At 41.1% G+C, this 129,008-nt stretch overlaps 3 protein-coding genes and 2 long non-coding RNA genes across 7 annotated transcripts; 2 read left to right on the top strand and 3 right to left on the bottom strand.

Moving 5' to 3' along the window:
- Positions 1-5,799: 5,799 nt before the first annotated feature.
- LOC135497243 (uncharacterized) lies at positions 5,800-8,833 on the bottom strand. Its single transcript, XR_010448785.1, has 3 exons — positions 6,961-8,833; positions 6,330-6,574; positions 5,800-6,027 (listed from the first exon to the last, which is right to left on the bottom strand). It is a non-coding gene; the product is annotated as an uncharacterized LOC135497243 (long non-coding RNA).
- A 10,744-nt stretch (positions 8,834-19,577) lies between these two features.
- Positions 19,578-75,709, bottom strand: LOC135496709 (peroxisomal targeting signal 1 receptor-like). Of its 3 annotated transcripts, none has more exons than XM_064786180.1 (14): positions 75,553-75,709; positions 73,730-73,858; positions 67,291-67,450; positions 65,778-65,958; positions 63,809-63,953; positions 59,360-59,479; positions 45,372-45,481; positions 39,900-39,966; positions 38,693-38,836; positions 34,499-34,569; positions 33,402-33,584; positions 29,743-29,908; positions 21,830-21,987; positions 19,578-20,486 (listed from the first exon to the last, which is right to left on the bottom strand). In XM_064786180.1, the coding sequence occupies exons 2-14, from the start codon at positions 73,856-73,858 to the stop codon at positions 20,285-20,287; spliced, it is 1,836 nt and encodes a 611-aa protein (XP_064642250.1). In that variant the 5' UTR covers positions 75,553-75,709; the 3' UTR covers positions 19,578-20,284. The 3 variants fall into 3 exon arrangements, with proteins under 3 accessions (XP_064642250.1, XP_064642251.1, XP_064642252.1); XM_064786181.1 differs by having other exon boundaries at positions 75,561-75,709; XM_064786182.1 differs by lacking the exon at positions 59,360-59,479 and having other exon boundaries at positions 19,579-20,486.
- LOC135496710 (uncharacterized) lies at positions 51,254-52,437 on the bottom strand. Its single transcript, XR_010448711.1, has 2 exons — positions 52,084-52,437; positions 51,254-51,485 (listed from the first exon to the last, which is right to left on the bottom strand). It is a non-coding gene; the product is annotated as an uncharacterized LOC135496710 (long non-coding RNA).
- A 5,733-nt stretch (positions 75,710-81,442) lies between the features above and the next one.
- LOC135496454 (retinal rod rhodopsin-sensitive cGMP 3',5'-cyclic phosphodiesterase subunit delta-like) lies at positions 81,443-127,215 on the top strand. Its single transcript, XM_064785767.1, has 6 exons — positions 81,443-81,592; positions 112,876-112,938; positions 113,573-113,598; positions 117,504-117,629; positions 120,717-120,822; positions 121,227-127,215. Exons 1-6 carry the CDS (start codon positions 81,555-81,557, stop codon positions 121,306-121,308), a joined length of 441 nt encoding a protein of 146 aa, XP_064641837.1. The 5' UTR covers positions 81,443-81,554; the 3' UTR covers positions 121,309-127,215.
- LOC135497170 (uncharacterized) lies at positions 89,237-90,157 on the top strand. Its single transcript, XM_064786915.1, is given in 1 exon segment — positions 89,237-90,157. A coding segment is annotated over 1 exon segment (921 nt).
- Positions 127,216-129,008: the final 1,793 nt, after the last annotated feature.

Raw genomic sequence — 129,008 nt, 5'->3', positions numbered from 1 at the left:
TTGAGCAAGGACAAACTCATCCTTGGTGGTGTCACCATTCCCCTGGAGCAAGTGGGGATTCCGCACCGGGCAAGAAGATTGTTCACTGCGGATCACTATGTTGTTCCAGGGTTCAGTGAAGTCATCATTGATGCTTTTGTTGAGACGGGCTCAAGTGAGAATGACAATTGTAGTCTTTTGGTGGAGGCATGTCCACTCTTCTCTGAGAGGACTGGACTTGTTGCTGCCAAATGCCTTGTTAATGATGTAAATAATAACGTTACTGTTAAAGTGAGAATCATTAACCCTCTTGGCTCTGACCAATCCATTAAACAAGACATGACCGTAGGTGTTGTGGAAGAGGTAAATGAGACTGTACGTACAATTGTAAAAGAAGAAAACCCTGAACTAAGAGATAGTTTTGATTATGCTCAGAGACTGGTGGTGCAGGAAAAGCCTTTGCCACAAATAGCGGTAAAAACTTGTAATGTAAGAGGCACGAATACTAGTTCGCACGAGGAGCTTAAGAAAGTACCTCCTCATTTAGTAGCCTTATATTTGAAGATGCGGTGAACGGGCGCACCCGTAAAGAAAGGGCAAAAGTAGCCAAGTTGTTGCATGATTAGCAAGATATATTTTCTAAAGATGATGATGACCTAGGCTTAACTAATCTCGTAGAACATACCATAGATACTGGTAATGCTAGGCCCAAGAAACAACCTCCTCGTAAGACACCGTTGGCCTATGAAACAGATGAGAAGAAAAGTGGTGAAAAAATGTTGCGTCAAAGGGTAGCTAGGCCTTTGACCTCTCCATGGGCTAGTCCACTTGTTTTAGTGAAGAAGAAGGATGGTTCCCTGAGAACTTGTATTGATTTAAGGCAACGTTAACTCTGTCACTGTTAAGGATTCATTTCCATTACCACTGGCACAGAGCTGTTTTGATTCGCTCTCGGGAGCAAAAGTCTTTGCAACTATTGATGTCATTTCTGCGTACCAACAGGTACCTGTTAGGTCTAGTGATATACCGAAAACTGCATTCTGTACCAAATATGGCTTATTTGAGTGCACAACAATGCCTTTTGGTCTTTTCAATGCACCGGCTACCTTCCAGAGACTGATGGAGTGCATTTTAGGTGGCCTTCAGTGGACCACGTGTGTAATATATCTCGATGATATTATAGTACATGCTCCTGACTTTGATACTCTCTTGGAGCGTTTAGAGGAAGTGTTTCAGCGGATCAGACTGTCAGGCCTAAAGCTAAAACCTAGAAAGTGTTTTCTGTTCAAAACAGAGGTAGTATTTTTGGGTCATATAATCAGTGATAAGGGAATGTTACCGAATCCGGACAATGTGGCAAAGTTGGTAAACTGGCCAACCCCAACAAATGCAAAACAGGTGAAGGGACTAGTAGCTCTTGGGAGCTACTACCGTAGATTTATTAAAGGGTACTCGGAGATTGTGCAACCTCTAGTTGCCTTAACTAGGGACGGTATTTCTTTCCGCTGGACGGAAGAATGCACCGAAGCTTTTGAGAAATTGAAGGCCGTTCTGACCAGTCCTCATGTCATGGCGTACCCACGGCACGAGGGTCTGTTCATTCTAGACACTGATGCAAGTGATTCCACCATAGGGGCTGTTCTCTCTCAGGAGCAAGACGGCAATGAGAAGGTCATAGCATACGGTAGTAAATCATTGAACAAGGCAGAAAGGAATTACTGCGTTACACATAGGGAATTGCTAGCTATAAAAAACTTTGTTGAACACTACCGAATATATCTGTTGGGGTGACGCTTCTTGGTGAGAAGTGATCATCAAGCGCTTTCCTGGCTTTTCAGCATGAAGGAGCCAAAAGGAATGATTGCCAGATGGATTGAAATCTTGTCTCAGTATGACTTTGCGATTGAGTATCGAAAGGGAAGCAAACATCAGAATGCTGATAGTTTGAGTAGGTGTCCCAATCCTAGAGACTGCCAATGCCCAGATGTAGATAACACACTAAGCTGTGGACCATGTAAGAAATGTGAGAAAAGATCAATCGACATGCAGAGTTCTTGGTACAAACCTCCAGAGACCTCCAGGCGTGCCACCACTAGACAGGACAGTTTGTACGCCCTGCCTACCTGGACAGTGTCTTATGACTACACCAAGCTACGTAACTTGCAGAAGAGAGATCCAGACATAGGACCAATTTTGACTTGGGTCGAGAAAGGCAACCGCCCTTTTGGAAGCATGGTTTGTTCCTGCAGTCATGCCACCAGGCATTACTGGAATTATTGTTGTTCAAAACGGTGTGCTGTTCCGGAAGTTTACCAAACGAGACGATTCAGGAGAATACCTTCAACTTATTGTCCCGAGAACACTTAAGTCGGAGGTTCTTCACCATTGCCATGATGGGCTCCTCTCAGGCCATCTAGGTAGAAGGAAAACCTGTGAGAAGTTACTGAGAAATTTCTACTGGTTTGGAATCCGTGAGGACGTTAACCTATGGGTTATTAAGTGTGATACATGTTCCAGGGTAAAACCTTCAGGCAAAAAACCCAGGGCTCCTCTAGGGTCTATGCCAGTAGGTGGTCCCCTCGATCGTCTATCAACAGACATACTAGGCCCACTACCAGAGACAGAACGGGGTAACTGCTTCGTTCTAGTGGTTAATGACCATTTTACAAAATGGGTAGAGATTTTCGCAGTTCCTGATCAGACAGCAAAGACATGTGCAGATAGAATTTTGAACGAAGTGATTGCCAGGTTCGGTTGTCCTCTAGATATACATAGCGATCAAGGTAGAAACTATGAAAGCAATCTTTTTGCAGAGTTATGCAAATTGTTGGAAATTCGGAAAACCAGGACCTCGCCGGGTCATCCAATCTATAATGGGCAAACCGAGAGGTTTAACTCCACTCTGATTAGAATGATAAAAGCATACCTAAAAGGCCAACAGAGAAATTGGGACTTAAATCTGGGATGTCTGGCTGCAGCTTACCGGGCCACCCCTCATGAGTCAACTGGCATGAGTCCCAACCTGCTAATGTTAGGCAGAGAGGTTCGCTTGCCTGCTGAGCTCATGTTTGGTACTGGTAAGGTGCACCCAGAGGAAGAGATCAATAGTTATGGAGAATATGTTTCCCTTATTCAGGAGCGTTTCCTGAAGGCCCATGATCTTGCAAGGGAACATTTACAAAAGATGGCAAAAAGACAAGAGGAAGTTTATGATGCAAAGTCCACTCTTGTCAAATACAAAAAAGGGGATATGGTTTGGGTGTTGTCGGATCTGACACAATTACATATCACCCCAAAACTGAGATGCCCATACGAGGGTCCCTACCTAGTGGTAGAGAAATTAAATGATTTAGATTATAGTATACAATTAAATGCTGAGGGCAAGAGAAAAGTGCTTCACCATAATCGGTTGAAACCCTATCAAGGCAGGCAGATCCTGTCATGGGCCAAGGTGGCTCTTAAGCATTAACTTAATGAAGTGGCATTCATAATTCTTTGTTGATGCATATGTACCGAGGAGGGGCAGAACGTCATTTACGACGGATTCATGCTGTAGACATAGAAAACGTTTCTAAGATGGGAGGGACACATCTAGTTATGACAAACGCCGACTTTGAGTCCAGAATACTCAAAGTGGACCGGGCACAGGTTTCGTCCCCTGTCCGCTCCACTTTGACCAAAGAAGAGTTCAATGAAATAGGGATTCTCGACCAGAGGGATCCACTAGGGTTAGATATTGGCACGTCGGAGGATCTCCCCGACGACGTTGAGGTATCTGTTGGGGACCCCGAAACACAAGAACCCGAAAAGAAGAGACTTAAGATAGAAATCGAGAATACCAGTACTTTAGAAGATGACGTGACGTTGGGTTATGATGCTCCCGCTGACTCAATAGCAACTGCTGGTCCAATGATAGAAAAACTTCTTCTCCCTCCTCCGCCTACTGAAAAGAACTATGCCGACAGCACTCCTAGAATATCCAAGAACGAACGAACCATACTAATAGAGCTGGGACCTTATTCACAAAGGTTGCGTAAATTGAGTGATTTGCGCATACTTAAGTCATGCGTAACCTAACTTTCCGCAAGAGTTACGTATCAGTTACGCTTTATTCACGAAACCCGCTGTGTGTAATGCGTAACTAAGTCACACGTAAATGTTCAATACTTTATTGGCCTTTATGCGGATATTCGCCCATTGCGAGCCGTGAGATGATGTAACTCGTCAACTCAACTTCATTTCTGGCACATATGTTTCATTTCCGAATTGGCAGCCACAATGTCTGCAGGGAAGAGAGCCCGCGGAGCAAACTTCACCAGCAAGGAAGTTGGGAAGTTGGTAGATTTGGTAGAGTTGAATTATATGGTTATTTCAAGCAAACTAAATGACACTGTGTCGTGTGAAAAAAGAAAGAAAGTGTGGAATGAAATCACTCGTGGAGTAAATGCCATTTCTGATGTAGTTAGGAAAACCGATACTTTTCGTAAAAAATGGGACGATCTAAAACTAAAAGCCAAACGGAAGGCAAACAGGCTCCGAGGGAACAGGAACGAGACGGGAAACTTGCCGCTGTCAGGAGATGAAGACCAAGGATCTGAAGCATTAACTGAAATGGAGGAACGGATCATTGGCCTGTCAGGCGATGACCTTGTTTAAGGAATTGAAAGTGGAATCAACACTGACAAACGTTTGTCTGATCCCCGACCTTCAAAGATTTTCACAGCATTTAATTGTTTGCATTTTCTATTCTACATTTAGCTTATCGTTATCGGTAGGCCTACCTTTTGAAGTCATCTACATATATCAGTGAAATTCTACAGGGCCTAAATGGCTTTAGGTTGTGGCATTCCCTTGCTGTTAGATAATATCAATGGATCCTCTTTGACAAGATACAAAGTAGCAGGTTTAGCGGGCGCGCAAATGCCGCCAGCTGATGAAAAACGTGTTTCATTGAACGAAAAATAAATTCGCAAAAGTGGTACCTACCCACTCCCACCCCGGACTTTTTGCTACCCACTCCCATTGAGTAGCCAAATTAAAAGAATAGGCCTACTGAATTTTGCATGGGAAAAATATCGATCATACATCTGAAAGTGTCCGGTTTTTCAGGTTGCCTATGGAATTTGGCCGCATTCGCCAAGGTTTTTCGAGAGTGATGTTCCTGAAAGTGCATCCCCAGATCCGACCCCACCATCTTCTCCGACTTTCCTCCGAGACGAAGAGGTTTGCTTTGGGAACCGGAAAGGATCGCCACCACTTTCGTCGAAAGGCAGAAGAAAGACATCAACTGCGACTTACAGCCCAAGATCGCCGATCCCGCCAACATCACCGACTATAACCTTTAACTTCAAGACCAATCAGGCTCGAACTCCTGCAACTGCCAAAAAGTCACTTTTCCAAGGCAGAGGAACCGAGATGTCAGCAAGGTCGCGTCCGTCACCGCCAAAACCACCCAAGTCATCAACTTGCTGCCAACTGACCGGAAACATGGTGATCAGCAGAAAGACACGTTCTCCTTCGACTACACTACTCCGAGATTCTTCGTCAGGTAGGCATTATTCTTGAGATATGACCAAATCTCATTGCTAAAAAACTCATCAACTCTCATAGATTAATTACATGTAATATATTTATCATTGTCACCCTAAATCCGATAAGACCGTCGTGGAAAAAAAACACTCCGTTTCATCGGTGATTGAGAATTCAGTTGAAAATTTTTCGCTGCCTCTTATAATTTTGATTTCTTATTGAACGTAGAAACTTTTTTGTCAAGTGTGGCATTTGGCATAGGCGGCTCTCATTGGATCTCAGGTAATGGAGTAGAACAAAATGAACAACCATGTCACTAAGAAGACCTTGATTATTGCCATTAGAAGAAAGCAACATACAACAATTTGTCTATTAAAGAGATATATATTTTCCAGCCCCTCGAAGACTCGCAAAAGTGCACCGGCTGCAACTAAATCCACGCCGACTCCTAACCGTCAGCAGACCCCGTTAAAGAAATCTTCATGCGGAAATGATTTGCTGGATGTGGAAAAAGAACGCCTGGAAATAGAACGAGAACGTCTTCAGCTAGAAATTAGAAGGACAGCAGCAACTGAAAGGATTGCACGACTGCTAGAACGGTTTACACTGCAAGATGACTCCAAATCGAAGAAAGGTTCAGCATTATCGAGCGTGGAAAAACAGAGTCTCTTTGAAACTTTCGGTTTAAAGTAATATAACACAAGTGTATTGCTGACCATGTTTTCATAGCAATTGAAATACGAGTATACATGTAATTGATTATTTGATAAAAATTACTGGTAGGCCTGTTGTAAAAAATGGTAAATGCTTGTCAAGCTAACCTCATATTTTTCTTCTCTCTTTGATTTAGTTTAGAACTGTTCACAGATAAGTGCGGCCCTCCTTCTTTGACCGTCTCGGTCTTCATCGCCAAATGGTTCATCATCGTCTAGGTTTTGCGCATCTTCATCATTCACCGGTTCGTCAGGAGGAACAGGGACGCCATGCTCCTCACATATGTTGTGTAACACGGGTGTCGCAACAATAACTTTGCAGCACTTGTCGGGTTTTAGAGTAAGTGCCCCACCTGAAACATAGGATATTTGTCTGTTAGAAAAACGTAATAAATACCGGATAGTCGGATGAATTGTAAACTTTGTACTATTGAAACTATTGTGAGGACAAGTCAGTCTTGATTTAGAGGGTGGAAAATAAACGAAGTGAAGGAAGTAAGTGCCTCTCCGCGTCCAGTTTATGCTGCTGACAGTACCGTTAGGGTAGATCGCAATGAAATTTTGAATTAGATAAATGTTCATGGTGTCCATGGGCATCTGAAGTGTTTTGAGCCCAAATCATTTTCCTTGACAGTTTTCAGAGATCAGGCGTAGCCTGAGCTGAAGTGGTGGTTGAAGTTTAACGTTGTGGACATTGTGGGTAAGGATTAATGTAGATGGGTGAACTTATCATCCTTACTCAAGCAAAGCCATCTTGTCTTCCACCTGCCAAACGTTGCTTCAATCCTCTGTCGTGCTCTTTGATGGTGCCGGTTGTAATTAAGTTCGGAGTTGGTCTCTGGTCTACGAATAGGAGTTAACAGCCAAGGGCGCAATGGATAAGCTTTGTCACCATGTAAGAAACCGTCGTTTACAGCTCCTCGTTGTAGCTTCCGATTTAATTCACAGTTCGACAAGATGAATGCATCGTGCGTACTGCCAGGCCAAGACGAAACGATGCTAGTGAACTTCAAGTCGTTGGTACAGATCCCTTGAATGTTGATTGCGTGAAAGCCCTTACGACAAACATATGACGGCTCGTTGATAGATGGACTTTTGATTTAAACTAAGCTGCCGTCTACCACGCCTACAACATTTGGTATCCTGTGCCGGTCTGTGTAGAATCCCTCCTTTATCCTATCTAGCGAGGCCTCATCGAATGGAAACTTTATGAAAATACTTGCTTTGTGAGCTAGCGCGTCAGTAACACGCGTTACAATTCTAGACAAAGTTGGCTGGCTCAGATGCACGGTATCACCGTCAACTGAAAGCTGCCCGTTGCATAATACCGAATAGCACTAAGAACTTGCAATGAGGCGGGGACAGCGTGTGAACGGTTCGTGGGGTGTGCGACATCGTCATACAATAGGTCAACACCTTGCATCAGCACGGGTCATGGCATCCTATATCGCTTAAGCAAGTCCACATCGTCATATTTGTCAAATGGATGGATTCGGTCACGAAAGATCCGTTCTCGACGTAGTGCCGGACGATTCTCTTCTTCGAGTGCGAAAAACGCGGCCACCATAGCATCACATGTCTTGTACAGCAAGCTCAGCTATCAGATGACTATTGAAGACATCCGCACGACTTACGCATGCTGTCGAGCTCACGTAGTTAAGTAAGACTTTACACATGTTGCGTAAAGTTACGCAGGCTTTGCGAATAGTGCGATAAATATTATGGTCGACCGTAGAGAGACATAAGTGACACTTAACCGCTAAGAGCCTTTTGTGAATAAGGTCCCCGACCAATAACATAAATAAGAACACTGAGCAATGTAAGGATCAGACGAGAGCAATAGATCGACTATCGAGGGCCTTAGAGAAGAGAACCAGGGAATGTAGAAAGTGGCGGAAGGCGAAACTGGAATTGAGAGATGACATGGAGATCGGAAGTGCTGAAATAGCGTCCTTACTCAAACCAGTTAATGAACACTAAATGTTTACTTTGAGAGTTGTACCTGTATTATTGGATGGCTGCATCAAGAGCTACTTTCAAACTTTTGAAATTTGTATATATAATATTGGATGGCTACATCAAGAGCTATTTGGAAATTTTCTTAAATTTGTACAACTCTATCGGAATATACTAATACTAATAATATTATAACATATAACATTGCAACTTATGGATGGCTATATCAAAAGCTTACTGTGATTATTTAGAGTGCTTGGAGTTTTCCATCTATTTATTCCTTAAAGCTGACCAGTTAGAATTTTTTAAGCTGGACTTAAATGTTAAAGCTGAACTGTTGAAAGTTTTCGCTTGTTTGGTTAATGTTATGATTATATGGATATTGTTGACGAGGTCGTCAAATTTTATCAAGGGGGGAGTAATGTAATGAAACCAGTATTGACACGTGTAGATTGTACACTGTTTTCCATGTGTATTGGGGCATGGTATCTTGCCGGGATTTCCATGCTCTCACTTCGGCCGCTGTTTCCTATAGTTTTATATGTTGACAACCAACCTGGTAAATGTTATTATGTAGCATTTCATTAGCTCACCTCTTAGCAGAGGTGAGCTTATCCCATACCGTGGCGTCCGTCGTCCGTCGTCGTCGTCGTTGTCCGTCGTCCGTTAGCAGGGCACGTTTCGTAACTGTTAGAGCTATTGAGTTATAACTTGGTACACATGTACCCTTATGTAATGACACCTTGGAGACCAAGTTTCGGTCCGATTCGTTCCATGGTTTGGCCACCAGGGGGCCAAACGTTAAAAGTAAAAATATGCAATATCTCCCTTAATAGTAGTCGGGAAATTTTGAAAAAAATATGGTAGGTACTTCTAGCAAAGGTGCATCATATATCCTCCGAGTTTTTGATTTGACCTCCTTTTCAAGGTCACAGATGTCAAATGGTGTAAATTGGCCATTAGGATGTAACGATGGCACGTTTCTAAACTGCAATGACTATTGATACCAAATTTGGTACACATTTACCCCTTAGTCAGGTGATCTCAGGGACCGAAGTTTGGTCCAATATGATTCACCGCTTGACCACCAGGGGGCAAAATTCAAAAACCTTAAAAATGTGATTATTCCTTAACTTCTTGCCCGATTGCCACCAATTTGATATCATGGGTACATCTAACCACCATACAGTATATGTCACACAGGTTTTTAATTTGACCTTCTTGTCAAGGTCACAGATGTCAAATGGCATAAATTCGCCGTCAGGCCGTAAGACTGGCACGTTTCTTAACTGCAATGACTATTGATCACAAATTAAGTACACATGTACCCCTTGGTCAGGTGATCTCAGGTACCGAAGTTTGGTGCGATCTGATTTGCCGTTTGGCCTCCAGGGAGGGGGCCAAATCCTAAATTCTTCAAAATGCCATTATTCCTAGTAATGACTTGCCCGATTGGCACCAATTTTATATCATAGGTACATCTAATTCTAACAACCATTCAATGTGTCACCCGGGTCTTCTTTGATTTGACCTACTTTTCAAGGTCACAGAGGTCGAATGTACTGTAAATTGGCCATTTTGGGGAAATTGTAATTGCTTGGACCTACATCAAACCTGACACTACATGACACAATACCATGCTCTTTATCCATCTTTCCTCCACATGAGGTGAGCACAATGGCCCAGGCCATTTCATTTTTATATTCCATCCGCGTCTATGTTTTAGTTATCCTTGGTTCCGATTCCTTGTAAGACTCACTTTGATGCGTGATTCAGCTTCGCATCTTTTATCATTCCGGCCAAGTTGCCGGCAGGTCACGTGACTTCGTTTTCTTTCGCGTCATTGGGCGGCGCACGTGCCTGTTGTGTTTACGTTACGTCCTGTGTTAAAAAGAGCGGCGTCTTTGAACTGGCAGACGGTCGGGAACTTCATAACGATTCCGCACGTCACTTTTATGCCAGGGGCCGTCTCATTCTTTAGTTCCTTTAAAACACATTTAGTACCTTAGATAACTCGATCCAGACCTTAGCCTATATCCCAAGGTAATGCAGATTCACTTTGCCATTAATTATCATTATCATTTCCTTGTTGCGTTTAAGTTAGAATAAGATCAGCACCAGCCTGGCTGCACTCCATTACGTCTGGACTGCACCCGCTGCGTTGCTGCTGACTCTTCCCCAAATCACCCCCCAGAACAGTATATAATAATTGTTGACATCTAATAAAGAAGTAAAGTTGATTGTTTATTCGCCTTCTGGGTTCAGTTGAGTTGGTTATTCGTAACAGAATAGACAACATTGTGGGTGCATTGGGAATTTATATACATGTACATGTTATTTGGGGGGGACGAGCCAGTATTTGGCGAGGGAATCAAGACAATAGCCTGAACGAGTTTGAAAAACGAATTCAAAACAGACTGTTAGGTCAAGGTCGTGTAAGTGGGCAGTTGTTTTTCCTCAGTTTTTTGTTGAAGTAGTTTTTGACCCTTGTATCTTTGTTTGATTGGAGTAGAAATCTCGCACGGGAAATGTAAATATGTAAATAGTAAACCTTTGAGAGCAATATCACGGACATATTATTTTATAATGGTATAATTGTTGGCAACTTCAAATAAGCTCGGTACACAAACAGGACTGAACCACCTACCGCAACTGTGTCGACCAGGAGTGGTGAATATACCCCTCGAAAAGCTAAGATGAAAAAGCGGCTTCAGTATCTAGCAGATTCAAGCACAAAGATGAAAAGAAGATTGCAAGGAGATATCAAGGACTTGAAAAAGAATTTGAAAACACCAAATAGGGTTATCAATCAGGCTATTCAAAGGAAGTGTGATACAATTGAAAAAAAAGGACAAAACAATTAGTGATCTTAAGGGGAAGTTGAGAGGTAATGTTTTAGCACAAGAGCTTGCAAGAACTAAGTTTGAATTGGAAAAGTTGAAACATGCACATAACAAAGTTCTCAAATGTAAAAAGGATAAGGCTAAAAAGATGAAAACTGCTCATTTAGCTAGGCACAAAAAACTAAAACGGCAACTTAAAGAAAATATGACGTGATCAAGGACTTGGAGCATCAGAAATTGTTGTTGGAGGAGTCTATTGAGTAGTTAACGTCTAGTGAATCCATTGACGCCAAAGCTGATGGCAAAACTTACTCATCTTCAACTCCTCTGAAGGTGTTTGACTGCATTGTAAACAAAGTGCCAACTGCCAACATTCCTGTGCTTGTGAGGCAATTGGAAAAACACGGTCTGGCAACGAACTCCAGAGTGTCCCTCAAAGGTCTACTGTTGAGTTGATGGCTCGAGAACTGGGAGCTATTGCTGAACTGCAAGCAGCGGAAACGCTCTTAGAAACCAAGGACGCTACAATAGGATTTGTTGCCACCACACAGGAGGGGACGCACATCAACAGCATCCATTTCACGACCTCAAAAGAATGTGTCGCTGCAGCAATTGACGAACTGCCAGGCGGAACAGCAGATGACTACGCTGGTCATATATGCAAATCCGTAGACAGCATGGCTGAGACAGACATTTACTTTCACGAAGGAAAGAACTTCCCAGACACACGGACTAAGCTCATCAGTAACATCACTAACTCCATGACAGACAGGTGTGCTGCTAATCATGCTGCTCTCAGAATTGTGGGCAGTGTATGGAAAAAGAAATTTGATGAATCAAACTGCCACTTGCATCCCCTGGATTCTATCGCTACAGCATGTCGTTCAACTCTCAAAAAACATGAGGAATCTAAAGGAAAATTATTTGGCAATGATTCCATAGCTGGTAATATTGTTTACCAAATGAATAGACTGCGTTATAAAGATGGCAAAGGAGATCCAAGAGGTTTTGTTACATTCTTGGGAAAGAATAATCTGCCAAAAGGACTTCTTCCACGATATCGTGGCAATCGGTTACATGTACTCTTTCACATTACTGGTGTTTTAATTGAACACCATTCTGCCTTAACTGAGCTATTAAGAAGTGGTACATCATTAGGTGTATACCGGTATATACCAAGACTTTACCAATGAGGTAGCAAAGCATGAGCTGCAAGTGTTGGGCCTCCTCGGTAAGCACCTAACAGGACAATGGATGAGGAAATTCTATACCTCGGCTGAAAAGGAAATAAATAATATTGATGGGATCAGGGTAGTCCAAGACGTGTTGGTTTCACTGCGGGAGATGTTGCAGGACCCAGCAAAAATTCTCAGAGCAACAACAGATTTCTTTGGTGTGGAGATTGTGGTGGATGGCACTTTGTTGAATCTGAGGTCTCTGCCACAACATCCTGAATCTTCTGCCATGATGAAGAGCTGCCTTCAGGCTGTAATTGATGTTCTTGAGCATCAATACATCAAATACTTCGCCCTGAACGTTACCGACAAACTGAAGGAACAGACTGCATCGGCGCGCTCACACAACATTGACGCTGAAGAGATTATGGGCATGTTTAGCGCCACCCAGCAAAAATCGCCGAATGCCACACTGTGCTTTCTGTCTTCCAGGATGCGTGCCTGTAAAAACAAGACTGCTGCATATCTTGACGGTTTAACTGAGGAAAGGCGAGAAGAAGTCTTGAGGAAGGCTGTGAAGTATGGTAGACTGCAAAGAGATAGGAGGAGGAAATCCCAGAAGGAGCTCAGAATAGGGTTGATTAAAAGACAAAAGCAGAAAGAACAGATGCGCAATGAAACACAGAGAAAAAAACTGGAAAAGGTTCTAAAGTCTGGGTTGGATGCCACTCAGAAAGAATTCCCAGATCTGGACTGCTCAAAACAAGGACTCACTGACTTGTTAGATGGAAAGGCTGTTGGCAAGAGGATTTGCCATGTGTGGTTTGGGGACAATGGTCTTGTAGTGTCTAATGGATTAATTCGCAAACTCTATGCAAATAAGAACTACAATGTAGCCTACTGGTCAAAGTCTGAAGTCTTGGATGATGCCACCGACTATAATATGTCCATGTATGCATTGGCAGCAGACTTCCTGCATAGCGACCTTGAAATTGCAGACTGAACATTGCTCCAAGATTTCGTGAATTGGGATACTTTCAGTGTACTCAGGTACGTCAAAAAAGGTAATCGGAGGTCCATTATTAATTAATTGAATATTAATTAATTAATTAGTTAATTTAAGAATCATAATAATAATGTCCAGTGTAAAATTACACATTGTAGTTTTCCTCTGCTTAACTTTCTGAGGGTACAGGTACGGTCAGGAAAGCCTTTTAAGGTAACCATGATAACTAATTAATTAATTTTAATTAATTAATTAATTAATTAATTAATCATAAGATTTATGTTCCGAGTACTGCAATGGCCTCACCATGCCATATCCTATTCACATTCCAAATTTCATGTGATTATCTTGAGAAATAAGGAAGATATGGTAATTTGTTTCTTAACCGAGCTCAGGAGCGATCACAGTTTTTTGTCTCCCTTATGCTTAAACAATACAAATGAAAGGGCGTTTATAAAAATACTAAACAAGAGGCCCAAGGGCCTGGCACTCAGCTGAAATGGATAGGTGAAGGCAAGGGTCAAGTGTGTGTCGGTACCGTTATTATGAGGCAACGAAGAAGATAAAGAGTTGGTTAACAAAATGAACTTTATTGGTGCGGCAGATATTTGATGCCTTTCGGCAGATATTGAAGCACCTTGCGGCAGATATTTGTTGCCTTGCGGCAGATATTTGATAACGCTCTCCAGGAATGGAAAGAAGTAAAACGAGTAAGCACACCTTACTCTGAATGTGGGAACAGCAAGTGCTTTCCTGGACTTGAAATGTGCCAACGACTCCTCTTGCAATAACCAACAACAGTTAATCTGTAAAAAAAGAGAAGAGAAATTAACACTGACTGAATAAAAAAGGGTGACATAGACGGGGAAATGTACACCACCGGATACAGTCTGTGCTTGATCAGGCATCGGTCAGATGATATCCTGAACAAGGCATCTATGGAAGCAAATCCAGAAAGAGACTTAACCTTCGAAGGGCACACTTATCACTCAGTGAAAATTCAGTCCTGGGGGTTGTTTTCCAATTCAAAATAAAAGTGCAACCTCTTTAAATTAGTCTCACAGACTGAACCATAACACTCAACAGCCAACCGTGCCCACATGATGTGAGCCGTGAGCGAGTGGTTTACTACATTTTGAAAATTGTCTATCGTCTACGACATGTGACAGAACAGGATCTAGTGGACTTAATGATGAGGTACTATCAAATAAGGTGTCCATCAAATGAATCATGAGGGCCTGTTGAGTTATACTCTAAGCCTGCACAGCGCAGTGTACAGACAGTACAGGATTGCCAACCAAAAACATGAGCATTGCTGCGTAAGGAAACTGCAGTGGAATTCATACTACGATGTCATAGGCCTAATGTGACTTTCAAAATAATTGTAAACAAACGTAAATGGCGAGATTTGTTGACCGTCCCAAAATGGCCGACGGCGAATTCTCCGGTCGCTAGCGCAGTCCATAAACAAGCATCAATTTTACCAACTTTGGGTGCAAGCTTGGTCATAAAAGTTACAGAACTGTTAGAAATACATCTAAACAACATATATATACAGTTAAAAGTGCATAAAAATCCCCGTTTCAACCTCCGGGCGCTACCTTTTTTTCTCCGCCACACGCCGGGCCCTACCGGTCGTTATTTAGTGCGACCGCCACCAGAGTGTTTATCACGATCTTTCGCCGTTTTAATTGCGCGTTTTAGGTAGATTAATCAATTATTACAGGCATGCATTATATATCACCGAAATGATAATTGCGTAGGCTATTTGAAACTAAGTTCAGGATGTCATTTTCGATCTTTGAATTGAATTTAGGCGAGTGATTTTTGACACCCGGTCGACATATCAGGACTTGCAAAATTCACGCGAGATCGCTTGCATCATCGGCACGTTTGAAAACCGAATTTCACAAATTCCACAAATATTTATCACATACCATATGTATCACCACAAAGGTAACTCTCTAGACTATTTGAAACCAAGTTCAGATACTTATTTTCACAAAAATTCGAAGCTATGCAAGCGATTTTCGCACCTACTAATGACCGACAAGTAACATAATTGACCGTCAAGGACCGACAAGTGTCATGAAATGACTGACAAGTAGGATCAAATTTAATTTTAATGCTTGCAATGTGATTAAGACACAATTAACTACCAAACTTGTAAATATCTAACTAATTGGTCTTTTGATAGCTAAGAAATGGAAGGATTTGTAAGATGCATTTGCCGACAAGTGAATCCATGGTCGCCATTTTGGATACCAGAGCTTGGTTGGATATAAAAACTGGATTCAATGGTGTATGATTGGCACCTTAACAGCACATGTCCCACTTCTTTCGTTTTGGAAAAATTATATACATTAATTGATTTTGTCATAACTAGTAGAATAAGTATAGGAATATCAAAATAAAGTAAACATTCTCGGTAAATCTTGGACTTTATTGTGACACTTTGTGGTGATGTTTTAATTTCTTGTCATGACATGGTATATCATTAATTGATGAAAAAAAATATTTTTAAGTCAAGTCAGTCTATTAAATGGACCTGTCAGGGGTGTGATGACATTAATTGATGAACATCTTTGATTTTCTAGTCATGTCCCTTTAATTTGACTTGTGTCAGAGGTGTGATGACACTAATTGATGAACATCTTTGATTTTCTAGTCATGTCCCTTTAATTTGACTTGTGTCAGAGGTGTGATGACACTAATTGATGAACATCTTTGATTTTCTAGTCATGTCCCTTTAATTTGACTTGTGTCAGAGGTGTGATGACACTAATTGATGAACATCTTTGATTTTCTAGTCATGTCCCTTTAATTTGACTTGTGTCAGAGGTGTGATGACACTAATTGATGAACATCTTTGATTTTCTAGTCTTGTCCCTTTAATTTGACTTGTGTCAGAGGTGTGATGACACTAATTGATGAGCATCTTTGATTTTCTAGTCATGTCCATCCTTTAATTTGACTTGTGTCAGAGGTGACACTAATTGACTTGAATGAATCGTATCACTGAGATGTTTGTTTGTCTCCTTGTTATTAAAAAAAGTAATGGGAATAAACTTTATAAAATTTGAAATATTTTTATTATTTAAGGCGCAATCTACCTTTATTCCCATGGTCTATTATTTCGTTTCACAAAAAAAACGACACCACTTATTGACGGGACAACAGCCCAATACGCACGGCCGCAATCAAAATCACTACGGCTAATTAAGTAAATATCTCCAAACTGGTCAAAAGAAAATAGACATATTATACATAATGAGAAAGGTTATTTTATGTAGGTTCCATCCAATGCCGAATTATCAAAATAAATCAACATGTGTTGGAGCAATGGACCAAAAATAAGCACCATCTTATGTGAAGTCGGCAAATCAAGTCGGACAACAGGAAGGTTATATAAATATAAAGATTGTCAATATGGGTTTTTTTGAAACAATATTTATGATTTTAAATGTTTTTGTTTTGTACTGAAAATAAAGATTTTGAAATGATAATAATAATAAAAATACTTTAAAGTTGTATCTTATCTTTTTTTATGATAGTCAATACATGCATAAGAAAATATACAGTTGAAAAATACATTGTATTCAATTATTCAATTATGCAGTCATCGGTCTAATTGATGACGACAATTAAAATACCATTGTTAGGCCTTAGCTCCTCATGCACTAATTAGACACTTAAGTCACCAACTGACACTAATTAGATAAACTGATCATCGGACTAATTGATGTCAATTAAATGAACAAATCATCATTTTAATTGTTTACTTCTATTGTAACTTTGTCCTATAAAAGGGGACCTTAAACTAAGGATATTCAGTTTCACCTTTGGTGCGAACCTGAGCGTATAATACAGATTTTCCGACTTCAACCAAGAACCAGCTTTACAGAGAGGACCACGATTCTAGACCTCATCACCACGATTCAAGAGACAGACAAGATGCCAGCAAAAAGGAAGAACTCCAGAGCAGCTCGAGTACCATGGCCATGCGGGGATTGCCGGACAACGACAAGTGATACGTGTTGCGTTTACTGCGAAAGCTGCCGGCAGTGGTTTCACCAGAACTGTCAGTCGATCGAGAAGAAAGATTTCGATTATCTGCAGAATACAGATCTAGGATACTGGTGCAAGGGTTGCATGTGTAGAGATGGCAGCTTCAACTACAATGCAGGACTAGGGCGGCTTCAGATGGCGACAGAGAATGGTGAAGACTTGAAGGCGAATCTCATCGATGCGGCCAAACGAGAGATGCTGTTTCTAAGCATATGTGACGTCCCCGATGTTGATCATGGTACTTCTGTGAGATATGGTGCGAGTGATTGGAATCTGATTGGAATCTGCAACAAGACGACAGTGCCCGAGCCATAATACAGATGATTGGTGGAAAGTGTGAGAGCAAGATTCCAGTAGATGTGAAAGGAAATGGAGATTGCCTTTTCAACTCCATCGCAACAGCAATGACGGGGACTGACGGCATGGCAGAGGAACTTCGCTACAGGTGTAGTATTGAATTGATATTTGGGGAAAGTAAGTATCTCGAACGACACGAAGACCACACGGAGTGGTTTGCCCTTAGCCCATCATACGAGGAGGCGATTATGGACTGCATCCATGGGAAATACTCATCATCTTGGACAATAGAGGCTGCGGCGACCGTTATAAAGAGACCAATAATTTCTGTCTACCCCGCCATGAATGGACCACTTGATCCAGCTGGTGTTTATTGAGAAGAAGAAAGGAATCTACATCATTAGGAAAACCCCTCTGGACCCACAGCCACAAGTTGACGACATCATCACATTGAGGATGCCACCTATCACACATACAGTCGATTCCTCAAGTCAGCACTTCAAGTAATCAAAATATAAACACTCTGAAGAGCAGTCACTCACAGCCCACTTTAAGTGTAACAGCAAACACACTGGTTTTAAGAGTGTATGGAAACCAGCTCAAGAAAAGACAAGATAATTGTTGTGTAAAAATACTTTTTTAATATTGATTACAGTACAAATTGGTGTTGCTTACTAGTGATCTTTACTCAAATGAGGTTGCAAAGTTATTTCCTGGAAGTTGGGGACTGAAAACTCCTGGAAAAAAAATCTTCCCTTGAGTGCACCCTGTCAGAGTGGGTGACTTTACCATTATGATTATGCCATGTGTCACAGGACATTTAAACGACGCTGAGCTCTTATACCTGGAATTGATAGATGCAAAAATATGATGAGAGAGATTACAGTACAAATTGGTGTTGCTTACTAGTGATCTTTACTCAAATGAGGTTGCAAAGTTATTTCCTGGAAGTTGGGGACTGAAAACTCCTGGAAAAAAAATCTTCCCTTGAGTGCACCCTGTCAGAGTGGGTGACTTTACCATTATGATTATGCCATGTGTCACAGGACATTTAAACGACGCTGAGCTCTTATACCTGGAATTGATAGATGCAAAAATATGATGAGAGAGATGTAAAACCAGTAGAACTATGAAAAACTGACTTCAAACTTATCTAGAGCAACTATGTCGAACTAGTGAAAAACTCTTCAGTGACACACCCTAACTCGAGATGCCAAAACCATGTTGAACTGTCGAATCCACGTTTTAGACACTACCAGGTGCATGACAGCCAACGACAAAATGGCCGACATCGTCGGATAATTTTACTTGTCGGCGTATAAATCTTTCCATATCTCAGCTATCAAAAGACCAATTAGTTAGATATTTACAAGTTTGGTAGTTAATTGTTTCTTAATCACATTGCAAGCATTAAAATTAAATTTGATCCTACTTGTCGGTCATTTTATGACACTTGTCGGTCCTTGACGGTCAATTATGTTACTTGTCGGTCATTAGTACGATCCGCGATTTTTCAGTGGTAGAGATCGACGGAAACAAATTTCTCGCTCTAAAATGACATGAGACGAGCACCAACTTCCGCTGATTTGTGCACAAAATTTCCGGAATATTATAAAAAACTATTGATAAATCTGAATTATATAGACTCTTTTCAGTACCTAAACAAATTTCAGGTACATGGTCATGTTGATTAAAAGAGTATCAACCGATTGAACATGAGAAAGTTCACTCACCTTCATTGAAGCAGCGACTACCGCCATTTTTAAATGGTGGCATCTCTTCTATCGATCGGCCAATCAGCGGCACTGCTTGCAAAAAAGTTAAGCCACCGCCAAATTTGAAATCGCCAAAATTCAGGCAATGTGCCTGCAGCGCCAACTGGCGGTGAAAACTATATTAATTCCATTAAAAGTAAAAAATGAAAAAATATTTAAAAATATTCAGCCACATTCGAAAACAATATTTGCTCTGTCTGATCTTCCCGGTCAGAAATGTCCAATTTTGTCCACAGATGGGTCCCTAGATGGATGGATTGCAGGACGGACACCATTTGAACAGCTATACTACTAGCTCCGCTGACTTTGTCAGCTGAGCTAAAAAATCATATCTCCCTTATTTCTCAACCAATTTGAACAATCTAAGTGTCTATTTTTATGTTTTTAAAAGCTCTATCAGATGGAATAGGTTGTGTATGGTTTAAGATACTTTGATTGTTTTTTTCACATACCTAGCCTATGTCAAATTTCATTAAATGGCATTGATGCCTATGTCATTTCAGGCCTTATGTACACCATCTTTAGCAAAATCATTTAGTGCATCATTATTGTAAAGTTCTTAAATACTTTTGTAAGGAGATTTGAAAATAAAGACAGGTTTTTGAGAATATGAATATGTTTTTTTTGATTTATTCATAAGTGGAAAAAATGACTTATGTTATTAGTGTGACGACATGCCATGAGCAAGTACTATGGTCAATTGTCAAACGTGACCTTTTGATGAAACATGTACTTCGTATCCCATTCAATCTTGCCAGCATTTGAAAACCTGCCATGGACAAGGGTTAGACCTCACAAAGTCTTGATCCTTGCAATTGCACATGAAGAAACAAATTCCATCAAATCAGTTTTCAAAAATCAATTAGAGTACTCCTAGCAAAGGTGTCCTCCGATTATCAAGATGATGGTTAAAAAGGTTTTCCTTGAAACGAGAACTGTTCGGTCAACTTTCAACATTGAATTCCCGCTTAAGTTTATCTAAGTCCTTGTTATCACACGCTTTATAAAGATCAGGCCGCCCAAGCATCGAGATGGCCATCCGCATCGTTGACCATATGTTGTCAGACATCACCTGATGTTCATCCTTTGGTCCCTTGCCTTCACGCTGTAGATTGAGGGCTGTCAAGAAATGTTCGACCGCTTCCCTGAAACCAGAATTAACATCAAATTTAACAGAAACGTTAAATTGGTTTGAATATGAAAAACACACATACAGATTTAGAGTCAGTTAACAGAGGCTTGTGGAATCTGCTCTATGCCACAAAAAACATTAAGAAATAGAATTATTATTGTTGGTTGATGCCATTCCACATTCTGACTTCTGACCTTGAAAAATAGGTCAAATAAAAAACTCATACGACATGTGATATACCCTTGCTTGGAGTACCTTCAATAAGAATATTATCGAAAACAAGTCACTAATAAGTGAGTTGTTGCACTAAATACCTTTTCAGTTTTGGCCACCTGGTGGCCAAGTCGAGAATCATATCGAACCGAAATTCCTCGTAAAAAGGTTATTTGACGTAGGGGACCATGTGTACCAAATTTCAATTTCATAGCTTGAGTGGTTAAGATATGTGCCATAGTTAAATTGCCAATTTACATCACTTGACCTCAGTAACCTTGGAAAATAGTTTAAAACAAAAACCCGCACGCTATGTGGTGTATCCTTGTTAGGAGTACCTACCACAAAAGTTTATCGAAAACGAGTCACTCAAGGGAGATATCATCCCCTGGTCACCAAGTGAAGAATCAGATCGGACCGAAATTTAGTGTCGGAGGTCATCTGACCTGTGTACAAAGTTTTAAGTTAATAGGCCTAGAGGTTAAGAAACATGCTACTGTTTTTGAAACAGGATAGTGATACAGATGTCACCGGACGATCAACGACAGACGCCGGACGCTGGACACTGCAGTATTGTATGGACTCCACCAAGGTGAGCCCAAAAATTTACCAATGATCAAGCCACCTGGTGGCCAAATCAGGAATCGAACCAGACTGAAATTAAGTCTACAAGGTTTCATAACATATGTAATGTACCAAGTTTCAAGTCAATAGCTCCAGTAAAATACGAAACATGCCACCATCGACCAATTTAAGCTATTTGATTTCTGTGACCTTGAAAAGTAGGTCAAATCAAAAACCTGTGTGACATGTCATGTATCGTCGTTAGTTGTGCCAAGATCAAGATTTGGTGATGATTGAGCCCATAGTTAGGGACATATAGCCCTTTTTGTCTTTCCAGTTTAAGCCATCTAGTGCCAAACCAGGAGTCGAATCGGACTGAAATTTGGTCTCCCAGGTGTCATTTTATAGGGGAACATAATGTACCAAGTTTCAAGTTGATAGCTCCAGTAGTTACAAAACAGATGCTGGAGGTGAGCCAAAAATTGAAGTTTGCTGTGTAAACACCTCTTGTCAGCCACCATACACTTTTTTGAAAAGGTGTGTAGACCGTTTTATGCGTAGACCGTCTTATAACCTTACCTGTGTACTCCGAGATTAATACAGGCAATACCGAGGTTGTATCTTGATCTGATAAAGCCAGGCGAGAGCTGAAGGGCTGTATCATACGCACTGATCGCCTCTTCACTTCGATTCCCATTTGCCAATGTAGCACCAAGTTTATTCCACAGTAACGCATCCTGCAGATATAAAATAGGGGCAAATGAGCTCAACAAGGTCAACTGACTCAATAATGCACAATTACATAAGCACTTCCCAATGAACCTTGGTTAGAATAGTGAACAGCACCCACTGATATGCTACACATTTACCACATATGTATAAAAAAATCCTGAAACTGTTGATATATTATGTGAAGGGACATGTAGTCTCCAGTAATAGCCTTATAGACAAGTGACACATCATTAACTTTTTAACTTTGATCTCTGTGACCTTTAAAAATAGGTCAAACCAAAAACTTGTGTGATTTATGATGACAGTTTGGTTTTTGTTGGAAATTGCACCGGCGGTCTGAAGCGGTGTCTGCTAATAAGCTAACATAAAGTGCTGCCGCCTCTAATTTTGTGTAAAAGCTGGCTTCGGGCCTCGGTTATATTCACATATTTCTCCCTGAAATGGGGCTTTGAGCCCTAAGACAATTACTCCTGCATGTCTAGTAAAGGAAAGTTAGTTGTTGATTTATGTTAGTACCATGGGAATAGTTTTCGAAGTTTACAGATTTTAAGGTATCACTTATGAGTGACATGATCGAACCTTGAATTCACAGTACAAAATTTCCACACGATAACGGACAATATAATACATCTTCTGTATCTAAAAAAGTTAGTAGGATTTTCCACAACATTTCATAATTGAGTCTTGTCACGTACACGTGCAGTAAATATTCGAAATATATACCGGTATTCAAAATTAGTTACGAGTTCCGTACTCAAAGTGCACTATGAATGAAATGGCCAGGGCCATTGTGCTCACCTGTCGATATGAAAGGGAGAGTGTGAGGAAGAACTTGTCATTGTTAGGGGTTGATCATGCAATAGTTGTGGGATGGTGTGGTTTGTCTTGAAAAATCATACCATTGCCAAGAAAAGGTTCTTTAGATTACACACTTAGCATTAGCAATAGCACTACCAGCAGCCTCTGGAGAAATGACCGAATTCTCCACCAAAGTTGGGTTCTCATTCTTGTAGTGGTACCATGTTTTGACATCATTTTGTATGATGCACTGTCATGACTGTCAAGTGTCACTCAAAACATCACAACTAAGTTAGGTCTACCTCTGGGAAATATCAGCCTCGGCTTATCATGAGCTGCAAAAGGTAAAGTGCAAAACACAAATTGCCAACCTACAATATATATTCTATGAGTAAGAGGGATTAAGGATTAAGTATAGGTCAGGACACCATGACATCATCGAGACGTTATGACAATATTGGGTCCAACACTTACAGCTGTCATTAGTGTCAAGACACTCCCTGAATGTTTTTTTTTCATTCAGCAGGCACAATGGACACACCAATTCGCCACGTCAACAATAAAGCCTGCCCTGCCCAAGGCTTGGGTAGTAAATATAAGACTAGTATAACTATAAGAAGAGAAAGATCATCAATTTAGTCAACTCATACTCCTGGTCCTATTAGCAGATAGCGAAAATGTGCATGTATGTAGGCCGCTGTAATGGCATACATGGCATGAATGTGCATAGGCCTACTCCATGTACTCGAAGTGAAAATTGGGTTGTGGGGCCTAATCTATTACAAAAGATTTGCTAACAATCACGAGTTTACGTATGAATATTACATTCAAATAGCTTGGATCACCGTTAGCAATCATATTATCATATTACCAGTTGACATCGTGTGTTAACTTATTTACTTTTGGACTTTGGATTCACGTACTACACACTTAGTCATGTCAGTGGATGTGTCTCCCGCATGCATTTGCTACAACGTTAGTTCTGTACATTTATACAGCGGGTGAACAAAGCATGGAAATCACTGAGAAAAATGGTTGTTTGAGCACTCGCGACACATTTACAAAAGTTAAAGCAACTATTTTTAGTGAATGTTTACCCGATGAGTAGTGTCTATGTCATTATAACCCATCAAAATGAGTTTAAAAGCGCATAGTGTAACGAAAGGTTCTGGCTTGACTCTAATCTCAATCCAATGACGGCATCCGCCATTTTGCCATAATGTCGAAACTTCGGGATCGTCAAATAGAATGGACATCTTATAATTTCTGACACACACTGCTACTGTTTTCTTCATCCATGGAGGTATTATAAAGACATCTTAGGCAAAATTAAGATAAGCATTTCATTGACAAAGAGTGATCACGAGAATCGACTGGAGCTCTGATGTTGGATGGTAGATGCAAGGTTTTTGTTCGATTCTGAATTGAGTGTAGCTCAGCCCTTCTCCCCAGGTGATCTCTGATTGTCATGTGGTCAGATAATGTTGAAATCCAGCAGTCAGCCATCATGTCCCGACCATGCATGCATGCCATCACTGTTATACTGATATAGAGTAGGCTATAGTATAACATATGAAAAAACATAGTTACAAGACAGCTCTATGGTCGGATTCATAAGTAAATGTCACTGCCCTTTTGGGCCGCTGCGCAAAAACTACTGGGCCGATTTCTTCAAAGTTAGGTTTTTCTTGAATCTAATTTCGGGACCCAAGAGGATTTTTATATTTCAGTAACCATGGTTACGAAATAATTTTTTTGTATGTATTGGTGTACATTGACATAGTGTATTGATTTTGACATTTTCTCCTCTGTACTGCTTATTTCTGGATGCATTTTGCTGAAATGTTCAGGTTAATTTTTTTTCGTGTGTATCTTTAAAGCTGCCAAGTTTCATTTAGAACTATCCATCAAAAAAATCGGGCCCTCCAGATTCCCCCAAAATGGCCAACCCAAAGGGCTCCAAAGTTGACAATTTTTTTCTTTATAATTTGCAAATCTCTAACCTGGAAATTGTGTTGGGTCCCGGAATTAGATTCAAGAAAAACCAAACTTTGAAGAAATCGGCCCAATAGTTTTTGCACAGCGACCCAGAAGGGCAGTGTCAGTGACATTTACTTATGAATCCGACTATAGGCCTAACTATGACAGCTGTGCTACACTTTGATCATTATCATCATCTACTTTAGTCTACCAGCTCAGATGACCTTTCTTGGGGTAGTGATCGGTAACGGTGAACTCCTTCCGACCCAACAGGCAAATGTTTACATTCGTGTCTCCGTGTATCATGGATTCATGTGTATACTAACACCGTTGTTGTGTTGACACACTGACTGACTCTGTGTACATTTCAACAGCGACGAAAAACGATCACAAAAATGGTTCTTTTTAAGCACTCGTGACATGTTTACAAAAATTAAAGCAAGTGTTTTTAGTAGAGGTTTACCTAATGAGTAGCGTCTGGGTGATTATAAACCATTAACTTGTGTTTAAAAGCCCACACTGTAACGAAAGGTTCCGGCTTGACGCTAATCTCCAATGACGGCAGCAGCCATTTTGCCATACTCTCGAAACTTTGGGATCGTCAAATGCAATGGAAATCACATATATTTCTGACACACACTGCTACAATTCATCATTTTATTGTTCTTTCACAGTATTATTACGCCACCCCGATTCGCAAGGCAGCTTGTACCAACTGGCTCTGCATTGACTATCCCCATTCCAAGCTGAAGAACAGTGTGACAAGTTTCTCATTTTACCTTCCAATCACAGTCAAAAGTTTCTAAAACAACCGACAATGAGGACAAACTAATAATCTCAAACCAATCACAAGAATGTAATCAACACATACGACCTCATCCGAAGAGCGGATGATTAAGTTTTAGCATTGATTCAAGGTGATTTAATTCCTTCTTCCTCTCACTTCAAATTCATAAAATGGCTGTCTTCCATACTTGTAGTATGCAGATCTAGTGGCGCAGTACAACACTGCGCATCTGGGATACCCGACGGATTGCCTCGAACCACGAAATTCGAAACTGCTGGCAATGTGCCAACTGACATTTTTGCACAATACCGCCACCTAGTGATACGAAACGAAATTAATCTATTTAATATCGAAACCTCTATATCAGGCCGACCTCTAAAACTTCATTTCAAACTTCAATCTGCTGGAATAAAGAAAATGGGCTTTTTTAACCTTGACCTACTTATACAGTACAACCTCTCTATTGCGGACACCCATGGGACTGGGCCAAGGTGTCCGCAATAGAGAGGTGTCCGCAATAGAGAGGTTATGCCAAATCGTCCCATAGGTGAATTTGAAGTTCCCGCCTTGCAGGTCTTGGTTTTCTCTGTGTCGACATCTAGCGTAGAAACTTTAAACCTGTTGGCTGATCAGTATTTGCTTGTGATGTTGCGTTGAATGACGTGAGCTACTTTGGAACTCAGAGCGTGAATAATCTCTCTAGTAAAAGGTGCCCCTTGTATTGCAAAATCTCCCCGACATGTCATAATGTGTGAAAAAACACCATAATTTCTGTCCATCAGCCACCTTTGATTAATAATTAATTTTTTCTAATTTCTCTACTAACGCATATTCGCCGCAACACTGACAAAACCGCGTGGATTTATGAGTGTCCGTTGACACAATACATGCAATAGGCCTATGTGATTAGTTGAAAAGATGAGTAAACAAATGCCACGGCTTAATTAGGATACAAAAACACAATGCCATGGGGTAATTACGTTGATTAATTACGCAAATATCACACCTGTCGGGCCTACTCGACTCTCCAAGCGCACGCGGGAAGCCATTGTTTTTGCCTACTGTCCGTAATTGGGAGGGAATTGGACCAAAAATTGGCTATCGCCCTGTCCGCAATTCGGAATAGAGAGGTGTCCGCCGTACAGAGGTTTTTGTTATTGGAAATGACTTAGAAAAAATCGGGACTGGCCGGACGTGTCCGTAATGTAGAGGTGTCCGCCTGGCAGAGGTGTCCGCTGAGGGAGGTTCTACTGTACCTGAATAGTAGGTCACACTGACCTAAATCTGTGTCAACATGTAGAGATGCCCAATAGGTGTCTACATATCAAATTTAGAGAGTCTATGACCAATAGCAAAAAAACGTGCCATGATCAAAGAAATTTTAGAGTTCGACCTCTGTGACCTTGAAATGAAGGTCAAATCAAAAACCCGTGTGATATGTGATGTACCTTTATTAGATACACCCACCATAAAATTTTTATCGCTCTAGCTTTAACCATAAGCTTCAAAATGACAAAAATAGGTTTTCAAAGAGTGCCCCCTATATGGCAGACCAGCAGTCAAATTGCACTGATTTTCATTCTGAAGGAAGGTCTTGCCTAGGGGTACCCACACACCAAGTATGAACTTTCTGGGTCAAGCGGTTAAGAAACGTGCCACGATTTTTTCAAAAGTTAACGACGGACGACGACGACGGACGCCAGACGCCGTGGTATCGTATAAGCTCACCTGACAGGTGAGCTAAAAAGGTAGAGGAGAAATGCCGTACGAATAAAACTTGCCACGATGGTTAGAGATGCGGGCATTGTGAGCGTATGAGCAAAACTCCCGCACCTTCAGCATTTTGACCTAGAGATAAGAGTCCTGTCCCTCTAGCAAGGGCCAATATTGAAATGGTTGTCTGCTGTCACTTGGAAATTGGCTTTGAGGTCTTCAGAATCTGAACCATCAAGTTCACCTGGCACCACCACACCAGAAGGTAATGAAAGCTATCATCCATAGGCCGCTAGACACTTCCAAAAGATTCCAGTGTTGTGGCAGGTGAACTTGACAGGACAAAGAAAGACCCACACTCCACTTTTAAGCAAACGACCTTCAATCACCAGCGATGTTTTAACCAGAAAAAGAGAAATTTGGGGATTTTTAAGGAAAATGCCTAAAAATAGATCAATTTTAGGGTATTTTAGGGAGAAAAAAAATTCTGGGATTTTTAGTAATTTTAGGGCCGGTAGCATGCCTGTTATATCCCGGCTGGTGGGCCATGGCTAGGTACACAAGTTATTTAGTTGGACAACATCACTGTGTAGTGGTGTGAGAGACTAGGTAGCTCAGGTCCATCGGAAAAAAATCAATGAAATGGCCAGGGCCATTGTGCTCACCTCATGTGGAGGAAAGATGGATGAAGAGCATGGTATTGTGTCATGTAGTGTTAGGTTTGAAGTAGGTTCAAGCAATTACAATTTCCCCAAAATGGCCAATTTACAGTACATTTGACCTCTGTGACCTTGAAAAGTAGGTCAAATAAAAAAGACCCGTGTGACACGGGTGGTTGTTAGAATTAGATGTACCTATGATATAAAATTGGTGCCAATCGGGCAAGTAATTAAGGAATAATAGCATTTTGAAGAATTTTGGATTTGGCCCCCTCCCTGGAGGCCAAACGGTATATCAGATCGCACCAAACTTCGGTACCTGAGATCACCTGACCAAGGGGTACATGTGTACTTAATTTGTGATCAATAGTCATTCCGGTTAGGAAACGTGCCATAGTTACGGCCTGACGGCCAATTTACGCCATTTGACCTCTGTGACCTTGAAAAGTAGGTCAAATTAAAAAACTGTGTGCCATATACTGTAATGGTGGTTAGATGTACCCATGATATCAAATTGGTGGCAATCGGGAAGAAGTTAAGGAATAATCACATTTTTAAGGTTTTTGGATTTTGCCCCCTGGTGGTCAAGCGGTGAATCATGTAGGACCGAACTTCGGTCCCTGAGATCACCTGACTAAGGGGTACATGTGTACCAAATTTGGGATGAATTGTCATTGCAGTTTAGAAACGTGCCATAGTTACATCCTAACGGCCAATTTACGCCATTTGACCTCTGTGACCTTCAAAAGTAGGTCAAATCAAAAACCCGTTCGATATGTGATGTATCCTTGCTAGGGGTACCCACCATAACATTTTTAGCAAAAACAAATCAGTAATCAACGAGTTATCGCATTTTTTAAGTTTTTGGTTTTAGCCCCCTGGTGGCCAGGTGAAGAATCAGACCGGACCGAAATTGGCTGTCAGAGGTCATGTGACCTAGGTCATAATGTGTACAAAGTTTCAAGTTCATAGCACAAGCGGTTAAGAAATGTGCCACACAGGATATGGACGACGACGGTGAGCCAATAAGTGGAAACACCAGGATGAATGAACTCTATTCTTCCTCCAGAAAGCCAGATAGCCTTTATAGTCAAAGCTGTCTCGCATGCTGAATGTACGTCAAATCGCGCTGATTTTTTGTTTTTGTTGAGAAAAAATATTCCCCAAAATTAGACATCAAGTTGAGATCTCCAGGTTTTACGGTTACAAAACGTTGGGCATTAAGCCAAAAAGTTGAACGGATAGACGGCCTGGCTGACTGACTGACATAAGCATACTTTTGAATCGCTCCGCTGACCTTTTGTCAGCTGAGCTAATAGGACAAGTCTTTATCGATTCTTGGTAGTGTTCTATTCAGTCTTTATTAATTCTTGATGTAAGCAAACAGATAATTAAAAGGAATTTGCTTTTTCGCCAAACCACTACATTTTCATTGCCTGAGGAATTATTTCATGTAGCATAGAAGAATGGCCCAGGCTGAACCGGTGATAAGGGAGCCTGCTATTCAGAGCAGATTAATAAATGACCTGGGACCCTTTCATTCAGCCTCCCTTGATACTGACTGAGGCCAGGGGAAAATTAAGGGGTGTTGTATTGAGTGAGCAAAATTCTTCCAAAATCAGCTGTTAGATGGCAATGATCAAGGGAGGGGAGCAAAAGCCTATGTTTTTGCAGACTCTGAGGTTGTAGTGCCGTTGGGTACATTGCATGTAACTTGCCACGCAATGCTAACAGGGGAGGAATTAATTCATCATGTGAAATAGGCCTGACCACTTCCATGACCATGCTGATAGGCTTGCTAAATTCATGGATGTTTTGCTCACCTGCGGTCGTTTTCCCACAGCTGCCTGAAAGCAGTCAACAGCCTTGTCATACTCTCCGGACAGGTTAAAAAGAACCCCAAGACCACATTGGACATCAGCGTCGAGGTCTGCAGAATATAATCGGGCAGCAGCTATGAAGAGGTCTCGGACTTCGCCGTGTTGTTCACTGAAATGTAATCAGCATTGATAAGCCAAGCACAATCTGATCAAGATGTATCTGATCCTGTTTTCTTGAAAACACACTTTGCAGCTCAAAGTTCCGAGTCTGTGAAAAACTTTTCACACTTGCTGCACACAGTTGTTCAACCAGTACCTTGCAAAACATGATTTGGCATCACATGTGCTGAAAATCGATCTTAGTAGTTCTTGAGCATTTATGTCTCATTGTCAGTCATGACGAGGTTCCTCATAGCATTTTGTAAGAGGTCCGGAAAAGATACGGTCCACCAATTGTTGGAACTTTTTCTGTGTTTCAACAAGATTACTGACTTCCAAGTCCACCCGAAGACTTGAAGTTCCAGCTAATCCGACATTGTTCTCTTGAAAAAAATTCCTCTGCTCTGACACCATTGATTTGGACGTTCCATGTACACCCGTATGGCACATAGGTAATTCTAAAATACAGTTACAGTAAAAATTCTCAGATGGCAGCACTGAGACAACTTTTGTGTTGATGTCTAAAGACGTGTGCAAGACTCTGTATTTCAGATTGTGTCACATGATCACTGGCGCCAAATAGTAGTAATAGTAATAGTAACAGTATAAAGACAAAAAAAAACCTAAATTTCCTGAAAAAGCCTCGGCACAGTGTTTACATAATAGCTGGCATCCAAAGGGTTAAGATAATAACCTAAATTCTATTGACTCTTGAGAACATCCCCAGTCTGCAGACGATATCAGCGTGCATTTTCTGCCTACTGCATTTGTGTGTACATTTACCAGTCATACACTTCTGATGCTATACAGTACGGGGACACTTCTACAGGGGTGATTGAGTGAGATGAAAACGATCTTTAAAATGGTTGAGTGCAGCACTTAGGACATGTTTACAGAGGTTTCAGCAATTATTTTCTGTGCAGGTACAGTCCCACCAGGAAGTAAATGTCCGCAGGTTTTTTTATATCACAGAGATAGAATAAGATAATTGAATGCGTTTTTCAGTAGAGAATGGTATATCTAGTTGGTCATGTATCTGTTGTATTTTGACCCAGCTAATCCTGTCTCTTTATTATGTATCAGGCCATTTTTAAAATGGCCAAAAAGTCACTTTTTTATTTTATTTCATTTTTGTTCTTTTTCACTGTACGGGTGAACTATGATGCAACAAAGGTTTTTTTTGCTTTCATTACTAGAAAATTCTTGCTTAATTCTTTCATTTAAAAAATTAGTTTTTTAGCTCGCTACAGGTGATTGTTTTTTTCAGACAGCTGGTGACCTTTGAGAACAACCCACAAAGTCAGCAATGCAGTCAGTCAGGATCTTCATGGCCAACTCAGATCATACATCAAGGATTGCGGGTCTTTATCAAAGGTTATGGAAGAGATTAAAAAATAAAATGAAAATTCTAAGCAAAAATGTGCATTTGTCACGACTATCAAACACACTCTATGGAATTGCACCTGCCAAAAAATGATGGTCATAAAGCACAGTTCATGGGCTCATGAGAAATTTTGAAAAGGCACATGAAATAAAATAAGCGATTTTTGGACCTTTTTTGAAATGTATGTTACATAATGAAGGGATGGAATTAGGTGCATCCAAATGCAACAGATATATGACCAACTAAATATGCCATACTCTGCTGAAAAACCGCATTCAAATATCTTATTATCTCTGCGATACTTTTAAAAAACAGTGGAAATTTACTTTCTTGTAGGACTGTACATCCCATGAGCAGAGCCTGGGTGATTTTGAGTCATTCATAGGTAGGTCTCTTGCACGCAAATTGTGATGAAAAGTTCTGGCCAGAATTCGGTATTCTGTTGAATGGCAATCCGCCATTGCCGATTTCTCGGAACTTTCGGATCATCATATGGGATGGATATCGCCTAAATTCTAACAAACTCTGCTAATTTCTGTCACTATTATGTTGTTCAACTATAATTAACCCCAACCAGAGATTCGTTGGGTGGTTTTGACACAACCACACTTTCCACCGACGAACATTCAGAGTCAAGGATTCTCCAAATTCGAAACACAAAACCTGCGACACCGCAACAAGTTTGCTTCAAAAGACTTCAAACTGATACCGCTTATATATTCTAATCACCATTTTCTTGGCCTCTGATGAGTTAATTTTTTCTGATGCAGGGTTTTAACCCGATTTTGAGGGCGATTACTATCACGAAAATGCACACTCGCCGGTGTTTGTAGAAAACTGGCCTGACAGTCTTCTTCGAACATGTCGAATAAATACACTATATCAATTTAATATTTTTATTTTGCAGACTTACATCAAAATTACTGACAGAATCATGGCAAAGAAGTATCATAAAACACGCAGCCCATTTACAATCGTAATGTGAAATCAAAAATTGTAAATATTACTGAATTAACTGAGCACTATTTTACCCACTCATGTCAACGTCAGTCAATATGAGTGAACGAAGAAACGACAGTATACGATAAGCTTCGCTGGCAATTAAAAAAATTTCCAGCAAAGCCAAAAAACGATGCGCTTTGCTCAGTCCATCTAATTGTACATTTACCCGCACGATATTGGACCATACTTAGTACATGACGTGTTATGCAAGCCACCCGCAGCGAAATGGTTAAAGTTTCAACTGTGAACAAACATAATATCCATTGTCAACTGAAGATTATTACAAAAATGCCAGGGATGAAAACAATGCTAATAAATACTTTATGAATAGCAAACAGCAATTCAAGTCATGCACACGTGCATCCTATATAGTTATTACAGTACAACCTCCCTTAGCAGACACCCCTCTTTTAAGGATAACCTCTAATTGAATGGAAACAACCAATTTAGGACCAAAGGACACTAGTTTTAGTCCTAAATTGGTTGTTTCCATTCAATTTGACCTCTCTAATCAGGACACCTCTCTACTAAGGACAGCATTTGTTAGTTCCAATGGTGTCCTATATAGAGAGGTTCTACTGTACTTTATAGTATGATAACAACAGAACTCAGTGGCCTTCATCATAGAGCTGGTTCAACATTTTCATGAGCGGGTAAACTGTGCTTTAGGAGGGAGGGGACTAATTTCCGGCGTATGCTTTTCAGAAAATTAAATTTTTCAGAAAATTAACAATGTCGATTGTGGATCTATTATTGATAAGGGCCTTTGGTATCAGTTCTGCCAAGCTCCCAACCTTGCCGTAAAGTTCAACTTCGCAACCTCAAACCACAAATCACTACCACATGTCCGCTACACATCAATCACACTGTTGTACACCTGAACCTGAGAGTAGCGTCAACTTTGCGAATAAAGAATCAATAACTATTAATTTAAAGAGGCAGCGTTTCGACCAATATCATGTAGATGCAGGTGATAAACCATGGAGTTTGTACCATTGTTCATCATGGTAATTGTCCACTCAAAACAAAATTATAGATGTCTTCCTTTTTTTAATCTCCTTAAATTTGTTCCCAAGAGCACATTTTAAGGACACGCAATCAAGATATGGATACTTACGTAGACATAAATGATGTAGGTTTTGACTTTTTGGCATCCTTGAGGACTAGAGATGAATATTTTGGATTTACACTCAACCAGGACCTGAGGGTCTCACAAGCTTGGGTCTGGAGGGATTCATTTGTGTAGCTGACAGCCAGAGCCATTAATGCTGTTAAATTACTGGGACTAAGTTCAAGACATCTGAAAGAAAAGGAGAATTCAAACCAGATGGTATCAAGTTTAAAACATGATGAGAGTAACTAACTTCGACTGATTTTCAGATTTATACAAACAAGGGAAATTCAAAGCTAATTTGAGTGGCCTTATGCTACATTTCCACTTGCTATTAGTATTACTGCATTCCTACATGCTAATACCTTTCCACTTGCTACTAATTCATATCCACCAGCTACTTCCCTATTTCCACTTTCTATTAACCCTTTCGCTGCGTATCCGTTGGATTACCACGGGTAAAACTGACTTTGAAATTGGCACACCCGTTGGATAATAACGGGTCGAATTTTCTTGTAATATTGCAAAAAACGCTTTTGCCATCTATTATTCAATAGCAGAACTAGAATCTTGAAATTATTTTGCATCTGTAGAGCTCTGAATGAGTCCATGCAAGAATGGTAGATGGAGCTTCAGAGGTTTGAATATTGAGCAGACATCAAATGGGGGGCAAGCAAAATCTTCTCTCGGTTGAAGATATTGTCAACTCGTTTACAGCCGACTGTTAGAGTGAGGATGACAACAATCTTGCCAAAATCTGATAGCACATCAAGTTTCCAACATAACCATGCGTGTTGACCCTCGCTATTTCCACTAGTTTTGCCACAGTTTGCTTTTCCCCAAAAGCTTATAAAAGTCCAAATTTGAGCCAGCACTCTGGTGACAAATAGAGTCAGCATTGAAAGGGTTAACACATTTCCACCTGCTGTTACTGCATTTCTATACTGCAGAACCTTGAGATAAATACCAGCTCATGTGCAAATTGTAGGCATTTATATGAGTGACAGTTGTCATGAAGTGCTTAAAAGACTAACCTGGGTCAGTACAAGCACTAAATTCAAGAGGCAATTTTTGTTATGATGAATTTCAATTTGTGTTCATACCTCTTGAGGGCAGCAATGGCAGCAGGTTCTTGTTCATTTTCCGCTTGCGTTGTGCCAAGATACTGCCAGGCCTGGAAATGAGAGTTTTAAACTGTCAAAAAATTAGGAGCGATAAACCAATCCGATATAGCTAAATTGCATTTTCCTCTATCAAAGCCTTCATTCAATCCTTTATACCAAGCCCTGCAATTCTTTTCTTTCATCAAGGCTACTAGGAAATTTAGCATCATGCGGGCAGGGCGAACAGGGTTAGGGGCCTTGTCCAAATTATTTGCCGAAATTCACCGGCGAATTTCTGGCGAATTTTTACAAGTTCGCCAAAATTCGCCAAAACCTCCTCAAAAATCGTCAAAAATTCGCCGGAAAGTTCGACAGAAATCGCCTAGAATTCGCCATAAAATCGCCATAAATTCGCCATAAAATCGCCACAAATTCGCCGGAAAATCCCACTATTTCGCCGGAAATTCGCCAAAATTTCGCCGAGAAATCGCCGCTGGTATTTCAATGAACTTCGCCGAAATTCGCCGATCGAAATATATCTGGCTCAAATTCGCCACAAATCGCTACAATCTGGCGAAAATCACCTCCTCGCCGGTTCCTCATTGCAATGTCGTAAAAATAGAAGATCTGGAGCTACCTTGTGTTGGATTATAAAAAATATTGGCCAAAAATAGTACATCCACTGTCAATGTAGAACTGACTGTTCAATGCACGTCTACAGAGCAAAAACATTATAATTATTACTATAGTCCAGGTAACCTCGACCGCCGGGGCTGCGTCGATTCACTAGGAATAAAGCCCAATGTACAGCCAATGTACAGAGCACTGAGAAATATTGAACGCTCCGGTATTCAGTAGGCACGAGGATACCTGGGAATCCCCAGCCCAATACCATTAGTCCCCACGGTGGCGCTGAAGTCGCTGCCTTGGGATCTCACTTATGTTCATTTATCTGGTCGCGCTGTGTATCGTAGGATAGGAATCACCATTACAGAAATCTCTCTGTTCTCCATTGGACGTACAATGAGGAGGATGACGATACAAAGAACAGGGTGAGCTGCGACTGCTTTCTGGTAAAAAAATGCGCCCAAAAATACGGAAATTCGCCAGATTTCGGCGATTTTCACTTCGCCTCTTCTCGTCGAAATTTGCCTGGTATAAATTTCGCCAACGTTCAATGATAAAAACTCGTCGAAAAATCGTCGGGAATTCGCCGAAAGTTCGCCTGAAATTCGCCATAAAATCGCCGCTAATTCGCCAAAAATTCGCCGAAATTCGCCTTTAAAATCGCCCGAACTTCGCCAAAATTCGCCGGAGACTTTCGGCGAATTTGTGGCGTTTTTGGGGCGAATTACGGCAAATTTCGGCGAATAATTTGGACAAGGCCCCTTATTTGTTGAAGTACACAGGCTAATTCCATTAAATAACAATGAAAATTCAATGCATTAGTAATCTACTGTCCTATCGACAGGTTAGAGGAGACGTGCTGATCAAAGACTCATGTGTAATGGTGAAGTATCCTTGGCAATATCATCCCAGTAACTTGCATTGCTCCCTCCAAGAAGTAGGAAAGAGCTACAGAGCAGAAACTAAGCCAAATAAAGTCACTTCAGACAGGTGAGGTGCAGACAGGATTAAACATTTGCGATGCATCCCCCATCATTACTCACAACATCAATGTAAGATAGATCAAACAATGAAATGGCCAGGGGCCATGTGTTCACCTCTGGTCAATAACAAGAATATGGTTACTGTTATGGTTGAAGAGAATCTGACTTCAGTGACCTTGGAAACTAGGTCAAGATCAAAATATTTATTTATCTAACTATGTTAACCTGATCTGATTAATAAATGAAATTTATTCAAAGATCACACAGTGAATGTTTTTGATACGAACCACATGGGATTTTATAACATTGACCTATTCACACCAAAAAGTAGGTTATACTGACCTAAATTCATGTCAACATGTAGAGATGCCAACGAGCTGTTGACATAACAAAATTGAAAAGTCTAGAAGAAATAATGACAAAACGCGCCACTATAATGAAGGAATTTAAGAATTTAATCTCTGCGACTTTGAAAGTTAGGTCAAGGTCAAATTTGTTTAGCGCAAAGTTTGCCTCTTCTGATTAATCGTTGGCATTCATTTGAAGATCACATAGTGAAAGTTTCTTGATTAGACCCCCCCCCCTCCCCCCACTAAGGATTTTATGACATTTTACCAACTCAAACCTGAAAAGTAGGTCACACCGACCTAAATTTTAGTCAACGTAGAGATGCCTGATAAGGGTCGAAGCCAAATTTGAAGAGACCATGTCAAATGGTACAGAAATGTGCCACCTTTTGTTGAAATTTTAGTGTTTGACCTCTTTGACCAAGAAGAGTAGGTCAAATCAAAAAGCAGTGTGATTTGTGATGTATCCTTATTGCATACACCACCATAAATATTTCGTCGCTGTAGCTACAACCATTAACTACAAAATGGCAAAAAGCGGATTTTAAAGATCCCACAGGCACATGTGAGCAGAAAAATTAAGAATTTGTTCCCCAAGAAACCAATCTTGAAGCAGCTTCAAACAAATGAAACAACATTTTATTTACAGGAACAATGTAGCACAAATATTCAATATTTACATAAAATGCAGGTTAAACAAGGCATCATTGGAAGCTATGTCTCCCGTGGAGGGAGCTGTTTTGTTGGAGGAGGGGGGTGCTGTGAAAGGTTGCTGAATGGTTATAATGGCAAAGAAGAATCGGTGGGTATTTTTGCTGTAATGAAGTGTTTACCTGTTGCAGTGTTCTACAATAAGGTACAGGTGAGGTGGTGATCACTGTTACTAGGGTACAATGTAAACTGTACAGCGAAATGTACAGTAATACACAGAAGGAAGACCACAAATTCGTCTGATAAAATTCTGAGCTTCAGCCAGTTCAGGCTGCTGAGAAATTTTTCGAAGTGATAAGATGAATAAAATTCCATCAGTGACAATTGGAGACAGGTTTCTTATTATTGGCTATGAAGTTTTATTAATAAATTTTAAGATTTCGGTACTTTCCAAGCGAGTACAGGCCAGTGTGTGTCATGCGTGACTGCCCATTGTGTGCTCTCACTTCAATCAGGCCTGCTCTGATTTCGTTTTAAAATAGAAATCAACATCATCAAATCCTAATTGATTCCCTTAACATGAACCAGACCAGAATACTATTAAAAATGCATGAATATGATTGTGAAGCCCACAAAAACTCTCTTTCCGCATTAAGGTCAGTTCATTTTCAGGCAAGAATACCCTTACAAAAACAGATTCACATTGCATTGCTCAAACCTTTGGGTGACTGGTTGATTATTATTCATTGCTGGGTTGCATTGCATTGCTGAGAAATAATTGGAGGTTTTTGCCACTGACCTTACACAAATGAATGAAGAGTTGACATGAGACTGTGCAGCAGGCCCATTATGCACTCAGAAATGCTCTTGAACAATAAAGGTCAATTTACACTATTTCACCTCTGTGACCTTGAAAAGTAGGTCAAATCAAAAACCTGGGAAATTTTGTGATGTAGTCTCATGAGAAGTGTCCACAGTAAATAGTACATGATTTTAGCTGGCAGTGTTCATGAGATATAGCCAAAAGTAATTTTTTTACATGATGTGCCTGCTGGGAGCGGGCGTATCGATAATCATTGAAACTGCCAAAAGGCACAACAGTACTATAAGACCTTCATACCAACCAAAGATGAACATCCTCATAGCATCAATAGTTATGGAGACATGCTCCGGAAACCAATAACAGCAATTTACACTATTTCACCTCTGTGACCTTGAAAAGTAGGTCAAATCAAAACCCCGGGTATTATGTGATGTAGTATCATGAGAAGAGTCCACAGTAAATATTTCATAATCTTTTAGCTAGCAGCATTCATGAGATATAGCCAAAGGTAACTTTTCACATGATGTGCCTGATGGGGCCCGAGAGTAGATCGAAAATCATCGAAACTGCCAAAAGGCACAATGGCACTATCAGACCTTCATACCACCAAGAGATAAAATGTCCATTATTTATGGATAAAAAGATATGCTACGGAAACGAGTTCAACAGACAGAAAGTGCCCACCTCGACAATACCCCTGTAGTCTTTATGGACCTAGGGGTACAAACTTGATTTCCAGTAAACTGGAATAACTTCCTCTTACCTCCATGTGTTCAGGATTCTGTTGGACAGCAGCTTCAAATAGCAGGACGGCATTGGGAATATCTCCCTTTTTTAATCTCTTAACACCTTCAGTGAATGGATTCTGGTGATCTTTTAATGGATTGTCCGATTCAAATCTGTAGTCCTGAAAATTTGCAAGAAGAACTTGACAAATTCATTCTTTTAAGGAACTTAAAGGAATGTCAATACACAATGTTTACTTCAATAGACCTATTTTTGAAAGAAACTCCTATGAAAGACTGTTACTGACAGTGACATACTAGGAGTTTATGACTCCATATTATTCCTAACAAAGATGAAAGCCCCGAACATCAGTAACAGTCACTTTAAGCTATTTGAATTCTGTGACCATGAAAAGAAGGCCTAAACAAAAACTCAAAAATAATGTGATGTTGTCTCATAAGAAGTGTCCACATCAAAAAATATGATTTTGATCAGCTGCATTCATGAGATATAGCCAAAAGGTATTTTCCACATATAGAGGTCCCAATGGGCTGAGCATAAGTCGAAAAACATTGAAAATACCAAAAGGCACAATGACACCAAAGACCTTTATACTGAAAACTCTTGCATCAATGGTAATGAAGATATGCTCTGGAAACTAATAACCGTCAATTTACGCAATGTGACCCCAGTGATGATGAAAAGTATGTCAAATTTAAAACCCTGGCATTATGTGAGGTGGCCTCATCAGCAGAGTCCATTGCAAAAATTTCATGATTTTAGCTGGCAGTGTTATTGAGATACAGCAAATAGCATCGAAAAGTGAGCATCAGTTTACAAGGACTAATTCAAGGAAATATTCTTTTTTTCGATAAAAGTGGCTTCTGCTAATTCTTCGGAAAATTTCAGGACACAAAAATTAGCAAAATTGAAGAGACTCAGAAAAATATACAAATTCGTGGATATCTATAATCTACATATCACTATAACGTGGGGATCAAGACCTTTCTAATGGTACCAAGCAGGTAGTGATAGGGGGAGTAGTTTTGGTAAAATAAAATCCTGAAATCTTGCATTTTCCTGAAAATCGGCTAGGACCTGGGAACTGTCACGTCAAAATCAGCTAGGGCTGAAAGAGTTAAGATTGGTCATGACAGACACATACATGTCATAGTGTAAAGATGGAATAGCATAAAGATGGAATGAAATCAACGCTAAAATTTTAGAACTAATCATGATATTACCTTATAAATATCTGTTTGTGATGAGTCGTACTCAGTCAACCAAGGAAACACACCATTCGTGTCCTCACTGAAGAAAACAGTCGGAAAATAATTACAAAGTTAGACAAACCCTTTTGAAAACCTATCAAGGGGAAGGTTTATAAAAATACTGTAAGACTGGGAAAATTTTTGCCTATTTTACTATGCCATTTCAAAAAATCGCAACTTTGTAAACCTTTAATTTTTATTGATAAAAGTTCTTTTATCACAAGTAGAAGTATTTACTTTGTAAATATTTCGTTCTTACACTAAGGACTTCTTCAGTACACTGACTGACAGAGGTAGCTCTGCTGACATCATCTGACCCCGGGGTTCTCGGATTTGAGGATCTGATCGTATGTGTAGGACAGTTGGAGGCCCACGTCTCTGTTCATGGCTGGTAGATTTTTCCGGACGGCGATGGCTTCCCTCCATTTTCGGCCCCAGAAGGTGGTATCGCTGCCGATGATCTTGAAATTGTCTATATCCACCTGGTGCCCCTTGTTCATAGCATGTTCGGAGATGGCTGACATGAGGGATTTCTCAGCCGACATCAGCAGAGCTACCTCTGTCAGTCAGTGTACTGAAGAAGTCCTCAGTGTAAGGACGAAATATTTACAAGCTAAATACACGGTTTTTGAAAGGAACCTCCTCTTGATGACTCTCAATAAACCAAGGAAAATTGGGGTCAATCGCCCAAGGCATCTGTCTGTTATCAAGGAGAAACAAAATTAAAGATGGCTGACGGGGCAGTCATGTTTGAGAAGTAACTACGGTACGCCAATTTCAAAAGGAATCTTTCCCTATTGACTCCCAGGGTATTGAGAAAAAATTCAGATCAATTGCTAAAGGCGTCGATCAGTTATGGAGCGGAAACGAAATTCAAGATGGCTGCCGTGGTGGCCATGTTTGAGAAGTGACGATGTCAATTTCGTTAGGAACCTTCCCTTTCAATCAATTAATCAATATAATACCTATAGGGTGCATTTCCGTGGTAACACCACGCTCAAAGCACCAAGAGGAATTGTGTATAGTAATGAAATGGCCAGGGCCATTGTGCTCACCTCATGTGGAGGAAAGATGGATAAAGATCATGGTATTGTGTAATGTAGTGTTAGGTTTGATGTAGGTCCAAGCAATTACAATTTCCCCAAAATGGCCAATTTACAGTACATTCGACCTCTGTGACCTTGAAAAGTAGGTCAAATCAAAGAAGACCCGGGTAACACATTGAATGGTTGTTAGAATTAGATGTACCTATGATATAAAATTGGTGCCAATCGGGCAAGTAATTACTAAGAATAATGGCATTTTGAAGAATTTAGGATTTGGCTCCCTCCCTGGAGGCCAAACGGCAAATCAGATCGCACCAAACTTCAGTACCTGAGATCACCTGACCAAGGGGTACATGTGTACTTAATTTGTGATCAATAGTCATTGCAGTTAAGAAACGTGCCATAGTTACGGCCTGACGGCCAATTTACGCCATTTGACCTCTGTGACCTTGACAAGAAGGTCAAATTAAAAACCTGTGTGACATATACTGTATTGCGGTTAGAATGTACCCATGATATCAAATTGGTGGCAATCGGGCAAGAAGTTAAGGAATAATCATATTTTAAAGGTTTTTGGATTTTGCCCCCTGGTGGTCAAGTGGTGAATCATATTGGACCAAACTTCGGTCCCTGAGATCACCTGACTAAGGGGTAAATGTGTACCAAATTTGGGATCAATAGTCATTGCAGTTTAGAAACGTGCCATCGTTACATCCTAACGGCCAATTTACACCATTTGACCTCTGTGACCTTGAAAGGTAGGTCAAATCAAAAACCCGTATGATATGTGATGTATCCTTGCTAGGAGTACCTACCATAAAAATGTTATGAAAATCAGACCACTATTAAACGAGCAATCAAACTTTTTAACTTTGGACATTAAATTTGGCCCCCGGGTGGCCAAACTAAGAATTTTTCAAGATGCCCGCCTGGCATCCATATTGGCTATCACATTTGATAAAAAATCAAGGATTTAGTAGAGAGTACATAGATATACATCCAGATCAAATTTGGTTGCAATCCGATCATTAGTTTCGGATTCTAAAATACCTTGGTACCGTAAAGTCAACTTTTAAATGGAAAATGCATAAGCCTCGTTCTGAGAGTGGAGTGTTTTGGACACGCAACCAAGATGCTCTACCAAAGTTCCCTCGGGTTGCACTAAAATGTGGAACCATGCACACAGCTCACTTCAGAAGTTTGAGGCTCTCAAAACACTGCTTCAAACACAAATCAGCCAAGGAAGCATCAACCACCCTAAGTTTTTTAATGAGCACTACACATATTTGCTGAGAAAAACGCTCCAAATAGCCCATTTGCGCGGATTTTAGCGTCACTTGAGCGAGCCGATCCGGACTTCCTATACGGGCTGCCGTAACATAATGTAAACAACGGCGCTACCGGCGCTCCGGGCAGGCGATGGATGGAATTTGCCAAATTCGCACATATTCAAGTTATTTCGTGGCCTATCTTTTTAAGTTTGAGGTATTTTAGAATAGAAATTGAACCCTCGGCTTCGGACCTTGGTTGAGTTACCAAGACACTCTCGGGTGGAGCTAAAATTTCGTCCAAACCCTCGCCTGTCGGCTCGGGTTTGGACTGTATTTTAGCTCCACCCTCGAGTGTCTTGGTAACTCAACCAAGGTCCTCCGCCTCGGGTTCAATTCCTTAAGTAATAGTACTGTGTTTATTTTTCAAGATGGCTGCCTGGCGGCCATATTTGATGTCCGAACGGCCGAAATTTTAGGGGTGGAATAGAGAATCCCCAGATACATGTCCACACTGGTTTAAAACCTTCTAGCTAAAATAGATAGGAAACATGCTACTGTTCAGTGAATCAGCAAACTTTGACCTCTGTGACCTTGAAAAGGAGGTCAAATCAAAAACCCGGAGGATATATGATGCACCTTTGCTAGAAGTACCTACCATATTTTTTTCAAAATTTCCCGACTACTATTAAGGGAGATATTGCATATTTTCACTTTTAACGTTTGGCCCCCTGGTGGCCAAACCATGAAACGAATCGGACCGAAACTTGGTCTCCAAGGTGTCATTACATAAGGGTACATGTGTACCAAGTTTCAACTCAATAGCTCTAACAGTTACGAAACGTGCCCTGCTAACGGACGACGACGGACGACGACGACGACGACGGACGACGGACGCCACGGTATGGGATAAGCTCACCTCTGCTGAGAGGTGAGCTAAAAAGGTCTGGGCTGAGGATCGATTCCCCTATGACTTCCAATGAATCACAGGAAAGTTGGGTCAATTGCTCAAGGCAGTTTTTGTCTGGGGCAAAAAAGATTTACCAATGATCAAGCCCTTAGTTTTTCGATTTTAGCCACCAAACCAGGAATTGAATCAAACTGAAATTTAGTCTGTAAGACAAGGGCCATATATGCACTGAGTTGTAGGTCAATAGCTCCAATAAAATGTGACTAGGCGCATGTCGCAAAGAAGATGAGCCTAAATGACACCAGGAGATAATGGAAGAAATTGATGTGCTCATATTTCACAAAAGGCAGACAATAGAGAAATGAACAAACAGTCCGTCTCAACCTGCCAAGCTCAGAGCGATATGCGCCTGGTTTTGCTGTGACGGGTCTACGAAACATGCAACTTTCGACCAATTCACGCTATTTGACTTCTGTGACCTTGAAAAGTAGGTCAAATCAAAAATCTGGGTGAACTGTCATATATCGATATAACAGGTACCTATGATAAAAATTTGGTGATCATCAAGTTAGGGAGATATTGCACTTTTTGTGTTTTCGGTTTTAGCCACCTAGTAATAGTAGCAAAATAAGGAATCGAACCAGAATGAAATTTGGTCTCCCAGGTGTCATTTCATAGGGGAACATATGTACCAAGTTGATAGCTTAAGCAGTTCAAACGTCCCTTGCAATGAGGGACAACGGACGCTGCGCCATAAGATAAGCTCACCTCTCTGGAGGTGTGCTAAATGAAATGGCCAGGGCCATTGTGCTCACCTCATGTGGTGGAAAGATGGATAAAGAGCATGGTATTGTGTCATGTAGTGTTAGGTTTGATGTAGGTCCAAGCAATTACAATTTCCCCAAAATGGCCAATTTACAGTACATTCGACCTCTGTGACCTTGAAAAGTAGGTCAAATCAAAGAAGACCCGGGTGACTCATTGAATGGTTGTTAGAATTAGATGTACCTATGATATAAAATTGGTGCCAATCGGGCAAGTCATTACTAGGAATATTAATGGCATTTTGAAGAATTTAGGATTTGGCCCCCTCCCTGGAGGCCAAACGGCAAATCAGATCGCACCAAACTTCGGTACCTAAGATCACCTGACCAAGGGGTACATGTGTACTTAATTTGTGATCAATAGTCATTGCAGTTAAGAAACGTGCCATAGTTACGGCCTGACGGCGAATTTACGCCATTTGACCTCTGTGACCTTGACAAGAAGGTCAAATTAAAAACCTGTGTGACATATACTGTATGGTGGTTAGATGTACCCATGATATCAATTTGGTGGCAATCGGGAAAGAAGTTAAGGAATAATCACATTTTTAAGGTTTTTGGATTTTGCCCCCTGGTGGTCAAGTGGTGAATCATATTGGACCGAACTTCGGTCCCTGAGATCACCTGACTAAGGGGTAAATGTGTACCAAATTTGGTATCAATAGTCATTGCAGTTTAGAAACGTGCCATCGTTACATCCTAACGGCCAATTTACACCATTTGACCTCTGTGACCTTGAAAAGGAGGTCAAATCAAAAACCCGGAGGATATATGATGCACCTTTGCTAGAAGTACCTACCATATTTTTTTCAAAATTTCCCGACTATTATTAAGGGACATATTGCATGTTTTCACTTTTAACGTTTGGCCCCCTGGTGGCCAAACCATGAAACGAATCGGACCGAAACTTGGTCTCCAAGGTGTCATTACATAAGGGTACATGTGTACCAAGTTTCAACTCAATAGCTCTAACAGTTACGAAACGTGCCCTGCTAACGGACGACAACGGACGACAACGGACGACGACGACGACGACGACGGACGACAGACGCCACGGTATGGGATAAGCTCACCTCTGCTAAGAGGTGAGCTAAAAAGGTGTGCTTACATTTATGGGTTTCCAGTTTATGATATTAATAGTAATGCACATTCCTACAATCTATAGTTAATAATATAAGGATATGACATGCTGAGTATTTCACCACCTTGACCTTGAACTCAACAATTAAACATTTGAATAAAGATGTTGACAGACAAATCACCCCCAATTGCACAAAATGGGGTACACCACGGGCAAAATTTAGGGGCAAATAAATGTTATTGCTCATCACCATTTTGGCCACCACAAGTTGGGTGTATTTTGAATGATGATTGGTTTAGAGTACTTCGTTTCTCACCTGGCCATATCATCCCACTGTTTCTGTAATTTGTCCCAGTAGTCCTCTTTCGGCCCAGTTTCCTGGTTGAACTCCTGTGCCCAACGGTCGACAAGTGACTTGTTATCACCCTAGTAAATAAAAACCATTGCATTTGTTAAAATGAAACCATATCATTTCATAATCATATCAGGTGGGGAAAGAGAAAACTATGATTATGAAATAGTTTATGGAACATGGTTTACAAACAGTGATTACTGAAGAGAGGAATAAGATAGTATCAGAAGGTTTATACGTTTGTTCAAGTTGGTCAGAACGAGTATTTCATGCTGAATTCCCTGCTTGCAGCACGATTTAAACCATATCACGGCGTCAGGTTCACAATGGGATTTGTTAGACCACAGGCCACTGAAACTTAGGTAATATCGAGGGCAAAAGCCCAAGGGAGGTCAAAAGGACCACACAACAGAGCAACTCCCTTCTTACACCCAAATGTCATGTCATTAAGTTGTAGGAAAATGTGGGTTTTTTTGGTGTACTTACTTCGTTTATGGTTAGAGTAAGTAGATTAGAGCCACAGTGTTGTATATAAATGTTGTAGTTTATGATGTAAACTTCAAAACTAAACTTGTTAAAAAATGTGCTGTGCAACATTCTGATCATCACTGTCATATTCACTACTCAAATCCATAAGATGGGCACCAGGACCTGGGGGTTACCCTCTCCCTCACTTTCAGACTCAAAATCTTGTGTACTTCACCCTGTATAGTGTAGCCTATATCAGGATGTATTATTTTTGACGTGGCAATGCGGTGAGATGCGACCAGCTTAATTGGCTTGTGTGACCGTTGTGAAGGCTCAAAAGTCTTCGCTTGATCTCTTAAACCGTGTGAGGTGTTGGAACTGACGTCAAGACGCAGTGGTTGACGTGATGCTGGGCCCCTTTATGACGTCATGGCTTTGAGACGGACATGACGTCATGCTCCTAGGGAGCATGGCGGCAAAGTTGCGCGGAATGGCGGGGAGGCGCGCCATGTGGGTTATGCCAGGGGTGGTGTGAACGGTTTCGCAGGAGTTGCTCATCAGACACTTATAAAGGCGATATTGATCAAGATGGGTTGGCCCTGCAGAGGCGGGCCGTGGACTGTTGATAGAAAAATGTTCCTATCCTAGATGTGCGGCGGTGGGGAGTAAAAGGCCGCATATCCAGTTGACCTGTAGGTATTTTACACATCGGACAGTCTGGGACCGGAATGGTCCCGATATTAGTTCCAGGGGTCAATAGCTTGTCCTGAGTGGATAGGATGTGACATGGAGTGTGTCGGGATACGGTTTAAGTAATGCTGCCCCTGTCTTTGGAGTAAGACTGGGGGAACCCTGTAGAGTACACATAGGGAAAAGTTGTTAAAAGACGTGGCAATGTATGTGTACAGTACATACTAGTCTAGGACATTGAGTCCCAGCGGAGCTACAGTGCGCAATCTATGGATCCATCTGATTTCGATGGTGTCCCTGAGTACAGCACTTTGGGGCGATTCTGGGTGGGCGTGGATGAAGGACAGGATTGATATGGACAAATCATCAATGCCTGTGTGGTTATGGCTGGTGAAGTGCCGGCCGATGGTGTCATCTTTGTTGCCCTTGGAGATATTGTAAAAGTGTTTTACAAATCTGTCCATGAGGCGGAGCTTGGTTTGACCCACGTATTGTTGGTTGCATCTTTTGCATGTGATGCAGTAAATGAGGTTACTGCTTTTGCATGTGATGTGCTTCATGGCCGTGTATGAGCGCGTGGTAGTTGTGCTGCCGATCCTTCCTGTCAGGTTGAGTTTAGGGCAGTAACGACAAGAGGTGTTGGCTCTTGGGCACGCGTTGCGGGAACCCAGAGGCAAAAGGGTTGAGCCCACAGTGGGGATTGTAGGTCCCCCTGATTGTGTTGCGGTGTCGGTGAATTTGGCTCTGACCAGAAGATCCCGGCGATTGGGAGGTTTTCTGTGGCCAAATGTGATGCGAGAGTCATGTAGCTGACGCGTTGCAATGGATTTCAGGAGCACGGGCCAGTTGTGGCTAACAATGCGCTGTAATGCTTGGAAACCCGGGATAAAGGTCGATATAAGGAAGAAATTGTCCTCAGTCGTCCCTGGTTGATCGTCCGTGTCCAGTGGGGCCTCATCTCTGAGGAGATCAGATCTAGAGGTGCGGTAGGCCCGGATGAGGGCTGTCTCTACAAGTGGTGCAGGGTAGCCACGTGGCATGAAGTGGCGGCCGATCATGACGGCATTTTCCTCAAAATCTGTGTCCAGGCTACAGATCCGGCGGATCCTGAGAAATTGACTGTAGGGTGTGCTGTTGAGGCAATGTCTCGGGTGTGCTGAGGAGAACAGCAGGTAGTTGTGCGCGTCAGTAGGTTTGCAGTATAGGGACGTAATGATATTACGGTCTTCATTGATGTAGGCCAATATGGTACAGGTCAGAACTAGTCAAATTACTGTGGTTCCTCCTCAGAATCGCTATTTGCTATTATTTGTACAACTTCATCTAATTGTTCTTGGACGAGGTCGTCTACAGCTCAAAATTTAGCCAAATGTATGTCCTACAATGTAGATCCTGTGAATTTAGCAAAAATGTCCAAGATCTACAAAATTAGTCATTTCAATATTCAGCTTTCAGCCCTTCAATTCAAATTTACCACCTTGAAAACTTAGAAGGCGGTCCGCACTCATGGAAGTATTCATCTGAAAATCAATGACGCAATACTCTATAAGAACACGTCGAAATTATCCTCAAAAATAAGAAATAAATTGCAGTAAACATATTAAACGTGCACACATGAAATTTGGCGAAAAACACCAGGTTTGTCAATTACATTCTATTTTACAATTTGGCATTCTCAAAGGGAAAGGTTTCAATTCATGAAGTGAATATACTATCAACAATGTGGACATATTTTCGCCATTCTTACATAACTGTTCAACAGTCAACGTCCAATGACAATCCCACTCGACAAATAGTAATATTGATTCATATTAAGTACCTTAAAAACCTTTTATTTGATTTCAAAAGCAGATATCGAGCAAATGGACATCACCCAAAATATCCACGAAATAAACAGACAAATGACCACAAAACACCTTTTCTCAAAAAGCTAGTGATTTATACCGAATAAATCTGGCGAGAGACAAAACTGCACACAAATTTAGCTAGGCTATGAAAAACAATAAGGCCTGTGGTGATAGATTTCAAGGAGAAAATTGACGAAGAAAAAAGTATAGAGGTAAAAAATAAGGATCACGTTGTGAACCAAAAACCTTTGACTAACCTTCTGCCCTTCTTTAATGCATTCAAAACTTTACTCTGGCCAAAGCCACTCCCGAAAAACACTAAGATCTGACTGTCAGACCGAAAAACACCAAAACAAATAGGACAAGCCTATAGGCGAATATGGGTCGTCGCGTTGATGCCAGAACGTCCCCAAAGTTTGGAAATGTTGTTCTTAATTCCTCCGGGTTGGGGTACCTATGGCTTGATCAAATGAATATTAATGTGGATAACTGGAAAATATTATACTCTAATGCCCAGTAAACGATTAGAGATATTTGTCAACATGAAATTTTTGGTGAAATCGCAACAAATAAAAAACTCGATGTATAGTAATCTTATGTTTTCATTTGAACTTCAAACATATTTAAATGATATTAAATCAGTAAAACACAGGGCTTGTATCACAAAATTAATGCTGGAATCCCATTGTCTAAGAATCAAAACTGGGAGACACTGTAGTCTAAGAAAGTGTGAAGTTTGCAAGTCAGGGGAGGTTGAGGATGATTTTCACTTCCTTGCGGTGTGCCCTAAATATGCGTCAAAACAGCAAAACTCATTGCAGTTGTAATAGAAGGGATCTCCATTTTCTGTCTCTGTCGGATCTGACTACAATTTTTCTGAAAAATCCTTCACCTCCCTCTGCTGCGATTATCAACGAGTTCTTTAAACTGCGTAACTCTATATTGTCCTGATTTCCATTATTATGTTTTTGTCTTTAAATATTTGTGATCTTATTTTGTATACCCTGTAACTTTATATTGTATATTTTGTAATTATTTTATGTAACCGTTGGCCCCTAGTGGGCGTTTTATAGTCTGGGCTCCTGACCTCACTCTCGCTGTCGTAGGTCAGGCAATAACAACAAGAGGCCCAAGGGCCTGGCGCTCAGCTGAGTTGTTGCTGCGTTGTTCGTATATATTACATTACTCGTCAAACTCTACTAAACTAAGGACTCAAAGCCTAAGGATATTAGCTTCTGGATGTGTAACAGTGAATTACGGTAGACTGGCGCAATCTACTTCAAGCAAGCTCCACCCTTGCAATGTGTGCGCAAACAGATAACCTAACCTATATTGGACCATCAATTCTACACACAGCAACATGATTCATCCTCAGCTGTTACCATGATGATGATGATGATGATCCTTTTCGCAAATTGGTCGTCTTCTGTCTTTCTTCCATACCTCAGTGCCACCGAATGTAGTCTGCCCTTGTGGAGGGATCCTTTCAGCACCGGGACACAAGAATCCATGCGAATTGGATCACATGGAGAGACTAGCCCAATCACCCGCTTTTGGCTGGGTAGAAATGGGTAAATCTCGCAGACTGGACCTTAAACTCTACTGCCGACGTGTGAGGCCGGTCTGACAGATGAGTAAGTGGGGTCCACCTAATGCAGAAGGCACCAGTTTCCCTAACTAAAAGGGTAACATTAACAAAATGCTCTACCCAACTCTATTATTGCCTAAAGGCCCGTGTACACTAGTAAAATATTAGCAACATTTTTACATTTCCAGTTGCAACAAATGCCCTGCACAACATTCCCTTTTTACCGCCTGGCGCGCCACACGGACAATGAACCTTCGTTGGTGTTATTGATCGTTCCCATATGTTATGCCGTGTCACATTGCGGGCATATATGCACTGTGGATTGGGAATATAGGCCCATATTGGGATTGAACATGTCCATTCTTTTGCGAGTGAACAACACGGAAGCAATGTCTGGGGCGAAATTAATTCAAGAGGTTCATCAACGGGAACTACTCTGGGACCCCGAAACTGATGATTATCATAACAAGCACAAACCTGTAATTTGTTGCTTAAAAGTCAGGTTTTATATACATGTACATGTCAATTTGATGTTGCAAGTGAAAATACAAGTTACTTGTATTTTCATTTTCAATATTCATAAGAAATTGTCTTCTGAAATAATGACAGCGTGCGGATAAACGCGATTGACCGCTGCGAAATGAGGACTACAAAGGCCTACATGACCAAAAAGGAATATCCAATGGAGACTCAGGGCATAGTGCCAGGTCACAAGGCTGTTACGCCATAACGCCACACTACACAAGGGCATACCCTATGGATACGCGGCCTTAACAGGCAGTGGTATGCCCCATCATCCACCCTCATTTTGATCCAGGGCCTGGTCCATATTCTCTTTGGTTATTTCGCCGCCTCTTCCGTCTCTCAACAATGACAGCTAAAATTGCTGCAGAAGCACTCAAAACACATCTTCTCTCCTTGGAATCATCCATTTTCCCTCCAAAATACCTATTTCCCTTTGTTCCCACTAAAAAGTTTGCAACAATTTACCAACATGTTGTAAAAATGTTGCTAATTTGTTGCAATTTTGTTGCTAGTGAACACAGGGCCTTGAAGGGCTTGTTGCAAAATTGTTGTAAAAATGTTGGTAAAATGTTGGTAAAATGTTGGTAAAATGTTGGTAAAATGTTGCTAATATTTTACTAGTGTACACCCTGCTTAAGTCAAGTGAAACTCTTAACAAACCTTAGCAGAATGCCACCATTGAAATGTTGATAATAATGATAGCAAGTAAAAACTTTAAACAGATAGACTTGATTTTTTTAACCAACTGCCACATGCGGTTTTCTTTATTTAGTAAATTTTGAGGTAAGTATTACAGAATGAAATACTTGAATACTAGAATTGCCTGGCTCTTCTGATGATTGCACTGGTGAACACCGAAGTCGATGGGATGTGCAAGGTCATAGCTCGATCCTCTCTCTTGGTCATCTTTGAGATGTGGTCACCAAATATGTTCAAATGCAGCTGCAGATCATTCCTGTCCTGCAAAACATGATGAGGAGATAACATTTTAATTTTGATAGAATAGGTAAGCTAGCCAAGTTTTATATCAAATACAAGGCCAACAACAACTGATAAGGCGCTAGGGCCGAATGATCAAGGAAGTTCATTGATGATATGATTGGGAATACATTGTGATAAGAGTGATGAATCGGCCCCGTTTGAAGCATTGTGCTATGTACAGTGTGCAAGTGTCAGTGTGTATCATAGCGCATTTATTGTTTGTTGACATTTCAAATCGCTGGAGTCGATCCTCAATTACACTGTTTATGTACATTGGCAACCTTACCCGATGATATCAGAACGATGTTTATTATTGTCTTGTTTATTCACATTAGTTCTGCTATGTGACAAGAGTTATTTGTTGAGAAATCCATGATTTAAAGCCGGACTTTGACATCGTTTCTCAGACCAACCAAGCTGCATTTCGCAGATCGTTTTTCAACGATCGTCGACGAACTATTTCAAATTAATCACATCCAATTAAACAATCCAAGCCTTTCCTAATGTCATCAACATGCAATAACACAAGCAGCCAAATATTATCGCCTTTGAAATTGTGAATTTAATGAGAACTTACCTCTGAATTGACAGAACGCGATCTATTCCATAGCATGGTCTCCTTACGTCTGAACTGCGCAGACTCGAGACGTGACGTTCGCTGCACGTGTGATTGGACGTGGGATAACTCGCGCGAAATTTAAAATGCTCTTCTTGGGGGGTGCTCACTAAATTGCGCCAGTAACACCACCTGGTGAGAAATTCATGAACTACGCCTATTGATAATGAAAGAGAAAGCTTTGCCCTATAAAATTAGATTTGATTCATGATCCCCAACTGAGAAATCAGCTGCTGGAAAAGTTTTTGGAAAATTTCGCTCGGTGCCACCTAGTGGCCAAACCGCTCATCCTGCCGGACCCACATTTGGTCTATTCAGGAGTCCTGAAGGGTCTCAACGCCTCAGAGGGAAGATCTATCGCCTATCCGCCATAGTTTTGAAACGTGCCTGTTTAACGGACAGACAGACAGACAGACAGACAGACAGACAGACAGACAGACAGACAGACAGACAGACAGACAGACAGACAGACAGACAGACAGACAGACGGACACTCATTCTACCATTTACTCATATGAATAGCTCAGCTTTTCAGCTGAGCTAAAAATCTATAAATAGAACAATAGCTTAAACCACCATTTCCACAAAAATTCTTATGCCTAATTTTTTTTAATATTATAAACAACCTATCCTGCAAAAACCAACGCAATCGGTCAAGGTTTAGCGTCCCAAATCGTACTTTTGCGAAAATGACAATATCGCTAAAAGTGACGTCATTATATGGGGAAACCCCTTTGTCTGAAACATAAAATAACCGTAATCGCGCATTTTAAGAGTAATTCCGGTATTTCTACAGTGTAGAATGATGTGTTCAATAATAGTGCATAATCCTAGGACAGATACAGCGCTCAATTCGACCGTAAAACGATAATTGACTCGGGAAATTACAACAATGGCTGAATCTAAAAATAACACTCCTCTTTTCTGCCGTGTTATTTGTAGACGGTTGTTGTCACCTGACCCGTTCCTAAACCCTACCAAAAGCCCGGAGATCGAGGTCAGAGAACCAGACTATTTAGCGTTTTAGAGTAATAAAGAATTTGAATTTGAATTTGAATTTTTCCACCGCTGTACCTTATTATCATAATTATGCCCATGTGATTAGCTGCTCGGTATTGACGAGCAAGTGACAGTCCTCATTTGCATGTACATTAATGTCATTATTATGGCTGACGCGATCCTGTAAAGTTGTGCGTAATTTCTAATTTCTCGGCAAATACTTGATTGATTTCGTTGAAATCTGAGAGTATTACAGATTAGATTACTGCTTACATTGGGTCTTCGTAGTTTCTTCATACATCATCGATAAAGACACGTAGCTTTGTGAAGAAACTCACCATACTGCTCGCTGGCCAGCACAACATTCCTGCATGCTACGTATACACGCTCATCAATTTTGAGCTCCCAATTAATAATTTTATTCATTTCGCATTTTACATGAGACGAAGGACTTAATGAACAAGATAACGAACTTTAATGAAAACTTAAGTTTTATTACAATAGGACAAATACTGGCAACGCAATTTGCATTTCAATTCAACAACTGCCGAGCATCCTAGGGCTAAAACTATCTTCATTCATAGTCAATCTCGCCATTTAGCTAAACGGACCTGAAACAAATCGATTCAGCGTCTACACTTTTACTCCGATTTGTCTCAAAATTGGTGACAAAGAGGCTGAATGTACTGCAAACAATTCCTCGGAACCAAATTTTAAAAAAAATGATTTTAAAGATATTTTTTAGTGTAAAATGCCCGTTGCTAGGCATGGTTGCTAGGCACATGCTGCCACAAACATAATGACAGAACCTGACAATAAGGGTCTGCTCTCGCGACGACCAATAATAGTAAGACATATGCATACTAAAATCAGGGTATTTCAAATAAAGAGTCAGGCAACTAGGAAACGTATGGTTTCAACATCAAAGCCACCGCCGTCCTGAAAGACGCGGGCTGGGACAGAGCTCTCTCCGATCACATGCTGACGCCAGCCAATTCCAAACAACTGGAATCTGAACAATTCTTTGATCAGTTGAACATAGCCATTACAATTACTCGATCATAAAGCAAACACCAGCTTCAAATTCACTGATTCCCATAAAACTATTTAGATATAGTGAGTGTCAAAGACAAAATTGATGTGAAAAGCGATACGTTTCGTCTTTTACTTTTGACAATTTTGGGTAATAAAGATGGCACTGAATTGAGAATAATTTTAAAAATTTGATTTCCTACTACAAATTGTATTACACCTGCCTGTCACCCATCCAAATGATAACCGCAATCAATGTTGCTTAAAGTCTAGCCAGGAGACCATTCGGCCATAAAGGAATTCTTCTATGGATGGCGAGTTAAGCCGTGCCATATAACATATCACTACTATAATGGACGTAGAGCTGAAATAGTTTGTCTCACATCTCCTCCGTCAGTTCAGATCGGATGACCTCGAAACTTTTCCTGAAAGTCGTGGTTGATATGGAGATGGTCCTCGCCGGGTTAAATGGGTAAACTTTGCAGCGATCTAGGAGAAATAGCATTTTTGTTCTTTCTATATATGGGCATACTTATTAACATAAGGGGCCATTTCAGCAGGTCTGATTTTCATATGGGGCCATCTGTTAAATCAAAGGTGTGGGATTATACAAAGGTAAGCTGGGAAAGTATTGGGGCCACTATATGTTTAAAGCATACATCCATCTCTTTCACCTTACGTTTTTAATCACTCTTAATTTTTCGAAGAACCGTATGGGAATTCATCACGTGATACACGTCACATAATAACAAAACCGCCTCACCCGACCCAAGCACTGGGCATAAAGAAGCGCACAGCTCCCTATATGAATACCCGGGGCAAATATAAAATATAATATAAAACCCCGATTAACATTTCTTTACTGCAATAAAAACAGGCTAACCTCTGCAGATTAACAAGTAAGTGAGTGTTCCGGAACGAGTGGAGTCCGTGCGGAGGGTGTCGAAAAAACCCTAGGCGAACTACTTCCTCTGTCAGGTGCTGCCACCCACTATGCTCGCGGCATTTGTTGTACTAAGTTCGTAACTTCACGCCATTGCCTCTTCACCATTCGCGAAATAGTTCGTCAAAATGTAGTGGAGTTTGATTTTTTCGGTCACAACCCCTCAGACCAATCAACCCTTTTCACCCAGATTGTCCCAATCATCAAAATCAAGACAACATCACAACCCACAGACATATCATTTCATTTCACCCAAATTGCCCAACCCAACAGTAAGCCAACACCCTAAAACAACCCGCGCCACGGGTATTATGCTAGAACTAGCAATTACCGGTGCTCCGCACAGAGTTTGGGGCATGGAGTGTTCGGTAAAGCTGCTTGATATTTGTAGGGGGCATGCCGGATTTGGTGGAATTTTCGGAATAACCAACAGAGAGAAACATTTGTATTCCATATTGATTATAATTTGTCCTTTATTTGCCCCTTCAAAAGAACAATGTAAAATTCATTTTTGCTGCAAGGGCTACATGGTCAAAATTCGACCCTTATTCACCTGCATGAAAGAGTCCTTTCGACAGGAATTCACCATGTGTATAAAAGCTAATTTAAAAAATCCAAAAAACCTGACATTTCATGAAAAAATATTTTCTGTCATTTATTCATTTAATTTCCGATTGAATTCTGAAACTTCACACTGCACGCCTGCTTTGACTAAACAGTCATTATACCATTTTATTTATTAAATGTCCAGTTTTCCCAAAACTTTGCGAACACGGTACCACCTTGGTTCTCCAAACTCTTATGAAAAAGATAGTACATTGAATATGCGGGAGCCACCTGGAACAGGGTTATAAATTGGGGGAATCTTGCCTAGCTATGCCAAGAGTCTCCTCTCAACCCTTCATACGTAGGTTGACGGAGACTAATGACACCCCTGTGTGTTGTGTCATGCTTGATGCATTGAAAGCGTTTTATAGTGTGAATTACATCAATCTCTTTAAGAATTGCGAGATAGAGGCATTTGTCCCCTTATATCACGTTTATTACTCACTCGGTACACCACACAGACAGTTTGTATTAAATGGGACGAGTAGGAGTCCCCCACGTTTAGGGTTTTCTAATGGCGTAAAACGGGGCAGTGTTTTATCACCAACCCTGTTCAATTTGTACATAGGAGAACTTCTGGATGGGTTGCAGAGGACAGGTATCGGCTGCCATATAGGTCACATCTCTTGTGGGGCATTTACTTACACATATGATGTTATAATCCTCGCACCATCGCTTCTAGATTTGTGGAAAATGCTTGGGAATTGTGACAATTTTTCCATCGAGTACAGTATAAAATTCAATGCCACGAAGAGTACATTGCCTGTATTTGGGATGTTAAGGGTTGACGAAATCACTGTGTTTTTTAATGGTATTGCTATAAAACCCACTACTCAGAAAACTCACATCGGAATTCCTGTAGGTCCGAATGCAGAGAGGCTGAATAGATGAAATGGCCAGGGCCATTGTGCTCACCTCATGTGGAGGAAAGATGGATAAAGAGCATGGTATTGTGTCATGTAGTGTTAGGTTTGATGTAGGTCCAAGCAATTACAATTTCCCCAAAATGGCCAATTTACAGTACATTCGACCTCTGTGACCTTGAAAAGTAGGTCAAATCAAAGAAGACCCGGGTGACACATTGAATGGTTGTTAGAATTAGATGTACCTATGATATTAAATTGGTGCCAATCGGGCAAGTCATTACTAGGAATAATGGCATTTTGAAGAATTTAGGATTTGGCCCCCTTCCTGGAGGCCAAACGACAAATCAGATCGCACCAAACTTCGGTACCTGAGATCACCTGACCAAGGGGTACATGTGTACTTAATTTGTGATCAATAGTCATTGCAGTTAAGAAACGTGCCATAGTTACGGCCTGATGGCGAATTTACGCCATTTGACCTCTGTGACCTTGACAAGAAGGTCAAATTAAAAACCTGTGTGACATATACTGTATGGTGGTTAGATGTACCCATGATATCAAATTGGTGGCAATCGGGCAAGAAGTTAAGGAATAATCACATTTTTAAGGTTTTTGGATTTTGCCCCCTGGTGGTCAAGTGGTGAATCATATTGGACCAAACTTCGGTCCCTGAGATCACCTGACTAAGGGGTAAATGTGTACCAAATTTGGTATCAATAGTCATTGCAGTTTAGAAACGTGCCATCGTTACATCCTAACGGCCAATTTACACCATTTGACCTCTGTGACCTTGAAAAAGAGGTCAAATCAAAAACCCGGAGGATATATGATGCACCTTTGCTAGAAGTACCTACCATATTTTTTTCAAAATTTCCCGACTACTATTAAGGGAGATATTGCATATTTTCACTTTTAACGTTTGGCCCCCTGGTGGCAAAACCATGAAACGAATCGGACCGAAACTTGGTCTCCAAGGTGTCATTACATAAGGGTACATGTGTACCAAGTTTCAACTCAATAGCTCTAACAGTTACGAAACGTGCCCTGCTAACGGACGACGGACGACGACGGACGACGACGACGGACGACAGACGCCACGGTATGGGATAAGCCACGGTATGGGATAAAAAAGGTATGGGATAAAAAAGGTATCAATGATTTATATACACTGACTAATTGAGAACCGACTAATCGTCCTGGGGATCCTGTGTTCAATGTTTTAAGTTCATTGCCCTAGCCATTAATAAACGTGCCACTGTTTCTGAAACAGGATACAGACAAGGACAGACGATAGACAACAACGACCGACGACAGACACTGCGGTATTGTATAGAGTCCCCTACGGTGAGCCAAAAAGCAGGGTAATGGTGGTGGATCTACTACCCATGATATAAAATTAGTGGCAATCAAGTGAGTAGTTTAAGGTATAAACATATTTTCAACTCTTTCAATCCCAGTAGAATTTGCACGTGGCAACTGCCAGATCCCAGGCAATTTACCCTAAATTTCAGGTTTTCAAAATTTCAAGAGGCAAAACCAAACTCATCATAACCCAGGATGCTTGGTACCATTGGAAAGCTTGATCTCTCAGCTTACAGATCATGTATAGGAAGTTATTACATACAAAGTATGTCTTTGATAAAATATCCATAGAAATTGACTAAAAAAGGTCCAAAATTTCTTTGGAAAAATTGGCAAAAGGTGTAATCTACTGATGAAATTGTCAAATGCATAGTAATGTTCTCCAAAATGGATGAAAATGTGCAACAAATGTGTAACAATGACCATCAATAGAGTTTTTCCAAGATAAAAGTGGCAAAATTAGTGATTTTCCTACTGCGATCACACAAGAAATTGTACAGAACATGGAAACGCATAAGACTCTGACGAAGCATACTGAACTTGCAGTGGTATTGCCTCTGCAGCCGCTGCCCATACCACTGAAGAAATACATGTTAATTTTTGTATAATGTATATCGCGCACCTCAGGTAACAGTGCACATCACCCATATTTGATCTGATTTTGCCATGTGCAGTGTACACTATCTGTATACGGTATATAAAGCACTACACGGTGAACCAGTTTTTCAATCACACAAGACCTCACTTTCCATGACCACTGCGTTGCTAATATAAGCTGGATTTAAAAATAACTTCACACAGTTCGCCCTTTTAATCTTCTCGGGACTCTGTGTAAGTTTCAAGGCAAAGTATATAGTAGTTTTTGAGTGAGACACAAAAACACTACATTTGCCGAGATATCAAACTGCTGCATGAGCAACAGTGATGGTCAGTGGCATCACGCTAACTTGTTACCATTGTGTGTACAGGTATGCCGTTTATGAGCGAGTAATAGCCAATAAACTTTAGGTGGAAATAGATTCCATATAAATGAATGCCATACTTTATGTCAAGGTCATGACGCGCGTTGTCTGGAAGCTGAGCAATGTCAATACAATGAGGGTCAAGATGGACAAAAGAGACAACTAACAGCGAGAGTTTAATTAAAATTGCAGTTGAATGTACAATGCATCTTTAATACAGCACACATGATGCCGATTGCTTTGCGATGCTTTATACGGTCATGGGATTGAAAGAGGTTTTAGGTGGCCAAGGGGTGAATATGTTTTCAGTGTTTGCCCCTTCACGGCGAAGTCAAAAATCATGCAGATAGGACTGTAATTTAGTGTCAAAGGTAATTTAACCATAAGGGTTGATGTGCACCAAGTTACAAGTGGTTATCAATGACGACAGCTACTGCCTGATTATATAGACATCCACAAAAGGTTACCTGTTGCTGTGAAAACTCAGCGGCCCATGCATGGGCCATTTGATCACCCGATAACTTCATCACCTGGTTATCCTCTATGGTGATTTCACCGTCCCCGATCTGCTTAACAAATTTCATGAACTGAAACGAGACATGTAGTTCATGTCACAAGGCATAAATTTTCCAGCAACGATTATTTTGAAAATTTCAAAAATTTCGGAAATCAGATCCCCTTCATTAAAGGGTGTGGAGAACACTGATATCAGATGCACTCATGATAAAATGAAAAGGCCATGGGTCATTGTGCAAGTTAAACTTGGATAAGCTTGTATTAGTAGATTTTACCCAAATGAGCACGTTTGCAAATATGCCACTGCTCTCTGGGCATGGATTAGGAAATGTACATTTGAATGAAATAACCAAGTTGAACTAAGTGCAATCGGTGTCTTAAAATGGGTAGGACACCTCTTCTAACTCGCCATGCACTCAAGACCATTACAATGAAGTTGACAAGACAAACGGTTGTCCACTTACATTCAGAAATAGGAAATGCAAGATGTCTGTTCTGCAGCCATACTTAATATAAGATCGCATAAAAAGATCAATAGAAAGCAGGTGCCTTATCCCATCCACCTATCCCCACTGTAATATGAAATGAACTGAGGAACCTGTTCTTGTGTTATGGTAAGGAAAACGAGATTCTAATTAATTCTAGATAAGAATGGCCATTTTGTGAAGTGACGGCGCTGAATATCACAAGGAATCTGTTGTATGTTTGTAGGCCAAACTATTTGAAGCATAGCCAAAAGCAACCTTCTCATGTATGGCAGTTGGTGGAAATTTCTGAAGGTACGTCACCCACAAGGTCCAGATGATGACCTACTGTTGGAAGTGATCAATAAGAAAACTGCCCATCCTGCCCAAGAAACCAAAAAAAAGTTTTAGCATTTTCTGCAACTTGAAATTGTCAAATCTGTTCACTAGACATGCCAGGGAGTACATTGTAAAATTTCATCACTACGAATTCTATGAAATCCCATATAAATATGTTCAACTAGGAAAAAGAAGGGTGTGAAAAAGGTAATTGTGCATTGGATGAACAATTATTTTTACTCCTTTCACCTACATTGTTGTGGTGTAAGCATACTATTCTGATGTACCAGAGTCTTTCAAATAAAGAGTCAGGTCACGGCAAGTTTCCTTTGATTCCACAGCTCTCTCTGGCAATTAACTGGAAGCTATGATGAAGCCCATTGTAATTCAGCTACAAACTGAGCTGAGGTGCAAAACAATGACAGAATGACCAAAAATTAAACGAGAAATATACTCTGCACATGCGGTATACATATGATTAATCGGATAACAAATACATATACTATATAAATTGTGGACTTTTGTAAATTGATGTGAAGGATCTAACAATTTTGGCAGATGTGTTAGTAAAATTTGATTAGCTGCTAATTGCCAAACAAAACAATAATCAAACCGCAATTAAGCTCCATGCACTCACTGATCATTTTCCAATTTGTAACAAATGAAGGGACCCCACAAATGAAATGGTCCAGGGACCATGTGCTAACCTCGGGTAATGTAATGCATGTCATTTGCAGTGGCTATGGGGAGAACAGTTTCTGGCTAGTTTCACCAGTTTTGATTCCATTGAATAATATTATTCTTCTCGACTCAATAGCACAAAAGAAACTTGCTGGTACCATCTATGTATAGCATTTCGGTTATAAAGTGGACTAAATTTCAGGGTTATTGAAGAGTGTATATGTCACATGGAAATTGGTTGACATCTGTTCAACAGTTTAGAAGTAATAGGATTTTGTTGGATTTTCAAGATGGCAGCCTGGTGGCCATATTTGTCATGGGATTTGACTGAAAGTCAGGGATATCGTAGAGAGTACATAGATATATAATCACATGAAATTTGGTTGCAATCCGATTATTAGATTTAGAGCAATAGGACTTTGTTTAATTTTCAAGATGGCCGTCTTGCGACCATATTCTTTGAGTTGAACAGAGGGTCCCTAGTTTAATGTCGACACAAGTTCAGAACCTTCTAGCTCAAATAGAAATGAAACGTGCCACGCTATTGGTGATAGCAAACTCATTGATTTTCGCCCGCCATTGCTTGAATGTTTGGTACCATTCTGGGATCTGCGGTCTCATTCCTGGAGCTCTTTGCTGTTCGAAGGGGATAAAACTTCAAATTTCTTTTGTTTCCATTAGCAGACGACAGAAAATGGCTCGCTTTGACTGAAAATGCCTCGTGGGATGTTCGGTCCCATTCCCCCAACAACTGTGAGGGATATTGATTGACATTTACTTACCAGTTTAAATCGTACTTGCAGCTGTACCGGTTGATGTGTAATACACAAAAACACTCCTCAAAGCAACTGCTTTTCCATTGGGTTTTAAATATTCGATTGTGTTTTTCTCGGAACAACCAAAATGTCAGATACAACTAGTATTAGAAACCCTGAGTTGATGATTTGTCAATGCACCAGTTGGATTGCTGTTTGGAGCCAATCAGCCAGATGTCATACGACCAGTTGAGATCGTACCAATGAACAACGATGGACCATATGCTATGCGCACAAACATAGGTTGGACTTTACTGGGGCCAGTCCAGAGGGGCCGGTTGAGATTGGATGTAGGACCAGTGCACCGGATCACAGTTAAAGAACTGATTGACAGTTTGAGTGCTTACTTCAGCCAAAAATAAGGTGACAGGCATAAAGGTGAAGAAATTCACATGTCTCCAGAAGATGAGAGATATATAGTCAAGTTGAAACAAAATACTGTCTACACAGGAGAGAGATACCAAGTTGGTCTACCATTGAAGGATAAACTTCCACCGATTCCAGACAGCCGACCAATGGCAGAGCAGAGATTGAGGAGTTTTGAAATGAATGCGACGAGATTCAAGCTATGATGCAGAATACAGAAAACAGATGAATGACTTGAAGGAAAAGGGCTATATTGAGAAGGTTCCGGATGATGAACTTGAAGCTGTGAGCAAGAGATGGTATCTACCCCACCATGGTGTAGTGAACGAAAACAAGAATTCAAAACTTGGCAGAATGGTATTTTGATCAACTATCTCCTGATGAAGGGACCAGATTTAAAGAATCGCTCAGATAGAGTCCTATTTAGGTTTCGAGAAAATCTAGTTGCAGTCAGCAGCGATATTCAAGAAATGATTCACCAGATCAAGATACCCCCTGAAGATCGAAACCGGTATCGCTTCCTATGGGAAGCTGCACAAGGAAATAAAGCAGACTAGAGATGGACCTTTCATCCATTCGGATCTAAGCCGTCACCAGCGTTTGCATGTTATGTCTTGTAACAAGGACTCATTGATCAAGCCAATGCTGACATAAAGGACATCAGTATTGCTGTTAGAGACACGTTTCATATTGATGATCTTCATGATTGCTACTTGGAAACTGAAGAAACACAGAGAGAGGTGGAAGTAGTTGATTAGACCTGCCAACGCTCAGGCTTTCTGCTGAGAAAGTGGGCCAGTAATGCTCCTGAGACTATGGTTACGATACCTGAAGATCGCTGAGCTGATGCTGGAAGTGACATCGACCTAGGAACTGAGAGCACCAGTGAGTTACCTACGCTTGGAATGAGGTGGAAGCCAGAAACAGACAAGCAGACTTATCGAACACCAGGGCTGAAAGAAGTTAAGACCAGACGAGAGGTGTTTATATCCGACATTAGATCTCAGCTGCTAGGAAATCGCATCTGCAGGCACCTAGAATTCAAATCTTTCTGGAGGTCAAAGGCTTGCTGCATCGGGGCTACGCCCGACGCTACTCCGCTGTCTCAGTCAGTGTGCCCTAATTGGGAGAAAATAGAGGGTCTAAAGGTCCTAAAGGCCTGATGGCAGGAAATTGCATCGGTTTGGCATCAATTGGGTAAATTGGCCTAGTGACAGTCATACTTTGGCCAGAGGTACATGTAGATCCCAGGCAAGCTACTAATGCATCTGACTTGGTGGGGTCTTTTGCTTGCCCTGGCATACACACGAGATACAAGGAACCTCAGTTTTACGTCTCATTCCAAGGACTGTGAAGAGCCAGGAATTTTAGTTCCTTGAAAGCCGCTCTGGTTCATCACAGAAATACACAAATGGGTTCCCCGGAATCGAACTCTGGACCTTTTGCATGGTTACCAGCATCGTTAACCTCTGGATTATGAGGCTCCTCAGCAATAAGCAAAATAGAACCCCAGTGGCCAAGTCAAGAATTAGACTCGACTGAAATTCAGTGTCACAGGATGTCGAATCTGAAGGCTTTGTGAACAAAGTTTGAAGTCAGCAGTTCTGGAGGTGAAGAAATGTGCCACCAACATACCATAATGACGACAAAGCTTGCGCTATCATAATTCTTTTTGGGAAGGCGATGCTCTTTTTGTTGGAGAATCAATGCTGCAAAGTGTGTTTCCCCCACTCACCTCAGAATTCGCTAGTTTCTCATCGTCAATACCCTCAGCCATCTCCTGTGCCGCCCGGGCGAGTTCCTCATCGCCAGTTGTATTGAACTCATCAACCCATTGCTGGTTATCAAGAACATGCTTCTCTCTTTCAAACTCTTGAAGCCTAAAACGGCAAAACAATGTGAAGAACTTGATTAGCAGTGAGCAATGACAATATGGATGCATTAAGATTTTTGGATTCAGTGACTAACTTTCAGACATAGGCAATAATTTATTATCTCACACTTCAGTGAGATTCCATGAATATGATTGGCTGAGATGAGACACGTAACGAAACTGTGTGGTATTTGCAATGTTGCCTGCTCCAGCCGGACGACATTTCGCCATGTCTCCAAGCAGAGTCACAGTTGTAGGAGGCAGGCGTTCTGACGGTATAATATTACTCAAATTAAATTGAAGTGACTTCTTAAACAAGTTAACGAAGACATTTGGTGAAAAGCCTCGGGCGACACTCTATGCCAATGGAGCGACATTCAGCATGTTTCCCTCCGTAGCAGGGTATAATTATATTGGGGATAAAATTTCCCCGCATATATGTGGGCGTGACAGTCTATGCTACAAAAATTGCCCTTTGCATATATACAGACTTGACGATGAGCTGATTCCGTGAAACTGTTCCTCTTGATTTTGGAAACAATGTTAGCCTTTAGTAAAGGATCAAATTGGATCCTGCAGAAATTCCAGGTATGAAATTTGCCGACCAGACTAGATCACTAAAGAATTGCTTAGGGAATATAAAAAAGTTTGTCAGCAATTCTGAAATTGCTTTTGCCAGTGGTAATGGTTGTTACCATGACAATGAGTCATTAAATGAAAAGGTCAGAGGCCACTGTGCTCACCGGATCGAACTATGTTAAGAAGTGTGCTATAGTTTCACCCAAATGTAAAAGAGTCGCACCACTGAAGAAGATAACAATACCCAGACTGGAGCTTACTAGAGCTTACTGGGGACAAAAGCATATTTTCCTAGATGGTGCACAAGTGATGATTGAACATGCTGAAAACAGCAGTAAACATGGTAAAATGAGAAATCTAGAAGTTGGCACAAAAATCGTAATGCCGGTTTACCACGATTACATGCCTCTTTTACTGTAGTTTTGTGTAGGATCTCTCTATATCAGGTTGCCTGTTGATGCCAGTTCATCATTGGAATCATCCTTACTCTTATACATTACATGAGCACATGTAAAGACGTGGTTTGTTCAGAAATCTTGACAGAAGTGTGTTAATTTTTGTCAAAAAGCAGCCATTTATATGGTCATTGAACTGACTTTAACTCAGGTAAAAATTCAAACAGGCGTGTAGTTCATTGATGACACACCAATGGCAGGGCGATTTAGTTACTCTCTTAACCCGAGTAAGTGGTTAGATTAGAGCCGATAATTTTCACATAGTACATGCACTGAAGCCCAACCCATATTACCCTCTTTACCATTAGAACCCAAGCGGCCGATTCAGGGACCGCAACCAAGAGGCGCATATACCGGAGCTGGACCAAAATCGGCCGGGGAATCCCCATTCTATAGTATTTCCTACATGTAGCAACAAATCAGCCAATCAGAAGTGATGTTACAAACAGTGCTTCGGCACTCCAGATTCAGCGTAGCTCGGAGAATTTTCTGCTTTATACCGTGTAGATTTTTATCAAAATTTGACGAAATGGCAAGGAATTTTCAGGGAGTTTTCAGGAAAATGGGCATGTTCACTTGTTGTCACAGGAGATCGTTCTCCCCATTGCTAATGTTTCTTAGCTGTGGCACACAACACGAGTCTGTCCTCACACCACTCAGAATATGGTGTCAACTACACAGCCTTTCTCAAGGTTTTAGGGCAGTGTGATCCAAGAGTCATGATGTCCGATGGTTTATATATTTCTGTGTCAAAATAACATTGCTGAAGAAGGAAATACTCATAAAGTTCAACTGACCATTCATTGGTATGTTCTGTTGGCTCAAGATATTCATGTGCCCATTTTCCATCTTGTGATAAATCTGCTGGGGACGAATTCTGCAGGAACTCTCCCACCAAATTCTGATCCACTAACTCGGACTGTAAAAACTCATTTGTCCAAACTTCTGGCTTTGCTGCTAGTTCTGCAACTCCCGGTGCTGTAAAAGAAGAAGTTTCTACATGCATTCACTTTGCACAATGAATGAAACAGCCAGGGGCCATTTAGCGTTTGGGCACTTTCAGTTGAGGACTGTGCAACCTTGAAAAAGAGGGTTAGATTAACTAAGCCTGCTTACACTTTGGTGGGGCCTAACGTCATAGATTAGGTAAGAGGAGGTATATATTAATATATTGTAATGCTAGAAGTTTCTACATGTATTCACTTTGCACAATGAATGAAACAGCCAGGGGCCATTTAGCGTTTGGGCACTTTCAGTTGAGGACTGTGCAACCTTGAAAAAGAGGGTTAGATTAACTGAGCCTGCTTACACTTTGGTGGGGCCTAACGTCATAGATTAGGTAAGAGGAGGTATATATTGATATATTGTAATGCTAGAAGTTTCTATATGTATTCACTTTGCACAATGAATGAAACAGCCAGGGGCCATTTAGCGTTTGGGCACTTTCAGTTGAGGACTGTGCAACCTTGAAAAAGAGGGTTAGATTAACTAAGCCTGCTTACACTTTGGTGGGGGCCCAACGTCATAGATTAGGTAAGAGGAGGTATATATTGATATATTGTAATGCTAGAAGTTTCTACATGTATTCACTTTGCACAATGAATGAAACAGCCAGGGGCCATTTAGCTTTTGGGCACTTTCAGTTGAGGACTGTGCAACCTTGAAAAAGAGGGTTAGATTAACTAAGCCTGCTAAAACCTTGGTGGGGGCCCAACGTCATAGATTAGGATAGTGGAGGTATACATTCTTGTCATGTAATGCTTACTAAATTCAATTCAATTATTGCTGTGATAAATCATATTGTGATCTGTTTGTTTGGTGTTTGTGCTGCATGGACCTATGAATACACAATAAATCTCTCATAGCAAGTTCCATATTCGGGGGTTGTTATGTTTTCTTATTGGATACGTTCCTTATATATTCAATTGGGGAGTATGTCCGGTATTAGCTAGACATGCCGGCTTTAATTTACCAAATAGCTTTTTGTTCAGCTTGCCACACAAAGACCTCTTGCTTGTGATATATCATGTAATGTTTTATTTGTATACATGTAATAAAGGTACAGTTGGCCGCCGCTCATCAAAGGAAACGAGGTGTTCTTCAGCCCCTTTCTTTATAAAGCACACACGAAGAACTGTACAAAACATTAGTCAAGTACAATATTTGACAGAACATTTGGAGGAACAATCACGAACTTTGAGAAGCCCATAGTGTCTTAAAAACACTTTTTACCTTTAGACTATTGGTCAGAACATTAAATAATGACTAAAGTTAAACCAAGAATACTTTTTTGCACCTTCCCACACTTACCTCTTTGGGGTTGAATCCTGCTCCTGCTCTCTTCTATCTCCCGCATCTCCTGTAGTAGGCCAGACATACGGAACGTTTGAGGAGCAACATGTCCATGGTGATCAACCAAGAATTCATTGACAAGGTCTTCCTCTGCTTCCCCTGCAAAAGGCTGGTGTATCTGCATGTACACAATAAATTGAAAAGTTACTGGAATAATGTGCAGGCAGATGTACAAGGTGGTTGAAAAAAAATGCACTTCATCTTAACATTTGATATCACAGGAACCAATTCATGGAATATCCTGAAATTGTACAAACATAAACTTAAGGATTTTCTGTGTTATGGTACTCATCCTAAGCGACATGACGTCATCGGCACTAGGGCGTTTAAGTATTCTCATACAGTTTTGGAACTCCGCCTCGTGTGGAGGTTATGTCGGCTCGCTCTGTGAGCTTGCTCGATATGGGCTTTCTTCATGGACCAGACATATCTAATACAAATTGTTTTGTGTGTATATGGGTGGTCAATGCTTGGAGCAACTGGCCACTGCTCGGTCTGTTACTCCCAGGTTTTTTCTGACGATCGAGCAGCTATGTCGATTTGGCTGTGTTCATTGACCAGGCATATCCAATACAAATTGTTTTGTATGTATATGGACCAGGCATATCCAATACAAATTGTTTTGTGTGTATATCAGTGCCTGCCATGAGAAAAATCCACGGCCACCATCAGTCACTCCCGCAACCCTTTCCACGGGCACTATTTTTTTCACTCCCGCCAGCTGTCCAGCGGGCGGGCCATGCCAGTAAACGGGCGCGATCACGCCCGCGCCCGTGATCACGCCTGCGCCTGCAAACTACTGCCAGGAAACGGGCGCGATCACGCCTGCAGCCACATGAGACGCCTGTAAACAATTCCAGAATAAAAAAATTTCTGGGCAAGTCGAAGGACTAAGCCATGCTGCCCATCGGGCATGGCTATTTATTACATTATGAACAAGGAATTTAGACAAAAAACTAGTTTTATCTGCTATGCACTTTTTGCAGCCAACTCCCGGCGAAGAAACATTCTCAAAACGCCTACAATCCACTTTGTAATGCTTTGTTCCATCCTGATTCGATATGCCATTACCGTGCACTGCAGCAACCGCCAACTATAGCAAAGTGTACAGCCTGGCGTGTACCCAGCGCTAAACGGCATAATTACCGCGTTGAGTGAGACTCTAGATTTAAGCGAAATGGAACTCTGGATACCGGGAAATGAATCACGATCGTGCTGGGAATCAGCGGGCGTTATCGCGCCGGTGTTTTTTTATGACGGGCGGCACGTGCCCCTCAAGTGTCCGGCGGGCGTTATGGATAGCGCTCGTGCGGAGTAGTTTACGGGCGTGGACGTGATCGCGCCCGTTTCCTTGCATGGACTGGTATATGGACCAGGCATATCCAATACAAATTGTTTTGTATGCATATGCTTAGAGCAACTGCATTATGGAACAGTCAATTTTTAAAATGTCTAAAAATAGAAAAAATTATGTATGGTTGACCTATGATGCAAAATGGTTTTACTGCTTTTAAGGGAATTCCTGCTCAATTCTTCATTTTGAAGGTTAATTTTTAGCTCGTTAAAAAATTCTTGATCTTTGTCAAATTCTGATTCCTTGTGGTAAAATCAGAGACTCTACTGTGACCCGCCATGGCAAGATGAGTCGCATGTCGCTCCGAGCTTGACAGGTTGAGACGGACTGGTTGTTCATTTCACTATTGTCTGCCTTTTGTGAAATCTAAGTATATCAATTTCTTCTATTATGTCCTGGTGTCATTTTAGGCTCATGTTCTGTGCCACATGCGACTCATATTGCCGTGGTGGTTCACAACTGGTCTCCCTGTATTAATTCTTCCATAGAACATAATATGTGCAATAAAGTTATATCATACGTTAAAAGTGTCTTTTTTCCCTTTGTGTATCACTTTAGGCAAGTGGTGGGAAGTATTGGGGAGTAATTATTGGGAAGGGAATAATAAAACAGTGTCCTGAGGTGAATACATTGTTAGATATTTGAACATGCTGGTTTTCCTCCCAAATACTTCTGTGCCAAAGAGTCATGTATTGTAAGCAAGTAGTGCTGCTGGTGATGAGGTAACATCACTAGTAGCGACACTACATGGCGGACACCATGACTCGTCCATTTTATCCTGTGTAATGTAGAAGATGGAAGAAAGATAATTGAGTGATGAGGGGATGTATTTACATGGGGGGATGTATTAAACATGGGCATTGCTTAGGGGAATGGCAATGTGTTTCCCCTCCCCACCCGTCCTTGTTTCGCATCGTTTGTATCCTTTCATGCTCTTTGGCACATGCTGGTTTTCCTCCCAATACCTCTGTGCCAAAGAGTCATGTAAGCAAGTTGTGTTGCTGGTGATGAGGTACTAATACCACAGCGTGGTCAGAGCTAGACTGCAGAGAGGATCTGGCTTCCCAGATACCAAGTTGAATTGGCTTTTAACGGTGTGATGTGAGGCTATTTAAATCTGACTGTAGCGGATATATCTTTTTAAAAGCGACTTGGAACTGCAATGTGCAAATCCGAATGGAGAGTAAAGTCGCACTGTGCGCCGGGAGAAAAAAAAAGAACTTTGATGCCTATTGGGGATATTGTTTAAGAGTACATTGATACATAATCACATGAAATCTGATCAGCAGCTTTGGAGTAATAGGACTTCGTTTAATTTTCAAGATGGCCGCCTGGGTAGAATAGAGGGACCCTTGGATCCACACACGTTTAGAACCCTTAAGCTCATATACAAACGAAACGTGCCACCTATCAGTGATTTAGCGAACTTTGACCTCTGTGACCTTGAAAAGTAGGTCAAATCAGGAGTACCAACCAAAAAAATTTCATGAAAACCCGACAAAAATCACGGGTCCTATTGAATGTTTTATATTTTTGTATTATGCCCCCTGGTGGCCAAACCAAAGAATAATTTTGTAACAAAATTTGATGTGAATCGCCCCAGAGACCAAGGGTACATGTGTACCGATTTTTTAAGTCCAGACCTCAAGCAGTTACGAAACGTGTCGTGCTAACATTAACATACGCCACAGGTGGACGACGACGACACTACGTCATCGCACAGGCTCACAACTTGAGCTAAAACCAGTGAAAATGAGGAAGGCCGCCTATTTCGATATGAGCGATCTTAAAAAAGGTGATATTGCACTCCTTACTTTTTCAGTTTTGTCTCCCTGGTGGCCAAGTCGAGAATCATATTGGACTGTAATTCTGTGTCAGAAGTTATCTGACCTGGAGGGTCATGTGTACCAATTTTCAAGTTGTTAGCTTAAGAAATGTGCCATTGTTACACTCAAATGGCCATGTTTAGCCATTTGACCTCTTTGACCTTGAAAAGTAGGTCAAATGAAAAAGTCATACATCATATGATGCATCCTTGATTGGGAGTATCAAAAAATATTATCAAAAACAAGTCACGAATAAGCAAGATATTGCACTTTCTACCTTTGCAGTTTTGGCCGCCTGGTGGCCAAGTCAAGAATCAGATCAAACCGAATTTCGGCATCGGAGGTTACCTGACATAGGTGATCATGCTTACCAAGTTTCAAGTTCATTGCTTAAGTGATTAAGAAACGTGCCATAGTTACACTCAACGGCCAATTCATCCCAATTAACCACTGTGACCTTGAAAAGTAGGTCAAATCCAAAACCTGTACGATATAAGATGTATTCTTGCTCGGAGTACCTACCATAAAAAATATCATCGAAAACAGGTCACTAATAAAGCGAGATATTGATTTTTTTACCTTTTTTTAGTTTTGGCCCCCTTGTGGCCCAGTTGTGAATCAGATCGGACCTTACTATGTCCGAAAATAGATCATCCGACAATCGAAAGTATATAATTTTTACGAAGGTTTCTCACCCAGGCAAAACAGATTCCTTCACTTTTTTTCATTTTTATAGTTACTTCGCCGGATGGTCGGTGTTCTAGCCAACATCTTCCGGTATTAGCCTACAGCTGGCAGACAGCACGATTGATCAAAACTCACCCCGTACCCAATGCAGCCAGTGCCTGGGCCCTGGCAGTGGCCAGAGCCTAGAGGTCCGACGTGAATGGGCATGTACTAGGCCTATACAATAGAAATGCACTAACATTAGAAACCCCAAAACACTACTCGTTACAAGCGTCAGGCGACCAAACACATTGATACAAGGACTACTAGGACTACAGGGAGTCTCATACGCCTTAGTGAGTCGATCGGGAACTAATCTATCAATGGTCTGCCCGTGGCTTCAAATGCGCATGCGTGAACCGAGTAAGCCGAGTTATAAGCCGAGTTATAAGCCGAGTTAACTGTTTTATAATGCCAACACTCGGATTGAACTCGGGTTTAAGTGATGTCATCGAATCGAACTCGTGTTACGTGACGCCACCAGAATCGCTTAGGAGATTTTCAAACAAATCAGAAATTCGGAGCATAAAAACGCTTCAAAGTCATCGAAATGGTCAAAATTTTGAAAAGTCTTTTGCGACGTACACTAGATGGGATTATGTTTGGTGGTATAGGGGTGATAGATTTTTGGTTTATTAAGCTGTTTTGGACAACACTCGCAATAATGTTTGTAAAATGTGAACAGAAAGAAAGAAAGAAAGAAACCAGAACATGAGTGATATCAATATGGTCACCAGACTGTGAGTCTGGTGCCCATAACGAGTCACTTATAAGAGAGATATCACACTTATTAGCTTTCCACTTTTGGCCCCCTGGTGGCTAATTAAAGAATCAGATCAGAAAAAGTTGGATGACGGACACTCCAGTGTTCTCGCCAGGCCATTTAAATGGGGCGCTGGCGCCACGTTTAAATTTGAGCAGTGAAAATGCACCCCGTCTAAAATTAGCCCGCCCTGTTAAATTTGCAGCCGCCCTCTTTAAATTCACCTCCGCCATGCTTAAATCCAAGCCAATAGTTACACAAACACAGCCGTAAATATCGCATATAAACATTCCGCCGTCACTCAACGATCATTATCCCACCGCAAAACGACTGCCAGCCATCTCAATTACCCGGTACAGTAGTAGGGCCTACTACCATTACTATCCACGTGTTCCGGCAGACGACGGTCGGCCAATAACAATCACCCGTAGCCTTGGCAACGAGGTCAAGGGAGCGGACAAAAGCGCACCTGTACGATCGGCTAGCGGCAGAGCGGAGCGGTTGTTTTTAATTATGTCAAAAGAGTGCTTGCAGGTGTGCCGCAGGTGGATGATAATAGCTGTCGACGTAAAATCAGCAGTCTCTTTTAATTGATATACAGGGTACAACGGGATCAAACGAGAAGAAGGCCTCTACAATTTGTAATAAAGTAAACATTGTACATGTATAGAAGCGTCGATCATCATCATGTCATCATGAAGAAGCACATGGCTTGCGCAGTTGGCTACTGCGCATCTTTATTTGGCGCCGCTATCTGGTTACAAAATACCATGTGCTTTGACGATGTCGGGGTCCGGGGAGCAAGCGGGGAGGGCAAGGCCAAGGGGGATCAAAAACTTTTTTGGAACCAGTGAATTTTTTATTCGTACAACTTCACTTTTTTATCGTATAAACTGTCTTCAGGTGGTTATTTTATGTTGAGTGCCCGTACAAACACAACTTTTTATCTTTCCGTATAATATAGTGTACCCGACCGTACAGCGGTGCACAAACATCGGAAAACGTACAAAATACGGTTGAAACGTACAGGTAAACAGCCCTGCGCATGTAACGGTTTGAATACTAGTATTTACGTGGATACCCCGCCATGCGTCCCTCCCGCCGACCGACGTGACGCCGCAAATTGCCGTGAAGCAAAATGTTTTGCCTACGATGCTAACGCTGCAATGTCGTTTTTATATCATCAGAATTAGGCCTGAAATTGCACCTCAGAGCATCTAGGTTTCAAAATTTTTCCGGGGGAGGGCCCCCAGACCCCCCCCGCCAAAAATGCGCCTGCGGCGCATATAGGAGCTGGCCTCCGGCCAGCTGCGCCCCGTTTGATTGAAATCCTGGCAAGAACACTGACTGCGGTATTGAACAACTCCCCTATCATGCCTATGGTGAGTCAAATAATCTTTGTCATCCCCAAAAATAATTGTGACAGAAACTCATGCAATATTCATTTTCAGCAATCCAATTGATAAATGAAATCGCTCAGGCTATGTGCTAAACTGTTGTCAATGATAGGAATATGGTTACTCTTATGGTTACAGAGAATTTGGCCCTCTGTGACCACAGAAACTAGGTCAAGGTCAAAATGTTTCAAGCACTATATTAAGCTTGATGAGATTCTAAGTTAATTGCTAACTCAGGGGTGAAAGTATTCAGTTGAATTCTTCTGGATGCCGAAGTTGGCAACAACAAGTGTGCTGCTTGCTTTAGAGTGGATATCAATTGAAGACTTACAGCTTCTGCTGCTCGGTGGGGATGAAATCCTTCTTGTCGGAGTGACCTATCTTCAGTGAAGTGAGATGTCAGTTTCATCAGGGGGTTGGCACCCCCACATTCTGCATCCACAAGATCTCTTGTAGACATCTGAAAATGAAGTTAAAGCGAACTGGAACCGCCAAGTCAGTTCGTATGATCTCGTTTTCATTTCCCGCGTATCGGGTGATCAGAGCGAGGCATGAATGAAACATGGCGCCTAGCTGTCAATCATTCAGTGACGTCACTACTATGGAATTTACTACGAAAATTCATGAACGAAAGATCGCATGACTCACGTGATTCTCACATGATTCTCAATAATAACAAATTGAACTGCGCATGCTCGGGCACTGGGGGCGGAGCTACAAATCTGAACTCGACTTTCTCGGGCGGTGAAAGTCGAAAAGTTGAATAAATCGCTCGGCGGTTCCAGTTCGCTTTAAAGATAGTCGATATTATCAGTCCAACAAAATATGTAAATAAACCAATGAAAAGGCCAGGGGCCATTGTGCTAATTGTATAGATATTCAGTAGACAAGTCAAAACTCATGCTGGTTAAGAAACATGCTCTAGTATATAACCAAATGAAAAGTTTATGCCATTGAATCTCTACGACCTTGAAAAGTAGGTCAAATCAAAAACCGATGAGACATATAATACCATATCGTGATTAGATGTACCCATGATATCAGATTGCTGACAATCGATAAGTAGTTATAAGTTAAGCAATAATTGCATTTTTAAGGTTTTCAAATTTAGCTTCCTGGTTGCCAGGGAGTGAATCATTCCCTGAAATAACCGGGTACCGTACATGTGTACTAAATGAGAGATCAATGGTCAATGAAGCTAAATGAAACGACCCGTTTCCACCTGCGAGCACGAGCACAAATTCGTAAAAATATTGTTTTGACTTTTAAACTACACGCACCTATTAATTTTGGTGCACCACAATTCAGATTTTTTGAAATTCTGGCCACTCGCGCCAGCCATACTCGTGAAAAGCCATTTTCATGGCATGCTGCGGACGACGTGGGTCATACTAAACAGCGTCCACCAGGTTTAAAGCATATTTAAAGTCATCAAAATATAATCTAATGGTCATAAACGAAATAAGCAGGACATTTTTCACATTTCCTGATCGTTTCATGACATTTGTGGGCTAGATTAGCGAGTTGTTGATTAAAATGTACCAGCTTCCACCACCCTGTCGGCGGCCATGTTGGATTTGACTGGCTTCTATAGATCGATGCACTTGATTGGGAACAACGTTTACGAAGACTTTGCGTCACGTCACGTTACACTAATGTAAAAATGCATGTTGACGTGACGACGATCAACACCACAAGTGCATCGATGTCTAGGGGCCTTGTGATTTTCGACAATATCTCCCCTATCTTGAATCCAAATGTCATGAAATTTTCATGAAATGTTTTTTATGGGGAACTCATTTCATTTACGGCTACCAAATTTTATTTTGATGACTTTATACGGTTAAAATTTACAATCCCCGATCGGAAATGACGTAGTTTGATCGCATTCAACTATAAATCCATTGAACACTGGTGCTTCGTTACGTTAGTCAACCGATGACCTTTTTTTGGGGTGTGATCGGGAATTGTAAACTCGTTCCCTTTATACCCGACTTTAAACATGGTGGATGCTGGTGGACGCTGGTGGACGCTGGTGGACGCTGATTAGGATGACCGGACGACGTCATGATTTTTGGCAACGCGACGTCATAAATTAAAATGATAAATCTGGCGAATGACGGAAGTATAATGCTACGGCCAACAGTTACGCACTTTCTAACCTTGACAGCTATTACTCAATGACTATCTATAAGTCGTTGAAACTCGGTTGTCATTGTTTGATCCCTATCCACCTGTATCCATTTGGTGTGGGTGAGAACTTGTGGGTAAAGTTCAGCGCACCAATCGGCAATTGCGACTTCACCATACTTCGAAATAGTCAGCGAGGGGGTTTTGACTAATTAACATAAATCCCGCACTATTCATCGATGACGTCATGAGTTAGTTCGCATTGCGGGAATACGGAGTGATGAGTTATTTCAATTTGTAAACTGAGAGGATATCGCCTCATGCTATCGAGGGGACATGGGCGGGGGACTGACCGGGGAGGGACAGAAGTGCAAAAAAGTGTGCTTACACTAATGAATGCGCTGCCTTTGCATAATTTGTCGCAGACGCCAAGAAAATAGCCTGTAAAGTTCGAGTCCGCGACGAGGGTAGGCCCAACTGAATTATTCACTCTACCCATCGTTTTTCATCGATATCCAATTCACTAGTGAATTATTCAGGAGAGCTTCATCAATAAAAACCTATGAACAGGTGTGTATCTAGAAATACAAATCAGCAAATCCACGTCGAGTGCCACAGAACAGGAATTATTTGAGGTTGAATCTGCCTGTGCTTTCAATTTATTTGGTGTCGTCTGCTAGTGCTAGCCGCTTCGGTTCATAGCGGACAGTGATTTGCTGACACTGTTCGAATCCCCACACTGTTGGGCATATACTATAAATTAAAGGGTATAACTCATGACAATTTAAAGGGCCTACTGCCTCAGTAGAATACTGTCTTACACAACGTACACGTAGGCTATGTATAAGTTTTGCTATAAGTTGCCGATCTCAAACTCACTACTATTGTTTCATACTCGTCTTAGAACGTTATTCGCAAAACTGGCTCCATCAAGCAAAGCATTTCTTATTGAGCTTTATGATAATGCCAATTATGTTACATATAATATATTCTACCGCTGGAGTGCCTCATGTACAACTAAATTATATGTCCTCATTTTGTATCGATATTTTGTCAAACTTGTTACAGCACTGTATATATTTCAACACCATGCACCTCTGATTGTACCTAGTACGAAATAAACATATATATATATATATATATAAGATAAGGTCTAATTGTAGCCCCTGACTATGTTTTTGATTTATATTCCGGTAACCATGGAATTATTCAGCCAACCCAAGCATGGATATGAAAGAGGTGACTCTTGAGTATCACAACATAAAAAGTATTGGATTATGCAACATGTCGTGTAAGAGCTTTGGCTAAGAAGTAAACAAATCAGACACATGCACAAAAACAGTTGGGATCGAACTTTTTGCAGGTATAAATTTTCCACACTTACAGAGCATTGATATATATTTGAAACTTGGTTCAGGTGATCAGTATTGAGTGTAGAGAATGTTGTATGCGGCATTTGATGTCATTATAAATTAAAAGTAAATTTTTCAGGGACACTTTTCTGACCATGGTACACTCGGGGTATTTGCAGCCCGTTGGTTCTGGGTATGTGTAGCCCCTATAAATAGCTCAATAAACAGTAACGGCTCTTATACACCGCTTCGGCCGCCGAGCTGATTTTCTAAATTCTCTAAGTCCGTCGTAGATGTCAATTTCACCCGAACAATACTGAGGTGAAGACTCCTTGAACAGTCACCTCCAATCTTTAACGGCATGGCGATTTCTACATGATATGCCGTTGTGCCATCGTATCTGGCAAGACTCAGGTTCTGGCCCTTTAAATTAAGAGTGGCAGGACTATAATGGTTTGCGTTCAAAACGTGAACCTCTTCACGAACTTTGATTTTATGTAACTGTCATGCATGCTCACACCTGAAGTTGTCGCAGTGTACTGTAAGCTGTGACAGTGTCTGCGTTATTCGAGATGAAGTTGGAGAAAGTTTTGTTCTGGCTGTTTTGGGGCTGTGTTTTTGTGCCAATGTTTGGCAATGGTGCATGACGATGATGACGCACATCAGAGTGATGATCATGGAAACGTTGATGATGAGAATCATTATGCTGCCCATGTGGAAAATCCGCCAAGACGACACCGAAAGGCCTATTCTTTAAAGCAGAAAATTAACTACATCCAGGCGCACATCTTAGGTGAAGCCCATGCCAGGACCCCCGCCAAATTTGCGAGGCACAACCGCACCCATCCAAGAAGCAATTGGTTGGCTAACGAAGACGATATAAGAGAACTGATGAACGAGCGCCCAAATCTGGCCGAACGTATACAACGTCAACGAAATCGTGGAGGTAATCCGACTTCACTGTTAAAACCAATTTAACAACGTGTGTGAGCCTTAGATGTCAATCCTTTATGAATTTGAAACTCACGAGACTTCATTTTTTGATCATGCGTTGACACTTTCCTTAATTTTTTAGCAAAATGGCCAGTTGTTGAAGGTCGTTTGAAAACTTGGTTCGAGGAGCGAGGGGTGATACTCGGCTTCCCAGTTTCGCGTGGGAACATGACGTTACAGGCTACTCGCCAATATCAACAATGGTGATGGGAGAACTTCCACAACGAGACTGGGATGAATTTCAAAGGACAAGACCCCACCACACTCCATTTACAGCTTCTGACGGGTGGTTCAATCGCTTTCTGAAGTGGTAAACTCGATTATTTTGTTCACGCTTCATTATCGCATAATAACCGTGCAATAATTTACAAGAATCGTAACCAACAATGGTCGTTTCATTTCAGAAAACACATGAGCTACAGACGAATCACTTTCGATTCAAAAACTCGACCAGCCAATGCAGACGACCTGATTCGGGAATGCCGTGAGAGAGTTCACAATACTCTACGAGAAAATAATTTAGATTTCCTGATCAGCATAAATCAAACCTTTAAATCACCCATTGCAGTTCTTCTTTCTTTCTAGGTGACTTGAACAGAGACATGCTGGTTACGAACGCAGACGCTCATCAATGTTAATTCTAGACCAATATCCACCACATATAGAAATAGAGAATTCCGTTGAAGTTGAAGATGCTTGGGGTCACATGGATTTTATACCTGGAAAGTGTACTAGCTTATGCAGCCGCTCGATATCTGCAGCATAACGAAGGCCTTCAAATGCAGACAGCGTTAAAAAAAGCGTTAGGAATTGGTCACACCGGGGACAATGGGGACTGCTCGCAGATTTCGCTGAGGGAGGTGGTACGGATAATCAGTCTAGCATGGGAAAGGATGGTATTCAGATCCAGTGTTCTTCCTATTCCTGAGGAGGGTGATCCTCCTCCGGTTGATCATCAATATTTAGTAGCTGCGGATGATGGTGCAGACAGTGATGACGACTGGATTTAGTTTTCTTTGAAGATGAGCATGATGATACTGAAGACGAGACAATGTAGATAAACTGTAATTTGCTGCTAAATAAATGTGTTATTCGACCTACTAAACTAGACGTTTTAATATTATTATTTCCAACGAGTAGGCATTACGATGTGGCATGAAAAGATTCATACCAATTCAATGCAGTATAGAAAACACTGATCAAACAGTCAGTATGCCGTTATCTTATTTCATTCAATTCCCATCTTACTCAACTTTAGGCAAAATCATCATTCGCGAATTCGTCCACAGAAAAGAATGCAAAGGAAGCGAATCACTCAGCCGCGTTGGAAAATAGGCCTGTTGCCTCCTTACTGAAGACTGAATAGCGCAATCATAATCGTCCCCTATATACTGTATCTATTGTTCGGGTGAATTTTTAGTATTCGATATTGTCTGCGTAATACGGCCGGGGATCGACCCAAAGAGTGGTCTAAATCTTTTTGACATACTTATCGCACCCATCTGTACGTATCTGGTCGGCTGAAGATTTAAGAAACGGTAAATTTCGGGGAGCCTGGTCCCTTGAGCAGAAGTGATATGATTCTGTCATTGAACATGTAAATATGGATTTTAGTAAATTTCTTCTCGGTGTGAATAAAAAAGCTGACCTAGTAATATTCCCTCTATGAGCGAACTTGGGAGATTCCCCATTGGCATGGATGTCAAATTTACAACTATCATGTACACTTAAATAAAACTGACAACCCAGTCTTGATCGAGTCTTTCAGTGAATCAAAAATGTTAGTTCAAACAGTTCTTACTCCTGGTTCTCGTTCTTTAAGGAATTATAAAAGAAAATCAATCAAGATCTATGTAAAGTAGATAGTAATACTAAGTCAATTGAGGAACACATGCAAGAGCGATATAAATTATACTGGTATGAAACCTTCTATCAGAAATACATGAAACAACCAGTTGCTTCTTACTTCGTTCAAAGTAAACAACAAGGGCTTCAAATCGGGTTTAGTCGAGTTTATTCAGCTCGCAACAAAACACACGGACGGAGGCAGCTCGTCCCGTCTCCTCGTCCGGCGGCGGAGGTCATGACGTCATACATTTATATGTACATAATACTCAGTTCGTCACATACATAGGTCTAAATGAAGGCAAATTTTGTACATATATGTATCATATAAAAGTAGATTCGATTACAAAAAATATCTTGATGACATTCACAGTAAGGAACACAGGTTCCACCTCACCAAATTACGATTAAAGGGGGAGAGGGGCTAATTTGGCCATCTTCAAGTGACAAGTATACACAGTAAGGGCCATTGGTTATGTCAGACTTGGCCCTCGTACAAGCGTTAATCATTTTGACCTACTGTGAGATGCAAGAGACATCAATTAGCGGATTTGTATAATTTTATCTTGGCTGCCTAGCTGCTGCCTATATTGGCCCTTTAAGTAATCATTGCCTGCTAATCGAGAAGGGCCGACACAGCCGCCCTATTATTCCAAGGGATGAGAGATGGTATCCACACTGCCTGTCATCCGATATCAAGGTTATCGATGATGAGATACATTTCTTATGTTCCTTTCCCTTGCTTTCCAGCATTCGTAATAAATATTTAAGCAAAGACCGCATAGGACTTAATAATGAACTGTCATCTAAAAAAAAAATTTCACCCTTTAACGACTGAAAAAAAATGTGGCTCGTCTTACCGGCAAATTTTGTTGCCTTGGTTTTCAAATGAGAAAAACTTTATAACCACAAAAACTTCAATAAGTATCAAATGACACACATTGTCATCTTTTATACTCTCACCAACGCTGTCGCACTCTTCTTCAGGTATTATTTGACTGCTTTTATTACTTATTGGTCTCTTTCATCCCTTTTAATTTTTTTCTATTTGCACTGCACTGCACATAGGCCTACGTTTATTGTTTTTTCATCTTATGTAAAAGGTAAATTGGAATTTTATACGAATACGATAAACTTTTTGTAATTTGTCATTTATCATTTGCAATAATACTCGTGCAATGGAAGCCAATACTGGCAGAGATAATAAGCTTGAATATTATCGCTGCTCAGGAGAATGGGGTCATCCCTCTAAAAACTACCTATAAAAAGCTGCTATTTTCCCGTCACCGCTATCGAGATTTGGAGTGATGTAGCGATCCATTGCGGGTTAAGCTGAGCTAACATCATCATACCTAACTCTAAGATTATACCAACCACCGAAGTCCACGTGCGCGAACATTTATGAACTTTCCGCGAACTTGCCGTGGAAGGTCACATGACGGACGAAAATCGAAACTTGCATAAATTAATACACACACACACACACACACACCCCTCGCTTGTGGTCATTTCGAAGTATGGTTAACTCGCGCGGTCACAATATAGTGCGCCAAAACAACTCAGCGTATAGTATTTTTGTATAATCAAATCACAATGAATGTATATGAACATACGTGGTTATCTTTTTTTAAATTTATTTACCATGATGCATTTTATCAGAATACTTTCTTCTTTAGTTGTAGCTTTGTTGAAATTCCTCCGCAAAAATTTCGATTCGGCCATCTTGCCTGGCTTGGTTTGATATCAAGATCGGGAAAAAAATTGTCGGATATATACTGAAGAAGCTTTACTTTTCAGTAAACTGAAAGTAAATTGAGGAGCCCAAACTAATTAAAGATGCCAAGTGCAGAGGAAATATTAAAAGGGTTTAAACTGTATCCTTTGCACTTCGAAAACTTTGTAATTTAGGTCTTAATACACTACAGTTGCACACTAGACAGCCGTGTGGGGGACTGTGAGTGTGACAGCGCATGCAATGCATTCAGCATTGCATGAGCGAGTAGGTCTATCATCGGGAGATCGTTGATATTTGATGCCATGGTAAGCCATGGCTCACGGCCGTTAGCTAGGTAATTTTTACTTGTGGAGAAATCCCTCGGTCTTGTTACTATGAATAGCCTGCCGACCACCGCGCCAACGGCGGGTTGAGTAACCAAAGTGGCTTGGTATATAATAAGGAATACGACCAGGAGACCCGGGCTCGCGATTTTCAAAGTTGGTCAAGCAAATCTCCTGCTACACCATCGACGAGCCGTGTAGTTGGTTCCACATTGTAGCATACACCACCAAGATGAGAAATTACCATAATTTTCCCTTTTCATCATTCTGTTTACGTTTATAAAGACTTGCTAGTTTCTATTCTTGGTTCATAAGAGTATCTCGATATGGGTTCTTCGTAACCATGTACGAATTCTTGGCATATGAACCAATCTTACCTGTTTTAAACTGATTTTCCGGCGAAATATCGAAGACACTCGCACGGGATTTGGCGCATCAGCAAATTTCTCCGCCAGTTGACGAAGTACCCAAAAACTGATTACGCAGTAACCATTCCTGGCACATGACCTAATTATTATTCACTTCCGATTTGGGTCCCTCCCTTTTATTATCGTAATCAACGCGTTCAAAGTTGGTCAAGGGAAATGACTTCATAAATCATGCAAATTACCACGAAGGCGTCATATTTGCAGATCAACCAATCAGATCGGAGATTCCACAGGAGTCATGTGATCAAATAAATTGTTAAGGCACATTGTTGTCTAACGGCCGTGGGCTGCAGTACAGTCTGTAGTCTGCACATCATGGCATAGGCTATCACTGGGCACTTTCAAACATCAGTCTCTAGTGCAGTAGCGGTCATACTAATTCCCGACCTACCCCGACCTTTACCGACTTGCGGAAAATGCTGCCAAAATATGGTGTTTCTATCATCAGAATATTTATATTTGTACTGTTTACATACATACATTACGTCTGTTAATTTCAAGACTTTTGAACGATGCTAAGTTGAGCAAATCAACTCCAATAATTACATCTATTTAGTATTTACCGACTGCAATTTTCTGCAGGTCGGCAATCATTGTTAGTTGTGGTTGTCGCTTCTTGTAAACTGTACATGCATAGGCTCGCGTCCGGCCTTGTCTGAACCCAGCATGGCGGGAAAATAGCACGTGGCTGGCTTTGGCGCTAGTTGTAATGGAATTTTTAAACTATTTTAAAACTTTTCGTTTACTTTCAGTTGATGGCACTGCAGTGTCAATGAAAATCAGCTGAGATTATCAGATTTTGAACAAGATTGATTCTTTCCATGAAAGTCCTTTCGTGATAAAAGTCCACAGATTATGATACGGAGAGTTCATTCAGGTTGTCTTAGTTGTGTGTGCGTTTTTGCGCTACGCGGTCTTTTCTTTTGTCCCGGCTTTTGAGCGAGTGTCGAAGGTCTTGGTATCGTTAAAAGTCCGGTAGTGGATGTGATGTAGGGCTCATTTTCGTGGTGCGTTTTCTTTCATTTCATCAACTTGAGGAACAGAGCGTCTTTCTCTTCCTCCGATTTTGTACTCTATATTGCCTTAAGCCGTGTTCTCACATAAATCACTTCTAGATCGCTTTCCCCAAATCGCCCTGCGGAAAACGATTTACCTTGAATCGTTTTAGGAGTAACCATTCACATAGCACTTCTGAATCGATTTGAATGCGTTTTGGGCTATTCCAACTCAATGCGATTCAAATCCAAGTGCCACCTGTTGTTGAATCCTGAAACTACGTCCAAGTTCAAGGTCAGCAGATACAAGATGGATGCGCCCATAGAGAACCGTGAATATGAGACAAGACCACTAATGAATATTCATAGGTTGGAGGGTCCAGGCCTATCTATTAGACGAGTGCATGTTTTTTACTCTCAAGTACATATTTGGAGAGGTATTGAAAAAATATTTGTTGTGGCAAGTCTACAGATATAAAGAAATTATTTGATGAAAAAATTAATTTCGAATTTTGCTAATTGGGTAATAGGGGGCGTGTTTTGAGTTTTTTCTGCCAGTTGGCTGAAAAGAGTGGAAATATCAAAGTCTGTCTAATTTGTCGATTAAAAAAAAATTTCCGTGGTCAATCACCATTTTATTTTTCACCATTTACTTGCCCGACTGTCCGGAATAACATAATCTAAATTTCAGATTCACAACACCACGCGTTCTTTGATGCGTCGCGGTCAAACATTGACAATTTAACTGCTAAAAGGCTTAAAAAATCAATTGTGGTCTTGTCTCATATGAGACAAGACCACTAATGAATATTCATAGGTTGGAGGGTCGAGGCCTATCAATTAGACGAGTGCATGTTTTTAGCTCACCTCTTAGCAGAGGTGAGCTTATCCCATACCGTGGCGTCCGTCGTCCGTCGTCGTCGTCGTCGTCGTCGTCGTCGTCGTCGTCGTCGTCGTCCGTCGTCCGTTAGCAGGGCACGTTTCGTAACTGTTAGAGCTATTGAGTTGAAACTTGGTACACATTTACCCTTATGTAATGACACCTGGGAGACCAAGTTTCGGTCCGATTCGTTTCATGGTTTGGCCACCAGGGGGCCAAACATTAAAAGTGAAAATATGCAATATCTCCCTTAATAGTAGTCGGGAAATTGTGAAAAAAATATGGTAGGTACTTCTAGCAAAGGTGCATCATATATCCTCCGGGTTTTTGATTTGACCTCCTTTTCAAGGTCACAGAGGTCAAATGGTGTAAATTGGCCGTTAGGATGTAACGATGGCACGTTTCTAAACTGCAATGACTATTGATACCAAATTTGGTACACATTTACCCCTTAGTCAGGTGATCTCAGGGACCGAAGTTTGGTCCAATATGATTCACCACTTGACCACCAGGGGGCAAAATCCAAAAACCTTAAAAATGTGATTATTCCTTAACTTCTTGCCCGATTGCCACCAATTTGATATCATGGGTACATCTAACGACCATACAGTATATGTCACACAGGTTTTTAATTTGACCTTCTTGTCAATGTCACAGAGGTCAAATGACGTAAATTCGCCGTCAGGACGTAACTATGGCACGTTTCTTAACTGCAATGACTATTGATCACAAATTAAGTACACATGTACCCCTTGGTCAGGTGATCTCAGGTACCGAAGTTTGGTGCGATCTGATTTGCCGTTTGGCCTCCAGGGAGGGGGCCAAATCCTAAATTCATCAAAATGCCATTATTCCTAGTAATGACTTGCCCGATTGGCACCAATTTTATATCATAGGTACATCTAATTCTAACAACCATTCAATGTATCACCCGGGTCTTCTTTGATTTGACCTACTTTTCAAGGTCACAGAGGTCGAATGTACTGTAAATTGGCCATTTTGGGGAAATTGTAATTGCTTGGACCTACATCAAACCTAACACTACATGACACAATACCATGCTCTTTATCCATCTTTCCTCCACATGAGGTGAGCACAATGGCCCTGGCCATTTCATTTACTCTCAAGTACATATTTGGAGAGGTATTGAAAAAATATTTGTTGTGGCAAGTCTACAGATATAAAGAAATTATTTGATGAAAATATTAATTTCGAATTTTGCTAATTGGGTAATAGGGGGCGTGTTTTGAGTTTTTTCTGCCAGTTGGCTGAAAAGAGTGGAAATATCAAAGTCTGTCTAATTTGTCGATTAAAAAAAAATTTCCGTGGTCAATCACCATTTTATTTTTCACCATTTACTTGCCCGACTGTCCGGAATAACATAATCTAAATTTCAGATTCACAACACCACGCGTTCTTTGATGCGTCGCGGTCAAACATTGACAATTTAACTGCTAAAAGGCTTAAAAAATCAATTGTGGTCTTGTCTCCATTTACACTACATTATGGGTCAATATAGTGAAAAATTTGAATGTGCTCAAATCACTCTAATTCATTTAGAATATTGTATTGCTGATGATTTAAAGTCAAAACAAGCTAAAATAATGAGAAAAAAACTTAATTTGACCCAAATAAGAGTCAACCTAACCCCGGTCTAAGTTCGGTTTCATTTTTACAAGTCTTGTTGTGTTGCCATTCATTTTGTAATTTCTTTGAAACTACTTAGGCCTTGATTCTGAAAGTTGTGCCCTAAGCAGCAAAGATATTCCTAAATCACATCCTAAATTTTCAGCTCCATAGCTTGCTTATTCTGGCCAGGGCAGGTCTTTGAATTTGGTGCTGTTGGCTGCAAAATCATGACTTTTTGTCGATTTTGTCCTCTTTCGTCGCTTTGGCACAGTTGTACCACTCTTTGAAATGTCTCTAATTTCTCCAAAAATGTCCAGATATGACTTTCCTTTGTTGGAGAGTTGTGGGATGTCATGTACATTAGTTTGAAAAAAATCTCAAAATGTTAACCCCTGAAATGTACCTTCATTGAGACAAGACCACTAATGAATATTCATAGGTTGGAGGGTCGAGGCCTATCAATTAGACGAGTGCATGTTTTTTACTCTCAAGTACATATTTGGAGAGGTATTGAAAAAATATTTGTTGTGGCAAGTCTACAGATATAAAGAAATTATTTGATGAAAAAATTAATTTCGAATTTTGCTAATTGGGTAATAGTGTTTTGAGTGTTTTGAGTTTTTTCTGCCAGTTGGCTGAAAAGAGTGGAAATATCAAAGTCTGTCTAATTTGTCGATTATCAAAAAATTTCCGTGGTCAATCACCATTTTATTTTTCACCATTTACTTGCCCGACTGTCCGGAATAACATAATCTAAATTTCAGATTCACAACACCACGCATTCTTTGATGCGTCGCGGTCAAACATTGACAATTTAACTGCTAAAAGGCTTAAAAAATCAATTGTGGTCTTGTCTCCATTTGAGACAAGACCACTAATGAATATTCATAGGTTGGAGGGTCGAGGCCTATCTATTATTAGACGAGTGCATGTTTTTTACTCTCAAGTACATATTTGGAGAGGTATTGAAAAAATATTTGCTGTGGCAAGTCTACAGATATAAAGAAATTATTTGATGAAAAAATTAATTTAGAATTTTGCTAATTGGGTAATAGGGGGCGTGTTTTGAGTTTTTTCTGCCAGTTGGCTGAAAAGAGTGGAAATATCAAAGTCTGTCTAATTTGTCGATTAAAAAAAAATTTCCGTGGTCAATCACCAATTTCAATCGCACCAGTTACTCGCAAGACTAACCCGTATATCATATCCGAATTTCAGTTTCACTAGTTGATGCATTCTTTGATGCGTCGCGGTCAAACATTGACAATTTAACTGCTAAAAGGCTTAAAAATTCAATTGTGGTCTTGACAAGACCACAATTGATTTTTTAAGCCTTTAAGCAGTTAAATTGATTTTTTAAGCCTTTCAGCAGTTAAATTGTCAATGTTTGACCGCGACGCATCAAAGAACGCGTGGTGTTGTGAATCTGAAATTAATATTATGTTATTCCGGACAGTCGGGCAAGTAAATGGTGAAAAATAAAATGGTGATTGACCACGGAAAATTTTTGATAATCGACAAATTAGACAGACTTTGATATTTCCACTCTTTTCAGCCAACTGGCAGAAAAAACTCAAAACACGCCCCCTATTACCCAATTAGCAAAATTCGAAATTAATTTTTTCATCAAATAATTTCTTTATATCTGTAGACTTGCCACAACAAATATTTTTTTAATACCTCTCCAAATATGTACTTGAGAGTAAAAAACATGCACTCGTCTAATAGATAGGCCTGGACCCTCCAACCTATGAATATTCATTAGTGGTCTTGTCTCAATGAAGGTACATTTCAGGGGTTAACATTTTGAGATTTTTTTCAAACTAATGTACATGACATCCCACAACTCTCCAACAAAGGAAAGTCATATCTGGACATTTTTGGAGAAATTACAGACATTTCAAAGAGTGGTACAACTATGCCAAAGCGACGAAAGAGGACAAAATCGACAAAAAGTCATGATTTTGCAGCCAACAGCACCAAATTCAAAGACCTGCCCTGGCCAGAATAAGCAAGCTATGGAGCTGAAAATTTAGGATGTGATTTAGGAATATCTTTGCTGCTTAGGGCACAACTTTCAGAATCAAGGCCTAAGTAGTTTCAAAGAAATTACAAAATGAATGGCAACACAACAAGACTTGTAAAAATGAAACCGAACTTAGACCGGGGTTAGGTTGACTCTTATTTGGGTCAAATTAAGTTTTTTTCTCATTATTTTAGCTTGTTTTGACCTTAAATCATCAGCAATACAATATTCTAAATGAATTAGAGTGATTTGAGCACATTCAAATTTTTCACTATATTGACCCAAAATGTAGTGTAAATTATAGAGACAAGACCACAATTTATTTTTTAAGTCTTTTAGCAGTTAAATTGTCAATGTTTGACCGCGACGCATCAAAGAACGCGTGGTGTTGTGAATCTGAAATTAATATTATGTTATTCCGGACAGTCGGGCAAGTAAATGGTGAAAAATAAAATGGTGATTGACCACGGAAATTTTTTGATAATCGACAAATTAGACAGACTTTGATATTTCCACTCTTTTCAGCCAACTGGCAGAAAAAACTCAAAACACGCCCCCTATTACCCAATTAGCAAAATTCGAAATTAATTTTTTCATCAAATAATTTCTTTATATCTTTATAGACAAGACCACTTATGAATATTCATAGGTTGGAGGGTCGAGGCCTATCTGTTAGACGAGTGCATGTTTTTTACTCTCAAGTACATATTTGGAGAGGTATTGAAAAAATATTTGCTGTGGCAAGTCTACAGATATAAAGAAATTATTTGATGAAAAAATTAATTTCGAATTTTGCTAATTGGGTAATAGGGGGCGTGTTTTGAGTTTTTTCTGCCAGTTGGCTGAAAAGAGTGGAAATATCAAAGTCTGTCTAATTTGTCGATTATCAAAAAATTTCCGTGGTCAATCACCAATTCAAATCGCACCAGTTACTCGCAAGACTAACCCGTATATCATATACGAATTTCAGTTTCACTAATTGACGCATTCTTTGATGCGTCGCGGTCAAACATTGACAATTTAACTGCTAAAAGGCTTAAAAAATCAATTGTGGTCTTGTCTCCATTTGATGTCGAGGAGAATAATAATGGGAATAGGCCTAACATGGAACCTAATATGCAAGAAGCAAGGCTGCGGATGTTCATGGCAATGTTCATGGCAATGAATGGTATGTTTGTCCGCCGCAGACAACATCAGTATGCAGCATTTTTGCGTCGGAGACGTGCTAGGAGGGACCAAATGATGCGAACTTTAATCATGCGACAAAGGGCATTCGCATTCATGTTGTTGTTCATTGTCGGTATGCAGGAGGTGAACAGGCCTCGGCTCCGTATGGAACGGCGTATGTGGTGTGTACCCCGGCTTCGAGTATATTGGACAGTGTGATGGACGGATTTTTATGGCGAGAAGATTCACACTGGCTTGAAAATCTTCGCATGTCTCGGGAACTCTTTATGTATTTGTGCGACAGGCTGCGGCATCGTATTGAGAGACAGCACACCAGAATGAGAAGGGCAATTCGTGTGGATGAGAGATTGGCCATCACCCTGTGGAAGTTAGCCACATGCATTGAGTATAGAACGCTGAAAGAACATTTTGGTGTTGGTCGTTCAACCATTTGCGCAATCATCCACGATACTTGTTCAGCAATATGCGAGGAATTGCTCGATTCCTACCTGAAGTTCCCAACTGGCGATCGTCTGAACGAAGTTGTAGCTGGATACAATGACACATGGGGTTTTCCACAATGTGCAGGCGCCATTGATGGAATGCATGTCCCCATCAAGGCACCAGTAGAACACCCAGCGGACTATTTCAACAGAAACCACTATCATTCAGTTGTAATGCAAGCGGTGTGTGACTATTGATGCAGATTTACCGACGTCTTTTTTGGATTTGCTGGTCGGGCCCATGACGCTCGGATTTTGGCCAATTCGACATTCTTTCATTTGGCAGAGGAGGGATCACTTTTGCCTCATCGTCCAAGACGTGTTGGTGGACAGGACATTCCGCTGGTAATAATTGGGGATCCAGCTTACCCGTTATTACCATGGCTTATGAAGCCGTATGCACACCGCGGACAACTTAATGCAGCACAGAGGAGGTATAACTACAGACATAGCAGGGCCCGGGTGACGATTGAAAATAGTTTCGGACGGCTAAAGGGGCGTTGGCGCTGCCTTCTCAAAAAGAGTGACTTTGACATTAGCAACATTCACAATGTAGTCTTGGCATGTACCATTCTTCACAATGCCTGTGAAGTGTACAAGCAGGCATACAATAACCATTGGAATGAAGAGGTACGTGCAATTGAAGCCCAGGAGCCCATCGTAAGGATGGTCAACCAAGTTGTCAACGTTGGAGAAAATCATGCAATTGGTGGTGATGCAATAAGGAACTCGTTGACCAGGCATTTTAATCACTGATGAGTGTTGGCATCTTGGTAATCCACATCTAGCTATCTTATGTGAACTGTCAGAAATGTACACTGTCAGAAAAGCGGACGATTCTAATCCAGCATTAACATTTCTGCAAGAATGTATTCTCCAATTTCTGTTGACATTGTAATGATTGTTAATTCATGATTAAGAGAACACAAGAAACTTTTTTGAAGACTGATTTTGTGTTTAATACAATGAACTGCTAAAGTACATTCGTATTTGAAAGAAGATCGTGGTCGGTCAACTTTTCAAGTGCACATAGCCTGGAGAGGTGGATTAATACTTGCACCTGCAAAATACATGAGAGAACGAAAATCTCTGTAAAATCTCCTGGGTATTTTGCAGAAAATACGATTTTAAAAATATGATGTCAACACCTGGAAACTTGCATGACAAATTACTAGTATAGGAGTTTGACATTCATCGTTTAAGAATTGCTGTCAACCCAGAAAACAGCAGCAGAGGGTCTTACAACAATTCGTGGAAATGGCCAGGTGAACAGTACATACTAGTACATACATGTAATTACAAAACTCGACAATCAGTATCAAACATTGTACAATATAATTTCTTTACAAAATAAAAGATTTTTAAAAATAACGTCTTTGGAAAATACATGAGTTAATCAAGAATCTGTGTAACCTTCATACAAAGTACCGGTACCACTGAAGTAGAAGTTGCTGATTGAGTTGTTGTCTATTCATGACTGTTCAAGTCCTGAACTGTTTGATGTACATTGCAAGCATTAGCAAACAAATGTGAACTGTTCAAAGACCCTGACAGTCCTGAATTGACAACAACTCTATTTTAAAGACTAGTAAAAGCTAAAGCTTGGGTCGCCTCTTGGTCGGATAAACTCTATGCTACTTTTTATTCATATGACCCAATTGGCCAATATTGGCAGGAGTTCAGCAGTAGAGAGGTATACATAAATTGTGACCCGCTCTACCAAAACTAGGCGCTTGTCGCATCTGAACTTGACAGGTTGATACGGACTTGTTGTTCATTTCCCTATTGTAGACCTTTGGTGAAATGTAACCAAATCAGTTTGTAATAGATTTCACAAAAGGTCTACAATAGGGAAATGAACAACAAGTCCGTATCAACCTGTCAAGTTCAGATGCGACAAGCGCCTAGTTTTGGTAGAGCGAGTCACAATTTAGGTTGCCCCTTTTATTTATATTCACTCTCAAAGGACCTGTCATACATTGGGGTCATGTCAATTCCATCCGCATTCAGAACATCGAAACTGCTCTTGATGGAATTGAACAGGCTTCTTGGTTCTCTTGCTGGAACTTGTTGCTGGGCCGAAGTACTTGTACCGGATGCATATGCTGGCGCTGGTCTTATCGGGGTACTTGTTCTTGCAGGCACACTTCCAGTAAACATGGGTGTTTGCTGATGTTGTGGATACTGCATTGCCATTGGAGCTGGCATCTGAGGCGTTGTATTGAAGGCACCAGACATCATGTTTTGGGCTGAAGGAAATCGACGTAAATGATTGACTACATTGTGGTCAATTACAGTTCAGGAGACCGATTTATAGAATAAACCAGATATTCAGTCTTGGATAAGGTAGCACAAAATGATTCAGACTTAAGCAGTTTAAACAAAGAATTGCCAACACTGTATGAGCTCATACCTGTCGCCTGGTTAGCCATTGGGTTCATAACCCCGAACATCATGCGAAACATCTGCATTTGCTGCTGGAATTCCTGAGCTTGGCGTTTCTCAATTGCCTCTTGTTCAGACTTCCGTTGTTCCGCTTCATGGCGCATCATTTTTTCGTGAAGTGTCTCTTGCTGCATCATGTAATCCTGAAGCAGGCCAACCATCTTGGGCTCCTCCGTAGAAGATTTCCTCTTCCTTGATTTCTTCTTGAAATCTTTAATTCAAAGAAAATAATTCATTAGTGATCATTCATAGTAGCTTTCAGAAATATGAGGTCCAATACCAAAGCAATTCAGCAGTCTGTCTTCTAAACAGTACATACATACATTGCATGTACCATGTAGCTCACTTTCGGCCTACTCGCCATTCACTGTAGTGGAACTGGAGTCCGACTGAGGCTGATTTGATATTTTTGCATAGTCGATTCCAGTTGCTGTAAAGGAAACAAAGTTTAATCATTGAACATGAATAGACTACTGTTGTTACATGTCAGCTAGTTTCAAATCTATGGACTTATGTTTTGATCACACTGAATCACAACACCGCATTCGTTATAGAATGATATAATGCTCGCTTCGTTATAGAATGATATAATGCTAGCTTACCACTACATGCACTAGCTGGCCTACTAGGCCCACTGCCTGGTGTTACACTTCTGCTCCGTCGGCCGTCTTCATTGGTTGCTGAAATTGAACAAGAAAAATGGTTAGCAGGTCATTAGGCTATTTGCTAATGATATTCATAAAATAAATACAATTATTGTGCTCTTCCTAAAGTAGGACCTTAAAAGGCCTAGTCATGGTACGTAGTATAAGGTAGAAAGAAGAACTGATAGCAAACCTATGATCTTTTGGGATGTGCTGTCCATTCCACCACGTTCATTAGCTTGCTAGGCCTAGTTAGTTCAGTTTCAGAGGTCCCATGCCAAGACACCTACCTCCAGCTTCTGTGCCAGAAAAAGAGGAAATATTGACGTCGTCATCATCTTCATCTACGGCATGTACGGCTGCTTCTTCTTCATCCTCGGAGAGAATTCCTGGCTCTACCAGATCACCAACAACAGGCCTATCAATAGCATCGGTTGTCACTTTCTTTACAGTATCAACTAGTTTCAGGGGGTTGGTGAGAGGCCTTGTACCTAGAATTTCATCTAGAATTTCCATGATCCTTGTCCTCGGGCGCCCCCCATGCCCCGACCTGGACCTAGCATTGTTATCCTGGTGATAATTATGCTTCAACGCCTTAATTTTACTTCTACATTGCTTGCCAGTACGTTCATAGCCTCTCTGGGCCAGCAGCATTGCAATTCTGTTGTACACAGCGATGTTCCTGTGCACGCCTTCAAGCTGTGCTTCGACGTCCTCATCGCACCAAATCTCTACAAGGGCCGTTGTTTTGTTGGTGCCCCAAGTGGCCATGGTGAACTGACAAATGGATGAGAAGAAACAAACCGAAAATATGGAAAATGTAGTGCACAAAACTGACATTCAATGACAGATACTCCCGCGTGTTTCTCCAGTGCTAAAACAGGAAGAAGATAATGCGCATGCGTGTAGGTGATGCGATCTGGATAAATCGCTCCGGGCATTCACACACAAATACAAAGCGATTCGGCCAATGCGATCTAGCTGAATCGACTTCGAAAACGGTTTAGGAAGTGTTTTGAATACGGCGATTCAGAAGCGTTTTTGGTGTGAATGGGTAAAGCGATTTAGCGGGATAAAACGATTTGGAACTGGTCCAAAGCGATTTAAACGTCTAGTGAGAACGCGGCTATAGTAATGCGGTGCTTTTGAAAGGCTGTGGCAAGTTGGAAGTTTCCTTTGCCATACAGGGCTCGCCTCGTGTCCTTGTATTGGACCCGTACAATATCATGCAGTTTTGACACGAGGTCGGTAATCTTTTGCGGCTTCCAATTGATTGCGAGTTTCAAGACGTGGTTCATACTTTCACAGTTGTTATTAGTCCATTTGAGAGGGAGTCTGTGTTTCTGTTGTGGTTCGAAAACGTGAGTGCGGAGGGCGGGTATGAGTTTCCTTTCCAAATAAATGGCAAATTGCGGCAATTCCGTTCGAAAGTTTACGATAAGAGATCGGGATTTGTCCTCGAAGATAACAGAATCGTTGAGCGTCAGTAATTCAAAAACGTCTTTGATTACACGGGCTTGTTTCTTTTTATCCGTAGTCTCTGCATTCACGTGCCTTTTCGCATTTTCTTCAAGATGCCGAGTGCATAGCAGGACGGTGACATTTGGGAAGCTAGATTCAATGGCTTTTTTCCAGGCTTTCTCCTCGTTGGAACCGACTAGCATTTCGTTAACTCTGAGTTCGATTGTAGTACATGTACTATTAAATTCACAGTCCATTTTTTCCTTGAGGTGCGTAAAAAAACGACTGTACGTGAAATACGTGGCATCCCAGTGTAGGAATAGCGGGCTGAGCATTATCGGATTGTCTTGCGTTGTTTTTCGTAAGAATTTCGTACTTTTGTAAATCAGTAGTGTAACGTAACACGGTCCGAGATAAAATGTTCTGTCGACTCCTAGTCCTACGATGTTTTTTTTCAGTTGCGCAATTGGCGAGTTCGTGTAGCTGCTCTTCCGTGTAGCAAATCATCGACGGCGGCTTCCCTTTTGTGGTATACACGGGCTCTTGAATGAATTTGTCTGATTGGAACTGGCTCAGAAGATGCAGAACTTCGTCGGCGATGTTGCAACGATGGCCAATATTTCCCCGTTCCTCGTTTCTCTTTTTAGCTCACCTCTTAGCAGAGGTGAGCTTATCCCATACCGTGGCGTCCGTCGTCGTCGTCGTCGTCGTCGTCGTCCGTCGTCGTCCGTCGTCCGTTAGCAGGGCACGTTTCGTAACTGTTAAAGCTATTGAGTTGAAACTTGGTACACATGTACCCTTATGTAATGACACCTTGGAGACCAAGTTTCGGTCCGATTCGTTTCATGGTTTGGCCACCAGGGGGCCAAACGTTAAAAGTGAAAATATGCAATATCTCCCTTAATAGTTGTCGGGAAATTTTGAAAAAAATATGGTAGGTACTTCTAGCAAAGGTGCATCATATATCCTCCGGGTTTTTGATTTGACCTCCTTTTCAAGGTCACAGAGGTCAAATGGTGTAAATTGGCCGTTAGGATGTAACGATGGCACGTTTCTAAACTGCAATGGCTATTGATACCAAATTTGGTACACATTTACCCCTTAGTCAGGTGATCTTAGGGACCGAAGTTTGGTCCAATATGATTCACCACTTGTCCACCAGGGGGCAAAATCCAAAAACCTTAAAAATGTGATTATTCCTTAACTTCTTGCCCGATTGCCACCAATTTGATATCATGGGTACATCTAACCACCATACAGTATATGTCACACAGTTTTTTAATTTGACCTTCTTGTCAAGGTCACAGAGGTCAAATGGCGTAAATTCGCCGTCAGGCCGTAACTATGGCACGTTTCTTAACTGCAATGACTATTGATCACAAATTAAGTACACATGTACCCCTTGGTCAGGTGATCTTAGGTACCGAAGTTTGGTGCGATCTGATTTGCCGTTTGGCCTCCAGGGAGGGGGCCAAATCCTAATCTCTTCAAAATGCCATTATTCCTAGTAATGACTTGCCCGATTGGCACCAATTTTATATCATAGGTACATCTAATTCTAACAACCATTCAATGTGTCACCCGGGTCTTCTTTGATTTGACCTACTTTTCAAGGTCACAGAGGTCGAATGTATTGTAAATTGGCCATTTTGGGGAAATTGTAATTGCTTGGACCTACATCAAACCTAACACTACATGACACAATACCATGCTCTTTATCCATCTTTCCTCCACATGAGGTGAGCACAATGGCCCTGGCCATTTCATTTGTATCTGCTGCAGGCTTCACGTTTTGCACTTGTTTAAGGTCTCTTGGCACGTTCATGGAATCGTTCAGGAGCATATCCGAATATATTTGACGTGGCATTTTCTCAGTGCGCGCTAATTGTCCAATGGTTTCCTTCACGCGTTGGTCTGTTCGCACGTATTCGATATTGGACTTTTTTGCGTTCCCGTGTATGCTTGGTGTTGTGGGGTATTTTCCAATGTACTCTACAACCACAATCGTAGAACCGCCGTCTAACCAGGAAACACGTTTCTTGTAAGATATGTCTCGCCGAAGCGTGCTATGATTATGAAATTTCCTGAGTGTCGTGATTTCTCCTGCTTCTGGTTGGGGTTCCAAAGGCGTTTTCCCGCGGCAATAAAGTCCGTTCTTTTTAGCGACCAAGGTGACCATATTGTCCCTTTCTAAGAAGTCCACGTGCTTTGTAGACGATTTAGTTCCGTCCCAAACGCCGCAATCGTCCGAAAACACACTACGTTGTCCCCGACTCCTCCGTTCTACGTTTCTGGTGTTATCAATCGTGAAAAAAACGTTCTCTTTCTGTCCCAGTGGAATTGCGTCATGCGTTGGTGTTTCCGTGTTCCTCAGGATCTTCCGGATTAGTGTCTCTGTATCTAGAAATCGACCGTTTTACATCGCATCTTACAATCTGTCGTGTTCACGGTGTCTGGAGAGTCCGGAAGGCTGCTGTCGGCTGAGTTATTGAGCGTTATCGTTGGTGACCTCGGCGGCAATTTGACCTTGTCTGGAGCGATCAAAATCTCGTTATCTTTGACTTCGCTGTTGATCATGGCGGCAATTCGACCTTGTCTGGTGCGATCAAAATCTCGTTATCTTTGACTTCGCTGTTGATCATGGCATCTTGACTGCTGTTGTTGTCAACCAACAGCGAAGTTATTCCTATCTCTGGTAAGATAGGCGAAAATTCAACGACAAATGGCTGCTTTGGGCTTGAAGTGTTGGGTCTTGGGCGCTTATTTGATCGTTGGGTAGGTTCTGCTCGATTCCTCTTAGGGCGTCATCGGCGATAGTCACGGGTCGTCTTGGACGCTTATTTGATCGTTTGGTAGGTTCTTCTGCTTGATTCATCTTGAAAGGGCGTGGCGTGTCATCGGCGATAGTCACGGGGCTTTCCTGTGGTGCTGTCTCGTGCTTTAGGAGAGGTACAAAGTGGTTTGGCGTCCACGTCCCTCGTTCTAGTCCGTCGTGACCCCCCCCCCCCCCCGAGACAATTGACAGCTGGATCTTGCAAACCGTTGACCGGAGGGTAGATGGCGATTAGCCGCGTCAGCACGACTGTTGAAGGATCCATCCAGATGACTTTTTCCCTTGGACGCAGTCGTATAATGCGGCATCGTAGCTGGGGCAGAGTGATGTCTATACCGGATGGTCGTTGACTCTCTCATAGTGGTCTTGGTTGTTAAATATCTCCATTGCCGTTCGAACGCGTAACTCCTTGGCTAGGCCCGTGTTGTTGCAGAGAGTCACTGAAACAGACGAAAACAGACAGCTCCCGTCCCCTGGAACCACGACAGGCATTCTGTTCCGTTGCTTGCCACCTCCGCAGGTCAACAAAACCTTCTTGGCATGGTCGTCAACGACGTGATGATCCTGGAGAACAGTTAGTCGGGCAGATTTCATCAGTGGAGTGTGTCGCAGCAGGATTTCTTCAAGTTTGACGGCCTGTTCAAACCTTTCACGTGACACTTCCGCAGCATCTTTCAAACGTTGGTGTGACACGCTGAAGTCGAACGATTTCGGCTGTGATGGCAACGAAGTAAGGACGCAGGTAGTGCACCAGTATTCCAGTAACCAACTTCCCAGTTGCCGAGGTTTTCGAATTCTTTCTTTGTCAGGTCTTGGCACTTGTAATGGAACCAGGTTAGGCAACTTTCGCAGAATATCACATCCACTTCTCCGCATTTGTTCTTACAGGTGCCGCATGGCCACGACTTCTTCGTCTGTCTCTTGTACTTGCTGCTTCTGGCTGGCATTTTTACGATTCGATGAGGTACTGTGTAGTCGATAGTCGATACGAGTATGAAGAAATTCACTTTTAAACCAGTTCTCACTAGGCTAACAGCTGATGATTGGTTGGAACTGTAATTACTGCTGAGCGATTGGATAAAATTTAATTGCTTCTATTTCATTGGTAGTATGGTTGTGCTGTCAACAGCCTCCGCGTCTAATTACTAGGCTGGTTAATTGAGATAGTTAGCAGACCTAGGGTTGAAAACATCTTTGGTCAGAATAATTTTTGGTAAAAATAAAAACGATTGAAAGCAAGTCTATGCATGGTTCTCAGCCCTTTTGCTATGGTACATAACACTCAATTTTTACCCATTGTTTATTGAGTACTGGTGAATCAGTAACATAAAACCGAGGGTTATCCATTTATTGAGTTCAAGTGTGTTCAATTTAACCCAGTCGCCCGCTGAAAGTTCACAATAATACTCCTCATAATTTAAATAAAACGGCCCAAGTAAAATGAACAGTTTGTTACTGTGTGCCAAAGAAAATATTATATGGATCATATGGACTGGGCCTTTAATGGATGGACTGAATGAATGGATGGAACATGCATGTAACTCTGAGGTGTCCAGTCATAACGTCCCCCAGTCACAACGTCCCCCACTTTCATACTACCAGTACGTCCCCCTTCAATATGGGTGCAGCTATCTACATGGATGACAATGACCAGGCCTCTCAATTGCATGTTCCCCACGCCGGTAAACGTCGTATTGAAAGAGCAAAATGCCCAAATTAGACCCTTTAAAAATCCGCCCAAAATAGGCCCCTGCGCCCAAAATACGCTCAGCTGAACAGACACTGAACTGTACATATACAATAAAGTGTTATAAAATGAAAAAATCATGCCAAAAGTTGAAAATAAAGCAGGATTTTTTATCATTCCCAACTTGATCGGCCGACGAACTTACTGTACACGGGCATGTTTACAATGGTTCCTGGTAGAGATTTCCGGAAAACACATCATTGCGCAAGTCAAACATCATTCCATCACAGTTAGTCCAAGTGAATCCAAGAAGCCTGATATGCGTAAGACTAGCATGCCGACCTCGTCTCTAGTTTGAATGTTATGTGCATATGTACATGTTTGGCTCCCTATATTAGTAATTTGGGGACACGGTTTTTTAAACTAGTTTGTCGTCTGCTACAACTGTGAGCACATGGCACACTCTGCAGGTACATGTAGTAGAACTTATAAGGCCATGATGATCCATAAGCATATTTTATTCTTCTCAGTCTAAAAGTTAGATATTATAAATAAAAGTTCCTTCTTTTAAAGAATGAGAGTTTTAAAGTTATTATTTACATAACAGAATCCGCAAGTTCTTGAGAGGGATATCATAACATTATATTACCTTCCTTGCATTTTTTTACAAGTGATTGTGCTCCATCCATACAGAAGAGGCTATTATAGCGAGGTATAAAAAATGCCCAAAATAGGGTGAAAAAATACAGGCTGTATTGATCTCCATGTAACTGAAAGGCCTGATGACCGATGGTGAGATATGCCATGGCAGGAAATGAATACTTTGATCAACTTTATTTTGCAGAAAACAGGAGCCCTTACGAAATGCAGTGGTGTAGAAGGAGAAGGAGTCACTTCTTGTACTTCTACTTGTAATCCCTGGGTTGTCCTTTATTTCATTTTGTAGCATTTAATGTATATCTTTTGAAATAAATGACTTGTTTGATATGACTGTTCAATTCTGTCTGGTAACACCAATTGTTGAAAACCGCTTCATCTCATCACTTTCGTGAGTAAAACTAAGGGAGGGAGAGGTGTCATGACACTAATTGTTGGGCTCTAGGAAAATTCGTCCTCGGAAAACTCGTCCCCGGAAAATTTGTCCCCTAGGAAAATTTGTCCCCGGATAATTCGTCCCCGAGGATAATTTGTCCCTGGAAAATTCGTCCCTGAGGAAAATTTTGTCCCCAGAATATTTGTCCCCGGAAAATATGTCCCCTAGGATAATTCGTCCCTGGGAAATTCGTCCCCGACGATAATTCGTCCCCGGAAAATGAAACAAAAGTTGAAAGTTTCTGACATTACTTTCCAGTAATAACTACTACTTACTACTTTCGACTTTTCACATTCAGTGTTATATCTCTATTGACTACGCTACTAGCTAGTTACCTACTCCACTCTTTTCATAGTAGGTGGAGGTCTTAGAAAGTAAAGTCAGAAACTTTCAACTTTGTAAAATTTTCTGGGGACGAATTATCCTCGTGGACGAACTTTCCAGGGACAAATTATCCTCGGGGACAAATTTTCTGGGGACGAATTATTCTTGGGGACGAATTTTCCCGGGACGAATTTTCCTTGGGGACGAATTTTCCGGGGACAAATTATCCGGGGACGAATTTTCCTGTAACCTAATTTTTGACCATTTCATCACTTTCGTCAGTAAAAGGGAGGGAGAGGTGTCATGACACTAATTGTGGACCATTTCATTATCTCATCACTTTATATTAGTGAGTAGAAGGGAGGAAGAGGTGTCATGACACTAATTGCTGACCACTTCGACATCTCATCCGAGATCTCATCACTTTCGTGAGTGGAAGGGAGCGAAGGTGTCATGACACTAAACCAACGTTGAAGTCAATAAGAGAACTTTATATTTTTTATGACTTTGGGTATGAATTCACATGGGAAAGAATCTTGTTCAAAGTCTGATGATAGTCGTAGTTCCACCTATCATAAAACCCCGTGTTTTTTCAAGACCCGTGTCTTCGCCGTGTGTCATAAAACCCGCGGCGCACTTACACCTATCAGTTGTGTTAGATAATGGTTAATAGCCCCGGCGACAGGTGTGCTGTAGGTAGGGAGTTCTCCTGTGTTTCTTTCCCGTTGGAGGGGGCGCAATACCGAGGCAACAACACCGCGCCACCTGTCGCCGGATCTTAGAACTTGCAATTGCCGTGTCTATTCAGATTCCACCTATCAAAAAACCTGTGTTGAACACGGGTCTAAATTAGCCCCTGATTAGCCCCATCGAGCTCGATGGGGCTAATAGACACGGGGATTTGACACACGGGTGTATTTAGACACGGCAATTCATAGGTGTAAGCGCAAAAGACACGGGGATTTGATAGGTGGAAGTACGACTAATATCTCGAAACGAAAAGTTTTAAAATAGTTTAAAAATTCCATTACAACTAGCGCCAAAGCCAGCCACGTGCTATTTTCCTGCCATTAATGCTGGGTTCAGACAAGGCCGGACACGAGCATATGCATGTACAGTTTACAAGAAGCGACAACCACAACTAACAAAGATTGCCGACCTGCAGAAAATTGCGGTCGGTCAATAGATGTAATTATTGGAGTTGATTTGCTCAACTTAGCATCGTTCAAAAGTCTTGAAATTAACAGACGTGCTGTATGTGTATGTAAACAGTACAAATATAAATATTCTGATGATAGAAACACTATATTTTGGCAGCATTTTCCACAAGTCGGTAAAGGTCGGGAAAAGTCGGGGTAGGTCGGGAATTAGTATGACCCGTCTCTAGGCCTATATCATATGGGGTACGGTACAGCTTTATACAGCATGAACAGGCGCGGATCCAAGCGCCGCCCCCCCCCCCCTCCAACGGCTAATTTTTGGTCATCAAACATTATTTTTATCTCAAAATATGTTCGCCGCATTGTTCAAATGTGCAATTATTTATATATACAGCATACCTTCGGTGTCTATAGACCAGTTACTAGTACCACGCCCTGCATGCATCAATGTGCGATTGGTTATTATAGGTTTGCGTCTACGGGAGCATCCATTGGGCTAAGTGAAATGCCGATTTTTAGATCCCCTCCCCCTGTATGCACCTTGTACGCATTGCCTCAAACCTTCTCCCCCTACTATACGAGCGTACGCCTAGAGACCACTTTATTACTCAATGAATTGCCTATTTCCTTCCTGCTGCGCCACAGTTGGAGCGGCAGGCGGACTGCGCATTAAATGCTGACATTCGCAAGTGGGAAAATGGCGCTGGAAACAGCTATAAGCCTTGTAGTGGAGTGTCATCAGAACCCAGTCAAGTTTATCTCGTGTAAGTTCCAGCCTCATGAGCAATATCAGTATGATTCCCTTGATTATCACGGTAATCCATCATTTTTAAGCATTTTCTAATTTGTTCAGAAAATGGTTCTTGGGTTGCGCACGTACACAAGACTATATACCCCCCTTTTCCCCCTGTACGCATAGTGTACGGTTTTTCATAGACCCCCTCCCTCAGTGCGTACATACTTAATGGATGCTCCCTACGTGCTCCCATAATACAAGACAATACCAACAATGAATATTCATAGGTTGGAGGGTCGAGACCTATCAATTAAGTTTAGACGCGAGTATGTTTTTAACTCTCAAGTACATATTTGGAGAGGTATTGAAAAATATTTGCTGTGGCAATTCTACAGATATAAAGAAATTGTTTGATGAAAAAATTAATTTTGAAATTTGCTAATTTGGCAATAGGGGGCTTGTTTTGAGATTTTTCTGCCAGTTGGCTGAAAAGAGTGGAAATATCAATGTCTGTCCAATTTGTCGATTATCAAAAAATTCCGTGGTCAACTACCAGTTTACTTTTCACCATTTATTTGCCCGACTGTCCAGAATATCATATCAAAATTTCAGATTCACAACCCCATGCAGTATTTGATGCGTCGCGGTCAAACATTGACAATTTAACTGCTAAAAGGCATAAAAAATCAATGGTGGTCTTGCCTCCATTTACACTACATTTTTGGTCAATTTAGTGAAAAATTTGAATGTGCTCAAATAACTCTAATTCATTTAGAATATTGTATTGCTGATGATTTAAAGGGTAACTCGTGTCAAATTTCACCATATAATGTTTTAGCTGTTTTTGACAAATGACTACATCACTTTCTCATAAATTGGTAAGGTTTTCGAATCGAAATGCACATTTTCTAGAAATTGATGGTTTTAATCCCGCCCGGACGGCCTGTTTCGATGCCGTTGAAATCGCGCTACGCCGACGACGTTTTCGTTGATGACGTCACAACATGAACATTTTCGCGGTCGCCGTGGTTTACATTCCCGCGAAAAAAACTCATAAAAATCTTTTATTTACAACTTTATTTACAACTGCCATTGACCATTGACATTCCATCCTGTCCTTACACAATATATACACGATAAGAACTGAAGATTATGGAGAAGAAGAAGAAAAGGGTTGTCGGGTGGCGTTGTGCTGCGATGTTTTGCGGCAACACCAGCAAAACTGAAGGTGTTGGGGTTTTCTGTGGCCTGACCCTATCAAAGAACCGGGCAGTCACCATAAAGTTCGAGTCGAGAGGTCACCAGCCGGTGGATCATCTTCTCCTCCTGATGCTCCGCCGGAACACAACTTCGAAAACCAACTCCAAATTCGTCTGCCGTTGGCGGTCTTCCAGCACATTTGGAAAAAATCTCGAAGTAAGGGAAGGGACGGCCCCCCCCCAAGTCCACAGTCCTAGTCATTTCATCATAAATTTCCTAAGTCCAACCAGGAAAGTCCATCGCTGACGTAATAATAATTGTATTCCTAAAACTATTTTTAGACCTTATTTAATATTCATTAGATTTTCCTGAGCATACGCGAACTACTGCGGATATAGCTTCTTCCTAGAGCGAATAGGAAAATATTCGACGATCTGACCTGTTCATGTTGTGACGTCATGAGGTCATGTGACTTAGGCTGAAGTTACATAGACCTCACGTTTCATCGACTCACGACTCATTTGTCACTTGTCATTCGTGAGCTGATGAATGGACATTGGAAAACCTATTGACCTGTTCTCATTGAAGTGAATTTTGTAAGTTTTGCCCGCATTCGTCGCCTCACGTCATTTCATGTCATTTTACGCGTGAGGCGATGAATGGACATGTTCATTCTTTGTGAAATGAGCTGGCAAAGAAAGTGGACGTCCATGTGCATTTGTAGTGATATCGCCTTCGAAACTGTGAGTAAAGCTACTTTCCGGCATTTTCATTAGTTTACACATTAATACAATAGCTAATTTCGATTGGAAATGAGAAACAAAAAATGCAAAAATGCAGCACTTTTATGTACCACATTGTTCTCGTCCGTCGCCTCCGCTTTCGTTTTCTATTCTCCATCAGGAGCAGCATGGCTGCCATCTCTTCTTCTTCTGAGTCCATGTGCGTCGCCAAGAAAACCCAAGTGACAAATGAACGAGCGAAAAATGATCTGTATGTAAACCGCCGCGGTCACTCGTGACAAATGAGGAGTGACACGTGAAAATGAGCCGTGAGTTGATGAAAAATGTGGCGTGAGTAGCTCATTCCTATGTAACATCAGCCTAAGTCACTAACTTAGTGCGGGGTTTTCAAAACGTCTTCGGCAGTTGGCCAGTCTGACGCGATTAAAACAGCGACCAAAGATTGAATGATAAATGGCCTAGGAATGTATGCTGAATGAAACTGTTCTTGTATTTTTTTATGTATGTATGTACATGTACTAGTAGTTGAGAATTTGCTTCTTGCAGGATCTGCAGATTGAAATTGAATGCTTGATGTTAGTACGCATTGAGTGTGGCGCGTTTTAAACTGATTTGAATGCGTATTCGGGCCAGTGTGACGCGACCGTTCTGAAACTGGATTAACCAATTCGTATTCCGGAGAGCGCTCTACGGAATTCGGTTTCAATTCGCATCCAGTGTGAACACACCATTAGTGTCCTTGAGCGAGGCACTTTTCCCTACTTGCTTCTCTCCACCTAGGAGTATATCACAGGGATTTGAGGCAAAAACTGCTAATTAACCCTTTGGGTGCCGGCCGCTTATGTAACCCCTGTGCCGAGGCTTCTTAAGGAAATTTAATTTTCTTAAAGTTGTTATACTATTGCTAGTATGGCAAGCATATTGTAAATAAGACCCTATAAACCATAATAGTGATTATCATATACATATTTGGCCTTTGGCTAGTGTAGTGCTGCTTGATGCTGTAGGCCCTAAAAGTAAAACAGCATGATTACAATCACAGTCCAGCTCCGACCCCTGACCACCCCGAGACCCTCAGGGCACCTCCCTAGGGATACCCCACGAGACATCCTTTCACCCCTCACCCTCAAATCTAGTATTATATATCATGCCTACGCAGAAAACCATAGCTACTAGAACAATCCAGGCTACCATTTTTCACTTTTTGAATTTGGAGTTCAAGTCATCTATGTCGTCCCAGTGCTGCCATCTGAGAATTTTTAATCTAACTATATTTTAGAATTACCCGTGTGTAGGGATGTAGTGGAACGTCCAAATCAATGGGAATAACGATAAACCTTGGCACACTACATACATGAAATGTGGACATACGTCAAACGTCAATATGGCACACATAATTATTACCAAAAAGTGGACGTACGTCATACCTCTATAAGGCACCCAAAGGGTTAACAAGAAATAAAAAAATTCCATACCTATCATACCCCATACAACAAGAGAGTCAAGAGAGTGAAGGCCAGAACCAGACTTCTCGGGATATGTTAATTCAGACACAACTTATGACCCCAACAGTACATAAATATATTATCAAAGTTTGAAATTTCAGCAATCTTTTGTCTTAATTAGCCATCTTACTACAAAAGCCTGTAAATCTAACAGCCTGTAAATCTAACTTGTAATCCAAAACCGTCCCACACTTGTAAACATGTCGTAAGAGCCATAACTGTGGTTGAATTTCAAAAACCATTATGCTTCACAACCTTTGTCTTTATCAAGCTTACCAAGATTAGATTCGATCAAACAAACTTAAGTTATATCCGACTTTTTGAATTTTTTATCTCATATAAATTTGAATCGGGTCAACACGCCACCATCCGGAAAACACTCTATTTGCATGCGCAGCTACGGCGGGAGAATTGACCCGATTAAAATTTATGTGCGGTGAAATGTTCAAAAAGTCTGATATAAGTTTGTTTGATTGAATTGGTAAGCTTGACAGAGAAAATGGTTGTGAATGACCAGAATCTGGTTTGCAATTCTACCAGGTAGTTTGGCTCTAATGACATGTTAACAAGTCGGTGTCCGAATTAGTCAAAATATCAGGATTACAAGTTACAGTTAGTATGGGGTTTTGTGGCGGCCTCTTTTGTGTTAAGATGGTTAATTAAGACTAAAAATTGCTCAAATTTCAAACTTTGATATACAGTAGAACCTCCCCTTCGGGACACCTCTGCCAGGCAGACACCTCCGCATTAAAGACATGTTCCTTCAGTCCCGATTTTTTTCTAAGTCATTTGCTTTAACCAAAACCTCAGTAGGGCGGACACCTCTCTACTCCGAATTGCGGACACGGCCATGGTGACTTTTTGGTCCAATCACCTTGCAATTACGGACAATAAACAAAAAAAATGACTTCCCGTGTTCACTTAGGTAGTCGATTAGACCAAACAGGTGTGACATTTGCGTAATTGATGAACATAATTAGACACTAAGTTCAGTTAATTACCTGGTGGAGAAAATTTAATGTCCGTTGCTCTCCTAATTGAAACCAAATGTATCGTTTAATTATCTTCACTGTGCATCACATTACCAAGCTACTGCAGTTCATTGAGTTGTTTGTCACCTTGTGATCTAATTACAAAGAATAAAGCATGATGTGTGGTAGCTCAATCAAATGCACGCTGTCTATGAAGTATGTAGCGTGTGAACACAACCTGCACACATTAATTAGCATCGAAAGGATGTTTACTAATGAACCAGAAGAAGAAAAAAACATGCTGCAGTATTAAAGAAGCCACCCATTCCTTTTACATTCTTACAACATACATTTTTTCTGACCAACACTAAAATAATTGGGTCTCTGTTGAAGGGCAGATTTACTGTCTTGAGGTAAAAGATCTTGTTGCCTATGTGCTTTACAAGCCCGCTTCATTAAATTTTTTCTGGAGGCTTCGTCTGTTGATGAGATCCCTAACTGCTACTTCGTGATCTTCCTTGATTACAATTACATCATCAGTAAGATGGCAACATTTCTGTTTGGCTGGCAGCCTGCTGAAATATGTAATAATTTGCTCGGTGGTCAGCCAATCTTCTCTTCCAAACACTTTTCAAGTAAGTGATTATCACCTCTTCTGAACCCATTACAGGGGGAAAAGCTTTGTTCTGATTGAGGGATGGATCCCAGAGGATGGGTCAGGCTGAAAAAGTTATAATAAAGAATAGGTCAGATGAAAGAAATTGGTGAATTACACGTTGCACATTATACAGCCCTATGAAAAAATTTCATTGCTTCCTTTTATTTACTGGTACATACAGACTATTTATAAACAGTAAAATTCCTTGGTCTTGCCATTGCAAACAATTCTTCCAAGTACGATGAGCACACTCACTGTCACTCCTGCAACTAGAGATTTCCATGTCAACTGTGCACTAAAGTGTGCCAATAATCCAATGCTGTTATCGGCCTTTTACTTCATTATTCTACAGTGTACTTCACCTGTGGCTCATCTATCGATTCTGCGGGTGTTCTACCAGTTGCTTTGACTGCTTCTTTATGCTTAACCTCGCGGTTTACACAAATATTTGCAAAAATAGAACCCAATGAAGTTACTTCAATACAATGCTCATTAATTTATTATCAGTATTATTGTTTTGATGTAATGAGTCTATCCTGAGAAATGGATTTTACCAAACCCTTTATTTATTATTCTGCAGAACTCTGCAGAAAGAGGGCATTGCAACAATGGGATAGAAACAACAAACAAGTGGGCAACCAGCAACTCTCTGGTTGCTTTAATAGAATATGGGTGATGAATACTAGGTGTCACTGAGCCAATTCCTAAGTGTATACTGTTACTTGTCAAATGTATTTAGCGCTCAAATTATTTTATTATTGGGCCTTGGAAGTTGGAGGTTTTGCTAAATGGTGCAGAGAATACGTCAATACAAATTATCTGTGCAACAAAAGCTAGCCATAAGACGTAGTTCACACTAGGGGGTAGTGCTACTACCGTATGTAGACTCACTTGATCCTACCACAAGTAAGAGAGTGTTCCATTATCTGAAAGACTTCCATCGACATTAGGACTCGATGACATCTTAGTTTAGTCTCACTCTTGGCGTCGTGCAGTGGGTGTTGGCATTTTTGTGAGGCAATCTGATTTATCCCTCATTTGTATCAGTGACTTGGACATTCTTGTATCCAGATCCTCGCATGAATGATCAAAAATCCCCGCGTGAAGTGCGATTAACTTCCGTTCTCAGTTTCTGCATCTGGTTTATGCCCTCGACGTACCATGATCTTTAATTGTACCAAGTGAGTGGAAATGTCCTCGTTGCATAACTTCAGAAGGTTCATCCCAACATCCTATTTGTATATTTTTACTAATCCACACTGTATTGTGGACAGAAAGCCATATTACATCAGCTGACTTCCATCTCATCTGCCATTTTTAGCTCACCTCTGGGGAGCTTATACGACACTGTGGTGTCCGTCGTCGTCGTCCATTAGCGGAGCACGTTTCCTCACCGCTAGGGCTAGATGTCTAAAACTTGGTGTGATGGCAGCTTTGGGCAATATGCCCAGATGTATTTTACTTTTTAGCTCAGCTGACAAAGTCAGCGGAGCTAGTCAAATAGCTAATGGATTGGTGTCCGTCCTTCCTTCCAGCCATGTTGGGCATTTTGTAACCGTAGAACTGCGGCACTTCAAATATGGTCTTGTATGTTAACACTGCAGGAAAGGGTGCTTACAGAAAAAATCAGTGCGATTCGACTCAAATTCAGCTCCCCAGGTGGCAAAATGCGTAATTGACCAAACAATTTTTTGCCGCTCTATTCTAGCAAATAAAAGCTTGAAATAAACTTGAAGAGGTCTTCATGATATAGAAGTTTTGATATAAAATAGATTAGTGTCGATTTATATCACTAGTTGGCGGTAGTGGGCAAAACTGTTGTTTGACCCCGGATGACCCCGCTTTAAATTTCCCGCCCCGAACTGACATATCATCAAGAAAATGGCGGTGACCTTTTCTACCGGAGCGATGATTTTGTAAGTGACAAATTTTCTTTTTTAAGCCTTTACGGAAACGTATTTTGGTACGAAACTTCACACGTTTATAGAAAAGATCAACGAGAATGTGTTCAAATGCCCTCATAACGATGAGTTCAACAGAATTTGGTCAAAACAACCTTCGAATGGAGTCAACTTTCTTTGCGAAATTGAAGCGACGACCTCATTATTTATCGTAATTTATGCAGATCTGAGTCCAGCTGATGGGTGATGTTCTGATTTCTGTTCAAACTATTGGAAACTTCGGAAATTAGTTCTATTAGTTCTACTATTCTGCAGGAGTATATTATAGCCATTGATGTTGACAGCTAAAAGCACGAAAACTTTGTTCAGGTTTCTCGTCAAATCACGTGACCTCTCCAACACTCGATAATGCACTCTTTTCGTCCACGTTTTAGGCCAATCTTCGGCATGAACATGAAATCTAATAAGCGCAGTACTTAAATCAGATGTTTCTCTCGCCTTGAAAACATTCCTGGGTAAAATCCATTGAGATTAGCCGAGTTAATCTACTTTATCCGTGCCTAAAATCTCTGCCGCTGAATTCTATAAATAGAAACTATTAACATCGCGGCAGTGTGGTTCCCATTGTGCGCCTTCCCACTTCACAGCATGTCAGGAACTTTTACGGAGAGAGAGGGCGTGCGGTAAGAAGAATGGCCAAAATGACGTCACGTTTTCCTGGCAATGTCTCTTGCCAGACCAGTCAAGCATTGGGAAAGCATCTTTAATTCAGACAACGTTAGAACTAGAAAAACGAATATGTTAATTTGCAAAATTAAAAGCAGATTTCACCACTAACCAGCCAAATCGGAATACGACGGCGCAAAATGTTCTCGCTTTCCTCCTGCTAAAAAACCTTGTTCCCGCACTCCTATTTTAATTTATGCCAAGGAATATGATATGATCTGTTTTCACTTTTTTGTAATTAAATTGTATTCATATAATGAGATCAATAGTAGTGTCCGTGTCAGATCCCATCGTTCAACTAGTCTTCTCTCCCCAGGTGCCTCACACGGACCTTCACGTCCCCATACTCAAGACCAACTCTTACAATATCGCCCTCAAAACAACCCTGGAGTCATGAATTCACAGGTGCTCCTGTGAAATATCAGTTCTAGTTTATTTATCAAACTTTATCGAGGGTTATAGAATCGAATGGATGTGTCGATCGTCGGGGCGGATTGATATGTGGTTAGGTTGTGCGTCCAAGGCGATTAGGTCATTCAGTTAGTTTGAGAAAGATCATGATCATGAAGATGCGTGTTGTGTTATCATAACTGGAAAATAAGTTGAAGTTATTATTAGTACTACGATTCTCACATGAGTAAAAGGTAGACCTTTTAAGCAACACAATAATGTTACTCCCATAAAAAAACTGTCAATTCTCCTTACCACTCACAGAAGCCAAGCCATTGCTGTTAAGTTATGCAGGGGCTTAATCAATTACTTGCACTCCCTGTGGGGTGAATAACATTACCTTTTGAACAGCTGGCTGTAGGGGGATGATTGGAACAGCCGGTATACCTGCTGACCTGCTGAACCCAGGTTAATGTTATTTTCAATCCACGATTGCAGGTCACCTGATTTTCGAGATTTCGCGGGTAATGAAATTGTAAACAAACGCATGTGTGCAGTTCAAATGTAAACAAAAATGTATTTTGGTACTTTTGGTTGCTGGACTTGGGTTTTCCCGCAGTTAGGAGCTGGATCAAATTGGTGGTCTATTGTGCTGTTTTAGTCAGAGGTAGCCCTTTATTATGAAGGGATTTTCAAATTAAGGTGACCATGGTCTTTTATGTGCTCAGCTCACCACAGCTTTCAATACTTGATGTATCTGAAGAGGCGCGCGGAACCTGACATGGCCTTACCAAGGAGCTGCTCACTTTGCCTTTTTGGCTGAGACATTGCTACATGTAGGACTAGGAGGAGCACGCATTTTAAAGTTATGGTAGTGATAGTACAGTTGGTTCGAGCCATTTGAAAGCCGACATGTGAAGGCCTATCTGGGTTCTCCTTCTTCTCCGTATAAAAAGGGGCATATTGCTGACTAAGGAACAAGGCATATTGACATTGCCTCATCATCTCTATGGGACCAATTGATATACTTTTATATGCACGCATACATCGTGCCATTTCAGGGTCCGAATCTGTGGACAATTGGTTTGATTAATTTGTCTCTTCGATATTGCTCCTTTATTGCATTAGATTTTTATCGCTGAGAGGACAGGTCAATTTCTCTCAATAAAATTAATTTTGTTGACTCCTGTAATCTCTACCTTATTAAAAAAAAGAAAGTGGTGCTAGTCCCAAACTGGTAATTTCTATTTATTTTGACCTCTGTTAAATCAGGATACCTCTCAATTACAGACAGCATTTTGTATCCTTATGCTGTACAACCCAGCCTGGACATACCACAGTTGTCCATGGAGAAGTCTCATCCTCTCTGACACTTTTTTTTCTGTAAAGCTACTGATACAACATACTGAACTAGGGATATCTTCCGTTGCCTCCTGTAATATTTACATACCATGGCTGATTAGTTCAATCATATTTCATCCAGCTGGCAGCTCTGCATTGGAAATTTTAGTGGTATATCGTGTTCTCTTGACCTTCAAACAGTAGTATAAAGCCGATATTTACTACTTTATACCCTCAGTCCTATGTTATTAGGTCATCCAGCTGAGCGCCAGGCCCTTGGGCCTCTTGTTTTGTGATATGACCTACTTTCTGGCCTCCAGACGGCCATCTTGGAAATTGGTTTTTTGCCTTTTTGAATGGTTGTTCGTGGAGTGACAAAATTTTTATGGTTAAGGTTAAATGACATATCACCCGGGTTTTTGATTTGACCTTCTTTTCAAGGTCACAGAGGTCAAAGTTCACTAAATCACCGATTGCTGGCACGTTTCGTTTCTATTTGAGCTTTCTGCATTGACCCTTGGTCTCACATTTAATACACATTCACAGTACCCTATGATTTGACCTACTTTTCAGGGTCACAGACTGTGACCGAAGTCAAATGGTGTAAATTGGCTGTTTGAGGAGAGCTGCCAACCCGTTACGGATTTCCCTAATTTGTACGAATTTTGGCCAAAAAACGCATTTTAGCACGATGTTACAGATTCACCATAAAATATACGATTTAAAAAAAGAAGGTATTTTTTTCGTTCCGCCTGTTCAGCACGCCCAGTCTGCTTTTCATCTGTAACCAAACCTCTATCTCAACCGGTCCTGAAGCAGTTACACATGCTTAAAGCCTATATAATGTATGCTATTTTGCTGTCTGTCTGCTGACACCGAGTCCCGGTACGAGTTTGTTTCAGCGACCAGGAGATTTGAATTTCTTACACATAGCAATGATGGATTTTGCTTTGGGCTTTTTAGAAGAAGGGGTATTATTTTGTCATGCTATAAAAATTGCTGTAAATTGTAGAAAGTTGCTATTCCATACTCATGGGAAAAATGGGTTTCAAGCCTAAATGTCACCAAAATGTTCTCATTTCAACAGTAAGGAGTTTACGCAGAGCCGCACCTCACTGAGTCTGGGAAGACTCAACTGATAATTCTAGTTTCATGTGATTTTGAATAAAAGAAGTATTTTCGAAGTTATTGTGTTTTGCAGTTGATGTTTACGCGGAGGTCAGAGTTTATTAGTCCTTATGAAGGAACAAAAAAACCTACTGAAAGATGTGATAATGGGTCATTTATGTGTACCTGAAAAACCCTCTCAAAATACTGAAAAACTGACAAATTCAGGAGGGAAAATACTGAAGGGGCTATTTAGGGGTTGACAGCTCTGTTCAAGTGAAACTATGGCTCATTTCTTATCCGCCAAAGCTATATCAAAGCATGCATGTTTCTTAACCAGCATGAATTCTTAACCACCAAATATCTATACGGCGAGCACAATGGCCCCTGGTCTTTTCATTGATTTAATTTTCTACTTTTCTGTGGTATAGAAGGATGGGAGTTGGGTCTACTTTTGGTTAATCAATCATGTCATCATTAGCAGAATTGAGTCTTGTTTTCAGCAACATACATTTTTCAATGTGTTTTTAACCTTAACTTTGAGGTAAGCAATTGGATGAATCTTAGAGATGCTGATAGTGGAAAGGTCCTTTGGCAAGGCAGTGAAGATTTGTAAGTATGGTGAGCAGTTGCTCTTGATGCTGTTTTTATCGCATGGGTAGGAGCCATGGATCAAGTTGGGAAGGGAAATATGTTTACCCTTGTCCGTGCGTGCCTGTGTCTGACTAGAGCAATTACTCGCAGATGGTTAGTAGGATTGGTTTTATTTTTAGATAGCTGACATAGTCCTATTACTCCGAAACAAATGAGCGGATTGCAACCAAAATTCATGTGATTATGTATCTATATACTCTTATCAAATATCCCTAATTTTCATTCTAATCCCATGACAAATATGGCTGCCAGGCCGCCTTCTTGAAAATCCAACGAAGTCCTATTACTCCTAAACTGTTGAACAGATGTCAACCAATTTACATGTGACATATAAACTCTTCAATAACCCTAAAATTCAGTCAACTTTATAACCATTTGAAGTGCAAAAGGATGGTACCGGTAATTTTCTTTTGTGCAATTGAGCCGAGAAGAATAATATTATTCAATGGAATCAAAACTGCTGAAACTAGCCGAATTCGATTCCAAATATGGCCAGCAGGTGACTAAAATTGAAAACAATATCATGTCTGTGAGGGAGGTGAGCACAATGGCCCTGGCCATTTCATTTTAATTATGCTGATTCTATTTTCAGGTCTAATCCTGGCGGTGAACATGAAGGTATGTATGTAGTGTGTGCTGAGGAAAAAAATAATTGTTAAAGTTGACTTTGTACAGTTGGCTCTGGTTGCACTATATAAGATTAAAAAGAAGATGATGAAAGAGTGGAATTGCAGTTGTTGTCAGTGGCATGAAGGCCTAGTGTGTCAAAGGTTCTGTATCAATTTTGGACGGACCCGAATTCCAACAGGGCACCATGCCGCCATCTTAGTTTTTGCATACCGCCCCATAACTCCAGAACCAATTGAGTGACAGTTGTGAAATTATCTCTCGATTTTGGACCAGAGTGGAAATCCAAAAAGGCCGCCAGGCTTGCATCTGTTTTTTTTGGCACTCCGTCTCATAATCAGTCGACCAGTTGAGTGATAGGCCTGAAACTTCTATGGTGTTGGCCTAGTGTGGGGGAAGTTTCTTATTGATTCTGGACCTGACCCAAAATCCAATGGCAATATGGCCTCGAAGTGGCCATCTTTGTTTTCACAGCTCCCCTATCGATTGATGGGCAAACACGATATCCAATATGGTTGTCAGGCTGCCATCTTTGTTTTCCACCCCATAACTGGAGTAACCAGTTGCTTGTGAAAACTCCCTTGCTGCCTTGATGGCTGTGAACTGCTCAGGGATATGGGACAACCTGCATGACCTGATACATTTTGCGCATCGACGCATGTGCAGGTTGTCACTGAAGATGGATTGACTGGATTGCTACGGAAGCTTTGGTCAGCTTGACAATGTTTATGCTTTTTGGCTCACTGTAGGGGAGTCTATACAATACCGCATTGTCTTCCGTCGTTCCTCCTCCGTCTGTATCAAAAACAGTGGCACGTTTCTTAACCGCTAGGGCTATGAACTTGAAACTTTGTACACATACCCCCCACGTCAGGTGACTGCTGACTCTGACTTTCCGTCCGATCTGATTCTCGGCTTGGCCACCAGGGGGCCAAAAGTTAAAATCCTATAAGCAACTCATTTTTGCTTAAGATTTAGATTCTCCTAGCAAGGATACATAACATGTCTTACAGGTTTTTGATTTGACCTACTTTTCAAGGTCGCAGAGGTCAGATGACGTAAATTGGCCGTTAGAGTGTAATTGTGGCAGGTTTCTTAACCACTAAAGCTATGAACTTTAAACTTAGTTCACATGACCCGTTACAGCAGATAACCTCTGACACCGAATTTCGATCTGATCTTGTTCTTGAATTGGCCACCAGGGTGCCAAAACTAAAATGATAAAAATAGCAATATCTCGCTTATAAGTGACTTGTTTTCAATAATATTTCTATGGCTGGTACTCCAAGCAAGGATACACCACATGTTATACCAGTTTTTTTTTGGACCTACTTTTCAAGGTCACAGAGGTTAAATGGCGCAAATTGGCTGTTTGAGTGTAACTGTGGCACGTTTCTCTATCCCTAAAGGGGGCCTATCATATCTCAAGTTCCTTACACGTACCCAGTTCCTTGCTTTGGCATCACCACCCCCGTCTGCATCATCCGACCAACTTTCATTATCTGTACTATCATGCATTTTGTAAATGCATCACATTCACAATCAGAATCACCCTCCGATTCCGCACCTGAAACCTCGAAACCAGCAGGATCAACACTTCCCAACTCTCGACCATCAAAGGACGAGGGGTAGATCCTAGCTCCAGGAAACGCCTTACTAGCTCATCGTTCCACGTGGAAAGAGTCGCTGCGTGGAGAGCTAACTCGGGTCAAATCAGAGTCAACATCAGAAAAGCGCGATAATTCTGTCAGATTTTGAATTTTTCCTTCTTTTGTGCAATTCGTTGATGGAAACTACCCTTGTAGAATAGGAGTTGACTGGACAGCTGACAGCTTGGTAATAATGCCGTGAATAATGCCAATGTTCCATCGAGGAGTTGGGTTTGGGGCGGGGCTGATTTTTCTTTACCCCTTTTTGGCTCACCGTAGGGGAGTCTATACGATACCGCAGTGTCCGTCGTCCGTCGTCGTCCGTCGTCGTCCGTCGTCGTCGTCGTCGTCGTCGTCGTCGTCGTCGTCCGTCGTATCCTAGTTCAAAAACAGTGGCACGTTTTTTAACCGCTAGGCCTATGAACTTAAAACTTTGTACACATGACCCCCTAGGTCAGATGACCCGTGACACTAAATTTCTGTCCGATCTGATTCTCAACTTGGCCACCAGGGGGCCAAATGTGGATATCTAAAAAGTGTGATATCTCGCTTATTAGTGACTTGTTTTCGATAAAACTTTTGTGGTAGGTACTCATAGCAAGGATACATCATATATCTTACGGGTTTTTAATTTGATCTACTTTTCAAAGTCGCAGAGGTCAAATGGCGTGAATTGGCCGTTTGAGTGTAACTATGGCACGTTTCTCAACCACCAAAGCTATGAGCTTGAAACTTGGTACATATAACCCCCTATATCAGATAACCTCTGGTGCTGAATTTCAGCCTGATCTGATTCTTGACTTTGCCACCAGGGGGCCAAAACAGAAAAAGTAAGAAGTGCAATAGCCTGCTTATTAGCAAATTGTTTTTGATGAAATTTTTATGGCAGGGACCCCTAGCAAGGTTACCTCAGATGTTGTACGATTTTTCGGATTTGACCTACTTTTTAAGGTCGCAGAGGTCAAATGGCGAAAATTTGCCGTTTGAGTTTAACTATGGCACGTTTCTCAACCGCAACAGTTATGAACTTGAAACTTTGAACAAATGACCCCCTAGGTCAGTTGACCTTTTACACTGAATTTTGGTTCGGTCTGATTATTGACTTGGCCACCAGGGGGCCCAAACTCAAAACTCAAAAAGTGTGATTTCTCGCTTATTACTGATTTGTTTTTGATAAAAGTTTCATGGTAGGTACTCCCAGCAAGGATACATCACATATCTTACAGGTTTTTGATTTGACCCACCTTTCAAGTTCACAGAGGTCAAAGTTGAAAACTTTACCGTTCTTGGTACGTTTTGTCGTTGTTCAATGTAAAGAGTTTTAATTTTGGGTAATGATGCATCTAAGAAGCCACTATTTGTGTGCCAAGTTTCAGCCAGATCGGAATTCAAATATGGCCGAAATTGCATGTTTTGTGGGTTTTTCCTCGTATTGTGGCAATCCAAAGGTCGTGAGTTCAAACCCCGGTCAAGGACAGCCAAAAATATTTTTATTTTTCATCTTTTCCTTTTTTCTTTTCTGAGTTCTATCTTACATTTTCTTCATTTTTTGATTTTATTTGGTGCCATAGATTTAATTAGGCGGCCATCTTGGAAATCGTTTTTTTGCCGATTGCTGTAGTGTAACGAGTGATGAAATTGTTATGGTCAGGTGGATGTCTACATCACATATCACATATCACCCTGGTTTGTTATTTGACCTACCTGTCAGGGTCACTGAGGTCAAAGTTAAAAATATATTCACCGTGACCATTGTCATGGAGTGGCACGTTTCTTCACTATCATTTTCACCTAGACTCTACAAGCTTGGAACCACAAGTCTCGGATTCACCACTTGGCCAGGGCCGGCTCTGAACTGGTCACAGATGCATGTATAAATTATGAGAGGCTTACATACTGTAGCACTTTCTGTAACTGTCTACTAAAAATACTTACGGTGAGCACAATGGCCCCTGGCCGTTTCATTCTTTCCGTCATGGTTTTAGACTTCATGACTGTAAAATCGTTATAATTAGGAGATCAAAGTCATAGAAAAATACAACCTTCCAAAGTCGTTGGCAGCTATGGCATTTTGCCCCCCCCCCCCCAAGACCCAAAGTTAAACTACAGCTACAACCCTGGGGTTAATACCAGTGTTAGCTGAAGTTACTTGTGGCCTTTCATTTTTTATGATCCAGGAGTATGATAATTTCATGCTCAGGCCTTCATTTCTTTCCATTCATTATATACATCTGTTTAAATTTCCAGCAAGAGTGCCGAAGAAAATTTTGAAGTGCCGAGCTGTCTCAAGAGAGATAAACTTTTCATCTGAACAGGAAATGCAGCATTTTAGATTAGAACAGAGAGTCATGTTTAAAGGAAAATGTCTAGAAGGTATGATACATCTTTTGTAAGACTAACGGAACAAGTAATCAAGAAATGAAATCTTGTAAAACAAGAAATGAGTTAGATAATCAAGTTAGTTGGGAAATGAACCTGGTTGGATTGTAGAATTGCAAATCTTGTTTTAAAGGTTAAGTCAGCCTGGGTGGAGTGTGTGCCAACTGTATGTGCTGTGTGATTGCTTATGTTGCAAGGAACTTCCTCTTTTGTGGCGCTTGACTGTGGTGACCTCCAACTAAAGTTTATCATTTAAAGGGGTATCTTGTTGTTAATAAGGGTAATGATGATGTGAACTTCCTGCTAATGGAGATGCTTGACTAGGCTGACCTCACGCTGTATCAGTTAAAGGGGTATCTTGCTGGAAGTTGTTGTCAAAGGGTAATGATGCTGGGAACTTCCTGCTATAGGTGGTACTTGGCTAGACTGACCGCACGCTGTATCATTGATGGGGTCTCTTGTTGGAAGTTGCTGTTAAAGGGCAATGATGCTGTAAACTTCCTGCTAAGGGGTATTGATGCTGTGAACTTATGCTTAAGGGCAATGATGTTGTGATCTTCCTGCTATATGTGGCACTTGACTAGGTTGACGTCAAATGCGCATTTTCTGATGTATGCAATGAGTGAATTCGGCAGCCATTTTTTATGTGTGTGGGTCAACATGCAAAATGCTTGCTAGATGCATGGGCGACGTCGCGTCAGTGACGTCACAGCCAGTGTTCAGACTGGCACACGGATGCGTGGTGTAATGGAGTTTAGTCACACTACATATTAAATGTAAGCTGAGCACCGCCTAGCAGTAGGTTCACTCCATCAATACACTAACAGCAACTTCCAGTAAGACTAAGAGAACCCTAGTCAAGTGCCACCTAGCAGAAGGTTCACAGTACATTTACCCTTTAACAACTTCAAGCAAAATACCCCTTTAAAAAATACGATTTAGTTCAACCTGTTCAAGCTCCACCTATTGAGGAATAGTGGCGTAAACTCAACAGACAGAATTTATTTACTCTTCTATTCAAACTCTACCGGGAAGTCCAAATTATCATTACCAGCAAGAGATCAACTTTTAGATAATTTAGTTGTGAGGTCAGCCTAGCCTAGCAACCTATAGCAGGAAGTTCACAACATCATTACCCCTTTAACTGCAACTTCCAGCAAGAGACCCCTTTAAATGATACAGCGTGAGGTCAGCCTAGTCAAGCTGCACATCATACCAGTGTCTAAGATTTAGGGAGACTGAAATGATTCTGCCCATGTCCTTATCATAGCTTAGATTAGTTGTCCAGGGGACTGTCGCCTTGGAGCACCTAGGAGACACCCGTGGCCAAGGCGATTGTTGCCTATAGCGGACCTTATTGTGTCAATACCAACATCAGCCAAGTATACATATTTACATTAGCTAATATTTACATGTTTGTAGCATGGCAATAGTAGACTGTCTGTAGTCCAACGCTACACTACATGGTTTTCAAAAGCAGCTGGTGGCCAGCAGGTACATTTGCGGTTGGCTCATTTTCTATTTGCTGTTACTTGTTAATTGGTGGCATCATGCAAGATTTTGATTTATTATGCCCTCGCCCAACAAAGTTGAACTTGGGGAATTATGTTCTCAGCTGGTTTCTGCATCCACACTCTATTCCGCTCAATAACCACTCCTCTGGTGGATTTGCAATTTTTGTCGGATAAAGGCCTAGTGTCTCGAAGGTTCCCTTTCGATTTTGGGTCTGAGCCCATATCCAAAATGGCTGCCAGGCTGCCAGGCTGCTAGGCTGCCATCTTGGTTTTTCACATTCCGCCCCATAACTCGGGAATCGATTGAGTGACAGACCTGAAACTTCTGTGGTGTGATGAACTAGTGTAGGGGAGGTTCCCTATGCTGCCATGATTTATGTTAGCAAATATTAGAACTTGCTTGAATCAGCTGAACAAATTTATTGATATTGGTAAAATATCACTCCACATTACGATTGAAAAAACTTGAAAACACTTCTCATACTTGAACTGATTAAAACAGTAACATTAGACATTACTCAACTCATCTTCTAACGTGTCAGAGGTGTCAAACCTACCTGACATCCAGGGCGCCGCTGACTGAAATTTTCTTTGATGATGGTGGGATAATTAGCGGTAATTGCTTTCAATAATAAAGTGTGAACTTTTGGTTGCAATCTAGCAAAGGTGAGAACAACTTTATTCATTAAATTGCAAATGAAAATAAAACATAGGAGAAAATATGCTTTTATTAGCAATGATAGTATGCAATACGTGAAGCCATGCAAACAAAGCAAATAAATTCCTATTTTACATGATGCTGCCAATGGACAAGTAACAGCAAATCGACAAGTGCGCGGCTCGCAAAATGCCCCAGGGAAATGTTGCCCCGACTTTAAGCGGATGAGCCAAATCACATGAACAAAAAATTGTCAGAACTCAAAATAAAACATATAATAAATCTGAAATATCGACAAACTGTTCATGTGACGCATGGAAACATTCAACCTTGGTCCCTTGAGTGGTCGTATTACCGGGGTTCCACTGTATATGAACTGATGCCCATATCTAGGCTTCACATCCAGTGCTGTGTTGGTGATTACGGAAGCGTCACTGAGGCCTGCTGGTAGTCTATCATATCTGAGGGCGTTTGAAACATGCCTGATCGGTCGTTCGTAGTGTTTTCTAACCTGGCCGTTAGGGGTTTTATGCATGCATGTCAGCTTGAGTTTAAGTAATTCATTGGACATCTGGAAAGATAATTAAATGTGAATTGTGAAAGAATTGTGAGAGAAAAATGCTCGTAACTCCTAAACTGTTGAACTTATACATGTTATGGAAACATTTATTGATGCTTGAACAAGGTAGATATGGCTGTCATGTATGATATAGAAATGGGAACTGGTCTTCCCTGCCCCCTGCGAGATGGGGGTTGGGGGTGGGCAAGTTCAAGCGATTGATTGGATATCTACAAAATCGAATAAATGGTCAATGTGAAAGACTGGTCTACCCCTTGCCCCCCCCTTCCACAAATCCATGCTAAAAGAGTGGGGGCATTTCTGCTTACAGCTACTTTATTTCCTTACAGAATGGTACTTTGAGTTTGGTTTTGTGATTCCATCCTCAACTAATACATGGCAGTCAATCATTGAAGCTGCACCTGAGAGTCAAATGATGCCAGCAAGTGTATTAAAGTAAGTACACGGGTGGGTTTGCAATGGCACGTCTTTTGGACCTGTCTCTGAAATTGACCCTTAGATATCAAAGCTAATGTTGTTACGAACCTCATTGCTCCGCTATTTTTTCTTTTTTGGCAAACTTTTCATAATATTTGTGAATGTAGTGGTGGATGTGAAACTTCCTGGCTTGGAAATCGTCTTGTCTTTCACCTCTAAAGCAGTGCAATACATTGACACAAACTCATATGGTGACACAGGACACCTATGATCTGTCAAGGTCTAACATCTGCACTCTTCTGTTAGTGAGCCAGAATGTTGAAAATATTTTGCCCCTGAACGATATGGGTATGGACCAGGGCTTAGTTAAGGCATTCATGTTCTTGCAGCATCATTGAAAAGTATTTTCGTCTTCTTTGCAGTGGGAATGTTATTATAGAGACTTACTTCTATGATGGAGATCTATTAGTCAGTACATCAAAGGTGCGGATATTCTACGTGTAAAACCCGCCACAGAGGATTTATGGACAACATTATTTGACTGCATGGGCCTCATTTTGTAAAGATCTTTTGTAAAAGTAGCCGTCCAAGAGATGCAGTGAATGAGTGGTGATAAAGGTTCCAGACCAAGTTGAACTAGGAAGGTTTGAATGTGGAATTCAGCTCAAGCTCTGCATCTGTATCTCTCTAGTCGCCAGAAGAGTGCTCATGGAGAATGGCCAACTGCATGTCACAACATCATAAACACAGGCGTTTGAGACTTCTGTTTGAGGAACAAATAACTTGAAATCGTGTAAGAAGTGTTTGATAGTTTCACATAGAATATTTAGTTTTCTTTATCAAACGTGTCTATTATTGGAGTTGGTTATTAACGTTGTGCGTGATATCTGGTTATTGTTGCTCAGTTATGCTCATTTAGGAATGTTTTAGTCTTTCGAAAAGTATTCGGCTTCGTGATTGCGGCGGGCAGAAAATGCATGCTGACCTTGGTCTGCAGACTGGGGATTTTCTCAAGAGTCAATAGAATTTACTAGGTTATTATCTTAAGAGACCTTCTCAGTAGTTGTTTTGTGGTTTGTTTTGACGAAAACTAAGGGAATTATTTTAGCAATATTGATGAATAAATATATATGTTATGCCCAGCACTATCAGTCCTCTTCGAATCAAGAGGTTGGAAAATGCATACAAAATGAAATTGTGTGACAAACCATAAAAACCAATTTTTGGCAGGGAAATTCCTTTAGGTTTGACCTAATTACACATTTCAAACACATGAATTGATTCTGTGCCTTCAATGAACCTCAAAAAGACTAGTGGTAGTGGCATTGATATACAATCTGTTTCTTGTCACAGTTGGATTACGGTTTCTTTTAATTAGAGTTGCCCATGAATCCACCACTTGTGATTACGTAGTAACGCCTTTTAACCCATTCTTTCAGTCCAAATAACAAATTGTCCTCCCGTTAATTGCATCATTGATGCGCTACCCAACGCACAAGTTGAGTGTAGGTTGCGCGTAATTTACGAATAACTTACAGAGATAAGCGCGTCATTGGCACGCAACTCGTCGTACGTACGTTGCATGTCAATGACACAAAGCAGGGCGGATGTCAATATTGTGATTTGGACAGAAGCTCTGGAATTCGAATTGGTATTATTAACCCTTTCGCTGGGATTATGTATGGTCATTCATTGCAATGAAAATCTACTGCACTTAGCATGTTGAAATGAACTATAAGTTACAAGTTGTTCATCCAATCTCAACCTCCCCCGACCCTTATTTGGGCCAAACCGTGTCGTGCCAGAAACTATATTTACACCTGTACACGGCTATCTGAGATGATTCACTGGTAATTCGGACTTTCATTGAAAGAATAATCTGAAACATAGTTGGCACAAAGCAACTGTTGAGATGGTCCCTTGGCCCTTAAATATTCGTAAACTAAATTCTACTGACTCGTGAGAAAATCCCAAGTCTGCAGACCGATCTCAGGATGCATTTTTGGCTCGCCGTTCGTGATTGCCCCTGTCCTGTCTTTTGACACATTTTGAAATTCCTTCATTATGCTAGAGCATGACAGAGCAACAAGTTTTTTTGCTTGGCACATGAGAATGCTAGATACTTTGCAGTTGAATTTAAACCACAGGAACCTGTACCCCAGAGACCCAAAAATCCCTGAGACCAGTAGACACCCCAGAGAACATATAAGAAGTAAAGAAAGCAGACTTTTGGAGAAAATGACAATACTGTCCTGAAATGGTCTATGCGGAGATGCAAAGTGACCCGCAGAGCACCTAGTACAGCGAGGCATGTTCTCTTACAAACATACGACATGTGTGACACCTATATGCATTTGTCTTTCACTATGACCCATTTTTATCCTGCTTCAAAACAATCCTAAATCCAAGCAAAAATCAGGAAGAGCTGAATCGACCGGTATTTTCATTGCTTGTTGGTGGTGGTTGATTGAGGTGTGTAGTTGAATGGTGGAAAATTAGCAAGTATTAGTACTTGCTTGAATTAGTTGTACAATTTGTTCTTTGCATCAGTTCATTGGCCATTTTAGTATTGCCGTTCCCCAATGTTGACTTTCTTTACTTCTTCTCAGGGTTGTCTACTGGTCTCCGCGATTCTTGAGGTCTCTGGGCAGCAGGTTCCTATGGTTAAACAAGTGTTCTGAACATTACCAAAACATTTTTGACAAAGCATGTTCAATCCCACCAGAAAGTAAATGTCCGCCTTAAAATAAACCACAGAGATAAAAAAATACGATAATTGAATGCAGAAAATGCTATATTTCTGTATTTTGTTGGTCATGTATCTGTTGTATTTGGGTCCAGCTAATCATGTCTCTTCATTATGTAAGAGTCAATTTTAAAAACGTCCAAAAATTTACTTTTTGGCTCAGCATGGGGAAGTCTATATAATAATGCAGTGTCCAGCGTCCGTCGTTGTCACCCATCGTCCGTATCCTGTTTCAAAAACCGTGGCACATTTCTTAACCACTAGGGCTTTGAATTTAAAACTTTGTACACATGACCCCCAAGGTCATGTGTACAAAGTGGATGTGTACAAAGTACAAAGTACAATGTGGACCTCTGACACTGATCTTTGGTATTATTTCTATGGTAGGTACTCCAAACAAGGATTCATCACATGTCATACGGGTTTTTGATTTGACCTGCTTTTCAATGTCACAGAGGTCAAATGGTGCAAATTGGCCAAGTATAACTGGCACGTTTCTTAACCCCTAAATTTATCAATTAGAAACTTGGTGCACCTGACCCCCTAGATCAGTAAACCTCTTATGACAATTTCGGTCCAAACTGATACTTGACTTGGCCATCATGCCAGGGAGCCAAAACTGACAAGGTAAAAAGTGCAATATCTCGCTTCTTAGCGACTTGTTTTCAATAATATCTTTATGGTAGGTACTTCAAGCAAGGATACATTACATGTCTTGTAGGTTTTTAATTTTACCTACTTTTCAAGGTCACAGAGGTCAAGTGGCATGAATTGGCCGTTGGAGTGTAACTATGGCACGTTTCTTTACCATTAAAGCTATTAATTAGCTATTAACTTGAAAGTTAGTACACATGAACTTCTCGGTCAGATAACCTCCGTCACTGAATTTCGGTCCAATCTGATTCTTTACTTGGCCACCAGGGAGCTGAAACTGAAACGGTAAAAAATATTAGACCATATCCTCATCCCATAGACTTCGTCCATTGGTTGTACTCAGCCGTGACCTACTTCTTCTAAATCATGACTTGCAGAAGGCTGACATTTGGCTATATGATTCCTTATAACCTACTATCATAAAAAATCTGTCGAAGTCTCCCATTGCACCCAACATTTGGCCATTTTTAGTGATTTTTGTCATTTTGGTGCCGTGCTGGTAATGGCGCTACCGATCGAAAAACTGGCTTCAACTTAAGATTGATCTGGCAGCCACGAGTGGCAGGGAGGCAGTTACTTGGATTGGCCATTTCCAAGAAATATCTCTTGAATGATCTAAACCTAATCTAAAAGCAGCTACTGTGCTCTCGGACTGTAAAATGTATGCTAATTTTCTGCTGAACAGTATTCCCGTACTGAGAGTGTACATAATGTATGGTGTCTTTCTGGAGACTCTGCTACTTGGTATCTGCATAATTGATGCTAGTGCACATCAGTGTACATCGATTTTGCCGATTGAATGTCCTCATTGGACAAAAACAGACTCGACCTTATGCTTTTAAAAGCTTGGAGTGGTATTAAATTTGTTCTAAACATAATCAGAAGAAGGGATTTTGGCAATATAGAATGGCCAAAAATAAAATTGTGGCGCATCCCTACGAAGTGTTTTGCTTTCTTTGCAGGACTTGCTTAAAACATGTGCTGATTTATATTGACCATTACACAAGTCCCCCACTTTCCAGGATGTGGTCTACAATTTGCTGATAAGCGAATTGCCAAATTCTACTTTTGAAGATTAATTGTAGTTCGCTACAAGCAATTGTTTTTTTCAGACAGCTGGTGACCTTTGGGAACTCCCCCATGACCATGGTCAGCAATCATGCAGTCAGTAAGGGTCGATATAAATAGGATAAGATTTAATCTCTGTAACAACCTCCAACTTTTAATCACACTCCGTATATGAAGTAACAATCGGATGGATCGAGCAAAGCGTCTCGTTTCTGTTTATTTTTGTTCGGGCAATGTACGTGAGAAGTGAACAAATCGCGACTAAGAGTAGGAACTTGCCGCTTACATCAATAACAATACAGAACAAGCGGAATATTGAAGAAAGCTATGATAAGTTGTTTGCCACAGACAGATGATTTTTTCTTAACAATCGGCTTTTTCAAGCTGTTATTTAATGTCTTGTTTAACAAATTCTGTAACTAATTGCCATTCGATAATCCATGAGTTTAGTACGAAGATATCCCAAAGGAAATGGATAGACAGAGTGCGGCACGCTGGTGAATATTTCTAGGAACTTCCAAGAAATTCGCGTGCAGACTCCCCGATCTTCATACGGAACTACACCTTGGCCCCACGCCATATCTACCCCTGCCCCATTCATCCACCACTCCCCTCATCCACAAACAGCAAGCCCCACCCAACCCCTCCGCACCTTACTAAAGCCTGAGACTCCAGAGTCTGGCAAGACACAACTGACATTTCTAGTTGATTCTAATGTTACACCGTGTGAAATTACGGCACTGGTCCCTCGACATGACCCCATCCCTATCAATGCACAGGTGACATCATCTGACCATGTCTCCTGTTGATTTGTCACAGTGTGGAATTAAACTGCTGACAATCATTGTATACCAACTCACCCGTGAAAATAAATGCATGTGTAGGGTATCATTTAAAAGACTAAATCAAGCTCTTTCTAATGACATGTTACACTTGAAATAAAATTTTGTAGTTTACTTTTAATCGATGATACAATGTGGGTATACTTTTTTTAGACACCCTGCATATGGGGAATATGTATTACAACAATGTCAGACCAAGACATGAAAATTAGAGTGCAGATTATTCTTTTTGTATTTCTGATTCCCACCAAGAACTGTTTCAGCCAGAAATCTAAGTAAATAAGATCTGATATTTCCCAAAAGGGCCAAATGCTGTGTCGTATTGAAAATGCCTTGGAATCAATCAAAAGTGGCGGGCTGTAATATGTTTTCATACGTGTACCGAGGGCAGAGCTTTTTGGCTTACTTGTTTTATACAAAGATCGAGCTTTTTTGCATAGGGGAGAAAGGGGCGTGTCCGTCCCCTTTTTCATTTTTGTCTCTAGCTCTCAACCAGTTCCCTCAAATCAAGTGATTTCTTTTCCATAACATAGCTATAACTTATAGCTTTGAACAAAATTCTGTTTCAGACATATTGCCCTTGTAATCTTTGATCAAAATGTATTGGAAAAAAATAGGCATGGTAGGCGAACTCGCCCCGTGCTGGGGCGAGTTCGCCCCCTAGTGAGGCGAGTCCGCCGCTGCGCGGCTGACTCGCCCCATATACTGCAAAAAAGCCTTGAAGGACGTTATAAATGTTTTATTTCAACTTTAACTTCAACTTTAAAGGTTTAAACAATAGTAACAATGTATAAAACAGGAGCTCATGAGCTGTCAGTCCCTATATTTTTGCAATTAAGTAGACATTGTCATTTAAACTCTGTGTTAAGATGCCCAGCTGACGGTAGGTGTACTCAACCCAAGTCCTGCAAATGTCTCCAACTCCAAATGTCAAACTGTAAACGTGTCTAAAACTCCAAATGTATCTAAAACTGTAAATGTCGTTAACTGTAAATGTCTCTAAAATTTACTCTGTCTAAAACAATTGATTTATGAGTACACCGTATTAACCAACTCGGTATATCTGTCTATGCCTGTTGGGAATATTATGTGTAAACATCATTGGGATCGTTGTCACATTCATGGCATATGTAGTAACCACTCCTAGGCCCAATGTCTACAGGTGGATCACATGCTGCAGACAGTGAAGACGGACATGTGTCATTGTTTTCAGCCATATCTGAAGGTTCTGCAGCTGGAGCATCGGACTGTAGAGATGAAATAGGCATGTTTATGTTCCCTTGCGTGTCTCCCTGGGGTTCTGGCGAAATACAATAGAGTCCTGAATAATGAGCATCCAGTCCATCACCACTTCTTAGCAGCAAGATAGTGGTCGTAGCCGCCACACCAGAGCGACCGGGAATAATCTGGGTTACATCATATCCTCCGTCTTCCCTTACTTGGTATACATTTGCATTGATACAGAGGGCATTACAGAGAATTGCCAGCGCCATGTCACATGCATTCGTGTCATATTTTTTATCAAAAACGAAATATCGAATCCCAGAGACAATGTCAGTCTCAAAGCCCGCATAAAATGCTTCATTCTCGGTCACTTCTTGCATTAAACGATCACATAGACTAGAGTATGTGATGTCCTTGAAACATCCTCCATCTGCATTGAGACTGGCCTCTGCAGCGTATAGTAGGCAATGGCCATCACCACGAACATCAATCACATTGAAGTCGCTTTGCTCAATACATATTATAGATTCACTCGACTTTGCGTTTGGCGATTCCCCATTTTGTCCAACGGCATTCTCTTTTTGTTTTTCATGTGAGCTAGGCCCCATTGTTGGGTCCGGTCTGTCTGTAACATAGGATGGAGCAAAGTCATCTTCCGTGAATATATTCGGGTTGAATGGATAGATTCCCGCCTTAGCAAATCCCGAGGCGATATTGCTTTGGTTGAATGCTTCCATCCATGGTTGACAAATGATTTCTGGGAGATCATAGATACTGGCGGGTCTACCAGGATGAGTCCGCATCCAGTTGGCCATGGATGATTTCATCTTGGTTTTTAGCTCACCTCTTAGCAGAGGTGAGCTTATCCCATACCGTGGCGTCCGTCGTCCGTCGTCGTCGTCGTCGACGTCGTCGTCGTCGTCGTCGTCGTCGTCGTCGTCGTCGTCGTCCGTCGTCCGTTAGCAGGGCACGTTTCGTGACTGTTAGAGCTATTGAGTTGAAACTTGGTACACATGTACCCTTATGTAATGACACCTTGGAGACCAAGTTTCGGTCCGATTCGTTTCATGGTTTGGCCACCAGGGGGCCAAACGTTAAAAGTGAAAATATGCAATATCTCCCTTAATAGTAGTCGGGAAATTTTGAAAAAAATATGGTAGGTACTTCTAGCAAAGGTGCATCATATATCCTCCGGGTTTTTGATTTGACCTCCTTTTCAAGGTCACAGAGGTCAAATGGTGTAAATTGGCCGTTAGGATGTAACGATGGCACGTTTCTAAACTGCAATGACTATTGATACCAAATTTGGTACACATTTACCCCTTAGTCAGGTGATCTCAGGGACCGAAGTTTGGTCCAATATGATTCACCACTTGACCACCAGGGGGCAAAATCCAAAAACCTTAAAAATGTGATTATTCCTTAACTTCTTGCCCGATTGCCACCAATTTGATATCATGGGTACATCTAACCACCATACAGTATATGTCACACAGGTTTTTAATTTGACCTTCTTGTCAAGGTCACAGAGGTCAAATGGCGTAAATTCGCCGTCAGGCCGTAACTATGGCACGTTTCTTAACTGCAATGACTATTGATCACAAATTAAGTACACATGTACCCCTTGGTCAGGTGATCTCAGGTACCGAAGTTTGGTGCGATCTGATTTG

Source organism: Lineus longissimus, chromosome 12, assembly GCF_910592395.1.
Source record: "Lineus longissimus chromosome 12, tnLinLong1.2, whole genome shotgun sequence".
Taxonomy (NCBI): Eukaryota; Metazoa; Nemertea; class Pilidiophora; order Heteronemertea; family Lineidae; genus Lineus; species Lineus longissimus.
The sequence above is the reverse complement of the archived record's forward strand: the minus strand, read 5'-3'. Positions and strand labels throughout refer to the sequence as shown.

Coding starts and splice junctions, on each gene's coding strand:
- LOC135496709 (XM_064786180.1), bottom strand. CDS start 73,858: ATGTCTACAAGAGATCTTGTGGATGCAGAATGTGGGGGTGCCAACCCC. Junction 63,954..65,777: donor ACAGAACATACCAATGAATG/GTCAGTTGAACT, acceptor TTGCCGTTTTAG/GCTTCAAGAGTTTGAAAGAG. Junction 34,570..38,692: donor AGAATCCTGAACACATGGAG/GTAAGAGGAAGT, acceptor TCTCATTTCCAG/GCCTGGCAGTATCTTGGCAC.
- LOC135496454 (XM_064785767.1), top strand. CDS start 81,555: ATGCCAAGTGCAGAGGAAATATTAAAAGGGTTTAAACT. Junction 112,939..113,572: donor TGGCAAGGCAGTGAAGATTT/GTAAGTATGGTG, acceptor TTCTATTTTCAG/GTCTAATCCTGGCGGTGAAC. Junction 113,599..117,503: donor TCCTGGCGGTGAACATGAAG/GTATGTATGTAG, acceptor TTAAATTTCCAG/CAAGAGTGCCGAAGAAAATT.